This window comes from Rattus norvegicus, chromosome 8, assembly GCF_036323735.1.
Source record: "Rattus norvegicus strain BN/NHsdMcwi chromosome 8, GRCr8, whole genome shotgun sequence".
NCBI classification, from domain to species: Eukaryota; Metazoa; Chordata; class Mammalia; order Rodentia; family Muridae; genus Rattus; species Rattus norvegicus.
This window is the reverse complement of record NC_086026.1, coordinates 89,866,233-89,970,858: the sequence shown is the minus strand read 5'-3', so window position 1 is coordinate 89,970,858 and position 104,626 is coordinate 89,866,233. Positions and strand designations below refer to the sequence as shown.

Here is a 104,626-nt window from a genome sequence, read left to right as displayed (position 1 = left end):
CCAGTCAGCTCACAACCAATCATAGCTCAAGTAAATGCAGTGTGATACCCTTTTCTGGCCTCTACAGGCATCCATAGTTATGTACACACACACACACACACACACACACACACACACACACACGTAAATAAATAATAAAGTAAATTTTCTTTAAGAAACCATGAACTATTTTGAGGAAAAGATATTGTATAAGCTGGGTGTGGTTGTATAATCCCAGCACTCAGGAGATAGAGGTAAATGTATCCTGTGGCTCAGAGGCCAGCCAGGACTGTCTAAACAGTGAGTTCCAGACCAATCGGGTTACACTCCAGAGTGAGACCCTATTCCAAAAAGATAAAAAAGGAGGGGGATGTGTAGCAAGGCAGCTCAACAGATTAAAAAAAAAAAACAAAAAAACTTGCCAGGCAAACAGGACGACATCAGTTTGACAGAAACTGACTCCACAAAACTGTCCTCTGACTTTCAGAGGTATGCCATGCGCGGGCACACACAAATTATATACACACAATAATAAATAAATAAACAAACAAACAAATACTGTCCTAAGCTAAAGATACAGTCCCTTGATGAACTACCAACCTAGCACCCAACTCTGTTTGATCCCAATAAGTAAGGGCAGAGCTGTAAGCTCTAGCACTTGGAAAGGCGGAGGTAGGAAGATGTCTTAATCTTTATTATTATTTTTTTCTATTTCTTAAATTACAACTATCTGTTCATGGCTATGTGCCATGGTATATGTGTGGTAGTCAGAGGACAATTCACAGAAATTGTTTCTTATAAGACCCAGGGATCCGACTAAGGTCATCAGAGTTCCAGACAAGTGCTTTTACCCGCTGAGCATCTCCCAGGCCTGGCTATCTTAATCTTGAAGCATGTTTCCCTCCTAAGGTTCCATTTAACTGAATAACATTTAAGAGACAGCTAGGTTGTGTAGAGCAACAAGCTAGCTCATTTGAAGGACAAAAACTGAAGTTCCATCCTAAACGGTAACACATTGTAGCTCAGCTACAATGAAATCAGTGCAGGATTAGATTGCAGTGTTAATTCCTATAAACCCATCAAAATGAAAAGCACATAATACTTAATACATGCTGGAACCACACCAGAAATGATGCCGCAGCATTGGCTCACTGTTCAAGGCCTTGAGAAAGAAGACAGAATTCTCAATTAGTTCTAGACTCTATGCATGGCCTTATCACAGTTTATTCAGGATACCGACCTCTACTCTCCAGACCAGTTCTACAAAGGGTTCTCAATAGTTCACCAAACAAACGGAAATCAAGACAGCTTCTGGTGAAGGGAGTGAGAGGCTCTGCTGTCAGAAGGCTCTCGTGTGTACTGAGTCTGGACTTTGCCCCTCCAAAGCTACATGCAAGTATTAATTCTCTGAACCTCCATTTTCTCCTCTGTAAAAGAAAAGACCACCAACCTGGAAATTTATTTTGTAAATCAAACCTTAAGGTTTTTTGTGTGTGTCACACTGTTACTAAATCACCAGTTCGTAAACTGTTAACAAAGTATCTCTTTTTGGGAATCACTGTTCTATTGTGTGAGATTTATTTAAATTGCAATGTGTTCTTCAAACTTTTATGTTTAAATAAGATGTTTAATACAGGAAATGAAAACTCCAGTTCCCAGGGCCTCACACACACACAAGGCAAGGAACTTGCTGAATTACACTCCCAATCCTGTATGCTAAGAGGAGTTTTGAGTTCCAAGAGAAAGTTAAAAACTAGAGAATTTTTTTTAATGTGGAGTTCTTATGTATTTATTCAGACCTTACATGGTGGAAATCTTTAAAACCATCTAAAGGCCTTTCAAAACCCAGATACAGACCAGTTGTCTAAACAATAAATGATCCACCACAGACTCCAGGCAAAGTCACAACAGGATGAGAGAGGAGCCTTCAGCTTCTCTCTGATTTCCTGGCCACTGTTATTTTAAAACTTGATCGTGTAAACAGGGGAAAATCCCTTTCAGATAAGCCCCATGGAGTATAATTTGCATTTTTGTTTTTAATACTCTGTTGTAGTTTCTATTAAAAAAAATCATAGTTGTTCACTTTTTCTTGCTCATGTGTCTAGCTAAGTACTAAAGATCATATGTAAAATCTACACTACGTGGCTTTTTAACTGTATATTTAATCACAATACTCTTTTCTTAATGATAGTAGTCTGCCCCTGCCTTTTACAAGTAACGTTTGAAAACAAATGCAAAACTTGAAAGGAAGAGAAAAACAGGCAACAGACCACACACAAAAAATAAAAACACTACGGGCAGATGAACATCAGACTAAAATGATTCCTATTTACCACTGTGCATGTTTACTCCTGTGCAACTGCAAACACAGAAAATGAGTGGACATTTAAAAGTCAGTGAGCTGTTCTGAAGAACTTCATTGTTCCTGGCTCTTCCTCTGCCCCCCTTGGAGTATCTGTGGCTATTTCTAAAATTAATGCTAGAGGGCACTAAGGTAATTTTTTTTTTTCACTAAACATTTCCCAGTTGGAAAACTACAAGCCAGGATGTCTTGAAGTTGAGTTAATCTGTACAGAAATGCTGCTGTTCCGCGGCCAACCTTTGGACCATGACCACCCAGCTCAAGACTCAGATTTTATGGTGTTGCTGCTGAGCCTCAAGGGCTGTTAAAAGCCTCAAGCGGACTATATTCGAACATCGTGCAACTGTACCACGGGAGCAAACTAAAGTCTTATTCAACACGTATGAAATCAGAGCAGCAACTATGTAGCGCTCCAATAGTATCTGCACATTAGGATTTAAACAGCCCTGCTCTGCATACTTTATGTCAGATAAAATGTATCTCTGTGTAAAAGTTCCTGACAGATTATCTAAGAGTGGCCTTATCATTTTATTTCCTATTTAAAAAATACAATTCACAGCTAGAACGTTTTAATTAGTTTAAGACGTTTTGGAATTAAATAACGAAGTTATTTTCAGCAACACGTCCGTAAAACTCATACTCAAGATCCTAGACCGCTTAGAGACTAAAATTCCAGCTTTGTAGAATGCTACCATGGTCTTCGACACAGCTAAATTATTAATGGTATCATTTGATCTTCACTTCTGACAACAAACTAGTCTATGTAGAATTTTCACTGTTTCCAAAGGAGAAAACCATCTCTCAGTGTCCGGTGGGACTCGTCAGGTGACAGGAGCCCCGCCGGCCGGGGAAGGGGAAGCCAGAGCTCCGGTCCGCGCCGGGCAGAGAAGAGGCCAAGGCGGTGAGGACAGGCAGGCGGGCAGGAGTCCACACTCACCCCGAGCGAGGCAGGTGCGCGAGGGGTCGCGGCCGTGGAGAGGCTGCCGGACTGCGGGCGCGAAGGGCGAGCGCGACGCCGCGGCCGAGAGCGAGCACCGGAGACGACGGCGGCCGGGATACGCTTCCTGCTGGGACAGATACCGGATCGGTCTCCACCCGCCGGCCAGAGAGCCCAGCGGAGTGCCCAGCCAGGCGCGCACGTCACTGCGACGGAGCGCCCAGGGGGCGGAGGCGGGGGCCGGAGGCGGGACTTTGTGGGAGCGGGGCGGGGCGACTGGAGAAAGGGCGGGTCTGCGTTGGCAGGGGGCGGGGATAATCTAAGGGGAGGGGCTTTAGGGCAAGAGGCCTGAGAGGGGCGGGTCCTAGGCAGCCAGGAGGGTCGGACTCGCAATTCGTTGGGTCTCGGGAATGAAGGAGTGGAGGGACCTGGCCTCAAGGCAACGAGCTCCGGGGCGGCTAGGGAGGAGAGACCAAAGAGCTAGAGTTGAGAGAGGCGGGACCTCAGGACGCGCGTGGGATGGGGATGGGAGGGCGTCGAAGGAGTGCTGGGTAGGGGCGTGGCCTAATGGCGTGAGGCAAGATAAAGGCGGGACCTCAAGAGTTGGATAGGAGCAGAGAACCGAGGCTCTGACCGCATCCCGGCATCTCTGCAAGCAGCTAGCTGCCGGTGACCCCTCACGAAGTTCCCTTCTTCGCAGTGATAGTTGCTTCCAATGTCGCAGCGAGGGTCCACAGCAAAGAGTCAGTTAAGAAAAGTTGAGAGTGGGACGGGCGAATTGCGGAAGAATTCCCTTGCGGGGTTTAAGGGTGGCACAGCGGCCCATCCAAGCTGGTGCTTCCCACCTGCCTGCGTCAACTTCCTGTTCAGCCCTTGGAAGACTGGGCCACCGAAGAAAAGTTTTGCTTCCCTGTCTGGCCTCCCATGCTGAGCTCGTATTTACTTCTTATGGCCCCTTATTTCCACCCCGCCCCCTTTATTATTGTTTATTTGGACTCTTGAGAGTCTCTTCTGTGTAGCCATGCTATCCTGGAACTCGTCGTGTAGCCTGCCTTAGCCTCGAAGTAATGATAATCCTTGTGGGTTGGTTTTATAGAACTGAGCCAACTGCCCCCGCTTTATCTTTCTGGTTGTTTAATTTTATTGTCTTTATAAGGTCATATATGAGTCATCATTTTAAATTAAATATTACATTCCTATGCAAATTTGAGAACAAACATCTCCTTTACAAGGAAAGAGGTTAATACTAAAACAAAATAAGGGGCTGGCAAGATAGATCAGCCAGTGAGGGCTCTTACAGTCCATCCTGAAGCCGAGCATGGTTCAAGGAGAGAGCCAACTCCTCAAATTGTACTCTGACCCCACTGGGCACTGTCTGGAAGATTCATAGAGGAGATGTTTCAGGAATTCAAACTGGATCTGGTGCCTCATGCTTGTGATTCTAGCTACTCGGGAGGCTGCACGTTCAAGACCAGCGTGATCAGTCAGTAACATCCTGTTTCAGAGATATCTGAGCAGTATCTCCACGAGGCCCTGGGTTCAATCCATAACAAAAATGGTCGGGGAGGGTCAGACATTCAGAGACGACCCAACCGGCTTGATGAAAAAGCTACCTTTCACTGAACACATTTCAAATTCATAAGACAGTAAGTGAAATTAGGGAAACTGAAAAAGAGGAAGAAAAAACCAAGAAAGGAAGTAATTTACAGCAATCACAGAAATGTAGCTCCAGATTGCCAAAAGAAAAATCTCAAATATATAAATGACTGTAAAATGAACTAAACCGGGGGCAGAGCTTGTTTCTGTAACTCCAGGGCTGGGATGAGAGAGGATGATACAGGGCAAGTAGAACCCTTGGGTCAGCCATTCTAGCAGAAAGGTAAGCTCCAGATTCACTGAGACCCAGTTACAAAAAATAAGATGGTGAGCGACTGAAGAAGATGCCTGTGTTGGTTAGGTGGGTGTTTTGTTTTGTTTTTGACAACTTCATGCAAGCTAGAGTAAACGGAGAGGGAACTTCAATTAGGGCAATCCGCCATCAAATTGGCCTGTAGGCATGCCTACGGGACATTTTCTTGATTGATAATTGATGTGGAAGGATCCAGTCCATGGTAGAAAATGTCTTTGCCAGGAAATATAAGAAAGCAAACTGAATAAGCCAGGGTAAATAAGCCAGTAAGTAGGTGTTTCTCCCTCTCCTCTGCATCAGTTCCTGCCTTCAGGTTCCTGTTTTGAGTTCCTGTGCTTTCTTCCCTTGATGATGGATTGGGAGGTGAAATAAACCCTAAGCTGGTGTTGGTTGGTATTTTATCACAGTAATACAAAGCAGACTAAGACAGTGCCTAACATTGGGCTTCCACCCAAATACATTGCAGGTACACAGAAACAACTGGCTTTTTAAAATGAAAATGGTCCTGGAGAGATGGCTCGGCAGTTATGAGCACATGGTGACTAATGACAGCCTTTAACTCCAGTTCCAGGGGGAGTCTCACAGCCTATTCTGGCCTCGACAGGCACTGCATGCCTGTGGTACACAGACATACACACAAGCACAGCATCCTACACATAAAGTAGGTATAATAATAATAATAATAATAATAATAATAATAATAATAATAATTTCTTTAAAGGAAACACCACATGTCTTTAATACATACCCTACTTAAATTTTGAATTTAACATAAAAATCTGTTTACAGGGCTGGAGAGATGGCTCAGCGGTTAAGAGCACCTGACTGCTCTTCCAGAGGTCATGAGTTCAATTCCCAGCAACCACATGGTGGCTCACAACCATCTGTAAAGAGATCTGATGCCCCCTTCTGGTGTATCTGGAGACAGCTACAGTGTACTTATATATAATAAATAAAATAAATAAAATAAAAAAAATCTGTTTACAAGTCAGTAGAAGGTGTTTTATTTAGTTGCTTTTTGTGACTAATGATGTCCATGAGTCTTTTCCTCCCCTTGTCCCCCACTTTAGTCTGTTGAATCTCTTTGCTTCTAGTTCCATATCTCTCTACACAGTTCCTCTATCTCCTCCCATTATCATTTTGCAGGCACCATCACTACAGATCTTAGATAATAGTAACCACCAGTCCAGATTTAAAAATCCCAACAGTGAATGGTTCTCCACTATCCTCAGTAGGAAGTCCAAACCGTCCTTAAGAGACCTTCCCCTGCACTCTTACACACTTGGGGACTGGATGTGTGGGTTGAAGCATGCTAGGCAAGCCCACTACAGCTGAGATACATCAGTCCTAAAACACCTGGTAAGATCTGGAATCTAACCACCTTTCACAAACTGACTATAGCGTAGTGGATTATTTCTTCTTTCTATTGTTTTAGGGCTCTTCGCTGGTCATGTGATCCCACAGTTCTCCACTAATTTCAAGCCTGAAAGCTGAGCCACCAGGTATCTGGCCCGGGAATCACTGTCTTCTCCATGTTTAGCTGCCCAATCTCATTTCTACCCACAGCCTTCCTCCATGTCTTGTACTTTACATTCAAGTCATTCTGAAGGGCTTTTGTGTCCCCGAACACACACTCTATGCTATTTACTACACTGGAGCACAGCCAGGCTAAACCCAATTATTCCTCCAAAACAAAGCCTGCTTGTCCTCTCCAAGAATTTTCCCTAACAGGCCTGATGGTAAATCCTAGGCATAATTCAGTTCTGTCCCCATCTTTCACTTAACATCTACTGTACAAATATCTCTTATAATACATATTTGCACTGTTGCCACTTATGTGTACTTTTGTGTATTCTCTAGTTTGGCCTGTATACTCTTTGAGGGCACAGAAGTCTATCCTTTGGATTCCAAGTGTCAAGCACAGTCTGCTTTTTCGTTAAGAAGTGACTACAGGGCCTGAGAGCTAGCTCAACGGTAAAGTACTCAATTCTAAATAAATAAATAGTGCCTACCCTTGGTGTTATTGTTGGATAAAGAAGGATGGGCAGATGAGGTTTCTGGAAACTGCATATGTTAGCACCAAGCATAGTAGAAGTAACTCTGTCTTTGTGACCCAGACTCGTTCCATATTTGCATGCCTTAAGTTCTACAGCTCGATTTGATCCCTAACACTCTCCCTTTAAAAAAAAAAAAAAAAAAAAAAAAGGGTCTCATATATCACAGGCAGGTCTAGAACTTGCTTATAGATGAGATATTCCTTAACTTTCTCTTTAAAGCTTAATTAGGTCTTTGGCAATTTTTTACATGTATATAATCGCTCTGGAGACTTTGAATTTCTCCTTCTGCCTGTATCTCCTAGGGTGCTAAGACCACAGACACTGTGGTTTACACAGTCCTGGGGCCCAACCCCAGAGCCTGGTGCCCATTCGGCAGGCCCCCTACCAACCATGATACATCCCCAGCACGGGCGGCAGAGGCTATCCCAAAAATTCTTTTATTTGTTTTCCTTTTCTATTTTTTTGACATTTGTTTATTTGTTGCATGTGCATCTGCTTTTGTGTGTGCGTGCACTTGCACATGTGAAAGATCAGAGAACAACCTGTGGGAGTTGATTCTCTCTCAAACTCATCTCCCCAGGCTTGAAGACAAGTGCCTTTACCCCTAAGCATACTTGGCTCATACCTTACAAATTCTCCACCTAAGATCTACAGATATCATACATGGGAAGTCCATCCAACTGCCCCCTCCTAACCATATGCTCACTGTTGTGAGTTTCAATTTGTGTTTACAGAAATTCATATTACAGGTGTGTGAAGGGTCTGCTTGAAAGGATCTGTGATGCCAGCTCCTAGAGTAATGGAGGCAGACTCCCCTGTGGGTGTGATGTAGAAACTCATTCTTTCTGTTCAGACTAACTCAGCTAATGCTGGCAGTCCCGCTGGCTGGCATTTCCAGGATCTGTGCCCAGAAGCTGTAGGATTACACCCTCCAGGGCTCCTTCTCTCCTTCCGCTTTCAGAGTCACCAAATCCAGTTCATTAGGTATCCTAAATCATTCCAGAGTTGATATTTCATGCCATCTTGGGATGGGTCATCTTCTTTCGTATGAACTCCTGATGTTGTTTCTGCTCATTCCAGCCCATTCTCTGCTCCATTCCTAGAGTTACCTCCTCTCAAATCTGATTACGTCACCCCCTTTGCCATGTCCCTGTACCTTCAGCAATTATTTTATTTTTGACCTGACCAAACTTGTCTTCTAAAAGGCCTCCTACACCCAAATGTGTACTTCCTTGTAGAACACAGTTTGGGCAGGAAGCCTGCTCTCCTTCAGCTCTGTTCAGTAGCTCAGCCTCCGCCATCCCTCTGTTGAAGTCTGATCACCCGACATGACCTGAGCTAACATCTCCCCTCCCCTGATGGTGTCTTTTAGATATTCTCTGCCTACTGCCCTCACCTTGGTCTTGGCTGTAAGTTCCCACCTGCAGGGAGTTCAGTGCAGAATCCAGCCTCCCATTCCCTCTACAAAACTCCATCGCTATTGTCCCTGGTCCAGCCACCTAGCGTGAAGAAAGAAAGTCAGTTATGCTTTCAACACATATCACTGAATATGTTTTTTTTTTCCTTTCAGGTAACTTAAACTCACTGTGGACAGGCATATGGAGCCCTTCACAATCCTGGATGGACCCCAGTCAAAGGGGCTGTGACATTTTGTGTTCCTCTGTCTTCCAAAACTCAAAAGCCAGCAGTGTTTGCTAAAACTTGGGAGAGTAAGACAGAGGGGTAGAGAGGATCGCAGCACTGTCTAAGCTAGCTTGTGAATTAGCAAATGTTATAGCATTATAGAAAATAATACACCTTTTAAGCATATGTTTTAATTTTTGTGGGTGTATTATTTTCTCCCTTTAATTGTGCTCCAAAATACTGCATTTGTTTTGTTCTTCATGTAGAGCTCTGAAACACAAAGCCTCACGCATACAAAGCACACGGTGGTCTCCTGCTAAGGTGACCACCCAACCCACTTGCAATTCTAGTTGCTTCAGGGCAATTCCAGAGAATCACTGGAGGTCCAGACCAGCCTTGAGACTACGTCAAAGCAAAAGACAGAGCAAGGGCCAGAGAGATGGGTCAGTGGGGAAAGGTGCCTCTGCCAAATCTAATGGCCTGAGTTCAGACTCCAGGACCTGTATGGCAAAGGAGGACACTTTCCACACGTTGTCCTCTGACTTCCGCCTTCACACCATGACATTTAGCATACTCCATGTGCAAAATAAATACATTTAAAAACAGAACTTTAAGAAAGCAGAACTGTCAGGCATGGTGGTGCATACCTTTAATCCCAGCCCACAGGAGGCCAAGGCAAGCAAATCTCTGTGAGTTTGAGGCCAGCCTGGTGTACATAGTGAGTTCCAGGACTGCCAGAAGCCAGGTCTATATAGACATCCTGTCTCAAAACACAAACAACAAAGGGGGGGGGAGGAAAAGGGAAAAGAAAAGAAAAGATAAACAGACTGTATCTTTTTACATTCTTGTCCCTGAAGGTTGATGCCCTGCCTGCCTCAACAAATTAATAAAAATAGCAGTCCTAAGTGTAATTTATCATAATCACTGCATGGCGGCACCATGCTAAGCTGTTTGAGAGATGGTTCCACCCAGGACTACAGTGCACATTTGTCCACTAAGCCTCTGAACTCCAATCTCATTAGTGGAGAATCTTTCATTTTTATGTCTTGGCAGAAGCAGGAAGCCTGCTCACCTGGGAAAGTGATTTGGGCCAAAGTCCTTCTCACTACCTGTAGCTGGAGCAGAGGCCTGGCCTTAGGCCTGACCTAACCTATCAGGAAACTTGGGCAAAGCGATACAAAGATTCAGAAATGGGCACAGGTGATTCGCAGTAGTGTGGGCAGCTTTGCAGATGACGGCAATAGTGAGCTCCTGCGGCCGGCCCTCACAGTCCACACAGCCGATCTCCACTGTCCTGAGCGGTGCTGAGAATTTGCTGGCTGCACATCGAAGCTCACAAATGTGATGATAGGCTACATCAGTGAAGCCGAAGTGGATGGGTTCAGGTTATTGCTCTGGGAATTCATTTCCTGCTTTGTTCTTCACGTGTCTGATTATTATTAACCAGAAGGTAATAAGTAACTCCGACAGATTCAATGAGGAACTTCCAGGGCAGTGACTTCTTGAAACTTCCTTGATCTGCTCCAAGGTACTGTTGCTGCTTTTTTACAGCATCTATTTATTGCCTGTGGTGAAGGAGAAATTCTTTAAATCCATCATGTGACTTTACCATACTCACCTAAGCCTCTCTCTCTTTAATTTTTCTTTTGTCCTTTAAGGGAACAAGGCTGAGAGCAACAGAGTGGGACACGTGGAGTCCTCCTCTGATCTCCGCAGGCACATGGGTACATGCACCAACACACATGTGCAAGCACACACACACATGCTCACTGACACACACAAATGAAAAGCTGAAAATCAATACGGAGAGGCAGGGAGATGGCTCATCCAGCAAAAGGCCTCGCTGTGCAAGCCTGGCAGCGTGAGTCAGAACCCATGTAAAAAGCTGGGTGCAGCTTTTTGTAATGTTAGCACTCCTCTGACGAGATGGAAGGCAGAGACAGGAAACTCAAAGGAAAGCTATCTTGGACCACACTGCACAGTCAATGAATAATAGAAAATAAGTAAAAAAAAAAAAAAAAAAAAAAGTAGCAAGAGAGACTCGCTCCATTCAACAAGGTATAAGGCTGGAATCAATTCTCTGTAATTGTCCTCTGACCTTCTCAGGCATGAGATGGCACACACATACCTGTCATATATCTCTCCACCCCACTGAGGAAAAGGAACTTTAAGCAAATAAATAAAATAGATTTACAAAAAGCATGGGAAAGGTTTTCTGAACGTTGAGCGAATGTGAAATGTACCCCGTAAGTTCATGGCTTTGAACCTCTGATCCCCCAGCTGGTGACAAATTTTCAGAAGGTTGTGGAAACATTAAGATGCTAGAGAAGGGCATCGCTAGGGGAAGGTCTTGTAGTTTTATAGCCTGGTCCCATGTCATGACTATATAGTTCCTGACTACAGATGCCATGTGGCCAACCTCCTCCTACCCTCTTTCTGTGCCTTCAGCGCCCTGATGGACTGCACCGCCTATCATCTCTTAAGTTGCTTCTTCTTAGGTATTTTGTCACTTAAAACAGGAAAAGTAACTAGGACACTAGATACTGATAATGGTCCTTTTTTTTTTTAACCTGGCAAGATATTACAGGGATGTGTTCCCATTGTGACTTCTCTTTGTGATATGCATTCTTTGCCCTCTCCGTCTGTCTGTCTGTCCCTCCCTTTCTTCCTCCCTTCCTCCCTTCCTCCATCCCTGTTTGTTTGATGTTGTTTAAACAGGGCTTGCTGTGTAGGCCTGGCTGGCTGGAACTCCTAGTGCTCTTCCTGTCTCTCTCCTAAGTGCTGATCTCAAAGGTGTGAGCCAACGCACACCTGGCTGCTTTCTGTTCTAAAGACAGGGTCCTGCTGTGTGGCTCAGTATGATCCCCACTCCCAGGCCCAAGTGACCCTCCTGCCCTCTTGCCCTCTCAATGTGGATTCCAACACTTGACCTGTTGGGAGACACATTCAGACTGGGCCACAGGCCCTCTGTGACTCACTATTTTTTTTTCCTGCCAACCCACAAGCTTCTGAGCCCTGAAGTTTGGTTGTTTGTGAAGACTTCATTTTCATTTCATAGGCACAATTCAGGCAGTCACTAGGCACTGGTGATGACATCAGTCCCCAGCCCTTTCCTCCTCTGGAGGTCGAAGTCCAAGATGTAAGAATCAAAGTAAAGAAGGGAAGCCAGTGTGAGCTCTGTCACTTTGACCGTCACTGCAGCCATCTGGAGGTATTACATCACTCAACAGCGTCCAGATCAAGGTGCCTGCAGGACGTCGTGCCTGCATCGTGGATGCTTGCTAGGTATATAGTTCTGTTTCTTCTGCCCATCACGTACTTCCTAGCACATGGCTCCTGATTTTATTCAACATTCAATAGACATTTCCTTCAAAGCAGTGTTCATTGCTTCAGAATAAAGTCTGTCCTACGTGCTGCCTCCATGATACGTTAATCTGCAACTATATGAAGTCATGTGTATCAAGTTGTAGTTCCTGTGACTCCCAGGTAAAGTGTTGTTGTTTTTTGTGTTCAAGCTAGGGTCTTACTACATAGCTCTGGCAGTCCTGGAACTCACTGAGTAGTTCAAGCCTGGCCTTGAACTCACGGAGACCTGCCTGCCTCTGCCTCCCAAATTCTGGGTTTAAAGGCCTGTGACACTAACACTAGTTTAAGAACTGTGTTTTGAGATGAGAGCTCATGTAGGTCAGGATGGACTTTACCTCACTGTGTAAGCAGAGATGACCTTGAAGTCCAGATCATCCTGCCTCTGCCTCCTAAGGACTGACATTATATGTGTGTACTGTTCTGCCTGCTTCCAAACAAAGTTGTTTTACATAATGCTTTTGTGTTTGACTTGCTAGACAGGAAGGAAAGTACCACCCTGGCCCTATGTCACCCCGGCCTCTCAGGCTGACACGGCTAGTCACCCCAGAGTACAGGCTCCTTCTTGCTTTACTGTAACTGAGATGACTAGGCTGCTGGCATGGCCCAGTGGGTAAAGGTGCTTCTATGCAAGCCTGATATTTCGAGTTCTGTCCTAAGACCCACAGGCCACTCCTGCAAGTTTTGTCTGATCTCTATACACTCACCCCATCCCACAAATAAATAAATAAAGTCATTTTTTAAAATGCAAAATAGGGGTTGGGGATTTAGCTCAGTGGTAGAGCGTTTGCCTAGCAAGCGCAAGGCCCTGGGTTCGGTCCTCAGCTCCGGAAAAAAAAAATGCAAAATAGAGGGAACCAAAAACGGCATTTGTGACAATAAAAGATGTTTGTTTTAGTCACACCATTAAAGAAGTTAGAAATGTTTTAGACTCTCCATGCCAGAAACTGGGGACAGAGCCCATTATGCACACATGCATATATGTGTGTATGTATGTATATAATATGTATTATAATTATACAATATATATTCTGTTATTGTATGTACAATGCTATATAATTATATGCATAATTATATATTATATACACAAACATATAGATAGTATATATTATTTTATGTGTATCAGTGTTTTGCCTGAGCGTATGTACATGCACTGTAAGCATGTGAGAGGCTTTTGGAGATCAGAAAAGAGTGTTTGTTGGATCCCCTAGAACTGGAGTTACAGATGGTTTTAACTCACTATATAGGTTCTGGGACTCAAACCTGGGTCCTATGCAGAAACAGCAAATGCTCTTAACCACTGAGCCATCTCTCAGTCCACTAAGACTGCTTCCTTAGTGCATCACTATGTTACACTTTAGTCCAAAGCTCCCAACCCCTAGCCAGGGTTTGAACCTAAGGCTTCCCACAATGTTCTCTTTTTCTAGTAGAATGCTTATTAATGTGAAGACAAGCGGACTACATTAACTTATGTTAATTAAAAACTCTAAGGCACTTGCTGGGTATAATAAACTTTTAAAGTTTTTCTTGTGATGTTTTAAAACCATTCCCCATAGGGAAATGTGTTTAACTGTGGAAAGGTGTTGTGGTGCAGATGTTGCCCCAGCTGGTCAGGAGCCTGAGGCAGCAAGATCCCCTAAGCTTGGAATAGAAACCAGAACAAGCGGCACTGAGATACTGTAATTTTCTGTCGGATTTTTTTTATCTGGGGCTGGGACTGTAATTCAATGTTAAAAGCATTTGCCTGAGGTAAACAAAGTCTTGGATCCAAATCCCACAACCCCAGTAAAGAACAAACAACAAATGAGGACACCAATAACAGTATTTAAGTCAGCCAGAGAAATCAGGAAGCACCCTGCCGCAATACAAACCATCCATACAGTTCAGAGCTCAAAAATACCGTCCTAAACTGAGAACAGTGCTGCGTGTCTTTAATTTCAGAACTAGAGAGGGAGGCAGGCAGAGGCAGGTGAGTCTCTGTGGCTTTGAGATCAGTTTGATCAACCTAAGTGACTTCCGGGCCAGCCAGGGCTATAGAGAAGCCTTGTCTCAACAAAGCCAAACCAAACCAAACCAAACCAACAAAACAGGCAAGCAAACAAAAACTTATGTTACTGAAACTAAGCGTTGAGAAATTTAATGTATTCATTACTGTGGTGTGTGAGCATGTGGTGGTGTACATGGGAAGGTCCCAGGACAACTGTGTGGAGTCAGTTCTCTCTCCATCTTCTGGTGGGTTCCAGGGACCTGGGGATGGTTTCCAGGCCTACTTCACAAGCGCCTTTACCCACGGAGTCATTTCATTGGCCCACTGACAATTCTTGAAATATTTCATATAACTTATGCATCAGGGATGGGTCCTCCAGGGTTGTATACATCCAAGTTGTTACTAGACACAATGTCACTCTTGTGTACACTGAAATCTTGTAGCATGTAAGATTAAGCCTCAGCATTGTACAAATTGCAATGATAATATCAATGTAATAATTGTTTCTCAGTTGGCGGGCTTGTTTGTGACAGGGTCTTACTGCCTAATCCTAGCTGGCCCAGAATTCACCATGTAGACCAGGCTGGCCATTGACTTGCAGCAATCCTCCTGTCCGTGTCTTCTGAGTGATGGGATTACAGACATGTGCCCTCCACAGCTAGCTTTTATGGGATGGAATTTTATAGAAGTTATTCTTAAAAGATCAGACTTCACCTCGTTATTGTTTCAGAAAGGGTAAGAATTATTTTTCAATTATGTGCTGAGAAGGGGGCAGTGGCAAAAAAAAAAAGCGGCTGCAGAGAGAACTGTATTTTCTTTTTATTATTGTTGTTGTTTTTTTATTATTATTATACCTATTTACATCCCAAATGTTGCCCCCCCTTCTGGTCCTTCCTCCCAAAGTTCTTCCCTTTCACCCTCCCCTTCACCTCTGAGAGGGCACCCCACACACACAAGCATCCCCCTTCCCTTGGGCATCAAGACAGAATTAGGTGCATCCTCTCTCACTGAGGCCAGACAAGGCAGTCCTCTGCTACATATGTGCCGGGGACGGGAGGGGGGGTCATGAACCAGCCTGTGTATGCTCTTTAGTTGGTGGCTTAGTTTCTGGGAACTCCCAGGGGTCCAGGTTAGTTGACACTGTTGGTCTTCCTATGAGGTTGCCATCTCTTGAGCACTGTATTTTCTAGAAGAGCAAATGTGTCAGCAACGTCTCTCAAGTCTGAAGCTATTGCTAACACTAAACTCCAGTTAATGAATTTAGCCTTGCCCTGGGCTTTCTTGGTTACCTGGCAACTGGAAATGATGACTAATGGTTGTATCTAGAAGATAATTTCTTCTGAAGTTATCCGTTTTTAGCCAAGTCAATATTCAAGGAATAAAAATTGAAAAACTGTTATGATAGTCTACCAATTAGGATTTCAACTTTTAATGATAGTAAAAAATTTATTCTAAAACTCGCTACAGGGTTTAGGATGGTGTTCAGTTGGTAGAGTGCTTCTCCAAGCAAGCATGAAGTTCCAGAGGTTCATGTATAAGGCTGCATTAGTGCCTGTCTGCAATCTCAGCATGCAAGGGCATTAGAAGGCCATCCTCGATTACTTAGCTCTTGGCTTTTGTAATCCTTTCCTCTAATTCAGCACATGTGCGTGTATACACACACACACACACACACACACACCCCACAATTCACTTCTTTTGCTATGTGGAGTTGATATTTCTTTTCTGGTTTAGTTCCTTTACTCTAGATCCTTCCTTTTAACACATCATTTTTCATGTCATATTTCTCTTTGGATTTCATATATCACTGACAGTGGCTTTGCCATACACAAAGATCTCATTTAGGTAATTTAGGATTGTTTAATCTTTTTAAAATCATTATTATTTTTAACATTTATTTATTGTGTCTTTCCCTATGTGCATATGTATGGTCAAGAAACAAATTGTGGGAGTCTGTTTTCTTCTTCCACCACATGGTGTCCAGGGGTCCAACTCAGCTCAGCAAATGCCACTACCTACTAAGCCATCTTGCCCACCCAGTTAATTCCTCTAGAGAATCCTTGCCATGTGGCCCAGGCTGTCCTCTAACTCATTCTCCTCTTGCGTTGGGCCCCTACACATAGGAATTAAAGGTGTGTGGTGTCAAACCTGGCCTCTCCTTTCTATGAACCCTCTTTAGTATTTGTCCTCCTGTATAAACTCCCAATTTTTATTAAAAGTCCAATACAAACTACTATCATTAAATGTAATTGTGTTAGAAGACTTACTGCTAGGATGTCAGCATTTCTATAGCATTTCCTTCTTGATTAAAAATTGTTTTTATAGGGTATTGTTTATAGTTATGGTCTAAAATTGTCAATAATATTCTATACTTTCTCATACAGGTAATATATTTTCTTTTGAAAAAAGTTTTGTGTGAGAATGAGGTGATGCACATGGAGATCAGAGAAGTCACAGGAGTCAGTTCTGGGGATCCAGCTCAGGTTGCCAAGCTTAGTAGCAGGTGCATTTACCACTGAACTAGCTTCCCAACTACAGTCAACATGTTAGCTTTAATTGTAATCTCATTTATAATTCTTTGCCACCAGTGTGAATTTTTCCAACTATTTTTCTATATTTACATTGTCAGAATTAATTTTAGGTGTATATTATCCAGGTGCTATATCTGCTCTTCTTGTTCTACTGCTCTTTTAAACAAAAACAAACAAACAAATAAACAAACAAAAACGGGGCTGGAGAGACAGATGGCTCAGTGGTTAAGAGCACTGACTGCTCTTCTAGAGGTCCTGAGTTCAAATCCCAGCAACCACATGGTGGCTCACAACCATGTGTAATGAGATCTGATGCCCTCTTCTGGTGTGTCTGAACACAGCTACAGTTTACTTTAAATAAGTCTTAAAAAATTCTTTTTAAAATTTAAAAAAATCCAAATGTTCCATTTTCTTCCTGAAGTTTTTTTCCTTAGTATATTTGCAATAATTGTGCCTAATTTCTTTTAAAGATTTAGTTAATTGACTTTAACTATTTTACAATTCATTACATTGTTACTTTCTCATTTTCTCTTCTCTCCCTTTCACCTTCCAGTGCTGGGAGCAAGCCCAGGGTTCTGTTTTGCATCTGAGCTATACTCTCACCTTGTTTCCTACCTTCTGACACCTTCACTAGAACATTGTATTACAGGTCGATGGGTTTCACAAATGAACTGTAATATTTTCAAGGGCTTTTAAGGCCTGGAACAATTTGATGTTCTTTCAAAGTTCAAACAAGTGGATGCATCTACTTGGTACATGTTTCAGGTACAGGCTCTAGACATTTTTGTCAGCATCTTCTAAGTGCTCAGGTTCCAGTCAAACTCTTACTTCTGACTCTGATGCTTTTGAAATTGTGGTCACAGTGTTATAAGTCAATGCCTCATTTTCAAGCTTTTTTGTGTCTTAGGTATGACTCTTTGTTTTGAAATTATTATTTTTTAATTAGGCTCAAGAGTTTACTATGTATTTATCTTTTTAAAAACCAGATCCCTGAGTAACAAGGAGGAATAACTTTCAGTTTACTGATTCAGTGTTCTTTTCTACTTTGTTTGATCGCCCTATTATAACATGAGCTTTCAACTTTTCTTACATCTATCACCTCTCTTTGTGTACCTGGATTATTGAAATCAGTAGACAAAAATTTAAAAAGCAGAATTTTAGAAATCTCAGTAATCGAGCATGAGAAAATGACAGTTCAGTGCAAAACAGGATTTTTAATAAATGGTGCTGGCACAAATGATAATCTTAAAGAATTTTAAAAACTTGAAGAAAACACCCAGAACTTTGGCCATATACAGAAAATAAACTTCAGTTTCATTACTTATAATTTTAAAATCGTGTAAAATATTTGTCCATGTGCACTACCTCAAGTTAGCCAAGATTGAAAAGTCAAATAACATATAAAATAATAATAATAAAAACTCTGCTATGGAAAATAAGCATGATGTGTACAAATAAGAGATATCAAAAAGTTCCTTTGTAGCCAGGTAGAGGTTATATAGGCCGATGACATCAGTTCCCGGGAGGCTGTGGCAGGACTCCCTGCACTACAGACTAAGACCCTATACATCTGTAACACAAATGGCAATGTAGCAAGTCAGAATGCTAATGGGAAGAATACACACCACCGGGGCAACTGCTCTGATCAGTGATAAGGGAAAGCAATGGTAACAGCCAAGAGCTTTTCATACAAGGCTTCAAGATAAAGAACTGTTAACACCTTTAAAGAAAATAAAAAGCTAGAAACATATGCCCACTACTACAGAAGTCACCAAAACAACAAAACAAAAAACCAAAACCCCACCAACCAACCAACCAACCAACCCAAAAACCCTTCCGCTCCTGGAGAAATTGTCAAGGCTTCCCTGTTCAGTTAGAAGCTAGAACGTGCAGACTTTTGTAGACTGAATGGCAGCAACATGGCTTCTGCTGGGTGGGATCTTGGAGCTTATGCTACCCACCCACCAGCTTTGCTTCCCACTCTGAAGACGGAGAAGCAACAACAAACAAGCCGAGCTCCCCTCCTTCTTCTTTGCATCTCTAGACATGTTATCATGATCAAAGAGTAAGGGCTGAGATTGTATGAAAGTGTCCATAGCATAGGCAAGAAGACTAGCATGAATAACAGAGCGAGACAAGGCTAAATAATTTCCGTGAGACACTGCAGAGACAAAATTCTATAAGTGTTTATAAAAGTTATCCTAGTTTCATAAGAAAAATTGTATTTTCATACATTTATTATATAAATACCTAGAAAAATAATATGAATATAGGGGGACACAAAAAAGGAGAGAAAAGTTCCGAGCATAATAAAAAAAGATCACAACTTTAATTACATGCCTCAGTTCAGGTATAAAACACAGGTAGGAGACAGGCTCATAGAGTGCTTCAGCCAGTGTGGGGATGGATGTCCGGTGCATCAAGGCTTCCACAGCTGCCTGCAACATTGCTAAGAAGCCATGTGTGGTTCTCAAGTGTGCTCTTGCCTGTAATCTGTTAGGACAGGAAAGTTAAGGACTACAGTGCAGAGTCAGTAACCAGGGACCAGGCTTGGCAACTCATCTTTATGCTTTCGATTAATTTTGAGACGAAGTCAATTTTATTTGATAAAATACAGTCTTATTTCAGAGGTTAAGGTAAGAAAGTCCATCTTGAAATAGGTAATTTAGTAGACTGCCATTTTCACACTTTCTTTCTCCCAATATGCAAGTCATTTGCCATTTCAACCTGAACTCCCAATCCCTACATCTGCTCTACTAATCCCCACTGCTTCCTGTGCCTGCTCTTTCCTTGGGCCCAGTCAGCTGACGGAAGGGGACAGGGAGTACAGAACTCTGCAAGCGCTGGGGTAGCTTCGAGTTTGGGTGTCTTGTACATCTAGCCCAAGCGTGGATGACTTCGGTTACAACCATCTAGTCTTTTCTGGGAAGGACACTGGTATTTTATTCCAATGTTACATCTTCCTTTTGTGAGGTTTACATTTACAAATAGAAAGCTTCATTTAAAAAAATTAACACTCTGTATCTCTTTGGTAGTGTCACAGGGTTTAGAGATGATTTGGCTTCTACAGCCTATTTTGTTAGTAATGGCTAACGTTAGGCTTGTTTCCTACTGTAAGCAGTGTATATGCTTGACTTCCTTTGAATCACTTGTTAAGAAACAACACAAGTTCTGACTGGGATAAAAAACAGCCCTTTGTGTTTTGTTCCTTTTAGGAACATTTCGAATGGGACCACTGTGTCTTGCCAGCATTCCTACCACACAGGCATATTATTCTATGCCTCACGCTGGGAACTTTATGAGACTGCAGTCCTTCTGGTCCCCTTTTTATCCATCCATGATCTTCTCTGCATTCACATTTGCTCATGTTACTCCTCTGTTCTGACGTGCTTCAGTACCTTTTCACAGTAGTGACTGCCCTTTATGACTAGCTTCCAGCCTCTCTGTGTACTTCACTGAACTCGGCTGTAAAAGGCATTCGAAGAAACTATGCAAACTGTTTACACATCGTTTAAAAACAGCAGAGGTCAGAGCAACCCCTTACACCCTACTTCAGAGATGAAGACTACCACAGTGCATCTCTAGGAAACCACCAGAATCTTACTCACCTAATCTCACCAAGCACAGGTTAACCTAGTGACTTAAATGCAGTGAATTCAAGAAACTCTTTGGACCTATCCGTCTCATAAAATTTAAGTACTAGCAGTATCCAAACCTCCTAAAGTCATTAAGGAAGTAAATTCATTCATTGCAAATGCTCTAAACAATATCTAGCACTTAGTACATGTTTTATTAACGAAGCAATTATCATTTTAGGCAAAAGCATCATTTTTTCTACTTCAGGCCTTACTCTTCCTCCCTAGACTACTAGCAGTGTTTCAGTATCACCCGTTCAGGAGGTCTCTAACCTGAGAGAGATCTGGAGATTACACCTTTATACACGCTGCTTGGCTGGCGCACATTTGTGAGGCTGATTAATGCATTTCCCAGCACACTGTAAAGTGGGAACGGTGTCTATTTGGTCCTCTACTATATAGTAGATGCTCAAAACACAAAATGCTTAATGAATTTTAAAATTAATTAAACTCCTTTACAGTCACCTATAAAAGCTAATTACGATAACTTTTCATAAGTTTGAACTTTTAGCAAGTTTAACACATTCAAATTGTTAATAAAGCTATTCTCACTTACAAAAAAAATTTGCAGAGATTTTGACCAAAAAACAATAAAACAAACCCATGCCTTTAGGTATGAAGCTCACCTTTCTAATGTAAAAAATGGAGTGGAAGTCAGTGGAAGCTCAATCTAGCAATGAGGTCAGAGAAAAGGGAAAAGCCTCCAGAAAGCCATTTAATTCACTCCATTTTTATACAATTTCTACTTTCATATGTTTATTGGGATCTGATGACCTTACAAAAGTTATCAATTCTCTTTTCCCTAAATAAACTCATTAATGTGAAAAAATTAATTTATAACCTTTTCCTTACAAGTTATTTTCGTGTTTTTTAAAAGCTTCTCATAAAACCCCATTTCACTAATCCACATTACTTTCAAAATTCTAATTAACTGTTGAAAAAATTGTTTTTTAAACCCTCAGATCAGTTTCAAAACCATCTTCTTTTGAAGTTTAGTTCTCAAAACATCTTAAGTTGTTCACTCTAGTTGATCTGGGAATGTGAATCACCACGCGGCAGCCTAAAAGAGTTCAGTGGAGAAACCTGTCTAACTCACTTAACGCTGCTCCGAACACCTCACCCTGGACGTGAACTGCCGGTCTCCAGCTTGCCCTCACCATCCTCACGCCACAGAGCAGTTTCAGGGTCTTTTTGCTCTAAACAAATGCTACCCTGCCTCATTCCTTAGGCGGCTACTTCTTTCCTCAGATCATTCCACCAACTCCTGATCAAAACAGACTCAGTGAACTGAGTCTTAAGGGCAATTCTGAGAGAACGGGTGTTCTATTTCCTTTTATCTTGACAGTCAGTCTTCAGGAACTACACATGGGCTTTTTGAAGAAAAATACTGAATTCATTTTGGAGACAAAACACAATGCCAATCATTTTATGCTTTCAAATAAAATCTTCTGCATTTAATTGACTCGATTAAGCACAAGTTGCATGAAGAAAAGCTAACTGTTCCAGGTTTGAGTGGGACTGACCCAGTCAAGTTCTCAGCTGTCTGAAGTCAGTAATGCCAAAGGGAAGAGAGACCACTTAACAGCACCTTTGCTCCTAACTACCAGGAGCTCAGACACATACAAATTTTATGGCAAGTAATCTAAAACTCTTCTAAAAATGATTAACTGTTATCCTATCCAACAAGAAAACCAATCCAGCAGCTCTATCTAATTAGTGGAGTCACCAGATAGCCTCAGGCAGTTCTGGTGTCAAGTGACAGGCTTCTGACTGCAAAGTGCTGTCTCACAGCTTGTACTAATCACACATTTTAAAGGGAACCCTCCACTTTAAACTATTTATAAAAGAACCAGAGGACACAACTATCAAGCAAATGCACCTCTCTGAAGGTCCTGTCCAGTCCTGCTGTAGAACCCAGCAGATCCAAAGATGTCAATGTGCATGTTAGAAGGGCATTAGCATAACCAGCACAAGAAAAAGCTTTACAAAACCCCAGGAGCTCAGTGTTCGACCTCTAGAAAGTTGACACACAGCAATCCTAATTTTTCATATAGAAATTAAAAAAAAGTTGATCAGAATTAGCCTAGGGAATAATTTATAATTTTACCTTATCAAAAGTTATCTGACACCATAAAATATAGCTACCAAGAATCAAACAAAAACATCACGAGCATTTTAAATCCTTCGGTTTGTCTGAGACAGTGTCTCACCGTATTCCGGGCTGACCTTTAAATGCCAGGCTCAAGTGGTCAAGTCCCTCAGCCCCCGGGGCAGCTGCAGGTATTAACTGGCCTGTACTAGTCCTTACAGGAACTTTTTGAGTTTCCTAAAATTTTGGCAAACTAAAATCCATTTTAAAAATAAAGTTTGTCAACCTTGTTTATACTTTCTATTAAGTTTTTTTTTTTTTTTAATTCTTCCCTATTTCTTTTTTGGTCTTAACTTCAGTAGAGAATAAAAGCATGTTGGCGCTTTCAGTTATAAATAAAATTAAATTAGAAAACATATTTAAGCAGTTGTAAAGTCTTACTAAAAAGAAGTGATCGGAAGTGAGAAAATTAAGATGGGTCAAGGTAGAAAAAGAAAACACGTCGCAGCAAGGTGACTTCTCCTTACACTCAATTCGGCTGTCACTGCAGTCAGGCTTGTTAACATCCTCACCCACTTAGAACCTCCCCGATTACTAAACCCATTAACGGTCTAAATCGTGGCTCACAGGGCCAGAGATGGCCACATTAAAAATAAAGTATCTGCTGACAAAGTGGCCTTTTATTCTCAACTTTCTGTTGTTGTTGTTGTTGTATGGGCATTTAAAAATCACTAACAAAAATGGCCTAAAATACATATTTTAAGTCTTATACTTAACTGGAAATATACACAAAAACTCCACATGGATTACAAATGTAGCATCCAAAGCTTCACATTTTTCTATTTTATTTGCTACATGGGATTAAACAAGGGGCTTCCCGCGTGTTAACCCTGCACTGCACCACTGAACTCCAGGCAGGCCCAACCCCGCATTTCCTCAACTCCTTCAACAGAAAACTGAAAACGAGAGTTTCTGCTGCACTATGCAATTAAACAGAGTATGTTTGCATTTTAAAATAATTTACTCAGAAAAACCCAAGCAAAAAGTCTGGTACTTTATCAAAACAATGAGGACAAAATAATGAAAAATAGCAAAAGATACAGAAAATAAATTCCTACTTGAAACCCTATGTTCACACAGATTAAAAATGTTCCTAACTAGTCCCATCGCACAAACTGGAAGATAAACTGCAAAGGTAATCCTGGGCTCTGAGACTCGAGCTGCACCTGCAGGATGGCTTTCGCCTGAGTTGCAGGGGTGCTGGGGCAGGGACGCTTCACTAGAAGTCAAGGCCCGCTGTCTTTGACTGCTCCTAATGACGTTTAAGTATTTGTGTAAAATTATAGTTACTATACTTTGGGGGTTCTCAGAACAGATGAAGCATGAATTGAAAAGATATTAATTTTTCTTGCTATGCAAGCATATAAAGATGCACTTTTAGTTTAAAATGTCTTTAACAATTATATTTTCACATTTTTTACTACTTTAGAACAAAGGTTAAAAAAAAAATCATAGATACTTCTATTCCCATGAAATAAAATCACACTGAGGAATTATGCAAGTTCACTAAAGAATATCAAATTAATCATTTCCTCCTATAAATATTTTATTTATTTGTGTTTAGAAGTTGCAGTTTTAGTACTATTAACAGAAAATACATAACAAAGGCTTCCTAAAAGTGAAAAAAATAATTATAAATGTTGGAAAAGTTGGCCTCATTAACATATTTACAGACTTTTACTTAATACACACTCCTTTGGAAATCACTTATGACATCTGTACAGGCTTTATCACCCCAAGTCTCTGAGTAGTGAGCTCTCTGGCTCTTTACTGTCGACACCCGAAAGTGAATGCTGTGTCCTTCAGAAGGCGACCCTTCGAGGCCCAGCTCCTGTCACTCTGAGACACTGCTGGCGTACTGCTCCGCCCCTTCCCCTAAGGATGTCTCCGCTGAGGAGGTGTCCCTCAGCAGCCTCTTCTCTTTACTCTGCTCTTCCTGCAGCTTCAAAATTATGTTTCGGATCTCTTCTCTTTTTGTTTTCATTCTGGGGGGAGGAAACCAGTTCACCAAATTCATAGGGAGCTCAAAATTTAGTATTGGATTCTGAAAATAAAAAAGATTAAATGGCTATTAGAAAATATAATGGAGTACATTTTCATTTCAATTACAACACTCAGAAGTTAAATATCATCATCTATTCACTTGTTACACTCCACAAGCAGGTACTGGGTTAGGCACTGGAGACAAAGAGTGCTGGCCTGGATTAGAGGCTGGCAAACTACAGTTGTTGAGAAGAGTTCTGCCCATACCCTGTTTCTGCAATAAATTCATTTTAGCAGAAGCAAACAAATTCACAAATGGTTTATAGTTGTTTGTACAGCAGGGGAACTGAGAACTCGAAGATTCTCTACATCAGGAAATACAAGTATTGACTTTCAGGTCCTGCCGAAGAAAAGATTGACAGCAGCATACTCTATAAAGAAAGCTGACCTTGGCCAACACTATAACAGGAAAGTATGGCATGCAATGAGAATAAACACCATTGGTCTGATGTTTAAGGCTAACCTAACATCTACCGTAAGTAGAAGTTAGTCAGCCAAAGAATGACAGATCATCAGGAGTTTCAGGTCCAGAGACATGGCACAATAAGAAACAGAACCACTTCCAACTGGTTGATACTCAGCTATGTATAGGCCACCAGAAGGGTTCTGTTCTTGGCTCAACAGCAACAGGAGGTCACTAAATATAAACCTGATGAGAGGAACCTGATATACAGAGCAGAGGACACGAGGCTCTCTGGTACTGCATCTCAGAGCCACACTAGTACTGACTTGAAGGTGGCAGCAGGAATGCAGGAATGCAAACCCCTGACTTTAAGTGCTAAAAAGAGACTTGGTGGTACATTCATGAACAGGGATTAAGGAGTCAAGGAGGTACAGAGTACCTAAGAGCGGCAGATATAGCGCCAGGCTGCAGGACGAGAGTGAAGAAGGAATGGTGCAAAGGGTTAGAGGTCGAGAGAGCTCAGTGTAAGGGTGGAGGTGAAACCGGCTTTTAAGACTTCAGAGGCAACTGTGTGTGTGTGGAGACCATGAATCACATGAATCACAGGTGAGCCACACTCCACAGGGTGACCAGAGACGACCAACAAGCCTGGGATTCGGTTGTCAATAACTACAGTAGTTCTATATCTTAAAAGATCTCTAAGTTGGGAATTTTTGTTACTTAGTCACTTTTATGAATTATTTTCTTATTGTTTTTATCACATAAAAAAAAATCAAACACATATTTCGTTATTTCACCAGATATGACAAAATGAAACTCACCTCAAAAAAGCTCTCTACATACTGCAGTACATACACACCGCAGTCACTGAAGTTGTTCTGCTGTGGAACCTTTGGGTTGGACCCTTTCATAACATCTTTGGAAAAACTTCTTTTGCTTCCTTTTTTAACCTCCCATTCCACTTCTAAATACCTACAACACACATGAACCAAGAATACACACACGTTAAAGTATACGTTCTACTTCAGCTACAGTATATTAAACGGTTAGGGTACAGTTTTGAACTTACTCTCTTAGAATTTTGACAACATTTGACCGAGAAGGGCCTCTGAGTGAGTCCATAAGTAGAATACAAGGTCTACAGGACAAAAATAGTTGAAGTTAAATATGAATTATAATGTTACATATGTATAAGAAAACTAAAAATAGTCTATTAATAAGATTAGTAACAATGAAAACTTCTTGTTTCAGTAAATACTCAAGTGGGGAAAGCAAACCTTACAGACAGATTTAGATATCTATGGTACACCATGTTATAGAATAGTAATGGAACTCCAGCAAAATAAAAATGGGAGCCTAGAAAAGTTAAGTGTTGTTTGTGAGCATATATGCATATATGTATGTGCCATGGCATGCATGTAGAGGGACAACCTGAAGGGGCTGGCTCTTCCTTCCACTGCACGGGTTCTGGGGACCAATAGACTCAGGTCATCAGGCTTGGCAGTCAATGTCCTTACCTGCTGTCTATCCCACTGGCCTCCAATAGCCTTATTACAGCTTAGTACAGACAACCCAACAGGTAACCACGAGAATTCATTTATGACACAATGTAGTTTCTAGGCAAGATTTTATTTTAAAACATGAGTTTTCTGGCCTTAAGAAGGCTATCCATTATAATATTTACTGCTACGCATATGCTACTCAGAGCTAATGTTTAGAATTTTAATTCAATAGAAGTATATTATAAATGCAAATAAATGCAGAAATCTCTAGGATACAAAGCATGGCAGAGTGTAAATCTGAATGTCCTTAGAATTCTGTCAAATCTGACTGTGAGGGCTTCTGAGTGAGGATCTAAGTAGCACACAAAGTGTGTGGGGTAAGACTGCCCTCAGTCACCTTCTGCCTCTTAAAGCAGCTATGGAACCAGCAGAACCACCAATTTTACATTACTGTTTTAATATACAGTGTTCTCTCTCCTCGAAATCATAATGTACAAAGTTATATGGTTCATCATGAAGGTGTGCATGCATCTGTGGAAGCACATTGGGAAAAGTGCAAGCAGGAAAACACAAATGACCTCGCTGCTGATCTCTAGATAGCATACCCTCGTTTTCCCGACCCTGAGAGCACTTGTGAATTCTCCTTAAGGAAGAATTGTGTGTGTGTTAATCATAGGGTTTTCAGGATCTAGTCAGTGCTTACTGTTTGCAGACAGTAGGCTTTAAATGCCACTGTCCTATTTCTGAATTGTAGTTTTCATCAGCAAGGAGCCCGTCATCGCTGCTATCATCCTATAAAAGATTGACACACAGAAGTGGTTAATTATCAAGCATCTACTGTTGAAAGAACTAATAATCTAAGAAAACAGCATTGCACATGACAAAACTCCTTCCAACAAAGTGGTAACACTTTTAGTCCAGGGAGGGAAGTGACCCAGACAGATCAGCCTGTTACTCGACTTCATTTATTCATCGTGATTGTGTGTGTACATGTGGAGGTCAGGAACAACTTTGTGGAGCTGTTTTTTTTTTCCTTCCAAATGTATGTATGTGGGTTCTGGATACAATTTCGGTTGTCAGCGGGTGTGGCAAGTGCTTTACCCACTAAGCTATCTCACCAGCCTGGCAACACTAAAGGCCTTTTTGTGTAGGGATAAACTTTCAGATGTTTACATGTGGCAAAGATGGATTTATGCTATAGTTTTTCCTTTCCACTTAATCTTATTAAAGTCATTTCTGAATTATCCCTTGGCTTGTAAGTATATGGCTGGAAAATGCTATTTTCTTGTCCACCAAATGAGCACCAATCTAAGATGAACAGCAATGCTCACAACTTTGTTTCAAATTCCAGATACGTGTATTATATTGCTATCAGGGAAAGTCTCTATACATAGTTTAAATGTAAAAAAAATCTTCTGTAAAAAACTTCGAAATCTTAAACAGACCTCAGCCTACATCCATGGCTTACGGCCATGGCTTATGCTGCGTTCTGAGTCCCCCGTGGTTACGGCAGGTACCTGCTATGTAGAGTAGTTGTATGTTATCAACTACGGGACAACACACCAAGTACACAAAGTTTCAAGTCTCTTCAGCACTATCTCAACTGAAAGTTCTCTTAATATTAAAATCAGAAATTAGAGTTTGCTCTCAAGGACCCACATGGTGAAAGGAAAGGACACCTGCAACTGTGCTCTGTCCCCCACAAGCACACTGTGGTGTACAGTGTGCCCCACACAAAATAAATAAACAAAACAGTTTCCAGAAAGAAAATTTTTAAAAATTTGTTTCTCATAAACTTTTTCATAATTTAAACTGTTTTCAAAACTATAATTTATATTTAAGTGTTTATGATATTTATTAGGGCAAGTAAAACTCAAAAAAAAAAAACAGTATAATTTACCCATGATGATGTTAATTAAATATTACCTGTTCTTATAATATTTATATGTACATTAAATTGGAAAACAAGAAAATAGGCACTGGGAAAGTAAGAAAAAAGATACTGAAAAAGTAGAAAAAATTATAATTTTACCGTTCTTATGTTTACTACAATTATGTGTACTACATAATTGAAAATTTTACCACTTTTATCTCAGATGCCATTAGTTCAAAGGTCAAGTATAGCCCATAAATACTTTGAAAGAAAACATTATTAATTTTTTCTTTTATTCAATGCTGGGCATTGAACTGAGGGCCATGTATATAGTAAACAAGCCCTCTACACTGAGCTATACAGTCCCCACTGCAAGAAATGAACTTTGTATTAAAACTTCCTCGTGTAGTGTCTCCTGAGAGGCTCTGCCACATCATGACAAATGCTCGCAGCCAACCATTGGACTGAAAACAGGGTCCCTAGTGGAGGACTTAGAGAAAGGACTGGAGGAGTTGAAGGGGTTTGCAACCCCATTGGAAGAACAATACCAACCAACCAGACCACCAAAGCTTCCAGGGACTAAAGCATCACCCAAAGAGTACACATGGAGTGACCTATGGCTCCAGTCACATATGTAGCAGAGGATGGCACTGTTGGGCATCAATGGGAGAAGCCCTTGGTCCTGTGAAGGCTCGATGCCCCAGTGCAGGGGAATGCCATGGCAGGGAGGCGGGAGGGATTGGGCATGTGGGTGGGTCAGGGAGCACCCTCATAGAAACAGGGGGAGGAGGGATGGGGTAGCGGGTTTCCAGAGGGGAAACCAGGAAAGGGGATAGCATATGAAATGTAAATTAAAAAAAAAAAAAAGAAAATCCAACAAAAAAAAAAAAGAAAAATAGAGAAGATAAGGAAAACAACAACAACAAAAACAAACAAAGAATTCAACACCCACATCATAGTTTCAACACCAACACTGATAAAGGTATCCTGGGAACTTCTAACTGGAAAGCTGGTTTTGCTCTGAAATAGAGCCCCAATGCAGAAGAAACATTGCCTCCACTGCTAGTTCTTAGGTTCTGTACCAAGATCTTACCGGGTCATCCTGATCCTCTGAGAAGTCAATGAGCTCATCTTCAAGCAGTTTTCCACCTTCTGCTGACTGATCACCATAGTTTAGTCTGATTTTGCTTAAGGCATCTGTAACAACAGGAAACACTGTATGATAAAAACCCCGTGCCTAGGACCCATAGGACAGAATACTGAAATGAGTGCTAGTAATAAATGACACTAATAAAAAGTCTGCTATAGCATGTGATACAACAAATATAAAAGTGTTATTTGATGTAAATTACAGAACTGTTCTACTACTCAGGCCCCAAAATTTATGAAAAAAAAAGAGAGGTTATATAAATCTGTGTATAAATGTGAGTATATGTAAGGATATGTGTTACATATGTTTGCAGTGGGCGCTCGATATTAAATAGAAAGCCACAAAAGTCTACATAACATAAATTCCCCCAAAAACTTATAAACCATACAACATAGACAACATGAACACAGATATAAATTATAATTTTAAGATTAAAATTATGAAAACTCGGAAAGAATAAAGGGTAAATAAAAATAGTACAAATAGACTTGCTTTTGCACAAATCAGAAAAAAGAAAAATGTGATAGTCACATTATGAACACGATTCCCCAACTGTTTACCATTTGAGTATATTTGTTTATATTACTATTTTCAATAGAATAAATAGAAGTCAATAGAATAATAGAAGTCAGTGACTCCTACAGTAAAACTGAAATGAACATTCTTAAAAGTTCATCCTAAGCCAAGTGTGGTGTTGCATGCCTTGAATCCCAGGCACTCCAGAGACAGAGACTAAATTCCAAGACAGTCAGAGCTACTCAGAGAAACCCTGCCTTGAAAAAAAAAGTTCATTCCAAAACCCAGTCAGACCTTTAATACAACATACTGAATATATTGAATACAACAATATACCAAATATTGTTTAAAATAGTGTACAACATTTTAAAACTTCATAAAGAATTACTTTTAGGTATTTTAGATAGAAAAGTTTGCTTCAATCTAGGTTTAAAAGCTATAAAGTGTTAAAAATATTAATATAAATAAGGTATCTTGAGGGAGAGCCAAAACAAAATGTAGTAATCAGAAAGACATACTTAAATAACTAATTAAACACAACAGTAAACCCTTTTGTTATACACACACACAAAAAAAAACCATCTTCAATTTATGTCTCAGAAATAAGTGTTCTATATTTGTTTAAATCTAAAACATCTGTGTAAATCCCAAGGCAATTAAAAATTAGTCAATACAATCATATTATTTCTAGAAGTAAATCATTTATATCTATAGAAAGTACTGTTACATTAATATTTACCTTGCACCAATTAAACTATTTCAAAATCCATCCAAATATACTGTAGTCTATGGCCATACCACTCTGCATGTGTCCAATTTTCACTGAAACTTAGAAGTTAAGTAGGGTTGGGATTGGTTAATATTTGGATCGGAGAAAGTAATTTTAAATTAAATCTTTTTTTTAGTTGGGTGTAATGGTGTACACCTTTAATCCCAGAATTCAGGAGGTAGAAGGTAAGGGATTTCTGAGTTTGAGGGCAGATTGGTCTGAGCAGTGAGTTCTAGGTTGGCCAGGGCTACCCAGTGAAGCCCTGTCCAACAAAAAGTATCCATTAAAAAATAAACATTTACTATTTACTGTAGGTGCATAAGTGTACACACATATTTCTGTGTGTGAGGATCAAAGCATAATTTTCAGGAGTCAGTTCTCTCCTTCCAACATCTGGGTTTAGGGACTGGATTCAAGTTAGCCTTGGTGACAGACACTTTTACCCAATGATCATCTCAGCAGCCCAGTGTCTCTCTTGAGAGTGACTGTAAATCTCAAGTGTACACACTCCTTATGTCCCCGGTCTGGTCAATTATTTTACATCATGTCCAGCTGCAAAACCCACTTATTTACTGTGGCAGGTTACGTGACATCATTAGCAAACACTTGTAACTACATGGATTTGAGAGTTAAAATTACACGAACTATTTAAAATAGTCCTTTTGAACTATATTTCAAATAGAACTGAGCTAGTTAGGCAGTCACCAAGGCACAAATGTTTCATAAGCTCCTAACCTTTCATAAGCCATCATTTATAAGACCAACCAATCATTCTCTCAGAGGCAGGAAAAAGCATACTTTTGAGCCATTGAGCTCTTCAAAGCAGCTGATAAAATCTATGAAACCTCAATGGGAGAAAACAAAACAACCGTGCCACTTTAGAGCACTTCTCAAACGTGAGAATTGGCCAGCACTGGATTAAAGCAAGATAAAACAAAAACAAAAACAGAATTAGTGTTATCATTTACACAGACAACAAAAAAAAATGTCTGAGATACTAGCTTCACAGACCTTCCTTGCCTTTAATTAAAAAGATATAATTAATGTAGGCTCACACGTGAAAGGCAAGCAAGCATACAAACTACGAGAAACGATGAATGGACATGTTAATTATGAAACCCACACAGAAGAGTATTGTACGGTAAGTCTCCACTGGGGTTTCGAGGACGTCTTCAAACAAACTGCCTGACCAAACAACCTGCAAGGAGCCTTGGAAGCTCTGCAGCTGGTGCATGCATGTGTAAGATTACTGTGCAAAAGGAAACGGTTTATCTTACTGCTGGTACTAACAGCCGCATTCAAGGCCTTGTACTCTCTCCACTGAGCTATCCCCAGCCTCGTTTTTTAAATAACTGTGATAAAATTCATGTAACAGTCACCCATTTCAAGTGTACAACTCAGTACTTTTTAGTATGCACAAAAATACTTCTGACATATATCTTATATAGACCGTATATGGAAGATAGCAGTATATAACAATTTTAATGTGTCTACGACCTGTTACACAAGAATTTTTCAGTGGCATTCAATTTCAGACTAGAGATGCTAGTTCTGCTTCTAGGGTAAAGAGATGAGACTCACTGCACAAGGGGCACCAGATTTTTTTTTTTTGAATAATGATTCTAAATGTTGGTTGTCATATTGATTATGTGACTAAATACATTAATAAAACAAGTGGTACTCATAAGTTAATGTTATCCTAAGTAAATTCTACCTCAGTAAGTCTGACAAGGGAAAATAAATAACCTTAACAATTCTACTCTGAATTCCTTTACCCTTTCAAAATATTTTGAGTACATACCTGGATGATGTGCAGAATTTAAGCATTCATCCTGGAGGCCATGCTCACTTTCAGTTCTATCAGAAATTTCCTGGCATGCAGACTCTCCGTTGCTTGGTTCTTCATTTTCATGGACAGCATGATTTTTTTTTTTCATGCTACACTTCACACTGTATGCGTTTCTCCGGTAACAAGGCTCACTGTCTTCCTGTGCAGCACTCGAATCGGTTACAGCTAAGCAATGCTTTCTGTGTAGCATCTTCTTAATCACAGGCTTGGCAGCAGAGTTCTGTGAACAAGCATCCACCTCACTGGCAGAAGAAACATAACTGTCCTCTGCACGTGAAGGTTTTTGCATGACTGCATTTTCATGGTAATGAGGATTAGGTTCATATTTTGGTTTTTCCAAACCAGGGAAACAAACAACAGCCAAAAACCAATGTGCACTGTAAAAACAAACAACACTACTGAACATATCATTGGAAAAGCTCATCATGGTTGTCAAAAATTATCAATTGAAATGGCTTTCATAAGTTTGTGAAACACTGGTCTTTTGAAATTCTTGTTTCTAATTATTCTCATTTGCTTATCATCAGTGCTAACATACTACAATGTCCACTGATTTTGGGGGGTATTGTCAGATTATGTACCTAATTATTATTATAGTACCTATTATTATTATTTTATTACAATGTAATTAGTTAGTTATAAGAGTATTAAATTCATTCTTGCAAACAATCTTCTGCATATTTTCATTTACAGAAGCCATTCGAATTCTTTTTTTTTTTTTTGGTTCTTTTTTTCAGAGCTGGGGACCGAACCCAGGGCCTTGCGCTTCCTAGGCAAGCGCTCTACCACTGAGCTAAATCCCCAACCCCGCCATTCGAATTCTTTATCATGTCTCTTTCAACTGTTAAAGACAGGCTTATTATTAAAAACTATATACCTAACCCTTAATCTTATGCTATGCTGAAATGTGAATATGTTAATATTAAATGAAAACGGTATTATCTATCTAATCTAGCTATTGTTATAAATTCTCGATGTAAGGAGTTCTAACTATCAAGTGCAGCTCATGTTGCTATTTCAGGTATTGCAGCTAGCGACAGTATAGTTCACTAGAAAAAGAAAGCTATGTAGCCTAACATTCCCTAATAACATATTTATTAACCATAGTACGCAATGAACAGGCTATAGATGAAAGGGGATTATTAGGTGAGTAGAATATCTGTCATGTAGTAAGATGCCCAGAAATATTTCCCTTAATAGAAAACATTTTTCCCCCACTGCTAGGGATCAAACCCAAGGCCTTGGCCATGTTAGGCAGGTACCCTACCATTGAGCTATATCCCTAACCTGAACACCATGGCATCATTAATTTTTTATTGTTATTGGTTTGTATTAGATGACTCTCAAGGCAGTATTAGGAGCAGTATTGTCTCTTCTGAAAACATTTATAGATCATACATACATACAAACATGAAAACATACAAAGATCACAAAGACTGGTTTTGTTCTTAGTAGTAAAAAGGTCAAAGGGTGCCAGGTGGGGTGTTACCTAAGGCAGCAGAAGCAGGCTGATTGATCTCTGTGAGTTTGGGACCAGCCTGGTCTACACAGCACATTCCAGGCAAGGCAAAGCTACAGAATGAGGCTCTGTCTCAAAAACAAACAAACAAACAAACAAACAAACAAACAAACAACCCCCTAAACCTCAAACAAAAAACCCATCCCCAGACCAATCAAAAGGCCAGATGGATGAATACTTCTTCCCTATTCTTAAGAATTAGTTATTAGTATACAATGGTCTTAGATCAGGCTAAATCAGAAGAAACAGTATGTCAACGCCCTCAGTTCAATATCTAAGATACAGAAAATCCTAAGTTCCACCTCGGTTTTAAAAATGATAAATGTAGAAGTGTGTTTCAAAAACTGATGATACAACCAGGCATGGATTAACACTTGAGCAGAAACAGGACCAAAGGCCAAGGTCATCTGTGGCTAGAAATCAAGTCTGAGGACAGTGCGGACTACATGAAATCTTGAAAACCAGTATTTATGAACTAAGACGCAACATCGTGCAAAGACGTGTCCATCGTGGTTGGACAGCTCTACTATTCTCTATTCAGGCCACTATGAGAAGTTATACATTTCCTGTTGCCTCACTTAAAAACTAGGCAAAATGCCTTTCTTTTCTATTAACTTAACGAACAATACTGAGGCATATGATCACTTCTAACCTCAAAAATACAGGGCTTAAAAACAAACAAACAAACAAACAAACAAAAAAACCAAACTGCACCATGAGGCTAGAGAGATGGCTCATTGCCTAAGAGCCCAGGGTTCAGTTCCCAGCACCCAATGGCATTTTACAAACACTTTTAACTGCAGTTCTAGGGAATCTGGTGCCCTTTTCTGACCTCCAAGGGCAGCAGTGGCGCATATAAATACACACACAAACACACATATAAAATAAAAATAAATCTTAAAAAAAAATAGCAGCAAGCAGGGTATGGTGGTACATGCTTTCAATCCCAGCACTCAGGGGGGCAGAGATGGGTCTTTTGAGTTCAAGGAGCTTAGTCTATTGAGAGAGAGAGCCAGGCCAGTCAGGGTTAGGGTTAGCTACATATGGAGACTATCTAAAAAAAAAACCAAAGATTAAAATCATGACTAAAATGAAGCAGATGACAAATCAATGGTGGCCTATCTAGTATGTAGCTTTAACCTCTTAAAAAAGTAAGACTAGAAATTTACAGACTGTTTTCCATCAATGCAAAGGTGCAGAATCCTGCACTGACCCCCAACTCTGCTGGTTCTCCACCACTTTTATGTCACTTTGATGTCCATGGACATAGATAGTGATCATAGCAGTCCTAACTTATACATGACCTAAATTATATTTCAACTTAACACTTTTGTTATTCTGATCTTACAAACAACATTCCTCTTTTGTTTTAAGAGGTTTGTGCTACTTAAATTCCAAGAAATTTAAGTATGCAGAATACATTTAAACTTGATTCTGAATTTTATTATACTATGCATAAAAAATTCAGTCTCAAGTTGTACTTTGAAGCTATAACTGATACTCTGATTTAATTAGGAGATGAGCTCTCCTAATCAAAAACACCCCCCCTCAACACACACACACACACACACACACACACACACACACACACACACACACAGTAGTGCTGGGAATAGAATTGAGGGCCTTCCAAAAACTAACCAAGCAGCCTGCTACTGAGACCCCAAAACAATCTATTTTAAGAGGGGATCCTACTACACTTGTTCAAATTAACCTCAAATTATTTGCTGAAGTGATCCTTGTATGACTAAAACATTTGGGAAAAAAGGTTTGCTCATATTACAAATGAATTTGCTTTACAAAAAGAAAAGGAAGAATGGATAATGAGTCCACATTTACAATTTACAATCTTGGGTGACACAGCAAGACTTTTTACACAGAAACAGCCCTGCACTATTCTAATTTCAGTCAACATTAATTACTCCAATCATAAAGAGAGAACAATGGGACAGAGTCAAGGCATTTCTTAATTTGTCTAAGCAGAGTACAATGTCACTGTGCATGCCAGAAAACAAAAACCTCTTTTGCCAAACAAGGCTACCTTTTACTCACAAACCACCTCTACCTCAGACTTCCCAAGAGCATAACCAGTAATCAAATTCTTTCAAATGGGTTTTTAAAGTAAAAGCAAAGAAAGAAAGAAACACAAATCCTCAAGTCTTAATCACATGCTAAAGCTGTAGGGTGTATGAACACCATCCAACAATAATGAAGTAGCAGAACTGCGTTACTGGAGCACTGGAGCCACTGCTTCTAAAAGCGTGGCTTTCAGCTGAGTAACGCGGACCCCGCCACCTTCTCCTTTACTGTTAACTCTGAGTGGACTTTAAACTAAAAGACTCCCTACTAAACAAGGTAATCTCCACACACAACCCTGCATCATACAAGCATCATTTTTAGAACATGACTGTCTTGTACTTTGACCAATAAAATAAAATTAGGTAAGCTATCCAATATATTCTGTAAAATCCTTTATTTTATGATTCAGTAGAAAATTGTGTTTACTTTCATAACTATTTTTAATACAGAGAACAAATTTCAGAAAGATGTTTTAAAACAAATCCTTCATTTAAAAATATGTGTGTGTATCATCACATTCACAAAGAATTTTACTCACGCTTCATTAAGGGGTACAAAAATAAAATCCTTCTCAAAAATATCTACATGCCGGGTCCATGTTTTCACTCTCCCATGCCGTTTTTGTTGTATCCTGAAAGACAGAGATTAATCACCTTCTTGGTCACTGCAGCTATAGCTTATAAGCAGTGAGTGTGACGAGAGGATTCAGCTGTAACATCTCACACAGTTTGATCTCACCTCACACCTGATGATCTAACAAACTGAAACTTAAAGCTGGGAACCAAACCCTAGCCCTCTCCCTGCAAGAACACTTAAGTGCTCTCTATGAGCCATCACTCCAGACTCATGAGCACAATATCTTAGATGACGTCAGGAAGGGGAGGCATGAAACCTCTTTTTGCCTCTACCATCTAACTGGTGCAGTGTTGCTATTAACAGAACTATACTGAGAGATAATTAACAATGCATGATTTACTGGTAACTGAAAGGAAGGGATCAAGTAAAATATGCACTATTTGAAAATAAAGCAACACCATAAATTATGAACTGTAGTCAATCTATTTCAAGTCTACAATAAAAATTTAAGAAATTCTTAAATAGTAGAAAATATAATTTATATCTGACATAGCAACCCCAAAGCACATGTTATTACAAGATGGTGTGCCAACTCCTGAATCTTTTAATCAATTAAAGTAATCAAGTAAGACCTGAATGCCAGTTGTAAAGAATTCAGGTGTGATAGCAGAATAGAATTTCCTTAACTTGTTTGAAAACAATCATTCTAAGAGCTTATTAAAAGTACAAATTAAATGTTAGGCAGTGGTGGCATACACCTTCCTAAATACTCAGGAGGCAGAAGCAAGCAGATCTCTGTAAGTTCCAGGACAGCCAGGGCTGCACAGAGAAACCCTGTCTCAAGAGGAGGGGAAAAAAAAAGAACAAAGACCAAGCCAAAACTACAGATTTAGGGCTGGGATGCAGCTCAGTGGTAGAGAGCAACGGTTTGCTCAGTACAAGCCAAGGCTGTGGCTCAGTGCCCAGTCCACAAAGAGAAAACAAAACAGGTTCGAGTCTCCTGTGTCAGCATCACTGAAGGAACACTTAGAGCAAAGCACAACAGTGATGGTCTCATCACCATCTAAGATATACAAGTGAGTCCTTTTGGGCTCCACTGTTCTATGTATTAGACCGACAGCCTCTGAATTCTAGCTGTTATGAACTATCAGGGTATAATTAATAGTATTATTTTGAGAGATGAACAGGAATAAAAGATGTTGCTCAATAGAAGTAAAATGATTTTTTTTTAAAAGTTATCTCTTAAAACTAGTGGAAGATTATTTCAGGGCAGCTAAAAGTATATACATCCACTCAGAATAAAACTGAACCTGAGCTGGTGTGCTGTTCCTAGTAGAAGATTCAAGAAACAAAAGTGTAACACAGAGGTCTGTGGGTTTTTTGTTGGACTTTGTTTTTAATTATCATTTTGCATCCATGAATTCAAATATTGAGAAAACATTTTGAGGCAGACATGCTCTTCTCCTTGTCACCACCCACTGAAAAGCACAGCTTCACAGGTATCTAACACTTATACCACATTATAAGTGCTAGAAATGACGTGTATGAAGGAATATACAGGTCATGTGCATATACTACAGCATTCCACTCACAGGACATAAACATCTTGATATCTCATGTGAGATGGGGAACTAAAACCCATGGGTATTAAGGCATAAAGTACTAAAGGAATTAAGAATCTGACTTACGACAGATTAGTTGTCTCAGAATTTCTCCTCTCTCTCTGATTAAGGCGTTTATAGAAAAAAGAACTGAATATATGAATTCGGTCAGCATCTTCTTTCTTCAGTTTTTCAAGCACCAAGTATCTATTTTAGGGGAAAAAACAATTATAATAGATCACAGTACACTCAATACACAAATAGTCACTTATTTGGCCAACATAATCACTATCTTAGAAATGAAGTTTACTTAATGTCACCAAAATATCTTTAGGAAATTTAAAGTGGTCTGTTTTAGAACTAAAACTATAACTTAAAAGATATGTTTTAAAACAAACCCTAAGCCAGAAAATTAAGTATACAGAAATATTTTATAGAAACATTCATAGAAAAATATTGGCAGAAATGCTAATTAACTAATGGATGGAAAAATAAACTGCATGATAGAGTCTTACTCAGCAGAAGCAGTGGCCGATATAAACAGGAGAAACAAGAAGGATTGCAAGGATACTGTGCAGAGGAAGAAACTAGTCCTGTGGCTGAAGCGCTGGCTCAGCAGTAAGCGCATGCGCAGCTCTGCCAAGAGCTGGGTTAGTGGCCAGAGCACACCGCCCACTGCAACTCCAGCTCCAGTCTGCACGGTTCACAAACACGCAGGGGAGCACTCATACACATGAAACAGAAATCTAAGAATCCACCCAGAGAGGAGCTACCCCTTCTCAAAAGGAACGGGGAAGTCGAATGGGGGAAGACTTATATGAAGGGTTCAGGAAGAGAAGAATGGCTGATAGTAGTTTGTAAAGTGAATAAATCTTTTAAAAAAAGCATTCTTGTTTTTCTTGCTACTGTGCTGGAGAGACTTACAAAAACAAACATCCATGACCCCTTATATTGCAAAAGAAAATTATAATTTAATAAATTTAATTGTTTATGTTTCAAACTTGTCGTGTGAAATCTTACACAGAAACACAAAATACTTAAGAGGTCTGTTCTTCTCAAAAAGCCTTTTACTTTATACCATTTGATAATTTCAAAGCTCAAGTTTTTAAAAAAATATATTATTATTATTATTATTATTATTATTATTATTATTATTATTATTATTATACTGGAGGACAACAACATGCACACCAAAACATGGATGTGGAGACAAATTTGCTGCGTAAGTGCTTTGTTTTGTGTGGGAACACCGGCTTCTGGGGCTTACACTGGGGTTGGCAGGCTGGCACGGTGCATGCCAAGCATCATCCCCTGCTGAGCTCTCTCTGGCCCAAAGCTCAAGCTTTAATAAAAAGGATGCAACCTAAAAGAATTCTGAGACTGAGGCGGCTCAGGCCCTACAAAAGGCATTATAAAAGATAATCCCTCAACAGGCAGTTTAAATCAGTTATTGACTTCTGCGTTAATATTCCTAACAGAATACATAGCAAACTATTTAGAAGACTGGAGCTATACCTAAAAGGAAAACCATACTATTCTTGCTGGCCAAAAGCTACTTTGAAAAACATCAACTAAGTTGGGCACTGCTGTCTGTGCTCCATTTCTTAATGCTCAAGAGGAGATAGGAATATAGAAATTTCTGTGGTTGTTTAGTCCAGGTTCAATGCCAGGCAGGCTATACTACAGAGTGAGACTTTCAAAAACTCCAAACTTTGAATACAGGAACTATTCAAAAGGGGTGAGGATAAGGTATTTGTGGGTCCCTATTTGTAATCCCAACATTTGGAAAAGCTGAAACAGGAGAATTGCTGTGAAACCGAGACCAGCTTGGCAGACAGCAAGTCTGCCCGGTCTCCAAAATACAGGAGAGAAAAACCTTGCGCACATGCACATACAAACACATGCACAAAAACAACCTCTTCTGGCCTCAACATGGCTTAGCAAATAAAGGTATGGATGGAGCCCAACAACCTTGGTTTGATGCCCAAAACCTACACAGTAGAAGAAAGAACAAAACCCATCCCACCCAATAAACAAAAAGCAAACAAAAATTCCATGCTTTTTTTTTTTAAAGATTTATTTATTATATATAAGTACACTGTAACTCTTCAGACACCAGAAGAGGGCATCAGATTCCATTACAGATGGTTGTGAGCCACCATGTGGTTGCTGGGATTTGAACTCAGGACCTCTGGAAGAGCAATGAGTACTCTTAACCACTGAGCCATCTCTCCAGCCCCCCATGCTTTTATATATACACAAACCATTTGTTTTTATTATATATATAAGATGTGTGTGTATTTTACCTATTTGTGTACTATGTGTATGCCGGGGCCCCAGGAGGCCAGAAAAGGGTGCTGGATCCCCTTGAACTAGAAGTCAAAAATAGTTGTAAGCCACCATGTGGGTACTAGAAAGTGAACCTGGGTTTTCTACAAAAATAGTATGTGCTCTTAACTGCTAAGCCATCTTTCTAGTCCCCAAATACGTGGCTTTAAAAGAATTAATCCTCCCCATCACTCTCTTATGGCCTTGATTACTAGCCAACAAGGTTTGTGTATCTGTCTCGGCTTTCGCTCCCCTGGTGCTGACGTCACAGGCAATGAAAGCGGATGTGCTCTGTGTAGAAGAGCTGAGGGTTCAAGCTGCGGTCTCTTGCTTACAGAGCAAGAACTCTTAACCACTGGACCACCTCCCCAGCCCTGAAATCCCTTCCTTCTCAAACAAATGAAACAAGAGGTTGGAGAGATCAGCAATTAAAGGTATTTCTTCAGTTCCCACCAACTACTTGGGCGGTTCACAAGGCCCCATAACTCCAGGTCTAGGAGACCTGGGACACTCTCCTGGCTTTAGTAGCTACCTGTGCACATACCTGCCTGTGCACACACAAATTAAGAAAAAAAAAACAACTCTCATAGAACAAGAAAAACTATCCTTTTGTTTCACTTCTAAAAGTATCATGAAATATAAATAAAAATTTAAAAGTATGATATATTTTCCTAGATTTCCTTTATTAACTGCATGTTTTACATCAGGGTTTATTATGTAAATTTAACTGGAAACTTAACTATAAATGAGTACCGAATAAAGTCAGGATTATAAATTATATGATATAAAAATTAAGATTGATTCAGCATGAGATATAAAACAGAAAGAGCAGGGTAAGTTGGTTGGCAGAGTGCTTTTTTAGCATGTATGAAGTCCTGGGTTTATTCTCCAAACACCATATAAGCAAGTTTTCAGCTCCTAGCTAAGTATGGTAGCACATGTCTGCAATCCCATCCAGCAAGAAAACCACAGGCCCAAGGTCACCCTCAGCTGTACAGTCAGAGTGAGGCCAGCATGGGATATGCGAAATTCTGTTGCAAAGAAGTAGTAGCAGCAGTGAGAGCAGCAGAGTAGTAGTAACTCCAAAATATTACATATTGACTTAAAGGGTTAAAAATAAAAGGATGAAGTGCTTGCCATGAAAGTGCAAAGAAATATCAACACTGTCAACAAAACAGACTCAAGAGAGGAAGATCAGGGATAAGGAAGGGTACCACATAATGATAAAGGGTCAATCTCCAAGGTATAAAAGCATATTTTCCTACCAATAGAACTTCAAAATACAGGTGGCTTTAAAAACAGCAAGCTAGAGATTTTAACAATCCTTTCTAATAATTTTATAGAACAATTAGGCATAAAAGCTGTAAGGATTTCATACATGCTTGCCAAGTGTTCCTATCCAAGTCAAGCTGAGCTAAGATGTCACCCAAAACAACATTAAAAGTAAGTATATTATTCATACGTTATGTTCTGTGTGCACGTGAGTGCCATTGGAAGCCAGAAGAGGGGATCAGATCCCTGGACGTCTTTCCCTCACGGTGAAGTGAATCCACCACTGGGCTAGTAAATCAACTTTTCAGGTTTCAACAATCAGGTTTCAAAACACATTTGGAGTTAAGAGATAAGCTCAAATATCTGGGAACTAGAAGACGCCAGCCTGGGTCTAAGAAGGCTGCGTCTTACTTTGTTTCAGGTATGCGCCCTTTCACTGCACACACCAATAAACACACAGTAGGCTAGTAGTTATGAAAACTGTGCTGGCAGTTCCTTACTATCTCACATGTAGTGCCTCATTCAACTCTCACAACCCTTATTCTCATTTTAAAAAGTTTATTTATTTTATGTGTGTGAGTACACTGTTGTTGTCTTCAGACACACCAGAAGAGGGCATCGGATCCCATTACAGATGGTTGTGAACCACCATGTGGTTGCTGGGAACTGAACTCGGGACCTCTGGGAGAGCGTATTCTCATTTTAAAGATGCCGAAACCAAGTTAGAGAAAGGATGTTTGAGTAGATCACTCTTCTCGAGTGCCACAACATATGACAGTGACAAAAAATTGTAATCAAAAGTCTGATTTCAGGAAGCAAAGACTTAAAAAGATATGCAATGGCAGAATGTCAGATTTACTTATAAATAAGTCAGTTAACTTACTTCAAATAAAAGTCGATAATAACATCATTTAAAAACTCTCCTTCACTCAGACAGTGCAGGTCCTCATTAGTAACAGAAATGCCTCCCTTGGCTGGAGGTGGTGGATATACTATCAATCTATAATAAAGGGAAAGAAAACATTACATAACACAGAAACAGACATTTTTAAGCACTGAAAACATAAAAGAATTTTCTCACTTTTCTACAGGGCCAATGAAGATTGTATGGCTCTCTCCAGCTTCTTCTTCATCATCAAAAAACTGCAATTCTTGTTTGCTTCTAAGTTGTATTTTAGATTCAAAGGACACCTGGCAGAAAAAATAACCAACTTGTGAAGTTAACTGGGAACTTTTAAATAAAAAGAGCAAGTACAAGGCAGAAGAGGTGTCTCAAAGGATAATGCACACCTTTAGCCCAAGCACTCAGGAGACACGGGTAGTTTGAGGACAGCCAAGGTTAGATAGTGTCTCAAAAACAAAAACAAATAAGCCAAGCAAGCCTGAAAATAACAATCTACAAAGAAAGGGGTGAGCGGTGCTTAAAAATAAGCAACAAAAAGCTAGTAATGGGGTTAGCTTCACTAGTAGCTCCAGACAATATGTCATAATGGTTTTCAGTTTCTTATGTCTACTATTCATACTGAATCATACTGGTAAGATTTGAAGAACTGCTAAAATAAAACAAATCCTAAAGTGGTTTTGTTTGTTTGTTTTGTTTTTTTCATAACAGTGGAAACCTAAGTTGGTGCAAAGACTAGGCAGTCTGTGGGAGCTGGGCACAGGTGCTAAAACATACAGTTCAATGAATTAAACACTTACTACAGGAAAACCTGAGTCCGTTCTACCTGCCTTTTTAAAAAATCTCTGCAAAAGAGTTTTCTCTCTTTTCCTCGTCCCTGCCTTGCATGACATGTATGAAGTCTAGTTCAGTTATCAAGATGGTGTCTTGGGGCTGGATATACAGCTCACTGGAGATAAAGAATAATTGCCCAGGAAAGCATTAAAGAGGAAAAAAAAAAGTTGCCAGATATGCTGATGTGTACCTCTAATCCTAGCCCTTGAAGTGGGGGTAGGAAGTGGGCAAATTACAAAGTTTAGGCTACATAGCAAGACCTAGGCTATCTAGAGCTACAGAGTAGGAATAATTTTAAAAATGAATAACTACAAAAACAAAAAGAAACCAAAGCAAATGAACAAAAACAAAGTTTTCAGCTGAGTGCATGTGGGAACACATGTGTAATTCCTGAACCTCAGATATACAGGCAGGACTGCCAGTCTGCCATCAGTTTATAAACAAGACCCTGAAACACATAAAACTTATCAAATTATGCCTCAAACCATCCACATTTAAGTTTGTAGCCGGGTTGAAAGAGTTATTTCCAGTCAACTAAGCAAATCTCCAAACTAGCCAAACCGAGTTGCTATACAAATGGTGCAGTGGTCCTTCGCCCACGGGGCTTGAGCGCTGCCTAACTCTGAGGCATGTCTATACAGCTAACTGCAAGCAGGCTGACAGTCAGTGTGCTCCTTACTTCCAATACTGTCAACTATGCCAAAACAAGTATGCACTATGCACAGGGGACCTTTGGCTCTAGGACACAGGGCAACAATCTATTTGAGTGAGCAGTGAATGCAGTGTGAAGAGACAGGAGAAAAAGAACAGACAGTGTGAAAGGGAACTAAATGAGACCAAAACTTACATCACACATCTTAAAATTTAAATTTCTTTGATTTTACAATAAAATTTGAAGATTAACATCAAAATGAGCAATATTTAAACATTTCATTTTAAAACTACTCATTATTATTCAGGGTATGGCTCATGGCAAGATGTCTGCCTAACATATGTAGAAGCCCTGGTTTTGATTCCCAGCAAACAGGGTTTGATCCCTTACAAAAAGCAAACAGAATTACCCAATTATTAAAATTATGGTAAGATTTTAAAATGTAATTACAGTTTTCACTTTGTTCTCTTTTTGCACACAGTTTCCTTTGATGCTCTCTTCATAGCTTCTTGTACAGGCAACAAGTCTGCTGTTGGCTTCTTCAAAAGGAATTTTTGCAAAAAAGTTGCAAACATTATTTCTTATACCAATGTCAGTAATGATACTTTCAAAGACCACATCTGCCTGATGATCAAGGCCAGTTTGAAAAATTAAAATAATGTACTGTTCTTCTAAACCTGGAAAGAAAGAAAGAAAGACAGCTATGAGACTCAACAGATTAAGCAGACAGCGTGACCGCATTCCAACACGTGATGGCAGGATGATTGCCAAGAGTGTGTGGAAAACCTGGGCTATACAGCAAATACTGAAACACTCTTTAAAGAGAAAAGGCCAAAAGAGGGTTAGGGAGATAACTCAGTCAGTAAAGTGTGTGCCACCAGAGCATGAGAAAGAACCTCAGTTTGATCCCCAAAATCCACATAAAAGACACGGAGACCGGCCGATCTCTCTGGTTGCAGACCTGCCAGGCTAGCCCACATGTTAAATCTCGAGCACTGAAAGATTCAGTCTCAAAAAGCTGACAATATCTGAGGCTGACCACCTCTGTTATCCATATCTGTGCATGCACAAGCATATGTGCATTTGCATGCACGGATAAGAATACCAACCTGTAGTCATCTAGGTTCTGGAATATATATTCATAACAGTATTTGGTACATGGGGATTCACAATACTGGAAAATGGGCAGTATTAATTATTACCAAAGGAACCAGGTCTAAATAGCTCATTAACAAAGCTATTAAAAGATAAAAACAATGTACTTCTAAAACATGATTCTCAATCTATGGGTCTAAGCCTCCACAGGTTGCATATCAGATCTCCAGTATATCAGATACTTACATCATGATTCACAACAGTAGCAAAATTAGAGTCATGAATTAGCAACAACAATGGTTGGGGGTCACCATGACATCAGGAACTGGACTAAAGGGTGGCAGCATTAGGAAGGTTGAGAACCACTATTCCCAAAGGATTGAAACTAAATCATAATCTTAAAATATATCAATTAGCATTTCTGCCAAGGAAGGTTAGGAAACCTACATATAGTGGACCTGCAAAGCCACTGTTCACTAACGTATAAATCCTTGCAGCGATGGCAGCATCTCCTGGATGCTAAGCTGAAGCTGCAATTAATGCTAAAATGTAATTTTTTTTTTCTTTTCTTTTTTTCGGAGCCGGGGACCGAACCCAGGGCCTTGCACTTGCTAGGCAAGCGCTCTACCACTGAGCTAAATCCCCAACCCCTAAAATGTAATTTTTTATATAAATCACTTTTGTTGTTTGTGTTTGTCTTCATGTACGTCTGTGCAGGACTGTGTGTCTGCTGCCCACAGAAGGGCCAGAAGAGAGCTACATCTTTCAGAACTGAAGTTACAGATAATCGTGAGCTGCATGTGGGTGCTGGGAAACAACCCATATCCTCTGCAAGAGCAGTAAGTGACCTTGACCACTGAACCACCTCCCCAGCCCCAATGCACTCAGTATATGAACAGCTGTGCTGCTGAGGTACAAAGTGAAGAACTGTATCTATTTAAGGAATAGAGACCTCTTCTACGTCATTCAAATTTTTCTAGTTACAGCTCCTCAGACAAACCTAACTCAGCAGCCACATCAGTTAAATTCATTTTATTTAAGTGAAACAGACTTCAGATGCTTGGCGTTTAACCCGGTTTGCAACCTTTCTAAATGGGTAAACCTAGGTTTTACCTCCCATCCTTCTACTTTCTGTTGGCCTTTCCTCAGAGGCTGTTGTATCCATTCACAGTAAGGAAATCACATTACTACCCAATGAAATACGTACTGACTGACCTGAAAGTCTTCGACTGCTCATGATGCACTGATAAAACACCCCACTGTCTAAGACACTCCTACTCTGCTGTTCGGAAGAGGTTCTTCTATCTTAACTGCAATCTGTCTACAAAACTTACTCGTTATCCTGTTTATTCCTTTACAATCATTCCAAACTTTATCTTCTTTGCTCATCTGCAGCTGCAAGCTCAGCTTCTGATAAACTGCTGGTATTGCCTGGAGAAACACTACTGGTAATTTGCGGACATTACACCATTCACATTTAGTTAGATCAGAGGTATTTAAAATAATCTCTACAGAATCTGGTCCTAGAGGGAAACAGAGAAAAAGGGAAAAGGAGCAAATTTTTTAAGGCGACAAACCAAAAAATAGAGGAAATACAAGCTTAAAATTAATAATTTACCAAACTCTATACTATTCTTAAGAACTGCATTTATAAAACATAATTTTTCCAAATAAAAAGGAGACCCTAAAATATTAGGCTTAGTTGCATCCCAAAATGAAATTACACGAAGCCCTTTTATATAATGTAATAATTAATTAAACAAATATTTATTACTATAAAAATGGATCATATAAACTTTAGTGCCTGAACAGATAAAAAATAGCTTACCATCTAGACGTATCTTGATTAACTCTAAAGAAAACTTTAAAAACAAAAAGACAAGTTAGTAGTGATAATAAACTTATTAAAATTTTTGTTCTATATATTCTAAATGGTATATACAGTCCATAAGAATACAAAGGGCAGAAAAACTGAGTCATATACCATGTGCTTAAACCTAAGATAAAATATCCACCCTAAACAAACAAAAAACAAAATAAACTCTGCTATTTTGAACTTATTACAGAGAAGTTGACAGAATATTACAGTGAACACCTACCTGAAAGAAAATCTCGTTCCTAGATTCATTAACTTATAATATTTTCATTTATCTGCTATATTATTGTTTATAAGTTATATTTTTACTAAAAAAAAAAAAAGCCATAAAGCAGGCAGCACTCATTACTTCATCCCTAAATCTTTTTGCATGAAGCTTCTAAACACAGGTACATTTTCCTACACAACTAAAACATCATCGCAAATCTAAGAGATCAAGTTTAACTTCTTCCATATAGAGTTATACTTACATTTCTATCAAGCCTTGTTTTAACGTTCCCTCAGTCATTACTCTGTCAATATTACATATCATAATGTACTGCAGACTCGACTTCACTATTCTTCAGGACATGACTTTATGGATCTAAGTTGCATACACCATGCAATCTTCTAGAGGCGTGTTTCCTTGTTTCCAAATCCAATCCATACATTTTCAGGAACTGTAGCATATGGATGACGTGCTGACCCTATGCTATGGCCCCGTAAGTGCCAGGCGCTCTCACTGCTCATTTTATTAATCACCTGCCTCAGCAGTGGCCCTAGGCTTTTGCTCTGCGTCCATATTGTGTGTTCATAACGAGGTAATCCAAGCAGAGATACTTAAAGTGAATGGGTACCTTTTACCCAGTGGTTGTAGCACCCCTGACGTTCTTCTCCAGAATCATTATTGGTGGTTATAAAATGGTTTAACTTGTCTAATTATTTCAATGTGGAGAGCACTTAACATTAAGCCTAACTACTAATAAACCTCAATCAAGTTATCTTGAATGTTTAGAGAAATGAAGAGAATCAAAAGGAGGCAAATGTTCTGATAGGCATTGAAGAATAAGATGTATTAACAGCAGTAAACAGATACATGAGAAGCAAACACAGACTACGTGTTCTTTAACCAGAATTCTAAAATGTTGAGGACCAAAGGAGGTTCATATTTTAGAGATGTTCGTGTGGAATATTTTCTTAGACTTTAGTGGTTAAAAATTCCTGATCTAGGGCTGGAGAGATGGCTCAGTGGTTAAGAGCACCCGACTGCTCTTCCAGAGGTCCTGAGTTCAATTCCCAGCAACCACATGGTGGCTCACAACCATCTGTAAAGATATCCGATGCTCTCTCCTGGTGTATCTGAAGACAGCTACTGTGTACTTATATATAATAAATGAATAAATCTTTAAAAAAAATCCCTGATCTAAAAATAAAAAATTTTAAATCCTCCAAAATCTAAGCCTTTCTCCCAGGCAGCACTGAGGACTGAATATACAGTGTTGAGCACACGCTAAGCATGAGACCCGCCACTGAGCTCCTCCCCTAAAACCAAGGCAATCTTTATCTTATTTTATTTTTTATGAGACTGAGGAATGTGCCTCTCATCCAACTTGGTTTGTTTTATTTGCTTGCTTGTAACCACGCCTCCACACCCAACTTCCTGGTGATCCTGCTGCCATCCGACTCCAAAATGGCTTGTAGCATACACCAGTCCATCTGACTCAGATAGAGTATATTCACCATATCCAGCAATACAAATCTTTTAAGTTCCTGTCAGTGCCCAAGGTTTCAGACTTCGGAGAATTCTGAAATTTTGGACAAGGTGTACCCAAACTGTACAATAAAATACAAACGACAGAACTTAACTGTAAGTATGAGTCATACACATTCTTACAGGTTCCTACAATAAATCTAATACCGCTTGAATTTATGTTCTACCTACACATCCACCAGTTTTTAATGGGTTATTATTTATATACTCGTAAGAAAATCTGAAATTTTAAATATTAACTTCAGTAATTTAATTGAGCAAACTTTAAATACACTGATTGACTCTATCAGTGGCATCTGATTCTTGTTATCGGTACAGCAACAGTTTAAGAACATACTTACAATTACAGGCTCTACCAACAGTCGGAAGAGTGTTCCAACTCGTATACTTCGGCAGTTTAAAATGACACTGCCAAAGTCTTGGCAGCTTAAAGATGTAACGGGAATTAAAGCTCCATGAGTGTTTACTTTACGACGTTTTAGAGGTGTGCTGATGGAATTACCAAGCTGAAAAGAAAACAAAAAACTTCACATAGTAAGGAACTGTAACAAGCATGCAAACTAAACATACATGCAAAAAGACTCAATATGAGAAATGTCACTACATGGACTGACTGTCCTACCTCAAAGCAAGAGAAAACAGAAATTATGGCTTTTATGTAAAGTAATTCTCAAGTTATGACATGAAGTTTAAGGTCAGAAATAAAACTTACAAATCACACTGGCTACGCTCAAATCACAAACTAACACTTTTGACAAAAACTAGTAACTTCCTTAAGCTTCTGTTTGCTAAAATGAAAAGCACTGAGGGCTAAGAATGCCTCTACTGGTGAGAGCATGTATCTTTACTCTCAGCACTCAGAAGGCAAAGACAAGAGGATCTCAGGGGTTCAAGGCTAGCCTGGTCTACAGAGTTCCAGGACAGCCTGGGATATACAGAGAAACCCTGTTTAAGAAAAAACAACAAAATTATCTACCTTCTAACTTCAACATATACTTCAAAGTCACAGCATGGAAGCCCAATAAACAGCAAAAGTTCAACCAACAGAACAATGCAACAGAATAAAAAACCTGGAAAGAAACTAAATTCACACTTCTACAGGCAAGTAATTTTATGCTTTGTTTCATTTTCATCAGTGAGTGTGAGAAAGGGTTAGCTCAAGAGATGGTTTTGATTACTGTGGGTGCTGGGAACAGAACTCTAGTCCTCTGGAAGTCTGTGTTTTGGCCTTTAGCAGTGGAGCTATCATTTCAGCCCTTGTTTGGTTTTGTGAAGCTGAATCTTTGTGTTGTCTCTGATGCCCTCATACTGAGGATCATCTTGCCTCAGCATCCCAAGTGCCCTGCTCCAGGTAACATGTTTGAATGAAGCGCTAAGAATATACACTAGAGGAAAGATAGTCTTTTTCCATAAATGATGCAGGGAAAATGCAGTGCCAACAAGCACAAGAGTACATACAGATAGGACTGGAGAGATGGTTTTGAGGGTAAGAGGTCCTGAGTTCAATTTGCAGCATCTACATGGTGGCTCACAACCATCTACAACTCCAATTCTGCCAGTTCTAATCCCTGTGGGCACTGGCAGCCAGTGATGCATAGATATACAGGCAGGCAAAACAGTCACATTCATAAATTTTTTTCTGACATGTAAAAATTTTCTAAACAAAAACATCAATATACAATCTAAATTCTATAAAACATGTACAAACAAACACAGAGGAGAGACTTCCTTCCAAATGATAGAATATAGATAGATAGCAATGGACTTTACACACAAGATACTGAAAGTACACACACACACACACACACACACACACACACACACACACACACAAACACACCCTAAAAGATATGAGAAAAAATTGTCAACTATCTAACAAAGGGCTAATATCTAAAATACATAAGGAACTCAGTGGTGAACACAAATATAATCCAGTCCACTGGGCTGGCACTGAAGTTCACGCCTACAATCCCAGCATTGGGGAGGCAGAGGCAGGAAGACCATCTTTAGCTACATAGGAAGTTCAAGGCCAGCCTGGGCTAAATGAGATCTTATATCTCAAATTGATAAAGAAACAGAAACAGGGACAATAGACTTAAATAGTCAGTTTGCAAAAGAAGACACACAAATAGTTTAACAGGTACAGGGAAAACATGATTAGCACCACTAATTACAAAGGAAATATAAATCAAAATCACAGTGAGATGTTCTCAAAATAGCATTAGGAAAATGAATACGTGATAGCAAGGACGCAGACAAAGGCACACTCTAAATTACTACGGCCATTTCAGAAACACTGTAAGAGATTTTTCCAACTTAAAACAGGACAATACAATTGCTCCTATCCAAAGTATGTGAGAGCAGCTGCCAGAGATGCCTGCAACCCATGCTCATTACAGAACGATTGACACAAGACAAGACAAACAATTAGAGTGCACACCAACTAACGGGGGAAATAAAAACACAGTACACAGACACAATGAAATACATCTCAGACATGTAAAAGCATAGAATCCTATGGTTGGCAACATCATGGATGGAACTAGAGATAATCACGTTAATGGAACGAACCTGAACCAGGCTTCTTCCACTTGTGTAACCTCAACACTGGGGAGGCTGAGGCCGAAGTGCATCTGAGAACTGAAGGCCTGAGCTATACAATGTTTGAGGGCAGACAGCCTGGAAACAGACCTGTTACCTCTACTTTCCTCTAGGAAAACACACACCACACCATATAGCTATGGGTTTATACATCACCTTTTCAGAATAAGAAACTGTTTATCATGACTATTTTCCTAAATTATTAATAGGACACATCAAAGACTTTTTAAAAACACCTTAGACATGTTTGCTTTGGCTTGGTTTACTTTTTAAGCTTTACAATCATTGTTTTCATGAGAGCTACTCTGTTTCTAATTATAGATAACAAGTGTTGCTCCCAGTAGAATCCTAAGAGGAAAGGGTCTGATAGCTCCATAAGCGGCTACAGAGCAGCACAGAAAGGGGAAACAGGAGCCTTTTGGTCAGTGTGCCATCAAAAACCTAAACAATCCTACTCCATGAAAGTCCAATTCATTTAACTCAGCCCCTCTATGTTGCACTTTTTGGTCTGTCCCCACAATAAACTATCTCCAATAAACATTTCTGAAGTAGAGTCTGGTTCCCATGTGCAATCAGTGCTCAAGTGTCCTCTAGTGAAGTTACACCAATTTACAACCATAACATTCTATCTTTGCAAACACCACTGGAGCACTACCATGGTTACAAAACATTGGCAATCAGTAAAGTTAACAAGAAGCAATTCATTCATATTTACTAACTGATTACTACCTTTCCAGAACTTGATTCATTTTTCAATACTCCTATGCTTGTGTGAGCACCAGTGTGCAAGCACCTGTATGTTAGCATGTGCCAGGGTCTCCCTGGGACCTTGGGGCTCTTGGATTGGCTAAGGATAGCTAGCTGGCTAGTAAGCCAAGGGATGCACAATGTCCCTCCCTTTCCAGTGCTGGGTTACAATCCATACTTGACTTTCTGCATGGGTGTTAAAAGATCAAACTCAGATCTTCAGGCTGTGTAGCAAGCATGTTAATGACAGAGCTATCCCTCCTCCTTAGTCCTTCAATTTCTTTCCGACTTTAAGAGATGGAGAGATGGCTCAGTGGTTAAGAGCACCGACTGCTCTTCCAGAGGTCCTGAGTTCAAATCCCAGCAACCACATGGTGGCTCACAACCATCTGTAATGAGATCTGATGCCCTCTTCTGGTGTGTCTGAAGAGAGCAACAGTGTAGTTATATACAATAAATAAATCTTTAAAAAAAAAAAAAAGAAAGTACAAATACATAAAAAATGAACTATAGTATCAACTAATGCTATTTTTCCTTATTAATCTATTAAATCTTATTTACATTCCATACCCTGATTTAAATTTCTTTTTAGTAAAGTATTCTGCTACTTATTTTGCTTGTCTTGCCATGCTTGGAAAGGCACTAAGTTATAAAAATAAGAACCCAGTTTAAAAAGTCATCTTGGTTGTTTCTCGGTTTTAAGGTCTAGACTTTTTCTCTTCCTTAGTAAACCTGTCTTCTCTGCTAAAAAAAAAAAAAATAAAATAAAATAAAATGTTCATTTTGTAAAGCACGTCCACTTTATAAATTCATATATTCCTGTATCTTGTTATTCTGATGAGTACTATGCATTGATTTAACTCTCATTTTTATCTTCAATTGGTGACGTTGGTCCGGTCACACCTGTACCAGTGGACAGTGATTTTTTTTTTCATTATTAATAGTGCCTTGCTGTTGTTGGCTTCTATCTTACTTTGATTTTAGAGACAGGGTCTCACTCTGTAGCTCAGGTTTGCCTACAATTCACTCTCCCCCCAGAGCAGTCTCAATCAAAGGTGCAGCAATCCTCCTGCCTTGGTTTACCCAGTGCTGGGATTGCAGCTATGACGAACAACGCTCAGATAAGAATCTCGTTTGTATAAATCATACCTTGAGAAGAGGGAAGAAGAATTCCTTTGAGAAATATTGTATGGGGTCAAATGATATATATTTAAAAAATTTAATTTTTTTAATGGTTTATTTATTATATACAAGCATACTGTAGCTGTCTTCAGACACACCAGAAGAGGGCATCAGATCTCATTACAGATGGTTGTGAGCCACCATGTGGTTGCTGGGATTTGAACTCAGGACCTCTGGAAGAGCAGTCAGTGCTCTTAACCACTGAGCCATCTCTCCAACCCTAAAAATTTTAAGATTTTTTTTATATTGATTTTCCTAAAAGCCATGGCTTTGCTTTCTACTGCCAAACCAGAAAAGTTCCCTCCCCTCCCTTGGAATCTTAACAGGAACACACAGTAAGTATTTCCTGCCTAATTTATACTTTTTATGTGGTAGTTTTAAGTGGACAGCATGTCCAACTTATGCTCTCATGACTACATGTTGCCAACAGCAGCTATGAAGACAATCACAAACTTACTTAAAACACTGTGAGATTTAAAACAACAATTCAACTGCTCAAGTCTCCAGCATGAACTCTTACAATGTTTATCTACAATGACCATCACTTTACAGTGACTGTCACTTTACAATATCAAAAGGTTAGATACACCTGGTCCTTTATTTCTTTCTTTTACTGTCTTCAGGTTTAGTGATTTACTTTTTTAAAACATTTATTTATTGGGGGGGTGTTGTACAAAAACACCAGTGCACATGGAAGTCAGGGCAGTAAATCACTTCTTTCCCTCATGTAGGTCCTGGAAATAGAAATTAGATTATCAAGCTTGTCAGCAGGAACCTTACCTTGTAGAGCCAGCTCTGTTTGCTCACTTTTGATAACATTTAGTCTATTACAATATTGTATGGCATTTGTATTATAATTCCCTCTTTCTGAATCTTTTTATTTACATTACCTTTTTTTTATCTGAATCTTTTGGAAATTTTAAGTAAATTATAAAATATGGTAAAATATAACTATATATTATGGTGACATACACTGAAATTAAAATAACTTCTAGCCTGCTAGGTTTCCTAAGAAATATATACATGTACACACACACACACACATGCAAAGATGCCAGGGAGGTATAGAAGAGACAGCTCTTTGGTTAAATGAGCAATCTGCTCTTCCAGAGGACCTGAGTTCAGTTTTCAGGATGCAGTTCAGAGGGCTCACAAACGCTTGCAATTCTAACTCCAAAGGAAGCCTGTGGCCTCTGCTGATACCTGTACTCATGTGTATGTACGTACACATACACAGGAATACATATAAATAAGCAATTTTACAAAAAAAAAAGAAAAAAAAGAAAATGCAAGTAAACCAAAAAAAGCTGGATAAAACTTAACTCAAGATTATCCATATACTGTATGTGACAAATATAAGTAATTTCTCTTTAGACTTAGTTCCTAGCTACAAATACTTAACTGTATAAATGCAAATATTCCAAATTAAAAAACAAAAACAACAACAACAAAAAAAAAAACCCCTGAAATTTAAAACATTTCTGGTCATAGACATCTTGGATAAGAAATCATGTACTAACATTTTGTTAAGAATAATGCTGGCGGGGCTGGGGATTTAGCTCAGTGGTAGAGCGCTTACCTAGGAAGCGCAAGGCCCCGGGTTCGGTCCCCAGCTCCGAAAAAAAGAAAAAAAAAAAAAAAAAAAAAAGAATAATGCTGGCTTTTTCCTGTTGGATTCTTATCCTCAAGCCTCTGGTTAAATTGTAATTTTTTTTGCATATAGTTTAATGGTCTTCTACAGTATCTGAGCATACGTTAATGAATAAGCCATCTTCCCCTGCTGTCACTAACAAATTACTTTTCCAAAATAGAGGTAATACCCCAAAGGAAAGACCTTAATCTGAAAGTACCTGGTCCTTCATTCTTGCTTTTCTTGGTATGACAACGGTATTTAACTCAGACTCTGCGGGACTGCTTCTAGGTTCCTGCTCTGCTCTGCACGTATTTGCATTCAGTGCGGCTTCAACTTTCCCAGTAGACGGTGCTGGAGAGGAGCATGCTGAGTCGGCAGGCTGCGGGGACGTGCTCTCTCTTCTCTTAGTCCTGTCGTCGTCGTCATCGTCATCACTGGACAAAATGACTAAAATCATAAAGAAAAGTCAAAATTTACATGAAAAAATTTTACACTTTCATTTCATTTTTGTCAGTTAAAATATTAACTGGGAAATATACCAACTTTGTCTTAGATCTTCTCCACATGAGAGCAATAAAAGCAAGTCAAGGAGGAGCTCGTGAGATGGCTCAGCATGTACGATTGTTTGCTGCACAAGCCCAAGTGGCCTGAGTTTGACCACTGAAATCCATGTAAAACTGGAAAGCAAGAGCTGACTCCATGAAAAAAGATGTAACCCACTGTATCTCATAACAAGAATAAGATTTTAAAAAGCACATGATACATACTCTTTTCAAAAACATTAGACAAATATGAAATCAACTCTTTAGCCTTAGAGCTTCTATAACCACCACTACCAGGGTTGGGGATACAGCTCAGCAGTAGAGCGCTTGCCTATCATGTTTCAGGCCCAGGGTTCAAATCTCCAGTACTGACAAAGAAAAAAATAAAACACGGTAGAGTCACCACTAATCTACACAGCTACACCAGTCACTCACAGAAGTACCCATATGTCTATTTCTGAGTTACAAAAATTTATGGCTTGAAAATATCCAAATTATGTTCAAAATGACATACATTTAAAATATGTGGCTGATAATTTTCCCTTACATAGAAAGCAGTAAAATTATAATTGATCCTGAGAAGAAACTATACCAATATCTGATGTTCAATAAAATCTTGCTTTATAAGCATGAAGAAGACAATCGTAAGACAATTTGACTTTAGATCGTGGGTTCATTACTACACCTATCAAATCACTCCCTGTACCTTAATCTTGAAGTGGCCCACATTGCACTGACCGAGTAAAATCAAGTTCCTCACTCCAGGAACGCTATCAGGACTTTCTGTCGTCTGTTCTACCTTCAACACTCATCATGTTCTGTCATAAAGTATTGGCTTAAAATAAAAACCACTTCTTGATGGACAATATGAAGCAAAGAGACAGTCAGTTACTCGCTGATTTCAATGTTGTAACACTCTTTGATGTAAAATGTTATTTGCAACCTAAAACTGTGCTTCATACAGGAAAAAGAAAATTGGAAAAAACATTAAAAGTACCCTGGGCTATCATATCGTCTTTAAAGTGCTCCAGTTTAAGAGTAAATAGCTAGACATGCTGGTGATGCAGCTGCCTGTGAATTACTTCTGTGAGTAACCTTAGGAAAGGGAAGGCGGGTAGAGAAGGCATAATGCATGAACGTACAGGGCTGGTTTCCGTTTTTAGCACCCCACACGTACATGCTCACTTAACATGGCATAATGTACCCACCTCAGAGGGCCATCACTCCAGTGACATCCACTTATCTCTTTGACTTTGTTATCTAGTTTCACAACAAATACTGGCCTTTTAGTATTTTCAAAGCTGGTTATTTGATTCAATTTCTCTCCTCTATGAAATCAGAGACTACAATGATATCGATCTCACAGGATCGTTACAAAAGAAGCAGGATATCTAAAACCCTATTACAGGGATTGTTACATATTAACTTTTAAATTGTGTGTGCACCTGAATTTCCACTGATTCCTTTCTATGTGTCAAATATTGTATTGAACTAAAATTATTCGTTATTTGTGTTATTTTTAACTCCTCAAATCACTAACAAAGGGTCTGGAGAGACGGCTCGGTTGGCAAACCCAGGATTGAGTCTGATCCCCTGAACCCACATAGTAGTTTCTAACCCCAGCATAGGGAAGGGACAGGATAATCCCTGGAACTCCCTGGCCAGCCAGGCTAGCCTACTCACCAAGAACACACACCAAGTCTAGATAGGAGACATTTAACAACATGAGCCATAACTAGAACTTGAGCATAAAAGACAGGCCAAGCTACTACTTTTCTAATTTATTATTTTAACATGAGCAGTATGTGAACAAAGTCAGTTACTACTTTTGTAACTAAATAGACATGTTCTAATCACTTAATCCCCAAATGATGCCTATGTGCTACAAGAAGACGCCTCTTAAAACTGGGCTTCTCGAATATACTCATGTTAAAAATATGCAAGAAAAATATTGGCTATTAAGTAATACTAAAGACTACAGTTAATCTACTAATCTAATACAGTAATGCTCAGGAACAAAGGTTCCACTGGAACACAAGGGTTTTTGAGTTTCAGGAAAGAAGAGGAAACAAGAAGAGGATGCTTACTTGGATCGTTTAAATCTGACACGCTTGTTTTTCGTTCTTTCGGGTTTGTGATTTTAGGTATTTTTCCTCCAGGTAAAATGACTTTCCCATTTGTCTGTATGTAATTATGTCTGCTACCATCACAGGTGAGCAAAATATCAATTGGAATCTTATCCACACTGTTCCCATAAAACTTCTTAGCTGTTAATCCTGTGTTTTGTGATTTCTGTCCTCCAGAGTTCTGATGAATTGATGTTCTTAGCAATGGTCCAGTAGATTCATTCAACGTTACTGCTTGTCGGCAATTTCTTTGCAAATCATTATGAAAAACAATACCACAACTTTGGCATCTGGTTTGATTTTCTTTTTCTTTTCCGCATTTTGGGCAACATTCACGCTGTTCAGAAACCTCATGTCCCAAAAGAACAAAAGAAAGAAAAGACTTTGGTATTTTACATCAGCATCAAAAAGCTTCTTTTAAAAGTCTCAAAATGCTCAGAAATGGAGGCACACACCTATAATTTCAGCACTCAGGAGGCAAGGCCAGTATTGTCTACAGAGTGAGTTTGAGGACAGCCAGGGCTACACAGTGAAAGCCAAAGGGGAAACAAAGGTCTCAGAATGAAGTCTTTGTTTTTCTACAATACCATCATGGCCTCCCTAAGGTCCAAAACGAGTTGTGTTATTTGGGAGACAGCACCAGGATGCCAGAAAGTATTCGCTTCACTGCTTGTGCACTCTGAAGCTCTAGTGGCCTGGCCATCCCTATGTAGGGCAGATTGATCACACTGGGGCAACCTCTTGACTCTCTCTGCTGATGGCTGATGTGATTATGTACTTGCACAGCTCAAAGTACATTTTTACTTTATTAACAATGTAAAAAATTTGCTAATTATAATTTCATTCTGAAAACAAAATTAAGACCTATCTTTGTCCCATTTGGTCAGGAAAAAAATCCACAAAGTTAAATAACTTCAAATTCTGGGTTAGGAGAGTAGTTTGATGGTAAGATTTCAACATAAAGTCTGTTCCTCAAAACTGCAAATTTAAAGGTACATACTATGTCCAAGACTCTATACATGAAAAACCTTATTTAATAAAATCAACCCTGTCTCAGACAATATCATTTTTATTTTGTGTCCAAAAGATGTTTCATTGCATTAAATTTAAGGATCCTGTTTCTTAAAAGCACTGCAGTGTGGGACTTACAGTCTTAAATGGAAAGATGAACTACTAATCTTGTTTATGGATTAAAGATGACAAAGAAACGATGTACAATTTTTCCACTCTCTAATGGAAAACAGGATGGAGTGGCACAGAAGTGGAGCCCAAGAAGGTCTTTAGGCATAAAGCAGTTCTGAGGCAGTTCTGAGGCTTTGAACTGCAGCCCAGGGAGGAAGGGAACCATGGTAAGAGGAGGTCTCCCTCCGCCTGCTTTTAGGATACAGTATGGCCTGAACCAACCTTAGACTAGCAAACCAGAAGACTGGTCAATGGGAAAACTGAGCAAATGCATAAATACAGTAGGGATGGTGGGAGCCAGAATTCTACGGCCAGAAAGAATTACAATCCTACAAAGAGCAAAAAGATAAACACGGAAATGAACTCAAGGCCTTCTCCATACATATACATGTGTATTTCCTAGGCCTATCTAATGCTAGGGAATACAAACAGAAACTTTGTATCAGTGTATATAACTAGAGTCCACAGTGTCTCCTGCCATGTGAAGTTTAACAATGACTTCCTAAAGGTAGATTACTATTGGGCTAAGAGATCCAAAAAAAAAGTAAATCTGGACTACCTTGTTACACCAAGTAATGAAGCCCTGGAAGAATGACAGTGATGTGTCAAAACACACCAGGGACAGTTGGAAGGGATGGTCACAAACAATACTAGGTAGGCATCACCTGAACACCAAAATACATGAAAGTTAAAGTCTCTAACTCAAGTAAAAGAAGAACCATGTGCTCATGAGAATGCAAATAACTAAACAGGGCTGAAGAGACAGTACTTGATACACTTATTATCAGGCCCAGAATTCACATCTCAACACCCACAAAAATAAAACAATTTCCTTTTTTAAAAAAAAGTCTAAAATTAAAGGGGAACAAAAGGAAAGGAATTACTGGAATTGCTGGAAGTAATGTCATATACCTTTAATCCCAGCACTTGGACAAGTGGATCTTTATGAGTTCAAGGACAGCCTAGTCTACAAATCGAGTTCCAAGGCAGCCAAAGCTATCTTGAAACAAACAAAAGAAATTGCTGTAAATATTCCAGATGGAAATAGTATAAAAAGTTGTGGCAAATAAACGCAACATATAACCCTGAAATACAGCCAGACCCACTGATGAACACTGTTACAGAACTCTGACTGAGGGTACTCAGGGATCAGGTCCTGCCCAGTGTGCCCAAGTCCTAGGTACCCCCACCCCCACCCCGGGGGGAGGGGGAAGGGGAGGGAGACGACAGGTGGACAGGACTGGGTTTTGTGGAACAGAAAGTTTAAAAAAAAAAAAATCAATATTTCCTGTAAGATTTGCTTTATTTTTAAATTATGCATATGTTGGGGCAGTATGCGCACGTGTCAGTGTAGACTCCTGCAGTGCCAAGAAGAAAACACCAGATTTCCTTCTACAGTTACAGATGCTTGGAAGGTGCCCGATTTGGGTGCTTACAACTGGTCTCAGTTCCTCTGAAAGAGCAGTGTGTACTCTTCACCACTGAGCCATCTCTCTACAAAGAAAAAATTTATTTTCTTTGTGTGTAACTTAGTATGAATGGAGGAAAGGAACAGGGAAGAAGGAAAGAGAAAGAGGGAGAGAGAAGAGTTGGGGGAGAAATCAGGAAGAAGGAGGGAGATGTGCAAAGAGAGAGAGGGGATAAAGGAAGATAAATGAATAAACCAGGCCAGAGGACAACCGTGCACTTCAGCCCTTGCTTTCTTTCACTCTGAGACAAGGTCTACTTTGACACTAGAGTCTCCTGTCTGCCTCCCGTCTCACTCTGGGAACACTGCATTGCATGTATGGACGGACGATCACAGCTGGCTCTACACTGGTTCTAAGGCCCTCAGACTTGTCTGGTGAGAGCTTGCATACTAACTGAGCTACCTCTCCACCCTAAGCTTTAACAACTGAATAGCTGCATATGATGCCTCATGCCTGTAATCAACAGTCTGAGGGCTAAGGCAGAAGACTGAAGTGGACGTTAGCCTGTTGGGTTATAGGTCGGCTGGTACTGAGTAAGACCTTCTCTCTAAACAAAAGCCAACCAAATAAAACCACATTACTTAAAAAAAAAAAAAAAGTTACGTCTCTTTAGCTTTTCTGGGTCATATGATGAAAGATCCCCTAGAATATAATGAGCATAAAGACGATGAAATGGCTGGGGAGATGGCCCGGCAAGTAAAGCCTACAAGCCTGAAGGCCTGAGTCTGATCATGAGGCTCCAGAGTGAAGAGCTAACTCCCAAAGGCTGTCCACCCACCTCCACCTCACACCACGGCGTGCACAGGACCACACTCACACATACGGTCACAAGATTAATGTCAACATAGTAATGAAAATACTAAGTAATTAGTAAGAGCACATTTCTACCTACCTCGAAATGGGTCAGACACTTCTTTGAGGCAGGGGACAGAGGAGAAAGCTGGTAAGTGCTACAGTGCCGTTTCTGCTGTACTTTCCTCTTAACTTCAGGCTCTACATACGATTCTGAATCTTCAGTTTTCTTCATTACATGGTCTAAAGGAAGTGGGGGTGAAAAGCACTGAATTTAAATTTAATAGATTCCACATGATCTTTGCTATAGAAAAATTAAAGTCCATGTTTTCAAATTCTAATTTTTAGATAAAATGGGATAGTGTCTAATATATATGATAAAGAAGAACCAGATGGCTAATAGGCAGGAATGCTTGTCACCAATACTGACAATATGAATTGGATTCTCAGGATCCACATGACAGAAGAAGGGAACTCATGAAAGTTGTTCACTTGGGTACATGTACACGCATGCGCGCGCACGCGCGCGCACACACACACACACACACACACACACACACACACACACACACACACACAAAATACATGTAAAAAACAAAAACAAGACCTTTAAGATTAAGGCAGTAATAATGTCCAAACTACTCTTACCTGGTTTTCCCTTCTCAGCAGGCTTTCCATGCTGCTGCAGACTATGACAACATTTTATTTAGCTGAGCAGTAAAACAACAGAAACACTATACTAAACCACACACATGCCTGTTTCCCTCCAACTTAGCTCTGTTCTTAGATTAGTAATAAGAAAACACAGGAATTCAAACATTTGGTACAAAGGTTTAGAAAAGGTAAAACTAAACTAACTCTTAGGCTATTTGTGGGATGCTACTTGTGGGATTTGTGAGGTAGTAGCTGTTTAGAAATGTGTAAGAGGTTTGTCTTTAGGACGTTTTAGTGTAACTGCTCTACTGACATACTCCCAGCTTTGCTAAGTAGTTTTACTTGACTGTTTTATTCTCTTCTTCTCTATTTTTTAGGATGAAGTTTATTTAGCTATGTTAACTGTGTTGGTATGAACTCACTATGTAATCCAGGCTGGCCTTAAAAGTGTAAGCGTCCTCCTGTTGCTAGACCCCAAATGCTAGCACAGCCACATACCACTGTGTCCAACTTCCTTTTCTCTTCTGACTGCAAAACCTTATGTTTTGATTCTGTATTTCACTTCACAGAGGTTCATTTTTACTGAGTATTTTCTTTCTGTCTCTTCCATATATTCCTCTCTGTACAAGCAAAGTCTACCCAAATGAACGGTTGATTAATCAATCCAGTTTCCATGGCACCTAATCAGTACTTCTATTAGCACTCATTTAATAATAAAATACTTGTTTGTACTTTTCTATTGTTGCCAGTCTGCTGTGAGAAGTCAGGTTTTAGTCACACATTTTTCTAACACCCCAAAACTACAAAAGATAAAACAGGACAGGTATTCACCACACTACTGAACTGCATGAAGACAGAACTATATGATGCATTTAAGTGTGAAAATAGTGAGGTGTGGTGGTGCAGGTCTTTAATCCCAATACTTGGGAGGTAGAGGCAGAGGCAGAGGCAGAGGCAGAGGCAGAGGCAGAGGCAGAGGCAGAGGCAGAGGCAGAGAAGCAGAAAGGCAGAGGAATTTAGGGGAAGAGATGATGTGTCAATAGAAATAATAAACTTAGAACTTGAAGATTTAGCCTACAGCCAAAAAGACATGAGAGACTTAAAAAAATACCATGGAGGTTTTGCACCTGAGGAAACACACTAGTTTAGAGCATCCAGATGTTAGTGGTTTTTATAAGGGATACTTTGCAATTTCTAAACAAATGGTCACTACAAGCTATACTATCCCTCTCTTTGTACAGAACAACATAGAGAACATTTTTTAAATCAGACAGAACATAAACACAGGTATATAGAATATAACATCTTACTTGGAAAATTAACTTACAGCAAAATAGTCTAAAAGCATGACTTTCAACAGGGGTTCTGAGGACTTGAAAGGCCCAGGAGTAAACAGACCAGACCAGCTAACACAGAGTGTGCTATAAAGGAAACCCTCAGTCCCTTTAATCAACATGTGGCTTCCAATTTGTTTATTTTATTTTGAGACAGGGTTTCACTATGTAGCCTTGGTTGACCTGGATCTCACTAAATAGACCAGGCTGGCCTTCAACTCATAGACATCTATCTGCTTCTAAGTACTGGGATTAAAGACTTGCAACACCAGGTCCTACTCAGATTTTTTTATATATATATATAAACTAAACTCAATTATGTACATAAAGAAAAAATCCTTTCTTCAAAAACACATTTTCACTAGATTTTATAAATGGAACACAAAATCTGTGTGCATTATTCCACTGAAATATGAATCAGTTTTCTGCCAAATGCTTTTTATATACAAATACTCTTTAATTAAAATACAAATAAATATAGCAGTATACATAATATTTTAAATTGAGCATACTATCTTCTCTTTGTATATGAGAGGCATAATTACAAGATTCCTGATGACTAGAATTTGCAAAGGCTTGTCACCTGTAAGAAATCTAGTACTTAAGACTTTTATTGTGTACACATCTACCTACACTTTAAATCATTTCTAGATTGTTTATGTTGTCCAACATACTATAAGCTATATAAGAAGTATTTTACAGTGCCATTTAGAAAATTAAAACAAATCAAAAAAAGGTAAATGTTCAAGACAGAAGCAATTTTGACAGATGCAATTTTTCTTTTCCAAATATAATTGATCATTGTGGTTAAAATCAGTAGGTGCAAACTCCAAAGTTACAGATGCTCACTACACATTAAGTATTTAAGTAATAAAATGGACTGATTGAATATAAGAGGATACTTTTCTTTGTACATGTGAATTAAGCAGTGATTTATCGGCTGTCTGTAATTGTAATCCTAAGACATAATTGCATGATATGTAATCAAAATATATATTCAAAGATAGCATATAATGTCAATTAGTTCTGAACTTTTGGAGAAATACTAAAAGAAAAGAAAACTTAAGGAATAAAATGAAAAGCAGGGAGGTACGGGTGGCTTTAATGTATCATTATATAGATGCTATTCTACATGCTTGGAAAAAATTGAAAATATTACCAAACAAAACAAACAACACGAAATCCAATGTGTTTTGACAATGCCTAAAATATTTACACTTAATAGTTCAGACACTAACTTTTTATTACAAAACTGCTTGTTAATACTAGCAAAGTCATATACCTAATAACTCACTAAAACTTGTTATTAAATATACCCTAAATTCAAAAAATGGACCAAATACTGTAATAAAGAAGACTGAGGGCCAACAAGATGGCTCAGAGGTAAAATATGGACTCATACAGAAATGACTGTCTTCTGGACTTTGCACATGGGAGGTGAGACTTGGGATAAACACAAACACACAAACACACACACACACACACGCACACACACCCCTAATAAATAAATGTAAAACTAAATCATTTTACATAGCTGAAACCTAATTTTTATTTACATTTTAAAATTCATTTGATGATGGTGGTGGTAACATATGTAATGTGCTTGAGTACAGGCATGCACATACATGTGCATATGTGGACGCTAGAGGGCAGTCTTGGAGCCGAGTCTCACTGTCCACCTGTAAGGGTGTGGGAGCTCAGAGTCAGGTTGTCTAACACAAATACTCAAGCACGCTTATCCACTACCTTCACCTTGTTAGTACTACGGTGATTTCTTTTAAAATATTCCACGAACTATGATAGAAACACAGCACGCGATCTCCAAAGGAAATACTAAAATTGACTGTGATTTTAACACAGCATTGTATCCAATATGCTAGTTCTGTGGTTTATCCTATAACCAGGCATTGATCACCTGCCCAATACACAAATGTAGCTGAAAACTGGAGGGCTCCATTACCTTTAATATAATTAAAGAAAAGAGGTAGCATCTCAGTATAACTTTATGTTCCTCTCTGGGTGAGTAGGGCTGGGCTGAAGTAGTTCAGGTGGTAGAGTGCTTACGTGGTTTGCATACAACCCTGGGCTTGATGCCCAACACAACAGAGAACAACAAGCTGCAGGTATGCTGGGGTGCACAGTGTGGCAGGAACAACAAAGCAGGCTGCCTCAACAAGGTGAAGGAAGAGAAGACACCCTCCAAGTTGTCTTCTGACCACCACACATACCCCGAGGCATGCAACTCCATATACCCATTAAAATAAATAAAATCACTATTTTATATAAGGAAAACCAATTTGTTGGTGAAATACATTTGATACATGTTATTTGTGGATTAAAATATGATACTATCCAATATAAAACTATTTTAAAACTATAGCTAATCTATAATTAAAACTTGAATCTTTAACAAAAACATAACATAATCCAAAGATTTTAAGTTATACTCACCCAATTTTACAACCATCCTGACAACATAAGACCACAGTTTAAAATGAAAAAGCTATGAACTGTTATAAAGTAATAGCTTTAACATGATTTCTAGTAGGCCCCAGAGTATTGTAAGCTGGTATCTGTAGTCTCTCTCTGTACTTCTGCAGGAATTCGAAACCCTTCAGAGGTTAACAACAACCGGTACACTTACCTCCGCCTTGGCCATGACTTAACATTACAGGGTTGTTTTCGGCTTTGTGGACATGAGGTGGGTATTCTTTCCTATAAAATGAAATTTGTTTGATTTCATTCAAATAGAAAATGAAGTTTTCAAAATGGCAAAGTCAAAGGACCACTTACATTTATTCAGAGAAACCACAGCGTATCATGCTAAAACTTGACAGTATAAAATAAAACTGCATTAGGAGAACAGAACTACACTAGAGAACAGTGCTGGTATCCCACTTACACCTTCAACCTCTCTAGAATACAGATTCAGTTTTTAATTTTTAATTTTTTAGAAAAGTGACTCATTTATGGTCTCAAACTGTCTGATGCAAGTGACTTTCCTGTCTTAGCCTTAAGTAGCTGCTATTCCAGACACTACCTTTAGCCAGTTTCCAAAGGAATTACTTTAGAAGCTATGTGATTATTCCTCAAACACAAAATTTAGACCTTTTCTCTTGAAACTGTCTTTTTTTTTTTTTTTTTTTTTTTTTGGTTCTTTTTTTCGGAGCTGGGGACCGAACCCAGGGCCTTGCACTTCCTAGGCAAGCGCTCTACCACTGAGCTAAATCCCCAACCCCTTGAAACTGTCTTTTAACCAGTTTATGACATTCACATTAAAAATATTATCTGTTTGAACAAATTACCCAACAGAATACCACCCAATTTTTTGTTATTTAAAAAGTAATCAATGAATAAAATAAATATTGAACAAAAAGAAGTATTATATAAAACTGGTCTTGAAGACATTGATAATATCAGTACAAAAATATATCAAACAAATCCATCAATTATAGAACAAATGAAATCTAGCTTTTATCTTGTCATGGAATATGATAGCCAGAAATAAACTTATCTAAACATATTAAACTACTCTGTCAAACCTAATACACAGTTAGCTATCATTATTTTAGAAGAAGCCTCATTATATAACAGTCTACCTTCAAACATGCAATCCTCCTGCCTTCGTGGTGTAAGTACAATTATAAGCCACCACACTTGGTGCAACATAGAATATATAATAAACCTAACTTCAGTAAGTAAATGTCCTAAATAGTATACTTTTGTAAATCTAAGTATACTAATTCTGAGAAAAAAACAAGCATGTTGTATCTAGTATTAAGAGAAAATAACCATAGGGGGGAAAAAAAAAGAAGCATTAACTCAGGAGTTATTACAGATATTTTCCAAGCCTGGCTAAGTATATACAAATACTCATTTTATATCAGCAGGAAATTAAAGAAGCTATTCTATTTATTTATAAATGTTCACACCAGTGTTCAATGGTGTCCATTCACTAAAGAGCAATTTGGTTACATAAATCACAAATGAATACTTTCAAGGATTTAATATTTCCACATAAAACTCAAAGCACTAAAAATATGAGTGACAAAGAAAAATGTTACTAGAAGGAGACAGTAATGCATTTGTAAGAGCAATCAGCAAACAATGAATACTATGTGCCAGGTACAATGTTCAGAAGTTTCCTATTAACTCCATATTCTTTTGATAACCTTTCGAGCTATAATTATTAACATTTTCATAGATGAAAAAGCTGAGGACCAATAGAATTGATTAGCTGGTCCATAGCCCCACAATTACACAATGACAATTTTAGAACTGAATCGCAGCACACTGTGTCAGCAACAATGACTAGAACAGTGTCAGGAACATGTGAACAATTTCTACTCTGCCAACATTTTAATGTCTGTGATGACATAAATTTTAGGGGTAGAAAAAAGAGACTTGCCTTTTGAGCAGTGGTGACAAGGGTACCATGAAGAAAAGGGAGCTGGAGACTTAGCTCGGTGGATGCTTGTTTGTCTAGCCTGCACAAAGGCCTGAGTTTGCTTCCTGCACTGTGTAGTATTTGTTTGCAAATGTGTGTAATTATGTGGTGTGTGGGGTGTGTGTGTGTGTGTGTGTGTGTGTGTGTGTGTGTATCACTCAAGAGGTAGACACAGGAGGACCAGAAGTTGAAGTTGAAGGTGAGGACTAGGATGGCTTAGCAGTTAGGATCTTAACTTCTCTTGCAGAGGAGCACACACACACACACACACACACTCACACACGCACACACACACTCACTTACAGCTCCAGCTACTGGAAGAGTTGGAAGAGCCAATGCTTCCGCCCTCCAAAGACACCTGTGCTTATGTGCCTATACCATAGGAAAATACACACACAGACCAATTACTAATAATCACAAGTCATAAAAAAGATACATAGAAGTCTAAGCCAGTCTGGGATATGTGAAGACAATGTACAAAGAAAAAGAAGGGCAAGAAAGAAAAATTATCACTGACCCTTGTTATAAACCCGATGAACTATAATACCAATCATGTCAGAACGTGCCCACTGGCAGGAGAGTGGGATGAAGTTACTGGGGCACCCCACTCTTTGCTGGTTAGATGTGTGCTGTCCTTTGCACAGGAGGGAATTCATGCCTGGTACTACAGACCTGGTCAAAAGACCTTGACTGGGAAGGTTTATAGGTCCTGGTAGGGAGTCAGCCGGCCTTCTCAATGTTTATATACTATATACCCACAGGACAGTGCTGCCACAGCCCTGTTCAGAGAAGTTTCTATCTGCAACAGACAGCAGTTAATACAGAGACTCACCAATGACCAACGTGTTAAGAATAAGTGACTGCTGAGTGCTCAGCTCTAAACATGACATACACACACATACTGCAGGCACACTGTCTCTAAAGCTCAGGAAACACTGGGGGTGGTAGGGAAGTGGTAGAAGAAGAATGGGGAGGAGTGTGAAATGTTATTTTCTTTGGCTTAGGAGGGCAGTTTGCACTCATGAACTCACAGTAGTGGAGTTCACCTACACGAGACCTGCATAAGTGTGGGCCCATCAACATTCCATCCTGGATGAAGGAAGAACTCATAGAGAAGTTCTCTCCTTGAGAAGCCATAGGCAGTTAATGGTTACTGGGGGAAGGGTGAGTAGTATTTCTTAGTAATGTAGCTAGTGACAAGTTGCCCTTGCTTAAGTAAAATATCCCTCACCTATGTTCAAGCAAGCAGCTCTAAATAATGCAGAGGGCTGTGCACAAGGGGAGGGCAATGACTAGAAGAGGAGGAGGGAAGGGAGGTAGGAGGGAAAAAAGGAAGGGAGGGGGAGAAAAGAGGGAAGATAGGTAGACACATGTTAGGAAGAGGACGCTGGGAAACAAGAGAAGATAATGGGGGAGATTGGTTCATACTGCATACATATGAAATGTGAAAGAATCGATTTTACATGTTCAAGTTCATCTTTAAGAGGCACGTTTTCAGCATCTAGCTCAGCATGTTTTCAGCATGGTGGCACATGGTGGCACATGCCAACAATCCCAGCAGTTGGTAAGGCAGAAGGATCAGGAGGTCAAAGTTTCACAGTGAGTTCAAGGCAAGGATGAAAATCAACCTTAACACATGATGGGGCCCTAACTATACTACAGTAAGCTTAAAATATGCAAGATTCATACACAAAAGTTACACACAATAATTCCACTGTAATTCTGTGTCTATTTTTTAAATTATGGACAACAGACACAGTAAATATTTTGAAATGATGAATATCATTAGTGAAACTCCACTATTTAAGTTATAAATACTCTGAAAAATAAAATCTATATGCTGCATTGTGAGCTATGCCCACTCTGTTCTACCATGCATTGCTAATAAGAATGAATACATAAATATCATGTAATAACCACAATGCTAGAATGTGTTAAAATATATATATTTTTTGTATTCCAGATTTCATAGTTACTGTTTCTAAATTTTCTTGCAATGCTTTTCCACACAAATTAGAAAAATAAGCTGCTCTTAAATTATACTAAAATGTAGGCATAAAAAAATATTCCTTAAGCTTAATAAAAACATTTCCATATGCATCCCAGAGATGAAACTCAGTTTGTCAAGCCTGTTGGCAAGCAACTTTATCCCTCTGACCCTTCCTTTGCCCACAAGAATCTTTTTTGTTTATATAAAAGTATTTTTGTTTGATAAGAAAATTGAACCCCCACTCATAATCTTATTCCCTTTAAACTGTAGTTTTCCAGGCTGGGGACACAGCTCCTGAGGCTGAATTAAGAGGTGAGTGCATGTCCATCCCAGCTCTCTCTCCCCTTTCCTTCCCCGGTTGTCTCCAGGGTCTCTCTGTGTAGCAATGGCTGTCTTTCCCTTTTTAAATCTCTCGTGGACTGGACTGAGCTTGTGCAACTTGGATCTACTGAGATTGCAGGTTGTAAAGCACCACACCTGACCTACCCTGGCCGCCTCCTCAGGTAACTTTACCTGTGTTCTCTGTTCTGAAGCCACCACTGCCCTTTACTGTAATCGGTCGCAAACTCAGTCCAGACTCAAAGGACAGCAATATCTACGTATGTCACTTAGAATTATTCTGTAAGAAAAAATTGTCCCCAGGCCAATTTACAGAGCATGCTAAATTATCCTGCAAGTCTAGCCTGGTCTACACTCTGAGTTCCAGGATGTAGACAAGCCTTGCTATTTATATTTAGCTCACACTGTCCTCAATCTCCTGCTCCTCATGTCTTAACTTACTCTTGTCTTCCTGGCATAAAGACTTTGATGATTTAACTGTATGCAACCTTGCTACTAAGACACTGAAAACTATTTTTTAAAGAACATTAGTCAGACATCAGTGTAAATATATAATAATATAATACCTAATAACTATCCATGTGATAAGAATTATACACTGAGAATTATACTGAAACATCACCCACATGCCAAAATATAGCAATGTACTATTAATCAGTTTTCTGTCACTAAATAGTAAGCTTTAATGGTGAACTCCAATTCAGGTTATTATTAAAAGCAAATAAGCTGATATTTTATTGCTACACCCATGTTCTAATTTCATTAAGCTTACCTTTCTTTTCGGTCCTGATTGCTTAAAACATGAAAAAGAAAAAAATGTGAGAGGAGACTTCATTGTTGATATATCATTGCAGTTGTAATCATTGCAGTTAACAAGTCAAACTATCAATATGAGCAATTTGTTTTAACAATATTGTGCATGTATTATATGTTAATGGTTGTTTTTTTTCAATTGTGGTCAACATAAAATAATTTAAGTAATCACATATTTAACAGGAAAACATGGATAGACAAAACCATGAAAATTCTCAAAGGGGTTCTACTTGTAAAACACTCCATAACAGATTATTTTACAACAGTGAATAGATATAATTTTCAAGAAATAATGACATTTCCTAGAAGCTAAAAAATTTCAACAATTTTAAACTTATTATATCAGACACAAAGTTTTTAGGGTAAAATTTGTTTTACACAACAGTCTTAGGATAAATATTGTATGTTATTTAGTACACAAAACAAAGTCTAGGCTTATAACCATATTGTTATCACAAGTTTTATGAAGCCAGTGTATAAAAGTTCTATATTTCTCCACAACTCATGGAAATTCCAGAAAACATGAGATACTCAAAAGTAACACTGCAGTCTTCTGTTTAGAATAAAACTCACATTCTGAAACTATTGTTATTAATCATATAAAGGTTTAAATGATCAAAACTGTAAGTAAAACATAAGTAACAAAATCTTGAAATTTATACAAGGAAGCTAACAATACAATCTAGCAAATTAAGGAACAAAGCATAGTAAATCTCCTAAGAGCAGCACTCAAAAGACACATTAAAACTGATTCCAATAGTGAAGAAACAATACATCTATACTAATACATCTGAATACTAATAATACATCTTTGCTACTAAGTATATCTGTCAGGTGACAGAAAAACACGATAACATCACATTCCTATTAAAGTCAAGAAAATATAAACAAGTTCAAACACAAACCAGCCCTCTCCCACACCAAAGCTACAGTCCTAGAAAATGGTAAGGACTTAAGTGAGATGCTTCTAACATCGTAATGTTGATCCCAAGAGCTCTGCAAACAGAGTTTAGAGCTCTGCTTTGTTGTCTCTAAGACTTCCCTGTACACAACCCAGAAACTGTATAGGTTAGAACAAAGATAAAGTCATAGGATTGGTTCTTCCTGACAAGCCAAGAGGAAGAGAAGGAAATTATTATTACCTCTCTTTTCCTTTCCATGAGGAAAGTACATTTTAGAGACAGAGAATGTCGTCACTCAGTGGGAGTAAAAACCCCATGTTCCATCCTCAGCAACATACAGAGTCACACAACACACACACACACACACACACACACACGCATGCACGCACGCACGCGCGCGCGCACACACACACACACACACACACACACACACACACACACACACACACACACACAGTCTAATTACAGGCATTCATGAGAAGCTTCAATGTATGTACTATCAAATCTCACCCCAAAAGGGTGTATATATAAAAATAGATTAAACATGTGGAAGTTATTATTAATAATGTAGGACTTGAAAGTGTAAAGTTTTTGTTTCATACGAAATATGAAGGAAAAGTTTCTTTTATAACTAATGCTATCCTAGGGTCTTAAAAATAAAAGGAGGGGGGCTGGGGATTTAGCTCAGTGGTAGAGCGCTTGCCTAGGAAGCGCAAGGCCCTGGGTTTGGTCCCCAGCTCCGAAAAAAAGAACCAAAGTAAATAAATAAATAAATAAAAGGAGGGGTCGGGAAGATGGTTTTGAGGTTAGAGCTGATACTGTTCTCACAGGGGACCCAAGTCTGACTTCTAGCTCCCATACCAGGGATGCACCACTGCCTACCATTCCGGTTCCAGAGGACCCAATACCTCTGGCAGGCTTCTGAGCACTTTTGGACTCATAGCTACACACAAACATATAATTAAAAACAAAAATAATCTTAAAATAAAAACTTCAAAATAAAGGGAGTAAAATAAACACTAATTTAATCCTGATATTTGTATATTGATTTAGGACTTTAAAACTTCTCCCAAGTTGGAGCCATCCATTAATAATTAAATCTTGCTTATACTAGGACCCAGTTTTTCATGCATGGTTTTATACGTTTTTGGTTTGGTTGGTTTTGTGTGTGTGCGTGCATCTGAGAAAAGGTATCAACAAAGAACAGAGGCTGGCCTCAAACTCCCGATTCGAGCTTTTCGGCTCTAAGCAATGACTTACAGACATGTGCCATCAGACATGTGCCATACCTCCCTGCATTAAACATGTCTTTAAAGACATTTATTTACTTTCCCCCTAGATTTATTTTTACCAATCCTGTGAAGGAAGCGAAGAAAAAATTTTTTATCAGAAACCACAAAACTATAAAATGTGCTAGGTTTTAAGTCTGCTTAAATAAAGTGGGATGAAGCTACAATGAAAGTCGACTGAAATACCTGCCGTTCATTTTCCTATTACTTTCCTTTAGCATGACAGTGCATGAGTCCATCTTTAATATATAAAATAACTTTTGGAATTTTAGTAAGAAAACAGATGAGAAAGTTAATCATCTGCCCCAAATAAAATAAAACTGATATAATATTTAACAACTTTCCCTAATGCCCTTTTCAGATTAAAAAAAAAATAAACTTCCTTAAAAATTACTAATTACTAGCTTGCAGATCTGACTTAAAAACATAAGTCCCAATACTCTCCAAAAACTGTTCTCTGCAATATTTTTTTTTTGGGTTTTTTTTTTTTTTTGGTTCTTTTTTTTTCAGAGCTGGGGACCGAACCCAGGGCCTTGAGCTTCCTAGGCAAGCGCTCTACCACTGAGCTAAATCCCCAACCCCTCTGCAATATTTTTTAAATATCAAATTAGGACTTAAGGAAACGACATTTACAAGAGATTATCTTTAGGCCCGTCAGCTGTGCTCAGTGTCTCTGACGCACACTCAAAGTTAAATCCCCTTGCAGCACAGCTCTGCTGTGATAGTCTCACTCTCTGTTTACACAGCTGCACTACTGAACTTACACAAAGTCTTGGTTTGCTAGGGTGGAGAGTTGTTGCCGATAGAACCTAGGGCCATACGTTTGACACAGTTCTCCCTATGCAGTAACCCTGACTACCCTTAAACTCCCTAACCCAAGATGGCCTCAAATCCCTGGCATTTTTCCTGCCTCAGCTGCATCCTGAGTGCTGGGATTGCAGGCATATGACACCACATATGGATTCATTCATCCACTGTCCTGTCCCTAACAATGAGTCATTAGTTAATGTGTGACTCTGTCATATTAGTCTTCAGACTGTTCTTCATCTACACCCATTTTGTAAAATACAAATCACTTTGCTCTTTGAACGAATAACACAGAGAGGAACTTGAATGACTAGACTTTGAACTTTAAAATCCTTTAAAAGGCAGATGATAGAATTAAAAAAAAAGAAGTGTTTATTTTTATAAAGATTGAGACAAACATGAGCAGACTGTCCTGCTCATTTGAATCTGTAAAGTATTCTTTACTGGTCCTAAGCGTTCGGTCAGCTTTACTGACTCTTGGAATATGAATTAATTCCAGTTACCAAAAACCATCAGGTCTTCAAACTAAATACCACAGAGATGAACATCGCTAGACATACAAGGTGCAATAAGGCAAAGACCTAGGATAAACAAAACACAACCCAACCTTCTGACGTGGAGCTGTGTGACCACACATCTTACTTTTTATCCTCGATCCTTATGTTAGAGCCCCATGGTGGCCAGAGAACCTGAATTGCTTGTGCACCCTACATTACAAACAAGTTTTTGGTGTGAGCAGTAAATTCTGTCTTTTGTACTAAATTTCTAGAGAATCTTATGTGAAAACTATAGTAAAATATTTGAAAAAATTTTCTTCATTTAATTACCTTAAATTATGAGAAAGATTTAAAGATTTTAAGTTAAAGATCTAGTAAGTCTATGTAAGCATCAGATAGAGCAAATTTCTAAGGTTTGAAACACTGTTTTGAAGGAATAAATAACAAGCTTATAAATAAAGAACACCAGGGGAGGGGGCAAAGAAAAAAAAAAAAAGAACACCATGTAAATTGTACACCAACTATAAATGTTATCAGTTATAATACAGTATTTACGGTGTAATGACTAACTCCTACAGCCAAAGAATTCTGAACTAATTGAAAGGAGATCGTAACATTCTAAAAATGATTCTGAAGAAGTTCAAAATCATTTAAACCTTTTCCCAATATTACTTTCAATAACTTTAGGGATGAAACAGTACTGTCAACATCAGTGAAAACTCCTAAATTTATAAAAGCAACCAAACACTTAAAATTAATAGGATCTGCTTGATACACTGAAATCTTATACAACAAGAAAATAGTAAGAATTAGTTTTGCTCCTTAGGTCAACTACCAGTAGTACAGTTCAATCCAGTACAGTAACATCAGTATTATGTATCGGCTTCATTAAATATCTTCTTAGACCTAAAAAGTAATACAACAAATGGCTCTTATTTTAAATTCTCCTCAAAACTGTGACTTTCTAAAAAGCAAATATAAAATAAACAAAATATAACAGGTCTCATGGATTATTTTGAAGATATAACTCTTCAGAGACAATGAAAATTGCCAAGTTGCACACATGAAAGGGGTGTGCACTTTTCTATGTAAGAGAATGAGGCCCTCACCTCTGAGCTGCCGTTTTGATGCCTGGCATCTGTACGTGGGCATGATGGAAGCGTCTACCATGAACTACAGTTCCAGAACATAACGCCGTAGCTTGTGTGTTTTCACTGCACGTTAAAAAACAAAGAACAGTTCGAACAGATAAAAAAAATTGTATACACATTGACAAAATTACCATTTAAAATCCGAGTGCAAACCCAAACTGTACCCTAAAATAATAATTAAAAAAAAAAAAAGTTAAGCCCAATGAAGTATCTACAGTTATCCACTAGGAGACATCCTAATATCGTTTTAAGTATTTCCAAACTCCAAGGGAAAAGAATAGACTGGGATACTAGAGTAGAAGTCCAAAGTCTAAAGCTTTAATTCTGCTACTAACTTGAACATATTCACAAGCGGGGTGTGAATATCCATGTTATGAGGCTTCTGACTTCTAAGACTGTGACTGATTTTCCACTTACTTGTGTTAAAGAAAATGCATGAGATGTCACACACTAAAATGTTTCTTGCAACATGCAAGGAAATGATTACAAATTTAAATCCTAATTCAGGACTGAAAGGGGTCTGAAGAGATGGCTCAAGGAGCAAGCGCTTGAGAATTTGAGTTCAGATCCCTATTATCCTTGAAAAAGCGAGACTCAACACTGCATGTGGGCCCCAGCCAGCACTGCCAAGGTAAGGACCTTCAGATCACAGGGGTTCGCTGGCTTAAAAAAAAAAACAACAAAAAACAAACAACAACAACAGAAAGACATAGACTAGGTATGTTAGCACATAACTTTAACCAGTATTCACAGGCAATGAGCTTGAAAAAAATTCTTAAGATTCAAAGGATCTATGCAACCTGCTAACAAATGCAAAGAAATGTGCATTTGAGTACAAATGTAGTTTGGCTTCTAACGTTAAACTTCGTCTTTACCTTCTCTATCGTGAAGCACCTACACCACCTACACAGCAATCTTTCTCTTTTTAAAGCATTTATCCAACTTTTAAATGTACCTCAGTTTCTTATTGTTGCTTAACATGTTAAGTCCAATTGCGTTGCCTTTCAAAGTTTTAAAGCCGTCAGTCTTGTTTCGCCTTACATAAGTCTTCAAGATGAAATCACCAGAACTAGTAGCAACGATTTCAGATCTCCGATTTAACTGCAAAAATATCCACAGATGTTAAAGAGTCAATATATACTATCATGTGATAATTTACCAACATCTCAAATTCATTAAATTTAAAAACAAGTCAGTTATGACAGCACACAAGGTGGAGGCAGAAGGATCACAATTTCAAGGCCAGCCTAGGTTACACATTTAAAAAGTCAGTGAGATGACTAGATAGACAAAGATACTTACCACTAAGTCTGACAAATGGGAGTTTGGTCTCCAAGTCTTACATAAAGAATTGACTGATTCAAATTCTTCTCTGCCCCATGCACGCACGCACGCAAGCACGCATAAATGTAATCACACAATTCAAATGTCAATAGAGCAAAATGGCCTCTAATTTCAGTACTCTGGAGATTGGGAGGTAAAGCCAAGATGACTGCCCACAAATTTGAGAGCAGCCTGGTCTATACAGGCCAGTCCAGGATCCTACAGTGAAACTCTCTCAAAGAAAGGAAAAGAGGAATGAGAGAAAGAAAGAAGGAAAGGGAGGGCAGCACAGGGAAAGGAAGGGAATGGAAAAGAAAATCAGTACACAGCTGCTAGAGGGGAGGGGTATATGGCGAGAAGACAGCAGCAGAACAGACCTGATGGAAATGGCTTGGTCTTTTTCTAAGACAGGAACAGGTAATATATTTTTTTCATATAAATCTCCTCCAAGGTACTTAGAAAATTAAGATAATGGGTCTTGGGCTAGTTTTCTTTCTACAAAGCAAAACCAAATCAAAACAACAACAATAATTGATAATAATACTAAAAACAACTAAGATTTCCACTATTTAACAGACTTGCTGTATCAATAGAATAGTACTGAAATATGTCTTTGCCCCAGTATCAAAGTTTCTACATCAATACAAACTGAGGTAATCTGTGCCTTCATCTACAAATATCAACATAAACACACTAACAAGAGCCTGGCGAGAGCCCTAGAATTTAACTAACCTATCTTTGGTACATTCTCTGAACCAGATGCTTTCAGACACTATAGTCCTCAATTCTGTTCTTTTCTTTTAATAGGTCTGAGTGTTTGCCCAAATATGTTAAGTATACTGTGTGAGGCACTGATATCTGAAGCTACAAGAGGCACTGGATCTCCTGGAACTGGAGTTATAGACAGATGTGAGCCACTGTGTGGGTGCTGGGAACCCAGGTCCTCTGTAAGAACAGCAAGTTCTGTTAACCACTGCATCATCTCCAGTCCCAGTCATCAGTTCTAAGTGATAATTTCTTCAAAATTATACAAAAGAAAACCACGTATCTCTTTTTACTAATTTTGTTTATATTATCTATTTACCAATTTCATGTATGCAGTTCTCCAAACAAGTGTAGCAAGCAACTGGTACCTACAGTCCCATCTTACTTCAGCCTTATCTGTTTTAATATCTTCTTCCTTTTCCCTCCTTTTAAAAAAACATTCTTAGCCTGGCAATGACAGCACACACCTTTGATCCCCGGCACCCAGGAGGAGAGGCTGGCAGATCTGAGTTTGAGGCCAGCCTGGTCTACAGAGTAAGTCCCAGGACAGTCAGGACACACAGGGAAAGAAACCCTGTCTCAAAAATCCAAAAAAACCACTAAATAAAACAAACTATCAAGGTCTGACTATGGGATCTAGTCTGGAATAAAGTGATAAATGTGGCAATTGTCTTAGTCACCAGTCCAAAGAAAAAGCACCTCTATCCATCCTACTGAAGAATTCACAGGCACACATTAAACTGGCAAAAACCACAGAGCTAACCGAGTAGATAATGGGATCGTGACACTTTTTATTTTTTATTTTTTGGAGGTAGATGCTTGCCTACTATGTTCAGAGATCAGTGTTGGATTCCTGCCTTTTCAAGGCCAAACAAAACAACAAAACTCCCATATGCCTTCACTATAAAAGCTGCATTAGAGGGCTACCTCTCTGGATGATTTTGATGTCATGTTAGGAACACTAGAAGCAGATTTAAACTGAAAACTGATGGCAGAATTAGAGGCATACTTGCAGAGACATATTCTTATATATGAGCACCTGAGAGCCAGAGGCAGCTAAGAGGCTGAATTTGAGGTTCTCAAGCACTTTCCTACTGAGCTGTCTTACCAGGCCCTCATCCATATTTCTGATTAAGGAGCCTTTTTGATGGCAGATATGGTGGTCCGAGTCTAAATCTCTAGAACTGGAGAGGAAGAGGCAGGGGGATGGAGCGTTCAATGTCAGCATAGGCTACACAGCAATGCTCTGTCCTGAATGAGGAACTATCTACCAACAACCTAATGCCACCATCAAAGTCAAAGTCTAGAAGACAAACTCTCCAATCCCTTGCTTTCGCTGATGTAGTTCATGGGTTAGATCAATTTGGTCAGCAATAAAATAATCAGTGCTTCTAGTTTCATTATGCTGTGGACTGCATATGAAATGTCCCCATAGGTTCATATGCTTGGATTGGACACTTGATTCCTGGCTGGTGGTCCTGTTTGGAAAGTTGTGGAACCTCTAAGAGGCAAAGGAGTACTGAAGAAAATGTCCCCAAGAGTGACTTCCCACTTCCTGCTCTTTATAAGCAAGGGAAACTGGCTCACTGCTTGACTGCCAGGCTGGCCCACACTCCTGTCATCGTGCCTTGACCACCTAGTGGACTCTATGCCTCCTCTAACTGTCAGCAAATAGGCCCTTTCTTCCCTAATTGATTTTTTGTCAGGATATTAACAAATACAGTTAGGAACTATAAATCTCATAGAAAATATTTTACTATATTGTCAAGTCCCTTTTTAAAAAAGGCTTTCCTCGCTATCTGTTATACTTAATATTTAGCTCTAGGAAAGGTAATTAATTTTATTATTTTGTTTTTTTTTTTTATTTGGCTGTGTATTTGGAGGCAGAGTATTCTGTGTAACCTTGCCTGGCTTTGAACTTCTGCCTCCCACCTACCTTTGACTCTGCCACCTCCATCAGGCAGGCATGTACCACCATTCCTGTTAACTGGTGCTAACTAAGTACTTTACCAACTGACCACACCACAGTCCCATCAATGCACTTAGATTCTCAGAACCTACATAAAAGCCAGACAGGCATGGTGACCACATGGTGACCACATGGTGACCACTTGAAGTTCCAGCATCTGGAAAGCAGAGACCAGATACGCAGGAAAGGGGATGAATGAAGTCAGCAAAGTCTATGTTAAGCAAGAAATTCTGCCTCAATAATAATTAAAGATTAGTCAAAGAAAAGAATTCAACTTTGGAGCACAAGTACAAATGCATTCCCAACACACACACATATACACACACACACACACACACACACACACACACACACACACACACACACACACACACACACTTTCTTTTTTTTAAAAAGCAATTGGGAGAGATGGCTCAGTGGTTAAGAGCACTGGCTGCTCTTCTAGAGGTCCTAACTTCAATTCCCAGCAACCACAGGGTGGCTCACAACCATCTGTGATGAGGTCTGGTGCCCTCTTCTGGACCGCAGACATACATGCAAACAGAACACTGTATACATAAGAAAGAAAGAGGGGACGGGGAGAAGCAACATAGCACTATTTTAAATATCTGGTATATCTATTTCCTTTCTTTGACTAGTTTTTTATTATTTATGGTCTTAGTAAAACTTCAAATTATTGAAGAGAGAGAGAAATAGAATATTAACAAGTAAAAACTGAGTCATTTATGTACAATCAATCTCATAGTTAAAACATTTCTGTTCACAAAAATCAAGATGAGATTTTGGCCCACGTCAGTTTTCCAAGTAATAAAAGCCACATACTACTGAGGAATGTTGGAAGACGTGGCTTAGTTTGTAGAGCGTGTGCCGGGCATGCACAAAGTCCTGGAGATTCCCAACTCTGGTCCTCACGTTTGTAGAGCAAAAACTTCCCACTGAGACACCTCCCCACCCCCAGAGCTATTTTCTATGGTGTCTTATAGACGGCCTTCACAAATTCCAAGTGAAAGCGAGACTAGAAAACTATGTACAGTACACTACCAACCACCGAGCCAAAATAAATCTTTCTCCTTTATCAGTTTATTTAGCTATTTTTTTAATACCAGTGGGAGGCAAACACACGAACTAACAAAGACACATTTGTTTAGAGATAAACAAACAAACAAAAAAATCACAACTATCTGTGTCTGGAGTCAGAGAGGGGAGCGCTGGGACAGAGGTTGGGTGGGAGACAGTAAAAAGCATAAAAATCCTTTTCTTTAAAAATGACACAGCCTCAAACTCTGTGGCCTTGAACTTGTGGCAAGCCTCCCTCCATGACTCCTAAGTGCCAGGATTATAAGGTTCATATTACCACGCCCAGCCAAATTGTTTTAAATAACTTTTTTTGATACAAAAAGAAAAATTATTTTTAAAGGAACACTTGCCTTTTTTCCTTTTGAGGTTTCAGAATCCTCATCTTCTACACTGAGTAGATTTGCCCCACTATACAGAAAATAAAGGAAGAAAGCTTAAGCAATAGTTACAGTTTAAGTATTAAAATATCTGCTTTATCATCACTGCTCACCTAACGGGGGGAATCAACAAACTTTGCTGCAAAGGCTCAAGCAGTCATTTCAGGTTTCCCATATAGGAACTATGTATGTGTCCTCTGTAGCATCCTTGCCACAACAGCATGGAAATAACCATAACCTTATACAACAGGCTGCTTTCCAACACACTCATGAACAAACCTAGGAAATGGGCAAAAAAAGCTACTGCTGACCCCACCTTAAATGAGCACATGCCCTTGTTTTTCAGGCTATAGACTTTTGTATTCATAGTCTTGCTCCGTATTTCCTTTTCTGGGAGCTGACATTTAGAGCGGAAGAGAGAAGTTACAGAAGCAGAGCACCATCGAGGAAATGGAAGGTAGCTGAGGAAAACTGAGTCTGCTGCTGCTGCTGGGGCAGTGACAGTCACAGCACCACCCAACTCCACCCGAGTGGAGCACAGATCCACCCTGCACTCGGAAGCTGAGGCACCACACTGTAGTACACAGGAACAGCTCACGGGCCTCTCAACATGAGCCTGAACGGATCCCTGAGGAACACAATGAATTGAAAATTGCAGTCTGTACCTGAGATGCACAAGATGGTACCTTCATGGATCATTTAAAAAATAGTCACAGTAAATCTTCCAGAACAGGAATCAAACATATCTTTTGGATAATTCTGCTATACACAAGCTATTTCTAGTAAACCTCAAGCTATTTTTAATAAAAATGTAATGTTTTATTTCATTACTCTGTTATATACTAATATTAATACAAAAATTCTTATAAAATTTTTATTAAAATTTCTGAAAGATATATCTTTGTCACAATTTCATATTTAGTGCCATTGTTCAAAACTACATAAATACCAAATTTAAAAATACTTTTAAAAAAGGGTAAGATGACCATAAGACACTAATCTTATGAAATAAATTTATCAGTTCAAACTTTTCTTTCAGATAAAATTACTTAAAATACTGAATGCAAAATACCTCAAATATTTAGTCAACATACTTGAATGATAACTTATAAATAGATTTCTTTCTTAAAAAGCTGGGTGTGATGAAGTAAATCTATAATTCTAACACTAAAGAGGCTAAGGAGTTTACCTAAAAATTCAAGGGAACTCTGAGCTATATAGTAGCTATACTCTGTAGGCTAGCCTGGACTACAGAGTGAAGCCCTCTCCCAAAAAACTAAGAGAACATAGTTTCTAAAAATATATTTATAGATGTGGTGGCTCATGCCTATAATTCTAGCAATTTGCAGGTAGAAGTAGACAGATCTCTGTGAGTGAGTTTAAAGCCAGCCCTGTCTGGAGTTCTAAGACACCCAGGGTTGTTATACTGAGAAACCCTGTCTTGAAAAGCCAAAACATAAAAAATAACGAAAAAATATATTGCTCTGCCAAAATTCTGTATATTTACATGTCTCTGGACAGTAGAAAAAGTGTAAATAAACCAAGAGCTTAAAAATGGTATTGAATTTGCATCATGGTTATCATATTGTAGGAAAGTACTACTGTGAGTAACTCTCATCACAGGCAATGGTGCTCTATGGAAGAGCACTTTCCCAGTTACGGCCCTGAACTAGGCCTACAGTATTTCCAAAAGCCCACAACAAAACCCACTCCTGTGCTGTAAAATTCCACACTGGATGGATTCAAGTGCATGAACTGGGTATGACACTGCTTCTACTTCATCTGGACAGTGCCCACTCATATTCTTTAGACCGGTGTTGCTTTCCCAGGTGGAAATCCGATCCAAGGTCAAAGTGGTAATCGAAGGTCACAAGTAGAAAATAAAGAAAGTAGAAGACTTAATCTTTCATACAAAATTCAGAGGCTTGACAAATTGTTTCCAGAAAAGGTTGCCTTTAAGAAGTGGAGGTTTACTGTAGTTTGAAAACTTGTCTAGTTGTTTGTCAATCATTAGAAAATATTTATTACATACATACATTTAAGACTGAGAAATAAACAAAATTATTTACCAATAAAATATTGCTTTATCTTTTCTTATGGTAAAAAATATATTTTAAAAATTCTACAAAATATAAATAGATTTTCTAATGAAAAGTTTCATTCGTATGAAATATGGGAGGAAGATGTCCTTACTCTTTATCTGCATCTCCTTCACTTTCTTCTTCATGATCAAAGCTCCAATTATTTTTAAAGCCTCCATCCCTCTTAGATTCTGATCTAGCCAAAGCTGAAATAAAACAAACTGAAATAAGTACTCATTAATATAACTACTGAATATAAGAAATGTGAGCATTTCCCAAACTCTGTTCTAAATTGTTTTAATCTTGATGCTAATCTATTTTTAAAAACTATTTCTTGAAGCACCTTATTTCCTTCAAGAGAAAAAGAATAAATTAAAAGCTGGTTTGCACCCGCGTACATGCGCATGTGTGTTTGCTACAGAAACTTAAGTTGCAAAAACAGAATAAAATGGGGGAAAGGCATACATGTATACATAAACTATGATTTTAGGAATTGATCCCTCTAATTTAGTTTCTTGCCTTCTCATGAGTACATTCAGACCACTAATACCTGTTAGACTCAACAACCTCTGCCTTTTAACTGAAGAAAAACAAAATAAGACCTTATTTGTTAGCAAGATAGTTAATTTGATAACCAGGAAGCTTTAGATCAGGACACCAAAGATGTTCATTAGGAAATACAGAACAAAGTGAGAAGGGAGAATGAATGGAACCCTATGACAAAAGTCTAATTTCGTGCAGATTTTGGGCTAAGACTAAGTTCGGGCTGGAGAAAGAAAAATACAACTAGTTTTTTAGAAGGTAAAACTTACCCTTGGATCTACAAGTCTGGTGGGGAAGAGGAGGTTAAGTGATAGACTGTTTGCCCACCATGCTACAGATACTGGCTTCAATCTCCAGAACCATTAAAAACAAACAGACAAAGTAAAAAAATAAAGTATATCTACTAGCTGTATCCAGCTACTTGGCTGCAGCCTAGGATAGCCATGAATGCAGCCCAAGATAGTAAAGTTACTTACAACATTAAGATTTTTAAAAAAAGATTTATTTATCATCTATATAGGGTTCTGCTTGAATGTGTGCCTGCAGGTCAGAAGAGGGCACTGGACCTCATTACAGATGGTTGTGAGTTACCACGTGGTTGCTGGGAATTGAAGTCAGGACCTCTGGAAGAGCAGCCAGTGCTCTTTCTTAACCACTGAGGCATCTCTCGAGCCTGAGATTATTTTTGTTTTTGTTTTTGTTTTTTTTTTTGTTTTGTTTTGTTTTTTAAAAAAGGTAACTTAATTTCATGGCTCTAAGCATGACCTCTATAGGTGATAATTTCAGCCCTTTCAAATGTCAAAGGGCTAGGACCCATCTAAATGTCTGCATCTCTCTCCAACATTTAGATTTTTCTCCTTTCAACTTAAGGAGAAATTATCATAGTTTAAATAAAAGGCAGGCAACCTGTAAATCTTGGCATCTTCCCAGAGAAGAAAAATGGAGACAAGAAGGGGATAAAACTATGTTGTTCAAGTTAAGTCAGCATGCAGGTCAGCCACGTGACAGAAAACAGCTAAGCAGCAGGGAGGCAGGCTTCAGAGAAACAGTAAGAAAGTATCGGGCTGGAGAGATGGCTCAGAGGTTAAGAGCGCTGTCTGCTCTTCCAGAGGTCCTGAGTTCAATTCCCAGCAACCACATGGTGGCTCACAACCACTTATAATCAGGTCTGGTGCCCTCTTCTGGCCTGCAGGAATACACGCAGGCAGAAAGCTGTATGATGTATACATAATAAATAAATAAATTTAAAAAAAAAAAAAAAAGAAAGTATCAAGAGCCAGAAGGCGCATACTTAGCTCTGGCCAGCATGCAAACGGAAGAGACAGAAAAGAAAGTTTCACTTTCCTAGTCAGGATTCAGAAAGGCAGGCCCCGCTGAATCTCCTGAAGGACTGTAAGTCCCAAATTCAGATTTTTAGAATCCCACTCTCCAAGGTATTAGTGGTGAGAGGAGGAACTTTGGGAGACACAGGGCAGACTCTACAGCAATGCGGTCAATCCTGTAAGAGACCCAGGGAAGTTGTTTACCCTTTCGCCAGGACAGAGTCACAAGTCATCTTGTGAGAAAGCAGGATGCTTCTAGATATTGATTCTGAATATTTTGATTTGACTTTCCAGCCTCTAGCACTGAGAAATTCATCTCAAGTAGAGTATAGTGGTGCATTCCAGTCATCCCAGCATTGGGAGACACAGAAAAATCACAAGTTTATGGCTATCATGGGCTACACAGAGTTTGAGTCAGCCTCATAGTAAAAGCCCTTCAACCCCCAAAAGTCAACAAAGACAAATTACGTAATTTGTGAGACTTTGTAACAGCACCCCAAACAGACCAAGCAGAGAATCCCTAGTCATAAATCCTCAATTACTAAGAGTTGAGAGCAGAATTTTCATGATCTAAGGGATACAGGAGTCCATAATTAAAACAGCTTCCTTTTTGGTTTCAGGTACATGTGTTGACAAAGGGCCATCAGTATTTGAGGCATGTGGCCTTCTTTACAAGTTGGTCTGTGGCAAATTTGACTCCCGGAGAGCACTAGTTTTAGTTGTCAACCTAGTAGAATCTAGACTATTGTGGGAAGTCAGTTTCCAACCAGAGATTATGTAAATTAGTTGGCCTATGGGACTATCTACGGAGAATGTCTTGATTTTGCTAACTGAGGTGGGAGGACCCAGCCACTCTAAGGACACCATTTTCTGATTTGGGGTCCTGTACCATGTAAGAATGGGAAAAACAAACTGAGCATAAGCATGATTCATTCCTTTTCCCTCTGCTCTTAACTGGATGTGACTAGGTGCTTCATGTTCCTGCTAGCCCTAACGTCCAAGCAATGGTGGACTGTAATTTTGTGAGCTAAATTAAACCCTTTTCTCTCCTAAACTGCTTTTGTCATGGCATTCTGTAACAGCAATCAAACTAAAACTGGGACACTTAGCAAGTACAAAAGAAAAGTATACCTGGAGCACCAAAGGCTAAAAGTCAAACTAACTTAGAGTACCACTGCATGAGACACTTATATACTGGACATCATAGACCTTTGTTCCACACAGTTTCATGAATGAACTACCCAAAGAAGGCAGCATGGCAGCACTTAGCCACTGTTGGGAATGCTCAAGTTAAGACACCAGCAGTTCGAGAGGAGGCTGGGTTGTTAAAAGTACTTGCTGAACAATCATGAGCAACAGAGTTTGGATTCCTGTAACCCCAAATTCATAAGAGGGCAGGAAGAGGACCACTGGGGCTTGGTACCTTCTAAAACAGCTGAGAAAACGCAAACCCCAAGTTCAGGCAGAGACCAGCACAGTGATAAGACCTCCAACAACTTTTTCAGATCTAATGCACACAGAGGAGCTGCAAACAGGCACAATGCACACATACAAATATATAAGTTAGAAAAAATAAAAAACACAGAACTACAGAACTAGTTATATATAACCTATCAAATAACCTATCAAAATAATAACCTATCAAATTTCCTTAGACAATTTTTCAAAATAATGTTATGAACATACTGAGAATTTCTTCAGAATAGGCTAGACTTGTTAACTCACCACCCCCACCCAAATTAAAGAGAAAAAAAAATTAAAGAGAAAAAAAGAAAGAAGAGCAAAATGAACACAAAAATCCAACAGGCAGTGGAGAAACCCAACACACACACACACACACACACACACACACACACACTCCAGTGCCAAAGGCTACATCAATCGTGATGTCTTCTTCACAGTGTGTAACCAACCCTCTCATACACCTCGACAGGAAAAGCAACTCAGCTCTTTGCTGCTCTTTCTTAAAACTCCTGATGCCAACTTAGCCATCAAGAACAATCAGATAAGCTTCCAAAGGAGACATTCAATAAAATGCCACTCAGAACTTCTTCAAAAAGAGATTAAGAAACTGTCAGAGACCTGAGTAAGTAGATATGGTGATACGGCTGAGGCAGGGTACTCACTGTGAATTGGAGGCCTTCCAGGACTGTGTGTACAGCAAGACCTGGAGAGTTAGTTAGTTTCTTTCTCTCCTCCACTTATCTCCCTCCATGTCGGTGTGGCAAGGGAAGGGATATGTGCAAGTTGAAATCTGGAGCCAAGTTTAAATTTGAAAGATGACTGGTGGCTGTGAGTGTTCAAAGGAAACCTCTTGCTCAGCATGAGGCAATAGGGAAGGCCCTGAGTATAAGATCTTAGCCACCAAAGTCTCCACATTGTAAAATCTCACTTATCCTACAGCCTGAACTCAAGAGTATAGCTCAAAGGACACCTACCAGCTAGGGAAGTGTTTTTGCTAGAGCCAGCCTGGAAAACATACCGAAGCTGACATAACTGTGGTTTTCAAGGAGGCCAGAGGCCATCTGAAGCTGGCAACAGAACTTGCCATTGTCTATGTTCTGTTCTCGCAGTAGTGGTTTCTCAGGTATGCTTTCAAAGATGTAAGATTAGTGGGTCATGGAGTCTATCTCTATGGTTCTAGAGACACAAAAACCACACAATGAGAGGGATGTTCAGAGACCTGGCCCCTGTGTGAAGTTGTGAAAGTGATGCCTAGGTTGCAATGAAGACCTAAGAATTCGGCAGATGCCAGGACCAACCAAAAGCTGCAGGTAAAGAGCAGAGCTGGCTCAAGAGAGGTTATGCTTGCTGTAGGCAGCAGAGAGGGAGAGATGGGGTTATGTAGAACCCAGCTGGTTCTACACTAGTTATAGAAGCAGAACATGGAACTGCAGGATATGGTGTTTGCCCTGCTAGATTTCAGTCTTGCTCTGAACTGACTTTTCCTTGTAGACACCCACCTCTCTGTTTCAGAATGGGAATCTTTACTTTGTGCCATTGCATGTTGGAGAGTTAAAATCAAAACTGTAGGGGTTGGGGATTTAGCTCAGTGGTAGAGCGCTTGCCTAGGAAGCGCAAGGCCCTGGGTTCGGTCCCCAGCTCTGAAAAAAAGAACCAAAAAAAAAAAAAAATCAAAACTGTATGGGGGCTCACAGTTATGGGGTTGGTTGCTTGAGTATCAGAAGAGTCTTGGTTATTTACTTAGTTATTGACTATGGGGGCATTACACTGTACATCATGAGAGCCATAAGCCTATAGAAGCCAGGAGTAAACTTCTTATGATTTGAATGAAAATGTTCCCCATAGGTTCATGTTTGAATACTTGATTCCTAGCTCTTTGGCACTGTTTGGAAAGGGTAAAGAATCATAGCCAGTTGTGCTGGCGCACGCTGGTAGGATTTGCTGAAGGAGGCAGAGGCAGGAGGATCATGAGTTCGAGGCCAGCCTGGGCTACACATTTGGGTTGGGGATTTAGCTCAGTGGTAGAGCGCTTGCCTAGCAAGCACAAGGCTCTCCTCAGCTCCGAAACAAACAAACAAACAAACAAACCACACACACAAAAAAAGAATCATTAGGAGGTGGAATATTGCTGGAGGAAGTGGGTCACTGGGGCAGGATTTGAGGTTACATAGCCAAGCCCCACTTCCTGCTCACTCACTGCTTCCTGAACATGATGAAATCTCCCAGACTGAAGGCAGATTCTCTCTCTTCCCTTCCCTTCCTCACTACTCTTCTCTGTTTCTCTGATGGGGTCTCATTGTAGCCTATGCTACTTTACACTTTCCAGGTAGCTGTGAACCACCTTGAACTTTGCTGATCGTACCATCCCCACCTCCAGAGTGCTGGAATCACAGATATGCATCAATGTGTACAGCTTATGAGGTGCTAAGGATGTAAGCTAATGCTTCACGCATGCTAGGCAGAAACTTAAAATCCTCAAAAGTCCCTGAGTAATTTATATGTCAACATACTGTTATAAATAACACTGATAATATCAGTGGAAAGTTACAACTACTGTACTCCAGTGAAATTAGGGTTAAAAAGGTTAAGGAAAGATTTCTATTAAATAACAAAATTGTTTAATAAATTAAACAAAATTTCTTCCAGTAGTGGGAGTCAAACCTAGGCCTTATGTATGCTAGGCAAGTACTACCACTAAGCTATCCTTCCAACTCAATACATACATTTTCTTCTTCTATATTCTTCACCACAATGACAATGATGTAAGGAAGAGATAATAGTGGATAAAAGATGCAACAAAAATAGCAAAAGGGTACTGGAGAGATTGCTCAATAGGTAAAGAATACTTGCTGCTCTTCTAGAGGATTTAAGTTTGATTCCCAGCACCCTTATCAGCTGGCTCATAACCACCAGTAACTGCAGGGGACCCAACTTCCTCTTCTGGCCTGAGTAAACATCCCCATCACATTTACAGGCACGCACGCACGCACTCACTCACGCATCTAAAATTTTTAAAGAGGCAAAAGATGAAATTTTAATGATAGGTAGTGTGGTGGTTTGAATGTGCTTGGTCCATGGGAAGTGTCATTATCAGGAGGTGTGGCCTTGTTAGAGAAGGTTAGCTTTGTTGGAGGAAGTCAGTCACTGTGGAGGTGAGTGATGTCAAGTTTTGCCCAGGGCAGAAGAGAGAGCCTCCTGTCTGCCTTCTGATCAAGATGTAGAACACTCAGCCCTTCCATTACCATGTCTGCCTAGATGCTGCCATGCTTCCTCCCATGACGATAATGGACTCAACCATTGAAACTGTAAGAAAGCCCCAATTAAAAATTGTCCTTTAGGGGCTGGGGATTTAGCTCAGTGGTAGAGCGCTTACCTAGGAAGCGCAAGGCCCTGGGTTCGGTCCCCAACTCCGAAAAAAAGAACCAAAAAAAAAAAAAATTGTCCTTTAGGAGAGTTGCCTTGATCATGGTGTCTCTTCACTAATTTAGTTGAATCTGAAAGAGGGCAAAGGGGGCTGGGGATTTAGCTCAGTGGTAGAGCGCTTACCTAGGAAGCGCAAAGCCCTGGGTTCGGTCCCCAGCTCAAAAAAAAAAAAAAAACAAAACAAAACAAAACAAAAAAAAAAAAAAGAAAGAGGGCAAAGGAGGTATATGGGATGGTTTGGAGGGGGGAATTGATGTGATTATATTAGAATCTTAAAAAATAAAAAAATGTATTAAAACTAATTGTTTTAATGGGACATGTTCCATTTAAAAAATTCAACCAAAGGTTACTCTCCAGAATATACTCCATAAACATACAGAGTACAGATACAGGGGCCAGAGAAACAGCTTGGCAATTAAGTGCATGCAGGTTTGGTTCCCAACACCCACATAGGGCAGCTCACAAGCATCTGTAACGTCAACTGTAGAGGACAATCCCTCTGGCTTCCACCAGCTCACACACTCATGTCCTCATACCTCACCACCACAGACAAAGGCAGACACATACACCCAAATAAAATAAAACAAATGAATCTTACAAATGAATAAAACAAATGAATACATTTGTTTTCATTGACTTTCTGTTGCTGTGATAAACATTACTAAAAGCAACTTGGGGAAAGAAATCGTTTATGTGGCTTCCAGGTTATAGTCCATTGTTGAAGGAAGCCACGACAGAAATTTGAGGCAGGAAGCTGAAGGCAGTAACTGAAGCAGCAACCAAGAATGATGCTGCTTAGTGGCTCCTTTGTCATGGTTTGTTCAGCTTGCTCTCTTATAATCTTTCCTGCCTACCAATGCGCTTCCCACAGTGGGCTGGCCTCCCCTCCATCAACCAGCAATTAAAATGCTCCAAAGACATCCTTACAAGTTAATCTAATGGAGGTATTTCTTCAACTAAGGTTTCCTCTTCCCAGATACTAAAGCTAACTATGACAATCCTCTAGCACTTGGATAGAACTCAATAAGTAATTCTGAACCTTGAATAAACAATTTTATGAAACAATAAAAATATTAGCCTTGGTAAAAAGTATTATAACTTTAAGTCACATGTGACAATCAGAGGACACAAATAGTATTAAGAGGATGATGATATCATAAAAAAAAAAATCAAAACTTGACAAGACTTTGGATATTGGGACTGGAGAGATGGCCCAGTAGTTAAGAGCACTGACTGCTCTTCCAGAGGTCCTGAGTTCAATTCCCAGCAACCACATGGTGGCTCACAACCATCTGTAATGGGATCTGATGCCCTCTTCTGGGGTGTCTGAAGACAGCAACACTGTATTCATACTAATATAAATTAATCTTTTAAAAAAAGATTTTAGATATCAATTTGGACAGTGAAGCTAAATTTGCTCACTCAGGTCTAGTCATTCCACTGAGTATACGATAGGTCAGGTGAGGGAAACTAATGCAGCTAAATCAAGCTTGCTTTCTATTATAAAACACATAAGCTTCCAAGTATGGCAGCACACAATTTCAGTCCCAGCACTCAGGAGGAGGAGACAGGTGGATCTCTGTGAGTTCCAGGCTGGCCACTTATATAGTAAGACACCATCTCAAATAAATAAATAAATAAATAAATAAATAAATAAATAAACAAACAAACAAATAAATAAATAAATAAAAGAGAAAAGAGAAGAAAGCACAACAATTATGTAAGTGTGGATATTGTTTATATAAGAATGCATATGTAAATATGTGTAATTGCAGCTCAGGGATAGATGCATAAAGAAAGAAATGTGTACCATGTACAATGATACAAACCTGTATGTAATCTGTAATCCAGAAGTCAGGAAACTGAAGTCAGAGGATTGTCATGAGTTCAAAACCAGCCTAGGCTACACAGTAAATATCTGGCTAGGCAGGACTACATACACACACACAGCAAAATCCTGGCTGGGGTGGGAATGACAGCCAAGAGAATAGTGACCTGGGGTAGTGCTGTGCAGCTCTTTCTCAATTGTCAAGACTCCTAAACGCAGTTTCTGTGGAGTTCCTGGCTTTAAGGAGCAAGTTTAAGCCCACACTGCTTTAGATACTAACCACGCAAAGATGCTTGGACGCTGCATGGAGATGGAGGGGCCAGCCAGCCAGACACATGAATAAAGCTAACCTAGAAATCAGAGTAGCCAAGTCAGAATTAGCCCTACAATTGTTTCATGGAGCCTCCCAAAAATCACCCAGCTACAACTTTCTCAGTTTCCAGATCTATGTAAATGTTTATTTTTTGATAAAGAAAGCAGAGCACTGTTTGCTCTTCCAGAAGTCCTGAGTTCAATTTCCAGCAACCACATGCTGGCTCACAAACATCTATTGCCCTCTTCTACACAGAAACAGCACTCACATACATAAAATAAATTAAATCTTCTTTAAAAATTAATCATTTTATACACAAGTATAATCCTACTTCCCTGCTTCATGTTAACATATAATACCAAGGAATAAAATGCATCACTTCAGCTGGTCTGAAAACAGGAAATAGCCATAAGTAAGGGATAATAAGGAATGGCATTAGGATGCAATTCCCGAAAGGAAATCAATGAAAAACTCCCACCAGGCTTGTTTGTAGGCGCCTGCCTATGATCCCAGCAATGCAAGCCGAGGCAGGGTGAAATAAAATGCCCACCAGTTAGAAGGCAGGTTGGTCTAGGTCAACTTAGGCTACTTCCTAAGATCCCCCACCTCAAAACACCTAAAGCAAACAAACAACAAGAAAAGCAAGACTGAACAAAGAACCATGGGATTTGTTTCTGAGTAAAGCTAAAGGCCTCACTCACACTCCATGGAAAAACAAATTGTATGAGTTCAACAGAGTAATAAAAATGTGCCATCTCTGTGAAACTGGAAAACTGACTGGGTTCTAAACTAAATTCATATATAAAAAGTATGTCTGGTCTGGAGGTTCCTCAGAAAATTGGACATTGAACTGCCTGAGGATCCAGCTATACCTCTCTTGGGCATATACCCAAAAGATGCCCCAACATACAAAAAAGACACGTGCTCCACTATGTTCATCGCAGCCTTATTTATAATAGCCAGAAGCTGGAAAGAACCCAGATGCCCTTCAATAGAGGAATGGATACAGAAAATGTGGTACATCTACACAATGGAATATTACTCAGCTATCAAAAACAACGAGTTTATGAAATTCGTAGGCAAATGGTTGGACCTGGAAAATAGCATCCTGAGTGAGCTAACCCAATCACAGAAAGACATACATGGTATGCACTCATTGATAAGTGGCTATTAGCCCAAATGCTTGAATTACCCTAGATGCCTAGAACAAATGAAACTCAAGACGGATGATCAAAATGTGAATGCTTCACTCCTTCTTTAAAAGGGGAACAAGAATACCCTTGGCAGGGAATAGAGAGGCAAAGATTAAAACAGAGACTGGGGGTTGGGGATTTGGCTCAGTGGCAGAGCGCTTGCCTAGGAAGAGCAAGGCCCTGGGTTCGGTCCCCAGCTCCGAAAAAAAAAAAAAAACAGAGACTGAAGGAACACCCATTCAGAGCCTGCCCCACATGTGGCCCATACATATACAGCCACCCAATTAGACAAGATGGATGAAGCAAAGAAGTGCAGACCGACAGGAGCCGGATGTAGATCGCTCCTGAGAGACACAGCCAGAATACAGCAAATACAGAGGCGAATGCCAGCAGCAAACCACTGAACTGAGAATAGGACCCCCGTTGAAGGAATCAGAGAAAGAACTGGAAGAGCTTGAAGGGGCTCGAGACCCCATATGATCAACAATGCCAAGCAAAGAGCTTCCAGGGACTAAGCCACTACCTAAAGACTATACATGGACTGACCCTGGACTCTGACCTCATAGGTAGCAATGAATATCCTAGTAAGAGCACCAGTGGAAAGGGAAGCCCTGGGTCCTGCTAAGACTGAACCCCCAGTGAACTAGACTGCTGGGGGGAGGGCGGCAATGGGGGGAGGGTTGGGAGGGGAACACCCATAAGGAAGGGGAGGGGGGAGGGGGATGCTTGCCCGGATACCGGGAAAGGGAATAACACTCGAAATGTATATAAGAAATACTCAAGTTAATAAAAAAAAAAAAAAAAAAAAAGTATGTCTGGGGTTGGGGATTTAGCTCAGCGGTAGAGCGCTTGCCTAGCAAGCGCAAGGCCCTGGGTTCGGTCCCCAGCTCCAAAAAAAAAAAGAAAAAAAAATTATGTCTAAGCATAATGGAAAACAGCTCTCACTGGAGACAGAGGCATTCTGCTAGTGTAGAAACAGGGGAGGGAGGGAGGCAAGCTCAGTGAGCCTGACCACCTTAGTTTAGTCTCCAGGGCTCACAAGGTAAGGACAGATGTGACTCTCACCAAGTTGTCTGTCCTCTAACCTATACACTAAATCACTCTGACTAAACATTCAGAAAATAAAAGCAGTCTTTCATCACCATGTCTTTAAACCTAGGTGTGTTGAACCTAAGGTGTGAACACTGTCACACCCTAGAAAAGGCGAACTGGACACAGTGCACCCTAGCTGGGTGATCGCTGAAAGAGTTCTAAAAGAAAGGGAAATCAAGATATTGGTAAAATGGCTGGGTAATGTGCTGCAGCAAAAGCATGAAGCCCGGAGTTCAGACGTATCTCTGGCACAAAATGCCAGGCACAGGCCGGGATGCAGCTCAGTTGGTCGAGTGCTTAGCCAGCACGGAGGAAGCACTGGGGTTTTGAGCACTGACACTATATAAACTAGGCATCGTGGCACACACCATTAATCACACCACAAAGGTAGAGGCAGGAAGATCAAAAGTTCAAGGTCATCTCCCCAAGGGAGTCTAAGGCTTGCCCAAACGGAAGACTTAACACCTTTTCCTTTAATCCCAACATCCACAGGCCAGTTCAAGACCAGCCTGGTCTATAGAGCTAGTGTCAGAGCAGCCAGGACTAGGAAGAGAAACCTGAAAAAAACAAAACCAAAAAAGAAAAAAGAAAAAAAAAAAAAAAAAGAAAGCATTCTTTTCAAGTACATACATTCTCCAAGAGAGAATCTATTATGGGAGATACAATGTCTCAAGAATTCTTTAATTGAAATTATGGAAAGGATGTTCTGCAGCTACAAATCAGTTAAATTAGAAATCAGTAATGCTGTGTGTAACAGCACAGGGTTGTATGCTCATCACTGGGAGGAAGAAATAGGAAGGTCCCAGAGGGAATCTGCTAAATCAGCCAGTCTAGTTGAATCATAAGCTCTAAGTCAGTGAAAGATTTTGTATTTAAAAAAAAAAAAAGGAATTTCCCCCCAGTGCTGAGGCTCAGGTGCATCCAAGATTCAGCTTCCCAAGTGTGATCCAAGAAGGCACTGATGCTAGCGCTTAAGAAACATTAGTGCTACTTTACAACTTTACAAGAGATTATGATGACCTCAGTCTTCCATGATGGCTTAGCGTGTGGAATTCACGAAGCTGTCAAGGTCTTAAAAAAGGCCAAGCCTATCATTGTGTGCTGGCATCCAACTGTGGTAAGCCTATGTATGCCAAGTTGGTGGGGAGTACTTTGTGCTGAGAATAAAACCAACCTAATTAAGGTTGATGACAAGAAATGGGTAAAGGTTGCATACAGTTGTGTAATGGTTAGGGACGATAGCAAAGAATCTCAGGCTAAAGATAGCAAAGTGTACTTTAAATCCAAGAAATGAACAAATAAAATAATTTGTCTCATTAAAATAAATAAGGTGGAGGGCTGGAGAGATGGCCCAGTAGGTAAAGCACTTCATGGGTCAGCATGAGAAACTGTTCCAATTTCCAGCACCACAAAAAGCCAGTGCTGTAACATCCTAGCTCTTCTTTGGATAGGCAGGCAAGCAGGCAGGATAGTTCAGACAGGTAGGACATTTCCCAGAACTCACAGGCTGGCTATCATGGTCTACGCTGTGGCAAACAACAAAAGAGACCATGTCTCAAACAAGGTATAAGGCATGGACTGATACCTGAAGTTGTCCCTGATCTCTACATGTACACTGTGGCAAGTATGTGCCCATATCTGCACATGGAAACACAAGTATATACATGCATCACAAAAAAGGGATGGGGAACAGACATTTAAGGAATTGGAGAGCTGGCTCAGCAGTTAAGAACACTTGTTCTTGCAGAGGACCTGGGTTCTGTTCCCAGTACCCACAGAGCATCTAATAACCTTCAGTAATTTCAATTCTAAGGGAACCCAACATACCTGCTGACTTCTGTAGGCTCCTGTGTGTAAACATTTTTGAAATAAGACTGTCAAAAGTGTGTACAGTGATAGAAGACACTGATCTCTCATTTTCTCATACACAGCCACGAACTCAAATTATATCATTGTCTGAAACATGGTCTAGTATAGAGTGTGGTGTTTGAAGTATCAAACACATAGATGACAAAGGTGTTCGTTCTCCCCCCGCCCCCACAGTGTACTGGCTCAATCACATGCATTGCTTTGAAGACCAATGTGAACACAATTTATTTTCCAAAGTGGTTGCATTACCTGGCTATGATTTCTTCCTTCACATGGCACGTTTTAAATTCAGGTTTAGACAAGAACTTGGAGTGGGTTTTTTTTTGGAATTTGTGGTGCCACAGGACCAAATAGAACAGCTCACCAGCAGGCTGGCAATCATGTGCATGCGCGCTCGCTCTCTCGCTCGCGCGCTCTCTCTCTCTCTCTCTCTCTCTCTCTCTCTCTCTCTCTCTCTCACACACACACACACACACACAGAGAGAGAGAGAGAGAGAGAGAGAGACAGACAGACACACACACACACACACAAAGTGGGAGAAAGTAATGGGAAAAGCTATTCAGATGGCAGAAAAAAGGTAAGGAGAGGGTAAACTAGATATAAGAGGGTACATAAACAAACAGAAGCAGCAGATTGTTAGGACATCACAGATGAGAGAGACTCTCAGAAAGGAAAGCACAGCAAGCAAGCTATAGTTGCCCACACAGCAATCCTCTCCCAGCTGGTTCTCCCAATGATCTTCCCACCCTGTAAAGCAGACTCCACATGGGAGTCAGAGGTCTTTTTGGAAACATACTTTATGATGTCATGGTCAGCCTCACTGTGCACACTTCCTAATGATACTGTTTTTATCCCCTCAAATATCCATGATCCTTCTATTTTTACTATCTCTGCCTGGAAAGCTGCCTCTCCACCGCTCCTTCTCCTGTTCACACTTTAAGCACGCTGATACCATTCTTATTGTAATACCCCTTTCTTATACATGACAGTCCAAATTTTATGTGTTGATTATGGCCATTTAGTCTTCTTACTAGGAGATACAAAAAAAAAGTGCCTCTGTGCAGTGACTAAAAGCAATTGTTATTCTTAAATACATGCTAAATGAACAGAGAAAGCTGCCTAAATTATCAATAGTGAAAAGGGGTTGCATGACCTCAGTATATGAACAAATGTAAAAGAAACAGTCAAAGATGGAAAAGAAAATTCAAGGGCTGGAGAGATGGCTCAGCGGTTAAGAGCACCCGACTGCTCTTCCAGAGGTCCTGAGTTCAATTCCCAGCAACCACATGGTGGCTCACAACCATCTGTAAAGAGATCCAATGCCCTCTTCTGGTGTGTCTGAAGACAGCTAGTGTACTTATATATAATAAATGAATAAATCTTTAAAAAAAAAAAAAGAAAATTCAATACAAAGACAATACAGAGGATACAATAAACAGTAGCCAATTTCCTCTACAGAAGTGACAAAAGCACACAACTACTGGTTAAAACGTACCCTAGAGCAAAGACATTAAACATTCACTTGAGACTTGGGACCCAGCAGAGCATTATTTCCCTTCTAAGTCTACTCAAGATCAAGAAGTGGCATTGGTTCCCAGTACCTCAACAAGTACTGCAAAGAATGAACCTGGAGTTTTCTTTTACCTTCACCTCATGAGCACTGTATGAATAAATCTCACAAACTCTATACCAAACGATCTTCAGCCTACTGACTCTCCTTTTCCAATTTCCCAACCAGGCTTACTTCTATCAGGACTGCAAGTGTTTGTTTGAATTCATCTCCCTTTAATTCTTGCACAAGGCAGACAAAGTGACCTTAAAAAAAAGTCTCCTATGTCATATATCCCATTCTGATGACCTTGAACTTTTGATTCTCCTGCTTGCACCTCCAGAGTGCTGGGATCATAGACATTCAGCACCCTGTCTGTTTTACACCATGCTGAGGATCAAAGCCAAGGCTTTGTGTAGCCTAGACAAGCAAGCACTCTAGTACTGAGCAAGCACTACAGTGTGTAGAACTTCTATCTGGATACGTTTTTGTCCTCAGTTCTCCAAAGGCTTCCTCCTGCTTGGAAAGAGACAACCCTGCACCACAGAGCTTCTACCACGCTCTCACCCTTTAAGTCATGAAACCAAGCACCACCTCTAAACCCTGATATGTGTCATCTCCTTTGAGTACCTAAGGACCCAGGTGTTTCTCGGCATTTTCTAGGTTTCTTCTCATTTCTTTTCTTTGTTTTGTTTTTCCAAACAGGGTTTCTCTATGTAGCCCTGACTGTCCTGGAACTCACTCTGTAGACCAGGCTAGCTTCAGCTCAGCCTACCTCTGCCTCTGGAGAGCTAGGATTAAAGGCGTGTGTCACACTTCTCTTAACTTGAAAAGTATAAAATGATGTTGCTCTCTATGCTTCCTCTACAGTCTTTTTCACGTTGTCATGGCCTAGTTTATTCGTTAACAACAAGTTTGTTCCAGGCTGAAGAATATGATAGCAAAACCACAAGCATCCGGATTGCTTTCATACAGCTTTTATTTTCATAGTACTGAAAAGCACAAAGGAGTCATTTGATAAATTGATAGAAAAATAAAACAGTATTCCATGTGCTTGCATGCTGATTCATGAGAACAGGGGGCACCAGGGCATTATAAACAGTTGTCAACTTTGAGCAAACCTCCGTAAACTGACAGAAGTTCTGAAAACGGTGGATAAGACTGTTCTAAATGCATTGAGGTTTTTTTTTTAATTTGTTAAGTCTTTTCCACTAAATAAATGTTCCATGAAGGTGCTGACTTTGAATAGTTATTCACTGTTGTATTCTAATCTACCAGACTAGACTACTAAAAATATTTGATGAGTTAAGAAAAACCACCTTCTATTTTTTTTTTTTTCAAAATTGCCTGAGAAAAACCAAAGTGTAATAAGAATCTTTAAAAAGTAAACCTCGGGGCTGGAGAGATGGCTCACAGGATAAGACCACTTGCTGCTCTTGTGGAGGCCCCACGTTCAGGGCCCTGTACCTACACAGCAGCTCCCGGCCAGTCCCAGGCCCTCCTTTGAGTCTGGTCACCAAGCTTGTACTGTTGCAATACACTCAGGCAAAGATTCAAAATAAACCGAAGTAAACAAAGGAACGTTTTAACAAGTTTTTAAAAATAGTAAATTCTAGGGGTTGGGGATTTAGCTCAGTGGTAGAGCACTTGCCTAGGAAGCGCAAGGCCCTGGGTTCGGTCCCCAGCTCCGGAAAAAAAAGAACCAAAAAAAAAAAAAAAGTAAATTCTAAAACCCTCATATCTGTAATCCTAGTCCTTGAGAAGCTGAGGCAGGAGGATTTCCAGAAGATCAAGGGTGGCCTGGTCTACATAATGTGATCCCGTCTCAATTTCAATTTTTTTAAATACTGAATAAGACAAGGTGAAACTCCAACTTTCACATCTGTACATTTACAATCAAGTAAGTTCAAATAAACTACCACCAATGGACATCAGATCAACTCTCTTAGAGATGGCTTTGGGCTTTATTATCCTGTGTTTATCCACTCAGAATTTAAGCTGCATTAGAAGCCCATAGGAGCCCAAAACTTAGAAAACCCTACAAGTATAATCATCTGCCTGGTGACCATGAACATCAGAAAGCCATCTGGTGAATTTCCAATTTCCAAACAAAAAACAGGCACAGCACTGGCTACCTGCAATAGGAACTACTCCTCTCTCCGCCTGTCGGCAGGGCTTCCCTACCGTGGTCAAACTAGTATGGAGGTGATTATGAAACAAAGTCAGGAAAACACACTTGCTTTCCGTATCACAGAGGAAAACCATAGAAAGCTAGCATCGCTTCTTATATAAAGCCTGGCCTGCAAAGTAAAGGAAGCCTCTCCCCCCCCCCCCACACTTCCCTATTCTTAAGTACAAAGAATAAAGAAAATTACTTTTCCTCTTCTCAGTCAAGGAATAAACAAGGCATGAGCCACCCTCCTGCTACCACTTAAGAGAGTCTTTCTTAATTTTAAACTTCATTTTCTTAATTCTGTAGTTTTTCTAAATTATATCTTAAAGCATGGCCTGGATATATTTCTTCTAGAAAAAAAAAAACTGAAAATTACCCCAAAGAGTAATTATTCTTAACAATTACTAAACGCATACTTATTTTCCAAAACATATTTATAAATTCAGTTACTAGAAAATTTAAAGTCGTATGAACGTTTACGTTCCCGGTCCACAACGGCACCTAAATGTACCTGGATTGTGGGGGTCCCAATACAGCCATAGGCAGTAGTTACCCATTTGCCACCACCCCAAACCATAACATACCTTTTAAGCAGACTTAGTCCACCAACTAAAATAGTTAACTCTGCCTCACAAGCGACTAAAAAATGGGAACATCCTAACTCTTTTACCTTCCCTGGCTGTCCCCAAACTGACACTCCAAAGCTCATATTTCTCTCTCTCTCTCTCTCTCTCTCTCTCTCTCTCTCTCTCTCTCTCTCTCTCTCTCTCTCTCTCTCTCTCTCTTTCACAAATGAACTGCTTTACAAAGTATAGCCAAACACATCTCACTGGAGTATCGAGCACCGCCAGGTCTAACCTGCACTCCAATGGCAGCGGCTAGCCTGGGAGCTTTAAACCAAAAGGCAGTGAAACAAACTACCTCTCTCCCCTGCCTACTTGGATCGGCCAGTTCCAACCAAGCTTAGCGGTCTGAAACTTTCCACGAACGCTAAGAAAAACACCTGAACGCAGTCTGCTCCTCGCCCACTAGGCAACCATCGAAAATATGGAGGTGGGAGCTAGTCCAAGCCTTCGGCCTGCCCCTCGCAGGCCGCCCTGGGCCTCCGCTCGCTGCGCGGCTACCGCGCCGCCTCGCGCCAGCCTGCCCGAGCCTTTGCCCGGGAGGACCCGAAGTCGGCGCGCCCGCAGCGCGTTCCCTGCCCGCCATCGACCGTCCCGACCCCCGAGGCCCCAAGTCCACCCGGAGCACACAGCTGAGTATCTCGGCCCGAGAGAACCCCGGTGTCGCGAATCCCCCCCCCCCCGACTCTCCCCTGAGGAAGACCCGAACGCACCTTTCAGGAAAACACCCCCAGCGCTGCCACCGCTCTTGCCCGCCGCCATCTTCCTCCTCCCACGCCGCCTCCTTCTTACTCCATGGCCGGCACCGCCGCGGTGCTCGCGGGGAATGGGGGCCGCACGTCGGGAGGGTAGCAGCCGCAGGGTGGCGGGCCTCGGGCTCGACCGTCCGCGAGGGGCGCTCCCCGCCGGCCGGGCCCCCACACAAAAGCGGGCCTGTCGCGGGCTGACGGGAGGCGGTGAGGCCCACGGCCTGGGTTTCTTCTCCTCAGGCGCCTACCGGGGACCGTGAGCGGCGGCGGCGGCGCTTCCCGGGCCCGGCTCCCCTCAGCACACGACTCCCCATCCACCGCCCGCGCCGGCCTCGGAGAAGCTCCTCTCCGCTCCGCCGCTGGCCCCGGAGGACGGAGAACGAAGCGAACGCTCACACGCCTCCTGCGTCCCGGGCCGTAAAATGGCCGCAGCGCCGAGCCGAGCGAGGGCTCCGCGACCGTCAGGCGCCCGCGACCCCTCGCTGCTCCAGCAGTGGCCGCCGCCGCCCGCCCACCCCGCCCAGGCGTCAGAGCATCAGCCCAGGCCTCGGCGACTGTCCATGTGGACGGGGGTGGGTCTCCGCCACCGCCGCGCGTCGGTCGCCACAGCAGCCCCGCCGCCGCTCCTCCCCCACCGGGCTCCGGGCCCGCCCCGCCGCCGCCCCAAGCCTCTCCCTGCGGGTCCGGGCTCGTCCCCCTTCGCTGCCCCCCGGCGCCGGCCGTACCTAACCGGGGGGCTGTGGGCCTGCGGGCCTTGTGTGGCCTTGTGCGCCCGGCCTAGGCGGGGTACGAACAAAATCCCTTCCTCTGAAGGCCCCATGGCAGACCCGCCTGTGAGCGCTTGCAAGCCTGCCTGCCTGCCTGTGAGGTGTTCTATTTGGTCCTGTGGCACCACAAATTCTAAAGAAAAGCCCCAAGTTCTTGTCTAAAACAGAATTTAAAACGTGCCATGTGGAGGAAAAAAAATTGTAGCCAGGTAATGCAACCACTTTGGAAAGTAAATTGTGTCCACATTGGTCTTCAAAACAATACATGTGATTGAGCCAGTACACTTTGGGTAGAGAAAGAGAGAACCTTTGTCATCTGTTTGATACTTCAAACACCACATTCTACACCAGAGTTTCAGACAATGATATAATTTGAGGGTGTTTTGTTTTTCTTTGTTTTGTTTCCGGCGTGGTGGAACCCATGAGGGGATAGAGGCAGGTGGATCCCTATCCGTTGGAGGCCAAGTCTGGTCCACAAAGTAAGAGCCTGTCTCCAAAACAAAAATAAAAACATCTATGGAGAATGCAGAAAATGAAAAAAAAAAAGTTAACAGAAATTCAAACCCCTTAGGTGGTCTGCTAATAAACATTTTTTTCTTAAAAAAAAAAAAAAAGGAAAGAAAGAAAGAAAGAATGCGGGCGGGGACTGGGGGAGGTGTTTTGCTGCTGTTAGGGTTGGTATTGCGGCTGCTTGTAGTTACTTCAGAGGCCAGAAGAGGGTGCCCCGCCTAGGCGCTTAGAAGCAAACTGCTGAGCCCTTTTCTCCAGCCCTTTGAGCACTTCTAATGCAGTTGTTAATCAAGACTCATTTGGTAACTTTGCATCTTATCCCACTGTAGTGACTCACACCTTTAATTCTAGTGCTTAGAAGGCCAAGGAAGGCAGATCTCTGAGTCCAAGGCCAACCTGGTTACACAAAGCGAGTTAGTTCCAGGCCAGCCAGGGCTACACAGTGAAACTTTGCCTCAAAACAACAACAAACAAACAAAAAAACCCACAATACTTGTTACCATAGTGACACCAGTAATCTATCCTGATTTCATAAAATTAACATAATGAATATAATGTGTTACAGTTGGTATTTTTATTGCCTAAGGAAATACATGATCCTGTAGGGAAAGTCTTTGAATGACATAGTCTGTGCAAATGACTTAGTATACTGAGGTTTATAGATAAATAGGTAGATGCGGGACGATGGGTCTGACCTACAGAATATAAAGTGTGCCTCTTGTTTAAAGATAGCCATTCTGTGGGGGAAGCACCAGGAGTCAAGGGATGCAAGTTGGCTCTCATCATGGCAAAGGTGAAGAAACTGATTCTAGAGAAAGGAATGTAGAACCTTGATTTTAGTTCAGTGAGACAGATGTTGACTTCTGACCTTACAGAACTATGCCATGATAACTGTGTGGTAAGTTGCCAGCTTGGTAGTATAGTAATTTATCCCACTATGGTGACTCATTCCTGTAATCCTAGTACTTGGAAGGCAGATCTCTGTGAGTTTGAGGCCAGCCTGGTCTACATAAGGAGCTCCAGGGCAGCTAGAGCTGTACAATAAAACTTTGCCTCAAAACAGAACCACAAAAACTTAATACATATGGCCTGGGAAACTAGGAAGTGTGTCTACATGCAGGTGAGGTCTGGCACAAGTTAGGTCAAGGCTCATGATTGGACAGTAAAAAGTAAGGTGGGGACAAAGTTTTGGTAAGGTGGGAGAGAAGAGGAAAGAAGGAAAAAGATTCAAGATGGAGATAGAGAAGGACGACCCAGATCCGTGTGGCCTTAAATGGCCATAGGTAGTTATGAATATTTCTTAAGGGGTGGATTTCTGTAGGTCAATTTATCTTATCTAGGTGGGTAGTTTATATCTTTATCAATTGGTTGTGAGTTTATTGTGTGGACGTATTATAGATTGAGAATTTAACATATAAATCTGTTTGCTAAATTATAGCTTATTGGGTCTTGATTTCAATGGGTGGCTGAGAGTTCATACTATAACTACCAGGGGGCAGTTGCCCGGAGTGTGGGCAGAGTCTGAAGCAGGGAGCCTTGATAAGTCAGTGATTTTACTGGGTAGCTACCCCTCAGATGCCATGTGGTCCTACGGTGCTGGCACTAGTGCAGGATAAAAGTTCCATTTTTAATAATTACTGCAAAAGTTATAATTTTAAGAGAATTTAATTAAGCTAGATATGCCTTTAATTCTAGCACTGGGGAGGTAGAGGCAGGCAGATCACTGAGAGTTCAAAACCAGCCAGGACTACATAGTGAGATCTAAGGGGAAAGGGGTGGGGGGTGAGGACTGAATTGGGTCTTTTGAGAAAAAGGCCACTGCTTCCATTATTGTTTCTTTTCTTTTCTTTTTTTTCTTTTTCTTTTTTTTTTTTTTTTTTTTTTTTGAGACAGGTTCTATGTGCCCTGCTCTGCTCTGGAACTCCCTAATGTAGACCAGGCTAGACTCAAAAAGACAGAGATCCACTTGCCTCACCTTCTAAAGGTGTGTCCCACTAC

The 104,626-nt window shown here is 39.9% G+C and overlaps 2 protein-coding genes and 1 long non-coding RNA gene across 10 annotated transcripts in view; 1 reads left to right on the top strand and 2 right to left on the bottom strand.

The window, feature by feature from the left end:
• Positions 1-3,508, bottom strand: part of Myo6 (myosin VI) — a 154,869-nt gene extending 151,361 nt beyond the window's left edge. For 5 of the 6 annotated variants that reach the window (XR_005488326.2, XR_005488327.2, XM_008766423.3 and 2 more), the window contains exon 1: positions 3,279-3,508. The gene's annotated coding sequence lies outside the window, so the exon portion shown is untranslated. The remainder of the gene's footprint in view (positions 1-3,278) is intronic. The other variant, NM_001427259.1, reaches the window with a different exon arrangement.
• A 108-nt stretch (positions 3,509-3,616) lies between these two features.
• LOC134480213 (uncharacterized) lies at positions 3,617-6,181 on the top strand. The gene is made up of 2 exons (XR_010054443.1): positions 3,617-5,848; positions 5,977-6,181. It is a non-coding gene; the product is annotated as an uncharacterized LOC134480213 (long non-coding RNA).
• Positions 6,182-19,055: 12,874 nt separating this feature from the next.
• Senp6 (SUMO specific peptidase 6) lies at positions 19,056-102,744 on the bottom strand. 3 transcript variants are annotated; one of them, NM_001106842.2, is made up of 24 exons: positions 101,316-101,586; positions 83,322-83,415; positions 81,102-81,159; positions 76,573-76,718; positions 75,576-75,680; positions 70,931-70,951; positions 66,027-66,097; positions 61,495-61,637; positions 57,913-58,300; positions 55,501-55,730; positions 49,462-49,626; positions 47,323-47,356; positions 46,829-47,017; positions 44,850-45,076; positions 43,094-43,203; positions 42,896-43,012; positions 38,500-38,619; positions 36,774-36,866; positions 32,590-33,014; positions 29,447-29,550; positions 27,184-27,272; positions 26,048-26,116; positions 25,800-25,950; positions 23,483-24,576 (listed from the first exon to the last, which is right to left on the bottom strand). In NM_001106842.2, the coding sequence occupies exons 1-24, from the start codon at positions 101,362-101,364 to the stop codon at positions 24,367-24,369; spliced, it is 3,408 nt and encodes a 1,135-aa protein (NP_001100312.2). In that variant the 5' UTR covers positions 101,365-101,586; the 3' UTR covers positions 23,483-24,366. The 3 variants fall into 3 exon arrangements, with proteins under 3 accessions (XP_006243498.1, XP_038937089.1, NP_001100312.2); XM_006243436.4 differs by lacking the exon at positions 70,931-70,951 and having other exon boundaries at positions 19,056-24,576; positions 101,316-102,744; XM_039081161.2 differs by lacking the exons at positions 76,573-76,718; positions 81,102-81,159; positions 83,322-83,415; positions 101,316-101,586 and adding an exon at positions 75,302-75,372 and having other exon boundaries at positions 19,056-24,576.
• Positions 102,745-104,626: the final 1,882 nt, after the last annotated feature.

Bases quoted from the DNA above. Each gene is read 5' to 3' on its own strand.
- Senp6 (NM_001106842.2), bottom strand. From the start codon at position 101,364: ATGGCGGCGGGCAAGAGCGGTGGCAGCGCTGGGGGTGTTTTCCTGAAA. The intron at 55,731-57,912 runs GTAAGCATCCTC...TTATGATTTTAG, and splicing joins GTCAGATTTAAACGATCCAA to TCATTTTGTCCAGTGATGAC. The intron at 43,013-43,093 runs GTGAGAAAATTC...CCTTTATTATAG, and splicing joins TTCATTGGCCCTGTAGAAAA to ATTGATAGTATATCCACCAC.